This window comes from Dama dama, chromosome 15 (genome assembly GCF_033118175.1).
Source record: "Dama dama isolate Ldn47 chromosome 15, ASM3311817v1, whole genome shotgun sequence".
NCBI lineage: Eukaryota > Metazoa > Chordata > Mammalia > Artiodactyla > Cervidae > Dama > Dama dama.
The window spans coordinates 24,384,921-24,529,099 of NC_083695.1; positions in this window are offsets into that span (position 1 = coordinate 24,384,921).

Sequence of the window (144,179 nt, forward strand, 5' to 3'; positions counted from 1 at the left end):
TTCCAACAAACATTTCTTCCAATTAGACAAACTAAAAGAACTCAGTGAAAAGTGTCCAGAATTAGTCAACAGAAAATGCATAATCTTCCATCAGAATAATGCAAGACCACATGTGTATTTGATGACCAGGCAAAAACTGCTACAGCTTGGCTGGGAAGTTCTGATTCGTATGTTCTATCCACCGGACATTGCCCCTTTGAATAGCCATTTATTTCATCTTCTACACAAATCTCTTAATGGAAAAAACTTCAATTCCCTGGAAGACTGTAAAAGTCTCTTGGAATGGTTCTTTGCTCAAAAAGATAAAAAAGTTTTGGGAAGATAGAATTATGAAGTTGTCTGAAAAATATCAGAAGATAGTCAAACAAAACAATGAATACCATTGTTCATTAAAGTTCCTTGTGAAAATGAAAAAAAAAAAAAAATCTGTCTTTTATTTTTACTTAAAAAACCAAAAGAACTTTTTTGGTCAACTCAATATTTGGTGTAAGTGTCCATTCCATCTCCTTTATTGTGTATGTGGATATTCAGTTTTTCCAGCATCATTTGTTGAAATGACTCTCCCTTCATCTGTATGTATTTATAATGAGTTTAAAGTGGATATTACCAGAAATGGTAGTACTATAGTGTTATTGCTATAATTTGAAATAGTTTCTAGTATATAGTATATTTTGAATAAGAAAGATTTTGTGATTACAGATAATGAGGACATACTTACATTTGGGGATAATTTTTCTATATCTATAGCAAAATGCATTTGAGTTATTTTTATGTTATATTCTATTCTTAAGCTTACTTTATTTATTTCAAACTAGTATACCATTCAAACTATAGGTTACCTTAACTTCCAAATTCAAAAAAATCTCATAATAAAATCACATCTAAATGCATATTAGAATATGCTCTGGAAACAATAAAAACTGATTTAAAATAAATGATTTTTTTGCATGTGAAATTTTAGAGTTGCATTAGATATTTTATTCCTTCTTTATAGATTTAACTGAGCATTTTCTGTTGATTTAAGTCCCTATAAGTGAGAGCACAATTAGTATAGAACATCTAATAAACGCAAAGTCTCTTTTAAATGGAATACAGTGCATAACTTAAAAAAAAATGAATCTAAAATAGCAATGGCTAAAATTTCCAATTACTAAGATAATACACTTTAATTTAAATGTACTTGTAATGTGAATAATTTATAAAATCAAGGACTTTTTTGCAATGTGGTTTATTCATGCCATTAAAGTTTAAATAAGTGCTATCATTAACTATTGAATACTATTTAAAATTTTATTGAAGCATACATTTGGAAGCTTAAGGGCATGTTTCTCATATCTCAATACCTTTTAAATGGCACTATGATAACATGTCTTGTCATCACTGAATGTTCTTCAATAATTTTTCACTGAACTTTAAGTAAAATTAAGTTTAATGTTGAATTTGCCTGTAGTCTGCTGATTAGCTTGGTTTGATTCATGCTCCACCTGATAGTGATGATAAAATATAGATAAAACATGTAAAATGCATCATTTTGAAGGCTTTGGATAATGACCAATATACTACTAAACTACTATATAAAAAGTATACATTTTGATGCTGATAGTTATATAAAACAATGAAATAGAGCAAATATTCAGAAATTAACCATATGACCAATAATTTTGAAAAATATGTAAAGAAAAATGAATTGATTAATAATAGTTCTTCAATATATGGTACTGAAAGAATTGACCACCATATATAAAACATGAATTTCAATCTATATCTCACATAAATATAAAACTTAAAATGGATCTAGACTTTGAAATACAGTATACAATTAAACAATTAGGGAAAATATCTTGGGAGACAATCTTTATGAATTTTTGTTAAGTTACAAGTCTTATTACAATGCCAAAAGTCTAAACCATGAAAGAAAAGAAAAAACATTGACATTTATAAAATTTAAAACTTGCAGCATCAATACTACTACCAACAAATCTAGTAAGCATATTTAACAGCTTTTTGCACATTATAATATGTTTACTTTCTACTACAGAATACACATACTGATTATTAGGATTCTCTATGAGAAAAATGGAAGTGATCTCACTGAAATACACTTACGTACACAAATATGTACTTATCCACTATTTCTTCACCTTTAAGAATATCTAAAGATATATTCACCTACATGAGTATATCCTTGGATATGTTTTGGTGAAGCTTTAAGACAAAATGATTCTTAACCCAGGTAGATAAGAGAATTACATCATGTTGCAATTAACACTTTTCAATAAATTACTGTGACTTCATGAAATTGACCTTCCTGTAGTATTACTATTATTATCTCTCTTCAGTGATAGAAAATAAATTTACCTTCAACATGAAAATTCAGTTCATTTCAGTCACTCAGTCGTGTCTGACACTTTGTGACCCTATGGACTGCGGTACACCAGGCTTCCCTGTCCATCACCAACTCCTGGAGCTTGCTAATATGAAACTAATATGAAAATTAGTTCATCTAAATTACTGAAATTATAAATTTCTCCCTCTCTAGGCTGATACAAATTTACTTTTTCAACAGATAAATCTGTGAGTAATTCCCCCTTGCAGTAACTCCTCAATATGAAATGACACCCAAGCTTTTAGTCATATTATATACTCTTCTTTGCATTCCATTTTTTCAGCTATGTGGATTAATGTACATCCTTAAAACCCTGACAGTTTGAAATTATACTCAAAATATTTAACAATGCTACTTGAAATATACACTCTAATAAAAATGGACAAAGGCCAAAGTTCTGGAGCTGTGTTATAGAGGTTCCAGTTTTCCATGTATTAACCTTTTCATTTATAGATCTTGGGAAATTTTAGTGAAAGCTAGCACATCAGTGTCAGGTGTAGGGCATAACAAGAGAGATTAGGGTAACAGTTGTTTGGCAAATGTAATCTCAATATTCTGACACTGGATACAGCCTTGTGAACATGTTTCATCTGGAGAACATTCTTACTTGGCAAAGAAACACATTTATCAGCAATGTAAAATCTGCTCTCATCAGAAAGCAGGAAGTGGTCTGTCTCTTCTTTCTCATGGAACATAGTACTTGCTACCTCACATATGTATCATGTTACATATTGCCTCATATTGCAGATGTGGTTTTGTAACAGGACCTAAAGTTTCACATAGTGGATCTAATAACATTGGGAAGAATAAAAAGAATAAATCCCTCAAATTCAAGGAAGATGCTTTATACATTTTATTTTAACTTTTTATATCCTCAGACTGGAATCTAGAACAGCTTAATCAGTAAATATTTGTTTATTTAATTAAAACATCTCATTGCTATTTATTTATACATAGACAATACTTTGCGAGAAACTTGAGTTTTGCTCTTAAATTTTATGTATTGAGTTTCTTAATGATCAAAAATGCATTCATTATTTTTTCAACTCAAATTCTACACTAAGGCTGCTTATGGAATTACATCCTAGTGTCTAGTGTTTTAAAAAAATGTTTATATGACTGCTATTTTTTCTATCAGATTAATCAAGCAAACTGTTGGTTACCTCACCTTGACATGCTGCGTGAGTCAAAATTCAAAACACTGATAAATGTTCAGGAAACTAAAGGTCTTCCAATCACACAAAAGAAAGTGTTATACTCAAACTCATCTCCATTTTTCCCACAAAAGGCTTCCTCTATTTTAATCACTTAAAGTAGGGTAATCAATGAGTAAATATGTTAGGATAAAATAAAGCAATTCTTTGATTGATATTACCTATAGAATAGAATGCAATATGAGAAACTGCTGTTTGACAGAAATAGAAGCTACCATGTAGCTTATGTTCATATTCTCAAGAAAATTGCTTTTCTAAAAATCTAAAATCCCAGTGAAGTAAGGAAATGCATCTATTTTGGTTCCTGATTTCTCTTTTTATGTTTGTTCTCTCTACTCCTCCATTTATGCTTCTCTTAATCTAATTTAATTTTTACAGTTAACATATTATCACATTCAGGGACTTTCCTGGTCGCCCACTGGCTAAGAATCTTTCTGCCTATGCAAAACCCAAGGGTTTGATCCTTGATCTGGGTAGACTCCACATGCCATGGTGAAGCTAACCCCCTGCACCACAGCAACTGGAGATCACACATTTGAGAGTCTGCACACTCAGTTGATAAAGAATCTGCCTGCAATGAGGGAGACCCAGGTTCAATTCCTGGGTCGGGAAGATCCCCTGGAGAAGGGAACGGCTTCCCACTCCAGTAGTCTGGCCTAGAGAGTTCCATGGACTGTATAGTCCATGGGGTTGCAAAGAGTCAGACACGACTGAGCGACTTTCACTTCAAACTGATACTACTGAGTCCACTTGCCCTATAGACCATGCTTCACAACAAGAGAAAAGCCCATGCACAGCCATGAAGACTCAGAACAGACTAAATTAATTAATTAATTATGCTAGCACAGTAACATCTATATTCAGATCATTATAAGTGTTCATTGCACTTTGGGTAAAGTTTGACAAAATTTTACATAATGAAAAGCAAGCCATATTCTGTGCAAGTATGAATGTGTGTGTGTGTGTGTGTGTGTGTGTGTGTGTGTGAGAGAGATGAGAGTACATACTATAGTAAGATGCACATATCTTCATATAATTTGTTTAGTTTTGACGAGTACATACCTCTCCTTAATACTCCAAGCTCTGTATATTACTTTTTCATGACCAAAGAAAATTCTCTGTGCCCCTTTCATTTGATATCACCTTCATAGTCAAGCCTTGCTCTGATTTCTGTCTCTATAGATGAGGTTATCAGGTCTAGAATTATCATATAAATGTTATAATATAGTGTGCACTCTTGTGTATGATTTCCTTTGTTCAGCATAATGTTTTGGACATTCATCCATGTAGCAGAATGATTCAGACAGCATTCATTATTTTTAGTGTTGCAAGGCATTCCTCTGTATGAATACATCAAAAATTTTGTCCATTCTTTGGTGGTGAACATTTAAATTATGTTCAAGTTCTGGCTCTTATGAACAAAGTTACTATAATCTTTTCTGGACAAGTTTTTAAAACAGAAGCATTCATATAGTGCATGGAGTTCAGCTTAGTGCTCTGTGAAAACCTAGATGGGTGGGGTGGGATAGGAAGGAGGTTCAAGAGAGAGGGGTCACGTGTGTTCCTATGACTGATTCATGTTGATGTATGGAAGAAACTAATGCAATATTGTAAAGCAACTATCCTCCTATTAAAAATAAATAAATATACAATTCTCTTCTGAATATATCACCCTCCAAAATCCCAGTGGAAATTAGAAACTATTTTAATTGAACTAAATGAAAATGTAACATATCAAAATATGTGGGATATGGCCATAGTTATTCACTGAGGGAAATTTTGGCCTAAAATACATACTTTAGAAAAAAATGTATTGGAAAATAACATTTTAAAATATATAATGTAAGCTTCAGCAAATAAAACTGGAAAAAGAACAAATGAAACCCAAGCAAGTTGAAGAAAAGAAAATAATAGATATCAAAGTAGAAATCAGTAGACTAGAAAAGAAACAGGGGGCAGTCCTAAGATGTCAGAGGAAGAGGATGGGGAGATCACTTTCTCCTCCAAATATTTATCAAAAGATCATTTGAAAGCTGAGTAAATTCCACAAAACAATTTCTGAACACTGGTGGAGGACTCTGGGCACCCAGAAAGACAACCCATTGTCTTTGAAAGGAGGTAGGACAAAATATAAAAGATAAAAAGTGAGACAAAAGAGTTAGAGATGGAGACCCGTCCCTGGGAGGGAGTCGTGAAAGAGGAGAAGTTTCCTAACACGAGGAAACCCTCTCACCGGTGGGTCTGTGGGGAATTTTGGAATCTCGGAGGGCAACATCACTGGGAGAAAAACAACAACAACAACAACAACAACAACAACAACACAACCCACAGATTACACGCCTAACCACAACTCCCAGCAAAGAAATAGCCCAGATGCTTGCCCCCACCACCAGCAAGCGGGGGCTGAACAGGGAGGCACTGGACTGCATTGCTTAGGGTAAGGACCAAGCCTGAATGCCCTGAGAACAATCTGAGGGAGCTAACATGAGACAGCAACCCAAACTGTGGGATAGCCAGAGAGAGAGAAAATAAAAGAGAGAAAGAGTGAGAGAGAACTTTCCCATGAAAAGCTCTAACTTAAGGCATAGCCAGGCCTGCTCACAGAACAAAAGACTGAGCAAATACCAGAGAAGAGCTAGCCAGCTGTGGACCAGCCCATCCTCCACTGGAGGCGGAGAGGCAGGCGGGTGACAGCCAGAGTCAGAAGGCAAGGGGCAATCTCAGCCCCAGAGATGGCATCCTCTACCAAACTGCGAGCAGGCTCCCAGTTGCTAACCAAGTCTTCCTGGGATCCTGGATAGTTGACATCCACCAGGAGGGCTGCAGCCAGAAGATCAGCTCCCCAGAGGAAACGCACAGCACACCTGAGACGGCACTCCTGCTGCGCTCCCAGGAAACCGAGCAGCTGGGACAGAGGAGGTGATAATGCACATCACCCACTTGGGAAGAGTGTGCTCTCCAAGCGCCTGGTCACCTGAGCTGCTCGGACCTCGGAAGGGCACAAAATTCAGGCCCAAACAAGTCTGTGCCTTTGTGGAGTACCTGAGAACCTTAACGAGAGCGGCTTAGACCTGGGGAGTGCACACAACTCAGGGACCACCTTAGACAGTTCCCCGGCAGAGCAGCCTGGAGCCTGAGCAGTGTAGACTGAGAAAGCACACACACCATTAGTGGGGGCAAGCCCAGTGTGGCTGAGACACTGCTAGCACTCCCCACACACACCAGTGATATTTGTTTGCACTCTTCCTCCCTCCCCACAGCACAACTGAACAAGTGAGCCTAAATAAGTGATCACCTTCGCCCCCTTGTGTCAGGGCGGGAATTAGACACTGAAGAGCCTTGCAAGCAGAGGAAGCCAAAATAAACAAAGAGGGAACTGCTTTGGAAGTGACAGGTGCAACAGATTAAAATCCCGAAGTAAGCACATTGGAAGGGGACTATAGACATTGAGAAGAAGTATAAGCTGGAACAAGGAACTAACTGAAACTGAACTGACCCCACACTGCCCTCAACAGCTCCAGAGAAATTCCTAGATATATTTTACTATTATCAATTTTTAATTAAAAAATGTTATTACTCAGTTCTTTACTACTCCTTTAATTTTCAGTCTTATAACCTACTATTACCTTGAAAAAAAAAAAGACCCTATTTTTAAAGCAAATTTCATATATATTTTTCTATAATTTTTGTGATTTTGTTTTGTTTTTTTAATATTGTATTTTTGAGAGTCTAACCTATACCCTAGATTTTTAATCTTTGCTTTTTGGTATTTGTTATCAATTTTGTACCTTTAAGAATTTGATCTTCAGTACCTATGTTTACTTAGAAGTGTGATTGGTGGCTTGATTGCTCTCTCTCCCTTTTGACTCTCCTTTTCTTCCCCCAGGTCACTTCTATCTCCTCCTTCCCACTTCTCTTCTCTACCCAACTCTGGGAATCTCTTTGGGTATTCTGGGCTGTGGAAAACACTTAGGGAGCTAGATCTGTCTCTATCCTTTTGATTCCCCCTCTTCTCCTCCTGCTCATCACTATCTCCTTCCTCCCTCTTATCTTTTCTATGTAATTCTGTGAACCTCTCTGAGTGTTCCAGACTGTGGAGAGCACATAGGGAATTGATCACTGGCTAGATTGCTCTCTCCCCTTTTTATTCCCGCTCTTCTCCTCCTGGTAACCTCTATCTCCTTCCTCCATCTTCTCTCCTCCATGTAACTCTGCAAACCTCTCTGGGTGTTCCTCACTGTGGAGAATCTTTTCTCCATTAACCTAGATGTTTTATCATCAGTGTGGTATGCATGGAGAAGTCTTGAGGCTACTGTGAGAATAAGACTGAAAACAAGAGGCAGGAGGCTTGAATCCAAAACTTGGGAATACTAGAAAACTCCTGACTCCAGGGGACATTATTCAACAATAGCTCATCCAAAAGCCTCCATACCTACAATGAAACCAAGTTCCACCCAGGAGCCAGCAAGTTTCAGAGCAAGACATACCAAGCTAATTCTCCAACAATGCAGAAACATAACCCTAAGCATTAAAATACATGTGGCCAAAAGTCACACCAAACCCATAGGGACCTCAAAACTCACTACTGGGCACTTCATTGCACTCCAGAGAGAAGAGATCTAGCTCCACCCACCAGAACACTGATACAAGCTTCCCTAATCAGGAAACCTTGACAAGCCACTCATCCAACCCCATCTACAGGGAGAAACCTCCACAATAAAGAGGAACCACAAACTTCCAGCATACAGAAAGGTCACCCCAACACGGCAATCTAAATAAGATGAAAAGGCAGAGAAATATTCAGCATGGAAAGGAACATGATAAATGCCCACCAAACCAAACAAAAGAGGAGGAGATAGGGAGTCTACCTGAAAAAGAATTCAGAATAATGATAGTAAAAATGGTCCAAAACCTTGAAAACAAAATGGAATTACAGATAAATAGTCTGGAGACAAGGATTGAGAAGATACAAGAAATGTTTAACAAGGACCTAGAAGAAATAAAAAAGAGTCAATCAATAATGAATAATTCAATAAATGAGATAAAAAAACACTCTGGAGGGAACCAACAGTAGAATAACTGAGTCAGAAAATAGGGTAAGTGAGTTGGAAGATAAAATGGTGGAAATAAAAGAAACAGAGAGGAAAGAAAATGAAAAGAAATGAGGACAACCTCAGAGACTTCTGGGACAATGTCAAAGGCCCCAACATTCGAATCATAGGAGTCCCAGAAGAAGACAAAAAAAAAAAAAAAAAGTTATAAGAAAAAACTTGAGGAGATAATAATAGTTGAAAACTTCCCTAAAATGGCAAAGGAAATAGCCACCCAAATCCAAGAAACCCAGAGAGTCCCAAACAAGATAAACTCAAGGCGAAACACCCCAAGACACATACTAATCAAATCAATGAAGATCAAACACAAAGAAAAAATATTAAAAGAAGCAAGAGAAAAACAAAAAATAACACACAAGGTGATTCCCATAAGGATAACAGCTGATCTTTCAATAGAAAGTCTTCAGGCCAGAAGGGAATGGCAGGACATACTTAAAGTGATGAAAGAGAAAAACCTACAACCCAGATTACTGTACCCAGCAAAGATCTCATTCAGATATAAAGGAGAAATCAAAAGCTTTACAGACAAGCAAAAGCTGAGAGAATTCAGCACCACCAAACCAGCTTGTCAACAAATGCTAAAGGATATTCTCTAGACAGGAAGCAAAGAAAAGGTTTATAAACTGGAACCCAAAGCAACAAAGTAAATGGCAACTGGATCATACTTATCAATAATTACCTTAAATGTAAATGGGTTGAATGCCCCAACCAAAAGACAAAGCCTGGCTGAGTGGATATGAAAACAAGACCCCTACATAAGCTGTCTATAAGAGACCCACCTCAAAACAAGGGACACATACAGACAGAAAGTGAAGAGCTGGAAAAAGATATTTCAAGCAAATGGAGACCAAAAGAAAGCGGGAGTAGCAATACTCATATCAGATAAAATAGACTTTGAAATAAAGCTGTGAAAAGAGACAAAGAAGAATGCTACCAAATCATTAAAGGATCAATCCAAGAAGATACAACAATTACAAATATATATGCACCCAACCTAGGAGCACTGCAATATGTAAGGCAAATGCTAACAAGTATGAAAGGGGAAATCAACAGTAACACAATAAAAGTGGGAGACTTTAATACCCCACACACACCTATGGATAGATCAATTAAACAGAAAATTATCAAGGAAACACAAACTTTAAATGATACAATGGACCAGTTAGACCTAATTGGTATCTATAGGAAATTTCACCCCAAAACAATGAATTTCACCTTTTTCTCAAGTGCACACGGAAACTTCTCCAGGATAGATCACATCCTGGGCTATAAATCTAGCTTTGGTAAATTAAAAAAAAGTTGAAATCATTCCAAGCATCTTTTCTGGTAACAATGCAGTACGATTAGATTTCAACTACAGGAAATAAAAAAAAACTATTAAAAACACAAACATATGGAGGCTAAACAACATACTTCTGAATAACCAACAAATCAAAGAAGAACTCAAAAAAGAAATAAAAATATGCATAGAAAAGAATGAAAATGAAAATTCAACAATCCAAAACCTGTGGGATTCAATAAAAGCACTGCTAGGAGGCAGGTTCATAGCAATACAAGCTTACCTCAAGAAACAAGAGAAAAAATCAAATAAATAACCTAACTCTACACCTAAAGCAACTAGAAAAAGAAGAAATGAAGAACCCCAGGGTTAGTAGAATGAAATAAATCAGGAAAATTAGGGCAGAGGTAAATGAAAAAGAAACAAAGCAGACCATGGTAAAAATCAACAACGCTAAAAGCTGGTTCTTTGAGAAGATAAATAAAATAGACAAGCCATTAGCCAGACTCATTAAGAAAAAAAGGGAGAAGAATCAAATCAACAAAATTAGAAATGAAAATGGAGAAATCACAACAGATAACACAGAAATACAAAGGATCATAAGAGACTACGATCAGCAACTATATGCCAGTAAAATGGACAACTTGGAAGAAATGGACAAATTTTCAGAAAAGTATAACTTCCCAAAACTGAACCAGGAAGAAATAGAAAATCTTAACAGACCCATCACAGAAATGGAAATTGAAACTGTAATCAAAAATCTTCTAGGAAACAAAAGCCTAGGACCAGAGAGCTTCACAGCTGAATTCTAGCAAAAATTTAGAGAAGAGCTAACACCTGTCCTACTCAAACTCTTCCAGAAAATTGCAGAGGAAGGTAAACTTCCAAATTCATTCTATGAGGCCACCATCATCCTAATACAAAAACCAGACAAAGATGCCACAAAAAAAGAAAACTACAGGCCAATATCACTGATGAACATAGATGAAAAATCCTTAACAGAATCCTAGCAAACAGAATCCAACAACGTGTTAAAAATATCACACATCAGGACCAAGTGGGCTTTATCCCAGGGATGCAAGGATTCTTCAATATTAACAAATCAATCAATGTGATTCACCACATCATCAAATTGAAAGATAACAAGTATATGATTATCTCAGTAGAAGCAGAGAAAGCCTTTGACAAAATTCAACATCCGTTTATGATAAAAACCCTCCAGAAAGCAGGCATAGAAGGAACATAACTCAACATAATAAAAGCCATATATGATAAACCCACAGCAAACATTATCCTCAATGATGAAAAATTGAAAGCATTTCCCTTAAAGTCAGGAACAAGACAAAGATGCCCATTCTCACCACTACTATTTAACATAGTTTTGGAAGTTTTAGCCAAATCAGAGAAGAAAAAGAAATAGAAGTTATCCAGATTGGAAAAGAAGAAGTAAACTCGGACTGTTTGCAAATGACATGATCATCTACATAGAAAACCCTAAAGACTACCAGAAAATTACTAGAGCTAATCAATTAATATAGTAAAGTTTCAGGATATAAAATTAACCCACAGAAATTCCTTGCATTCCTATACACTAACAATGAGAAAACAGAAAGAGAAATAAGGAAACAATTCCATTCATCATTGCAATGAAAAGAATAAAATACTTAGGAATAAATCTACCTAAAGAAACAAAAGACCTATACATAGAAAACTATAAAGCACTGATGAAAGAAATCAAAGAGGACACAAATAGATGGAGAAATATACCATGTTCATGGATCAGAAGAACCAATATAGTGAAAATGAGTATACTACCCAAAGCAATCTATAGATTCAATGCAATCCTTATCAAGCTACCAATGGTATTTTTCAGAGAACTAGAACAAATAATTACACAATATGTATGGAAATACAAAAACCTCAAATAGCCAAAGCAATCTTGATAATGAAGAATGGAACTGGAGGAATCAACCTGCCTGACTTCAGGCTGTACTATAAAGCTACAGTTATCAAAAGACAGAAATATAGATCAATGGAACAAAATAGAGAGCCCAGAGATAAATCCACTCACCTATGGACACCTTATCTTCAAAAAAGGAGGCAAGAATATACAATGGAGAAGAGACAATCTCTTTAACAATGGTGCTGGGAAAACTGGTCAACCACTTGTAAAAGAATGAAACTAGAACACTTTCTAACACCATACACAAAAAATAAACTCAAAATGGATTAAAGATCTAAATGTAAGGCCAGAAACTATAAAAGTCCTAGAGGAAAACATAGGCAGAACACTCTCTGGCATAAATCATAGCAAGATCCTCTTTGACACACCTCCCAGAGTAATGGAAATAAAAGCAAAAATAAGCAAATGGGACCTAATGAAACTTAAAAGCTTTTGCACAACGAAGGAAACTATAAGCAAGGTGAAAAGACAGCCTTCAGAATGGGAGAAAATAATAGCAAATGAAGCAACTGACAAAGAATTATCTCCAAAATATACAAGCAGGTCATGTAGCTCAATTCCAGAAAAATAAGAGACCCAATCAAAAGATGGACCAAATAACTAAACAGACATTTCTCCAAAGAAGACATACAGATGGCTTACAAACACATGAAAAGGTACTCAACATCACTCATTATCAGAAAAATGTAAATCAAAACCAAAATGAAGTACCATCTCACGCCAGTCGGAATGGCTGCTATCAAAAAATCTACAAACAATGAATGCTGAAGAGGATGTGGAGAAAAGGGAACCTTCTTACACTGTTGGTAGGGATGCAAACTAGTACAGCCACTATGGAGAAGAGTCTGGAGAATCATTAAAAAAAAAAGAGAGAGAAAAACTGGAAATAGAACTGCCATACGACCGAGCAGTCCCACTTCTGGGCATACCCACTGAGGAAACCAGAATTGAAAGAGATACATGTACCCCAATGTTCATAGCAGCACTGTTTACAATAGCCAGGACATGGAAGCAACCTAGATGTCCATTGGCATACAAACGGATGTGAAAACTGTGGTACATATACACAACGGAATATTACTCAGCCATTAAAAATGCATTTGAATCAGTTCTAATATGGTGGGTGAAGTTGGAGCCTATTATATAGAATAAAGTAAGTCAGAAAGAAAAACACCAATAGAGTATACTAATGCATATATACAGAATTTAGAAAGATGGTAATAATGACCATATATGCAAAATAGCAGAAGAGACACAGATGTAAAGAACAGTCTTTTGGACCCTGTGGGAGAAGGTGAGAGTGGGATGATTTGAGAGAATAGCATTGAAACATATATACTATCATACGTGAAACAGATTGCCTGTCCAGGTTTGACGCATGAGACAGGGTGCTCAGGGCTGGTGCACTGAGGAATGGGATGGGGAGGGAGATGAGAGGAGGGATTTGAAATAGGGAATACATGTACACCCATGGTTGATTCATGTCAGTGAATGGCAAAAACCACTACAATATTGTAAAGTAATTCAATTCAGTCCTTCAGTTGTGTCCAACTGTTTGCGACCCCAAGAACTGTAGCACGCCAGGCCTCACTATCCATCACCAACTCCCAGATTTTACCCAAACTCATGTCCATTGAGTCGGTGATGCCATCCAACCATCTCATCCTCTGTCGTCCCCTTCTCCTGCCCTCAATCTTTCCCAGTATCAGGGTCTTTTCAAATGAGTCAGCTCTTTGCATCAGGTGGCCAAAGTATTGGAGTTGCAGCTTCAACATCAGTCCTTCCAATGAACACCTAGGACTGATCTCCTTTAGGATGGACTGGCTGGGTCTCCTTGCAGTCCAAGAGACTTTCAAGAGTCTTCTCCAATGCCACAGTTCAAAACCTTAAATTCTTCAGAGCTCAGCTTTCTTTATAGTCCAAATCTCACATCCATACATGACTACTGTAAAAACCATAGCCTTGACTAGATGAAACTTTGTTGGCAAAGTAATGTCTCTGCTTTTTAATATGCTGTCTAGGTTGGTCATAACTTTCCTTCCAAGGAGTGTCTTTTAATTTCATGACAGCAGTCACCACCTGCAGTGATTTTGGAGCCCCCAAAAAATAAAGTCAGCCACTGTTTCCACTGTTTCCCCATCTATTTGCCATGAAGTGATGGGACTGGATGCCATGATCTAAGTTTCCTGAATGTTGAACTTTAAGCCAACCTTTTCACTCTCTTCTTTCTGTTTCATCAAGAGGCTCTTTAGTTCTTCTTTGCTTTCTACCATAAGGGCGGTGTCATCTGCATATCTGAGGTTATTGATATTTCTCCCGGCAATCTTGATCCCAGCTTGCACTTCTTCCAGCCCAGCATTTCTCATGATGTACTCTGCATATAAATTAAATAAGCAGGGTGACAATATACAGCCTTGACGTACTCCTTTTCCTATTTGGAACCGGTCTGTTTTTCCATATCCATTTCTAACTGTTGCTTACTGACCTGCATACAGATTTCTCAAGAGGCAGATCAGGTAGTCTGGTATGCCCATTTCTTTCAGAATTTTCCACAGAATTTTCATGTTTGTGATCCACACAGTCAAAGATTTTGGCATAGTCAATAAAGCAGAAATAGGTGTTTTTCTGGAACTCTTTTGTTTTTTTGATGATCCAGTGGATGTTGGCAATTTGATCTCTGGTTCCTCTGCCTTTTCTAAATTCAGCTTGAACATCTGGAATTTCATGGTTCATGTATTGCCAAAGCCTGGCTTGGAGAATTTTGAGCATTACTTTACTAGCATGTGAGATGAGTGCAATTGTGTGGTACTTTGAGCAATCTTTGGGATTGCCTTTCTTTGGGATTGGAATGATAACTGACCTTTTCCAGTCCTGTGGCCACTGCTGAGTTTTCTAAATTTGCTGACATATTGAGTGCAGCAGGGTTATTTTACTTTAGCATCCAATTAAAATAAGGAAATTAATTTAAAAATAAAGTAAAATAACCCTTTAAAAAACAGAAAAGAAACCAAAAATTAGAGAAAAGTCAAAAAAATCAAAGGTTTTTTTTTTTTTTTTTTTTTAAAGAAACCAAGCACTTTGATAAATCTTTAGTGAGGCTGATGAGAGAGAGAGAGAGAGAGAGAATATGCAAATTTACAAAAATCAGGAGTAAAAGAGAGGAAGCATCACAAAAAACTCTACATCAATTACAGCAATTATGAAATAATATTATGAATGACCCTTTACTGACAAATTTTACAACTAAGATGAAATGAATAAAGTCCAGGCAAGACACAAATTTTTAGCAAGAATGACTGCAGATTAGTGTAAGAATCATAATAGGTATATAAAAACTAAATGCTTTGAATTTAAAGTTAAAATACTTTTTAACAGGAAAAAGCACCCCCACGTGTCACTGGTCATCTCAATCAAATATCAAAAGGACAAATGACACTGATTCTATACAAACTTCTCAGAAAATGTAGGACTAGGAATATTTCCCAACTTATACCATGAAGACAGTGTTACCCTGATAGTAAATCCAGTGAGCTAAAGACCAATAAATTAATGAAAATAGATGCATGATCCTTAACAAAATATTAGCAGATCCAAATAAAAAAAGAGAAGTACATGACCAAGTTGGAATATTTCATAAATGCCACAAAGTTTGATCAATGAAAAACCAATTTCATATTTATAGAGTAAGGTACAAAGCAACTTGAAATCTGAATATTCAGAAGAAACATTAGGAAAAAATTCAACACACACTCAAAATAAATTTATAATTTAGAGAAACTTCCTTAATATGATAAAGAACAGATATGGAAATCTTGCACCTAGAATTGGTAATAGACTGAATCATTTTCCTTAAGCATAACAAATATGTCTGTACTCACCAGTTCTTTTTGACATTTTACAGCACCAATGCAATAACTCCAGAAAAGAAGTTGAAAGAATCTATAAAGGAAAGGAAATCTCTATTTAAGCATAAACCTTATTCTCTTTTTATGTAGACAGTCCTGAGGTGCCTATATAATAGCTACTAGAACTAATAAATGAATTCAGCAGTATTTAAAGTTTCTTGATCTATATAAAAATCAGTAGTGACAAATATGACCAATTTGATAAATCCAAAAATAAAGAAAACAATTCAATTAAAATAGCACCAAAGGAATAAAATACCAGTAAATAAACTGAACATGAGAAATATAAGATTTGTGCACTAAAATTCTCTAACCTATTGTTGATAAAAATTAAAGAATCGCTAGCTTAAAAGGATAAATTTATTGTTAATCATGGAAAAAACTCTATAATTTAAGGTGATAAATATCCCCAAAATGATCTATAGAATTAATCAGATTCTTAACTAAATTCAAACAGGGTTTTATAAAATTAGAAATAAAAACCAAGTGGTAAAATTAACATAGATGTGAAAATGATGAAGATTAATGAAATTTAGAAAAAAAGCACAAAGTTCAATGACTTTCCCTGTCTGATTTCAGGTATACTTCAAAACTTAGTATAAACAGCTGTAATTCAGAGTATGAAGTCTTAGTGTTAAGGGCAGGAACATATAAATCAATGGGTCAGAATAAAAAATCCTGAAATAAATCCTTACATTTTTTGGTCAGTTACTTTTTGAAAAAAATGTTAAGAAAATTTAATGGTGAAACAAAAATCCCCCATAAAGATGATCCTGGTTAATTAGATAGTACATGTATAGACAGAATAAATTTATTCTGTTGTATTACAACATACACAAAACATTTCTGAAAACAGAAACCTAAATATATAAACTAAAACTTAAAATTTCCAGAAGAAAATGCAGATAAAACTTCATAATAATAGGTTAATTCAGGCTTTCCAAGAGATCTTTGAATACATTTGAATAGAGCTATCAGTGCTTTGAAAATTGTTAGAGGATGAAGAGTAAATATAGCTGAGTAATGAATGCAGATATTAAAATTTCTAAAAATTAAACTAAGCACAGAATACAATAATGAAGGTGCAGTTTCACTTCACTCACACATGGGATTAATTATTACTAGGTTCTAATACTCAGAAAGTTAAGCTGACAGAAGGAGACTTCTAGATAGGGTAGTTGTTTATATCATCCTAGTGGGCTTCCCTGGTGGGTCAGAGAGTAAAAAATCTGCCTGCAGTGCAGGAGAACAGGGTCTGATCGCTGGGTAGGGAAGATCCCTTGGAGAGGGGAATGGCTACTTACTCAAATATTCTTCCCTGGAGAATTCCATGGAAGGAGAAGCCCCGGGCTACAGTCCGTGGGGTTGCAAAGAGCAGGACACGACTGAGTAACTAACAATCTGAAACAATGAATTTAACTGGACTGTAAAACTCTGGCAAATGAATGTATTTGGTTTGTTTGTTTTGTTTACTGTTATTGAAGTATGGACAAAGGCTATATTTTACTCATATGTATGATATACATGGTACTATTAATCCAGGATTGTGTTATAAAAGTTTAGCCTATCTTTACCTTATCAAAGCATGTCCTACTTTTTTCCTTCTATGCTACTGTAAATCAGGATGTAATCAGTAGGCATAAATAAAATATACTAAGCAGAGTTCAATCTCATTTTGAGAGACTGTTTTTTTTCTACTCTATTAATATAGCTACATTTTCTGCTTCTGTCACTATAATAACAGACACACAGCATAGGAACTTCAAATCACTTCAGCTAAGAGGTAAAGTAGAGGATGGCTAATAAAATATCTTAATTAAATAGTTTAATTCTAAAATGCTGCCTCAAAACTTAATGTAATTCTGGAGGCTACCATCTTTGTCTACTTTTTTGATGGTGACTATCACTGTGTACCTTCTTGAGTCTGGTTAGAACCTACCTGGGCAGTACAGTCTGTTTTACTGAACAAATGTCTGGATCAAGAACATAGCACTAGCTCTGGACTTTTGAGTTGAACTCTAAAGTATTATTTTTTTCTCTCATCAACCCATGAGTATATGTTATAACTGCAGCTTTACAGGTGAGAAAACGGAGATTTAGACAACTAACTTGCAAGAATTAAATTTAACAAGTACTTTATTGTTGTTTAACAAGTTTTAAAAAAAATTAACAAATTAATAAAATTTAACAAGTAACTTATTACTTGTTAGCAAATTTAACAAATAACAAATCAAGTTGGGCTTACATCAAAATGTGAACTCTTATATAGCACTACCCCTTATGAATGGTTGTTAAATCCAGATGCATTTTAATGTATAAAATAAAGAAATATTCTTGAATTTCACCTTAGAAATCCATTTGGATGTTTCTCATTCTTGCCTCTATTCCTGCAGATTTTATGAGCTTTCCAAACTTATCAGGTTTCAATTCTCAAATCTCAGATATTGGAGTTACTTTTCAATTATTTTTCTTTCCAACCCAACTAGCCAAGAAAGACCTTGATATTTTAGATATTCAATCACTAATATTTCTGGATTTTTCTATTTTTTTATTAGATTACCCATTTACAATGTTTTCCAAGTTCCTCTAAAGGGGCTTGTTGACCTAAAAGTGACAGATTTATAAAGATAGTTTATTTTATATCACAATTTAATATCAATAAGAATACTGCTTAAGTGAAATTATCCAGAAAGAACATAGAGATCTGATATTTTGGTAATTATATCCTAAAATCTACCTTCAATATGAGAACAACAAGAACAAAATTTTACTCAAGCCCCACATCTTATATAAGAGCAATCCTAGTGGGAGGAAATACAAATCTCCTTGTAAATGTCAAAATACAAGATACAGAACTATAAGACATTTAGTGGTTTATATAGTTCCTCTTCTGGCCCATAAGGAAAAGTCAAAAATAAGTTGGATAAAATATTGATAATTATTTTAGTAACAACTTCAGATATTACTAATTAAAGCCCCACTTTCCATATATTAATTATATAACTTACTTTAACTCAGACATTTTTACTTGCAAGATATATAGATTGCTTCCACAGCCTTTGATACTAGAACCCAAAGTGGGAAGTTGAGCAAACATTTTAAGCTTAATAAAAAATTAATGTTTAATATTTTTAAAATGTAACTGATGATACTTCCCCTACTGTGAAATTATACTAGTTATTAAAAAATCCAGCTGGCAGCCAAAATTTAGTTTTGATATAAAAACACATGTTTGTTATATGATTAATGATCCTAAATAATGGAAACTTAGCAACAACCTTAGGAAGATGGGAGAAATTAGTGAGAGAAGGAATTTATGTGCCCACAATTACAAATGGATACCAACACTTGGTAGTTTTAACTTGCCAGAATAAACAATGAGAGAGAAAAATTTATAGTTGAGGTAAAGAATGGCATTTATCATTTTTTAAAAGACTCATAAAGCATCAAAAATTAGCTTTCTAATCAACATTTAATGGGGACATTCCATATTTTATTTACTCTATAAAGAGAATCACAAAGATAAAGAATAAATTAAAATGTTAATTGAATAATTTACTTATATAGTTCAGAACAATCTAAATATGTCAAAAGTCTCATGGGGGTCTAGATTGACTGCAACAAAGAAAAGGAAAAAAAATCATTGTAGACAATTAAAATTTATGATCTCATCTTTCTCCTCTTCCAAAAAGACATCATTAATCAAACACATTTAAATTTTTGTAGATAAAGTCAAATTCCCCACCAAGAAAACTTAACAAATTTTTAGTACCAAAAGTTTATGCAAGTGTGCAATTTCTTCCAAATGCTCATTAGCATTTGAAGTACCCAAAATAATTTGTGCCTATATAGTAAACAAATATGAGATTGTTAAGCTGTTTTAATTCATGCTACCTTTATTATTCTGAAGTACAGGAGCATATTAAACATTTATGGCCAATTGTATTTCTTCTTCTGGGAACTCAATGTTCATATCACTAGTAAATTTCATACAGCTCATATACATCTAAATTAAAAAAAATATTTTAGGAATATTTTCTTAGATGTAGCACAGTGCTAAATTACAAAAAGGTGAGTGAAAAAAAATTATCAACGTCAGATATGGGTTTTGTTAGATGTCAAATAAAATCAATGTTCTTTAGCTACTAAATATGCATTTCAGTTCAGTTCAGTTCAGTCGCTCAGTCGTGTCCGACTCTTTGCTACCGCATGAATTGCAGCACGTCAGGCCTCCCTCTCCATCAGCAACTCCCGGAGTTTACTCAAACTCATGCCCGTGGAGTCGGTGATGCCATCCAGCCATCTCATCCTCTATTGTCCCCTCCTCCTCCTGCCCCCAATCCCTCCCAGCATCAGGGTTTTTTCCAATGAGTCAACTCTTCGCATCAGGTGGTCAAAGTACTGGAGTTTCAGCTTCAACATCAGTCCTTCCAGTGAACACCCAGGACAGATTTCCTTTAGGATGAACTGGTTGGATCTCCTTGCAGTCCAAGAGACTCTCAAGAGTCTTCTCCAACACCACAGTTCAAAAGCATCAACTCTTCGGCGCTCAGCTTTCTTCACAGTCCAACTCTCACATCCATACATGATCACTGGAAAAACCATAGCCTTGACCAGGCAGACCTTTGTTGGCAAAGTAATGTCTCTGCTTTTTAATATGCTGTCTAGGTTGGTCATAACTTTCCTTCCAAGGAGTAAGCGTCTTTTAATTTCATGGCTGCAATCACCATCTGCAGTGATTTTGGAGCCCAGAAAAATAAAGTCTGACACTGTTTCCACTGTCTCCCCATCTATTTCCCATGAGGTGATGGGACCAGATGCCATAATCTTAGTTTTCTGAATGTTGAGCTTTAAGCCAACTTTTTCACTCTCCTCTTTCACTTTCATCAAGAGGCTTTTTAGTTCCTCTTCACTCTCTGCCATAAAGGTGGTATCATCTGCATATCTGAGGTTGGTGATATTTCTCCCGGCAATCTTGATTCCAGCTTGTGCTTCTTCCAGTCCAGCGTTTCTCATGATGTACTCTGCATAGAAGTTAAATAAGCAGGGTGACAATATGCAGCCTTGACGCACTCCTTTTCCTATTTGGAACCAGTTTGTTGTTCCATGTCCAGATCTAACTGTTGCTTTCTGACCTGCATACAGGTTTCTCAAGAGGCAGGTCAGGTGGTCTGGTATTCCCATCTCTTTCAGAATTTTCCACAGTTTATTGTGATCCACACAGTCGAAGTCTTTGGCATAGTTAATAAAGCAGAAATAGATGTTTTTCTGGAATTCTCTTGCTTTTTCAGTGATCCAACGGATATTGGCAATTTGATTTCTGGTTCCTCTGCCTTTTCTAAAACCAGCTTGAACATCTGGAAGTTCTCGGTTCACGTATTGCTGAAGCCTGGCTTGGAGAATTTTGAGCATTACTTTACTAGCATGTGAGATGAGTGCACTGGTGCAGTAGTTTGAGCATTCTTTGGGATTGCCTTTCTTAGGGATTGGAATGAAAACGGACCTTTTCCAGTCCTGTGGCCACTGCTGAGTTTTCCAAATTTGCTGGCATATTGAGTGCAGCACTTTCACAGCATCATCTTTCAGGATTTGAAATAGCTCAACTGGAATTCCATCACATACACTAGCTTTGTTCGTAGTGATGCTTTCTAAGGCCCACATGACTTCACATTCCAGGATGTCTGGCTCCAGGTCAGTGTCACACCATTGTGATTATCTGGGTCGTGAAGATCTTTTTTGTACAGTTCATCTGTGTATTCTCGCCATCTCTTCATAATATTTTCTGTTTCTGTTAGGTCCATAACATTTCTGTCCTTTATCAAACCCATCTTTCCCTGAAATGTTCCCTTGATAGTCTAATTTTCTTGAAGAGATCTCTAGTCTTTCCCATTCTGTTGTTTTCCTCTATTTCTTTGCACTGATTGCTGAGGAAGGCTTTCTTATCTCTCCTGGCTATTCTTTGGAACTCTGCATTCAAATGGGTATATCTTTCCTTTTCTCCTTTGCTTTTCGCTTCTCTTCTCACAGCTATTTGTAAGGCCTCCTTAGACAACCATTTTGCATTTTTTCGTTTCTCTTCCATGGGGATGGTCTTGATCCCTGTCTCCTGTACAATGTCACAAACCTCTGTCCATAGTTCATCAGGCTCTCTGTCTATCATATCAGTTCCTGAAATCTGTTTCTCACTTCCACGTATAGTCATAAGGGATTTGATTTAGGTCATACCTGAATGGTCTAGTGGTTTTCCATACTTTCTTCAGCTTAAGTCTGAATTTGGCAATAAGGAGTTCATGATCTGAGCCACAGTCAGCTGCTGGTCTTGCTTTTGCTGACTGTATAGAGCTTCTCCATCTTTGGCTGCAAAGAATATAATCAATCTGATTTCGGTGTTGACCATCTGGTGATGTCCATGTGTAGAGTCTTCTCTTGTGTTGTTGGAAGAGGGTGTTTGCTATGACCAGTGCATTCTCTTGGCAAAACTCTATTAGCCTTTGCCCTGCTTCATTCCATACTCCAAGGCCAAATTTGCCTGTTACTCCAGGTGTTTCTTGGCTTCCTACTTTTGCATCCCAGTCCCCTATAATGAAAAGGACACCTTTTTTGGGTGTTAGTTTTAAAAGGTCTTGTAGGTCTTCATAGAACCATTCAACTTCAGCTTCTTCAGCATTACTGGTTGGGGCATAGCCTTGGATTAACATGAAATTGAATGATTTGCCTTGGAAACGAACAGAGATCATTCTGTCATTTTTGAGATTGCATCCAAGTACTGCATTTCAGACTCTCTTGTTGACCATGATGGCTACTCCATTTCTTCTAAGGGATTCCTGCCCACAGTAGTAGATATAATGGTCATTTGAATTAAATTCATCCATTCCAGTCCATTTTAGTTCGCTGATTCTTAGAATGTCAACATTCACTCTTGCCATCTGTTTGACCACTTCCAGTTTGCCTTGATTCATGGACCTAACATTCCAGGTTCCTATGCAATATTGCTTTTTACAGCATCAGACCTTGCTTCTATCACCAGTCACATCCATAACTGGGTATTGTTTTTGCTATGGCTCCATCCCTTCATTCTTTCTGGAGTTATTTCTCCATTGATCTCCATTAGCATATTGGGCACCTACCGACCTGGGGAGTTCCTCTTTCAGTATCGTATCATTTTGCCTTCTCATACTGTTCATGGGGTTCTCAAGGCAAGAATACTGAAGTGGTTTGCCATTCCCTTTTCCAGTGGACCACATTTAGGGACTATTAAATTCTACTGGTTAAATAACATTGGGAGAGTCCTTGAAAACATAACTTACTGAAGTGAAATGACATAAAATAGAAACCCTAAATAGCCTCTGTGATATAAATAGAGATCCATTGTCCAGACTGATTTTTTTCAAAGATACAGTTTTTCTTTTGCAATAGCAGTAGCTACTAAAACTACTGTCACCCCAGAACTTCCAACTTTCAGCTCCTCCAATAATTGCTTCTGCCTCAGAAAGTCATTCCACTCCAGGGTGTGTCCTTGCCTGGAAGGCCTTGGTCCAATGATCAATTACTGGGGGCTTGGGGGGAATGGTTCTGCCATTTGACCTAATGTCGGACAATTCTAATAAACCATTCTAATTCTAGCTCGTTCAGTGTCTAACCGAAGGTTGAGGTCAGGTTTTACTTCTCTACCTTAACCTTTTTGTTTATTTGTTTTATTTTTTTTTGCTATTCCCTTTTGCTACTCCTACAGGGATTGCTACTAAGGATTGCTCTTGCAAATAAATACTCTGTGCTGCAAATCTATCCAAGAGTCTGCTTTCCAAAGAAGCCACGATGCCATGACCTTATGTGTACTGAGGAAATTTAATTTATTATTATTTGTAAAAGCCTCCTTCCTATGAAAATTTCAGGTGCAGATGATTCTACTTATAAATTCTGTCATGCCATTATAACAACAACAACAAAAAATTGCACTAATCTGATTTAAATCTTTCAAGAAAATAAAGATGTGGAAAATATTATGAGGCCAGTATAAATGCAACACCAAAAACTGACAAAATTCTAAGAAAAAAAAATAGACTCATATTCTTATTGAAAATAGACTTCCTTATCAAATATAAACAAATCAAATCTATCAATACATACTTGACAATACATTATTGTGGGGTTTCTACTAGTAACATGAAATTGTTTTATCACTTGAAAGTCAATTAATAAAATTAACTGCATTAGTGACTAGAGAAAAATATAATAATCACATTCCTAAAACACATTTCAGAAAATTCAATAACTATGAAAACTTATATCCCATTACTTTAAGGGTTATTAAAGAAATACAGCTTTAAAATTGTGTATGTAGTGACATAATTATAGAAAATTCAAATAAGAGAAAATAGAAAGTCAAAATGTAGACTCACAATTCTACAGTTTTTAATATTTTAATGATCCAAAGCAACCTTATAAACAAAGGAAAGGCTTTTCACAAGTTGATGATAGTAAAAATGGATATTTATATGGACAAAAAATGAAACATGCTGTGTATCTCATACCGTACATAAAAAACAATTGAGATATAGTATAAAAAGTAAGTACGTCTCAGGTGGTGCTGGTGGTGAAGAGCCTGTCTGCCAGTGTAGGAGACATAAGAGATGTAGTTTCAATGCCTGGGTTGGGAAGATCCTCTGGAGAATGGCATGGCAACCCACTCCATTTATTCTTGCCTGGAGAATCCCATGCACAGAGGAGCTTGGCAGGGTTCAGTCCATGGGATTGCAAGGAGTCGAACATGACTTAAGTGACTGAGCACACAGCACACATAAAAGTTAAAACTATAAAGTCTTAAAGAAATTTGTAAATGTCTTCATGATTTAAGTGTGGGCAACATCTTCTTAAATAAGTCATAGAAAGCAATAACCATAGAGGCTTAAAATGCTTGATTAAGTTTAATCAAATATTTTAAATTGTTTTCATTAAGAAGTAACATGAATAGAATTAGAAAAGAAGTTAAATATAAAAGAAAATATTAACAATACATATATTTACAAAAAGTATTATGGGGTGGTGATGGTTTAGTCACTAAGTCACGTCCAACTCTTGCAACCCCTTGAACTGTGGCCCACCAGGCTCCTCTGTCCATGGAATTCTCCAGGCAAGAATACTGGAGTGGGTTGCCATTTCCTTCTCCAGGGATCTTTCCGGCCTAGGGATTGAACCGATGTCTCCTGCTCGGCAGGTGGATCCTTCACTGCTGAGCCACTAGGGATGCCCCAATATTATTATACTGAGAAATAGAGAACTCACAATTCAATAATATAAGATAAACTGACCAATAAGAAGAGAAGTAAATAAACTGAACAAACAGGAAGTTATATAGACTGTCAATGAGCACATGGAAAAGTGTTTAATATGTCTCATCAGAGAAATGCAGAGTAAATTACAATGAAATGCTATTTCACATGTACTAAAACAACTTAAACTAAACATCACAGTGCTAAATGTGGAACAGGGCTGCTCAACAGTATGGTTCTATAACCACGAAAACGCCTCTGCATGTATTGCTTGATAGAGTAGCCAATTACTACTTGTGGCCATCCAGCCCTTGAAGTATGTCTAGTGTGACTGAAGAACTATTACTTAACTATAATCATTTCAAATTTAATAGCTATGTGTATATACTGAAGAAAATGGTTCTAATACTTTGTATATGAGAAGGGGCAACTGTGCAGTTACTTTGGTAAACATCTGATAGGATCTAATAAAAGCCTACTAGACATTTACTTAACATCAATATAAACATTAATTTTACAAGATGACCAAAAACGCTTGAACAAGAATACCTATATCAACTTATTACATGATAACCCAAACCGGAAAAAACCAAACCAAACCAAACCAAATTCCCATGAAGTAGTAAATGAATAAAAGACTTTGGTATATTCATACAATGGCATACTACTCATCAAGCACAAAGTATAAAGAAAAACATAGACAAATCTAAAAAAATATTACACTAAGTAAAAAAAAAACAAAACAAAACAACTTACAGGGCAATGTATAGGATACATATTTTATAAGATTCATTTTACATGAATTTCTAGAATAGACAAATTTAATACATTGAACAAACAAAACAGGTTGTCTTTGGGAGTTAGAGACAAGGTTTTATTGAAAAATGGTGTGAGGGAACATTATGAGGAGAGGGTAAGTTTCTAACTTCAGTAGATTTTGGAGCTAGATATACATTTTTTTCAGGACTCATTAAATTATACACTTAACAGTTAGATATTTCATTATAGATAAACTTTACCTTAAGCAAAGCAAACACAGAATTTTAAACAAAGATAGAATGATAGTTAATGATATGTGTGTAGAAGTACTTTGGTGGAAGCTTGTTGTCACTTGTAGTTTATTTTAAGAACAGATAAAAATAGATGGATTAATAGAGAAAGATATGACAAAGTAAGAATAATGATTGTTAATGATAAAATCTAGAAGTAAGTATATGAGTGCCCAGTATAAAATTATTTAAGTTATTATGAATATTTGAAAATTTTCATAATGAAATGCAAAAAAATTAAGCCCAAATATACATATATGCATAATGCAATTTTTTAATAATTGCATTTTGAAAATTCTACATTTCTTATCACTCAAGAGCAGAAAGATCTCCTAATCTGTAAAACCATTTTTGAATTAATTTTTTTTCTAAGGAGTTGGGCCATAAAGAAAGCTGAGCACTGAAGAATTGATGTTTTCAAAGTGTGGCATTGGAGAAGATTCTTGAGAGTCCCTTGAACTGCAAAGAGATCCAACCAGTCAATCCTATAGTAAATCAGTCCTGAATATTCATTGGAAGGACTGATGCAGAAGCTGAAGCTCCAATACTTTGGCCACCTGATGTGAAGAATCGAGTCATTGGAAAAGACCCTGATGCTGGGGAAGATTTAAGACAGGAAGAGAAGGGGAGGACAGAGAATGAGATGGTTGGACGGCATCACCAACATGATGGACATGAGTTTGAGCAAGCTCCGGGAGTCGGTGATAGATAGGGAAGCCTGGGGTGCTACAGTCCATGAGGTCACAAAGAGTCGGACATGACCGGGCAACTGAACTACTACTAAGGAATGTATGCCAAAATAATTACTTGAAGTTATCAAGACCTTAGACTGTGACAGCTTTTATTACTTGTTAGTTTGACTTGTAGTAGAAAATACAATATGAAGAGTATATTTTCTATGATGGGCTGATGCAGTAATTAAATGGGGATTGCATAAGATTTATTGGATACTTAGATTACCATTATGAATTATCAAAGTAGATGAAATTCTGGTGGATGTTTAACCACCTACAATTATTTCAAATCACAAATATAAAATTATGTATTTTTTAAATGAAGATAATTAATACAAATACTTCAGGAGAGGTAAATTTTAAGAGGACCAATACTAGATTTTCTTGTTTGAAACTTTTAGATTCAAAGTAGTTTTAGATTCTTTATGATAAAATAATTTATTGGAAAAACTAAGGGGTACTTAACAACTCACACTAGCTTGAGATACTGTATACAGGAAGTAATTTAAAGACATTGAGAGACATATAAATAAAAGCAAATAAACAAAATCTCAGAACTCATTAAGAAAAAAAAATGATAGATGGACCCTAACTCACTTTATTCAAAGATCTAAATTACCACTGCCAATGGATGTTTTAACAGCCTTGATAATGGAGTGACTTTTATAGAAAATATAACTATACTATGTCATATTAAGTGGATAGTGTATCCTTCTGCAATATAAATGAAAACACCATAAATCAGATATAGAATGTTTAATTTGTCAAGGATCTAAGAAGATCTAGAATAAAATATTGTTGTGTCATATTTTCAAAGTTCTCTATCCATTTATGTAGCTGAGCTTAAAAACTAAAAGCTTTTATCTTTTTTTCTTTTATGGTGAAATCACTGGGTCATGGTGCACAATGTAATGCAAGACATTTCCAAGCACGATAGGTTTAGACAGTAAATGTCAGAATCCTATTATACTTCTGCACAAAGCATGAATTATTAATGGTGCACCACTAATTATGATGATTGAACACATGTGAATATCAAGTGGGTTCTTTGTGGGGAAGCTATATTTTCTAGACAAGAATAAACATAAATTGGAAGTTCCAATAATATAAAGGCTTTAATGTATAAATATACTTTTAGTATAGCCATGATTTTAATTGCTAAGAATTTCTGCAAACCATACCATAAGTAAAGATAAAATATTAATTATTTGTGAATGCATTTTAGAGACATTATATAGTATAACTTTGTAAAAGGGATGACAAATGTGTCATTATTTTCCAATGATTATCTACTGCAAAAATTAAAGATAATCAATGAAAAATCATCAGAATATGGAAAATAACTTTTCTGGGTGGCCAGTTATAAAAAAATATTCTAAGGTGATGAAAGAGACAATGTTCTTATTTCCTGAAAATTACTTCAGACAACAAAGAGAATAAGAAATAAGAATGCAAATATCATCTATAATCCTAAATTATAAGTATTATCAAGTGCAATTTACATCATCTCGATGTGAGAAGAGTAAACATTGTGGACTACTGAACTCAAGAAGCCCTGGCAGAGAAAAGGTAGTGCAGCCTATATCCAGCTGTTTCTTGTTAGCATAATAGGGACAGCAGTTCCAGCTGGTAATGAGATTCCCCCGCACCTCACTTGGCATCGTGGAATAATATACTCAAGGAACGAAGATGAGAGTCAGGAAAAAATAAATCAGAGGAACAATACTCAAACCGCAACTCCCCCCAAAATTGCAACTAAGCTAAGCAAATAAAAAGTGTAATTATACGTATCACTCTGCACATATTTCAGTACTGAGAAGAGCACAAGGCAACATAAAAAGGTGAAAAAAGTGCTGGCAGTGTTCAGGGAAAGAAATTAGAGAGGATGATAAATTATAACAGAAGGGTTCATACGGGAAGCATCTTGGAACACTAAAAGCAATGACAAAGGTGGAAAAGTGGACTTTATAAAATGAGCAAAATGCCTTGGGAATGATTACACTGTTAACAAGCCTTATAGAGAAAATAATAGCTATTAAAAATGGTGTTTGAACATCAATATTTCTTAGAATTTAGGCTAAGATAATGAGAAAATAGGAAAAGAAAACTGTATAAACATATAATTGTTAAAAACCTTCCCCCAAAAAGTGAATTGAAATACTGAAGAGTTGTATGGATAAGTTGTCTTATAAGTTGTATGGAAGAGTTGTCTATGGATAAGTTGACAGAATTACTATCAACAATGAAAGTGAAAGTGAAGTTGTTTCCAATTCTTTGCGACCCATGGGCTGTAGCCTACCAGGTTCCACTGTCCATGAGATTTTCCAGGCAAGAATATTGGAGTGGGTTGCCATTTCCTTCTCCAGGAGATCGTCCCAATCCAGGGATTGAACCCTGGTCTCCTGCATTGTAGGCAGACATTTTACCGTCTGAGCCACTACCCTAATTAGAATCCTGGAGGACAAATAAAAATAATCTTTTTTTCATCTAAACAATCAGGCTGGTGACAGGTCAACATTTTTCTCTAAGACACATTAAAATCATGCCTGTAACATCTTCGGGGGAAAAACATGTATGATCCAGGAAATACTTAAACTGCAAATATGACACTGGAATGTAAAGATAATACTTTCAAAGTAACATTCTTCTAAAAATGGTTTCCAGACAAGGAAGAAATGAAGAAGCAAGCAAAAATAATATAGAAAAAGAACAAATGCTGGGAAAGATTGAAGACAGAAGGAGGCAAAACCCTGTTTAGTACATTCTGACCTTTTTCAGGTTTTCCCTGGTAGCCTAGGTGGTAAAGAATATGCCAGGAATGCAGGAGACTGTGCTCAGTCCCTGGGTTGGGAAGATCCTCTGGAGAAGGTAATGGCTACCCACTCCAGTATTCTTGCCTGGAGAATACCATGGACAGATGGTAGGACCTATTGACAAATTCATCCACACCTGTCCATCCTCTTTTCTGGGGAAAGATTAATTTAATTGCTCTGAAATACAAGAGAGCTATGTGTTTTCCAGTATTCATGGATGGATGTGAGAGTTGGACCATAAAGAAGGCTGAGCGCCAAATAATATATGTTTTCAAATTGTGGTGCTAGAGAAGACTCTTGAGAGTCCACTGGACTCCAGGGGGATAAAACCAATCAATCCTAAAGGAAAAGAACCCTGAATACTCATTGGAAGAACTGATGCTGAAGCTGAAGCTCTAATACTTTGGCCACCTTACGTGAAGAGCCAATTCATTGGAAAAGACCCTGATGCTAGGAAAGACTAAAGGCAGGAGAAGAAGTGGAAGAAAGAGGCTGAGGTGGTTAGAGGGCATCATTGATTCAATGGACATGAGTTTGAGCAAACTCAGAGATAGTGAAGGACAGGGAAACCTGATGTGCTGCAGTCCATGGGGTGGCAGAGTTGTGCATGACTTAGTGACTGAACAACAATGATAAGCAAAGGTCTCCAGGAGGCTGCCTGTAAATTTCTCTAGAGGAAGTAACTGTTTTAATCTCAATGGATTCAGGAATGTACATAGATTTTCTTCAGAAGAATTTCCTATTTCTATCTCTCCAGAACTTTTGTATGTCCGCAACTCTTCCTGCAAAGAGGTCCAGAATGCATTGTCTCTTCATGTGTACAAATGCCACAGATTCAAGGAGAATTGACTCCCAATAAGGAGTCAATTTTGGAGGCCAATTTTTTCTTCCCATTATTATGTCTTTTGAGAATGATGAGTTTTTTTAAATTAATGGGTAAAGTTTGAATGCAAATTTACTGCATCTTTTAGTCGTTTTAGTTGAAGAAAACTAGTGGCAGAAATAGCACCTGGAACTTCTGTTCCCTGTCATGGTGCCTATAATTGGAAAAAGGAGCATCCAACTATTTGGAGAAGCCTTGAGGGGATCCCCAGGCCTGATCTCCTGCCCATTTCTATTATATTTCCCAATTGCTGGTCAGTTCTAGAGTAAGTGCCTGAGGCAAATAACTCATTATTCTTGGTATTTAATTCTTCAGGTAATTGATGTTACATTTCACAATTTGTGCTGTGGTCTCTGTGGAATGATTAGAAATGATATGAGTCAAGAATTGGATTTTGGACCTTCTGTATCACTAGAAACAGGCTTATGCTTTGCTTCAAAAATTACTTTTAATCAACATTATTCAGATTTCCTACTTCTACAATTTCTAACATGAGTTAAAGAGAAGTATTATATTTTTTATCTATGTCATCTTATAAAAATAATTTTTAATTAAAAAAGAAAATTTATGAATCTGGAAGCAATTTTTATAGCAGCAGAAAGACATAGCATGCTTGTTGTTTGAAAGATATTTTGCAGGTAGTCTGCTATCTACATATACACTAACCTTACCCTGACTTGCTCTCCAAACCTCACATTACACAGAATTCGATCTTCTCCTTTGAGTGTCTCAGGAAAGGTGGCCCCCAGACCCAAGAGATGAATCATGGTACTAAACCTTAAACCTGGAGTCTGCACACTTTTTCTGCAAAGGGTCAGAAAGTAAATATTTTAAACTTTGTAGATCAGTCTATCTCTGTCATTATTGATCAAAACTGCCACATACAATTGGTAAATTATTGAGCATGTCTGGGTTCCAGTAAGACTTTATTTATGGACACTGTATGAGTTTTTTGGGGTTGCTTTTTGAGTGGTTTAAAATACACAGTTATTCTTTCACAGTTCTGGAGGCTAGAAGTCTGAGTGCAAAGTGCTATCTTTTTCAGAAGGCCCGTCATTGCCTCTCTCCTAGAGTCAGATGTTTACCTTGCAATCCTTTGCATTCCTGTACTTGGAGATGCAGCACACCAATCTCTGCCTGCATTTCCACATTATTCTCTTCCTTCCATGTGTGTCTGTATCTCTAAAGTTTGCTCTTCTTACAAGGAAACAAGTTACTGAATTTCAGACCCACCCTAATTCAGTATGATCTTATCTTAACCAATTACATATTTCAAGATACTATTTCCAAATAAGATTACTCTCCCAGTACAGGGGCTGGGACTTTAGCCTATCTGTTGGGAGATACAATTCAACCTACAACAAATCATCAAATTAGAATTTCCGTAATTTTTAAACACTATACTTATTTTTTCCAACCATTTAAATTATTAAAACTATTGTTGGAGGTTATGCAAAACAGGCAGAAGGTTACATATGGTCCTTGGACCACAGTTTGACAAACTGTGTTCTGGATCAAAGACAGTGATTTCCTTGTAAGTGTTTAATTTAAACAGGAGAATGTGAAACAATCTGGTCAATTAATTAAGAGTGGAAGAATTCTGAGAAAGAGGTGCTTTGGGGAAAATTTTCTCCATCTTTAAACGAAGCTAGAAGAAAGGTCTTTTTTTCTTCTGAAGTTTTTGAACAATAATGTATGAGGATAATATATGACTTTGAGGTCAATTGATAACCTCAAGGAAATTAAGTTGTTGAGAATGGCAAAGCAAAAAGATAGGAAAAAAAAAATCTGAATTTATTGTGAGGTTGCTGACTTTGCCAGATTAAAACTGCCTACCTTTGGATTTCATTTTATGAAAGATCGTATAACAAGTAATTCCTAGAAAAGGGCATGACAGCCCAATCCAGTATTTTTCTAGAGAACCCCACAGACAGAAGAGCCTGGTGGGCTACACTTCATAGGGCTACAATCCAACAAACAGTTGGACACACGTTGAAGCAACTTAACACAACACAACGTAACAATTCACTACAGAGCACATGTTATGTAGCAGACACTGACCTAGTCCCTGAAGTAAGATGAACAGAGAATGAAGCAGAAAGGTCATTTGCTCACTCAAATTGTATTTTTGAGTGGAAGTGAGATTTAAAAATAAAGGAAGGAAGGAAAGAAAGAGAGGGAGGGATGGAAGAAGGAAGGAGCTACAGAGGGAGGAAAGAAGTTAATGCCTACATCTCAAACTTGATTGTGCTTGGAAATCATCCTATATTAGTGACTGAGAATTTCACATGCTCCTAAGATGCTAATTCATATGGTTTGCAGACTACAGTTGGAGTTGTAAGCACTAGAGAAAACATGTGAGTAGTAAGGATCTGGGACCTGGGAGGATGTGTACTACTTCCTTATATGGTAAATATCTGTTGCCAATCCAGCAGAATATAAAACTTACAATTAATATATGTTTCTTAATATTTCTGTCCTATTAGTGTGATCATCAATAGATTACTTGCTGAATTTTGTATGAATCTTTTAGAGTTGTTTGTCTCTAAATGCATGGTGTTAGCAATCTTAGATATGGACTCTGATTCTAACCCTAATAAAACCTAAAGGCATTCATAGTATTTTGCCCTTTCTTTCATGACCCATAGAATACTTTTGAAAAACTGTATCCCTCTTAATATTTTCAGGTAAACAGTTAAAAAGTTAATGTATTATTTAAAACTGCATTCTTAAAACATGTATTATTTAAAATTGCATTTTTAGAAATTATGATGAGCATAAAACTGTAAATGTTAAATTCACTTTGAATAAAGCTATTATAATTGAGCAAAGAGATGTTTTAAAATTTTTCCCAAAATATATTTAAACATAGAAAGTAGAACAGTGTAAATGTGCTGCTTCAAGAGATGAAATTGATAGTAGGAAGCACTGGATATGAGCCCTAGATAAAAGGAGATTTTGTTGCCATTAATATTTATGATCATTTCTTTATTTTCAGTGCTTGATTTTTTTAACATCTATGCAATATATTATAATAAATCAGGACTGATGATAGATACAGCACTTTCTTCTAAAGTGGAATTGTTTTTTTCTTCTAAAAACAATTGGTGAAAAGAAAAATGGGAAAAAGAATATGTTAGTTCTCAAGTAATATGTTTTTTAAAAGGAAACATGTAGGATACTGTTTTAACATCAACATATAGAGGTTAAAAGTCATAATTATTATCATTATAACAGTAAAAAAGCTAAGGAAACTAAAAATCAATTGCAATTTTTAGAATACATCATAGAACAGAGAAAATAAGAGCACAGGAAAAGAATAAATGAAACTAAAATGAAATATTTTCTTATTCTTAGTTTACTTAGAAATAAATGTTTAAAGCGATTTTAGTAGCAATGTAGTAGTAATGTTTTGGTAATTGTAGCATACAGAGAAGTGAAATTAAAGACAGCAATGTTATGAGCCATACTAGGGAGCAATTGGGAAATACTCTCATGAGCTACATGATTCACATATGTAGATATATAGTGCTTTTTGAATTTAGATTATACAAAAATATATATTGTAACCTCTAGGAAAAGCACTAATTGTTTTTTAAAGAAGTAAAATGAACATGACAAGAAAAAGAGATAGAATCCTATAAATGCTCAATTATAATCAGAAAAACAGGAGAAAGAGATAAAAGAAAGAAAATTATAATGATCAACAAACTGAAAATCTATAAACATGGTCAGTATTAATTCAATTTTATCAACAAATGGTTTAAATGACCAAGTTACACCAATTGAAAGTCAGGTATCTGGGTGAGTTAAAATGCAAAACCCAGCTATATGCTATCTACAATTAACTGCTTTAAACATTAAGACTCAGATATTAAAAGAGGATGAAGATAGCTATACAATGATAATAATAAACAAAATCTAGGATGGCTATAATAATTTCAGATAAAACAGACTTCAGAATAAAATTATTATCCAGGATAATACATAAACATATCATAATAATAAAGGAGTCAATTCTTTAAGAAGACATGATAATGCTAAATATGTACACAGTTGACAAAGCATCAAAAACTGATAGAACTGAAAGATGATATGGACAAATTCACCATAATACTTAGAGACATCTACACCATCTTTAAATAACTGTTACCCAGAGGAGAAAAAAAATCAGAAAGAGTATAGTAGATGACACAGTTCTATTAATCCAATTCAATAATAAAAATAATAATCAAATTTATATTTATAGAATATTTGGCCCAACAGCAGCAGAATACACATTATTCTCAAGAATTTATGGAATAATCACCAAATAGATCACATTCTGTGCCATAAAATATACCTGAACAAATATAAAACAGCAGAGATCAAAGTATGTTCTTAAACCACAATGGAATTAAACTTAAGATCTGTAATAGAAAGATAACTTGAAATCCATCTTAGGAAACTAGAGGAAGAAGAGGGTGTTAAGCATAAAACAAGCAAAATTAAAATCATAAAAAGTAGAGCAGAAATTAGTAAGTAGGAAAAAATGGAAAAAATTAATTAAATAAAAATCTGTTTTTTAAAAAAATCAATAGAATGCCATTAACACACTATTATTGACTTCATAATGTTATTATGATAAAGTATTATAGGTTTTACATCTAAAAAAACCCAAAACCTCTAGCCAAGCTAACCAAAAAGAAAGGAGAGAAAAATGAGACACAAATTACAAGAATGCAAAATGAAAGAGGGATCATTAGGACTGTCCCCATGGACATTTAGAAGAATAAAAAATATTTTGTAGACAACTGTCTACAATTTTGATAACTTAGATGAAATCGACTAATTCTTTGAAAGTCACAAACTACTGAAACTCATATAAGGAGAAATGCAGGTAATAATAGCCTTGTATCTATAAGACAAATTGAATAGATAATAAATAATATTTAAAAAGACAATATACTGCCCAGATTATTTCAGTGATGAATTCTACCAGACATTTAATAATTCAAATTCTCCACCATCTCTTCCAGAAAATAGAAGCAGAGGTAATACTTCCTCTCTCATTCTATGAAGCCAATCTTATCCCAGTAACAAAACCACATTAAGACATATTAAAAAAAAAAAAAAAAAAAGAACAAAAACCTACAACCAAATATCTTTCAAAAAGATGAAAAATCTTTGACAAAGTATTAGCAAATCAAATTCAGCAAAGCATAGTAAGACTATAAATCATATTCTAGTTGGATTTATTCTAGGTATACAGGGAAGATTTGTATGGCCTGAATGATTGTGTTCCCCCCCGGCAAATTCATATGGTGGTATATTAATGCCCAGTATGATGGTTTTACTTTCCTGGTGGCTCAGACGGTAAAGCGTTTGCCTACAATGCGGGAGACCTGGATTCAATCCCTGGGTCTGGAAGATCTCCTGGAGAAGGAAATGGCACCCCACACCAGTACTCTTGCCTGGAAAATCCCATGGATGGAGGAGCCTGGCAGGCTACAGTCCACGGGGGTCGCAAAGAGTTGGACATGACTGAGCGACTTCACTTCACTTCATGATGGTTTTAGGAAGTAGAGTCTTTTAGAGTGATTACATATTGAGGCATAGCCCTCATGAATCAGATAAATGCCCTTATAATAAAAGAAACTCAAGACAAATACTGTGTTTTCACTTACTTGTAGAATCTGAAAAATAAAACAAGTGAACAAATAGAACAAAACAGAAAACAAATAGAGCAAAACAGGAAAAGACAAATAGAGAGACCAAACTAATGATTATCAGAGGGTAGAGGGGGCTGAGGGGAGAAGGCAATGGCACCCCACTCCAGTACTCTTGCCTGGAGAATCCCAGGGACAGGAACCTGGTGGGCTGCCTTCTATGGGGTCGCACAGAGTCGGGCACAACTGACGTGACTTAGCAGCAGCAGCAGCAGAGGGGGCTGAGTGAGGAGCAAAATAGGTAAAGGGAATTAAGAGGTACAAACTGCTAGGTGTAAAATAAATAAATTACAAGGATGCAATGTGCCCCACAAAAAGTGTTAGTCATTCAGTTCATTTCTGTTCAGTCGCTCAGTTGTGTCCGACTCTTTGTGACCCCATGAATCCCAGCACGCCAGGCCTCCCAGTCCATCACCAACTCCCGGAGTTTACTCAAACTCATGCCCATCGAGTCAGTGATGCCATCCAGCCACCTCATCCTCTGTCGTCCCCTCCTCCACCTGCCCTCAATCCCTCCCAGCATCGGGGTCTTTCCAATGAGTCAACTCTTCGCATGAGGTGGCCAAAGTACTGGAGTTTCAGCTTCAACATCAGTCCTTCCAGTGAACACCCAGGATTGATCTCCTTTAGGATGGACTGGTAGGATCTCCTTGCAGTCCAAGGGACTCTCAAGAGTCTTCTCCAACACCACAGTTCAAAAGCATCAAATTTTCAGCGCTCAGCTTTCCTCACAGTCTAATTCTCTCATCCATACATGACCACTGGAAAAACCATAGCCTTGACCAGATGGACCTTTGCTGGCAAAGTGATGTCTCTTTTTTAATATGCTGTCTAGATTGGTCATAACTTTCCTTCCAAGGAGTAAACATCTTTTAATTTCATGGCTGCAATAACCATCTGCAGTGATATTGGAGCCCCCAAAAATAAAGTCTGACACTGTTTCCACTGTCTCCCCATCTATTTGCCATGAAGTGATGGGACCAGATGCCATGATCTTAGTTTTCTGAATGTTGAGCTTTAAGCCAACTTTTTCACTCTCCTCTTTCACTTTCATCAAGAGGCTTTTTAGTTCATCTTCACTTTCTGTCATAAGAGTGGTGTCATCTGCATATCTGAGGTAGTGTCCAATTCTTTGCAACCCCATGGACTGTAGCCCCACACAGGGTCCTATGCCATGGAATTCTCCAGCAAGAATACTGGAGTGGGTAGCCATTCCCTTCTCCAGGGGATTTTCCTAACCCAGGCATCAAACCCAGGTCTCTTGCATTGCAGGCAGATTCTTTACTGTCTGAGAATATAGTAAATATTTTATAATAATTTTGTATGAAGTATATTCAATAAAAATAACAAATCTCTGTACTATATATCCCCTTGCTTTGTTAACTAACAGGGCCTAAAGGAAGTAGTTTCCCAGTAGCAAAAAAACACCTAGCACCAAGATCTTAGTTTCTAATAAGATCTTAGTTTATAATATAAGGGTCAGGTTTCCTTGAAGAAATCATTGAATTTAGGTGTGGAGCAAGAAGTGTACAAAATGAGTGTGGAGCATCTTATAGCAGTAATAAACGAGTATTGTACTATAACCCAGAACACAGAATAAATATAATACTTATACAAATAAATTACATACTTATGTAAAATACCTATTTTGTAAATAAATTATTAAATAGATTATTATCCATGAAAATCCATAATTATGTAAATGAATTATTAAATAGATAAATGAATGTGGGACAACAGACAAATCTCAAGTGCAAAATAATGCCAAATAAATTATATAGAAACTCTGCCTAAGGAAGAGAAGCATAACTCCCCACTCCTTCAATGTTAGCTGAGAGTAATAGCTTCCTTCTAAATATTACAGTATAGAAAATGGGGGGGGGGATGAGTAAATTTAAAGTGAAGCCTGATAAACACTACCTCAGCCAGTCTATCAAGTTCAACAGCAACAGTGATAAATCACATTGCTAGAATATACCTTTGATATGATTTGATGAGAATGGCAGGTTACCTCTGTGTTTTTCCTCCCCAAAACCCATAACTCCAGGTTAATCATGAGAGAAATGCTAAATCTCAATAGAAGAACAGCCTACAAAGTACTTGACCAGTATGGCTGAAAGCTGTCAAAGTCATCAAATTCAGGGAACCCTAAGAAACTGTCACAACAAAAAGGAGCCTAAGGACACATGACTATTAATATGTTGTATACCCTGGGTGGGATCCTAGAACTGGATCAAAAGTAAAATCATTTTGTAAAACAAAGACAGTTTTAAGATATACAGAAGGACTAAATATTTTTTTAGAAATTAATGTGCAAACATTTCTCCATTACTTGGAAAAATTGCTCAAACATTTATTATCCACTGAGAAGTAGCTAGTCCTGCTATGTGTATTGGCAAGATCGTAGAAAGTCAAACCAGAAAATATAGATTCTAATTACAGTGCTTTTCCTCTTCTTTGATAATGCCTTCTCTGAAAATCAATTTCCTTAACTGTGTCCAAAAAAGTGCAAAAATAAGGCGAAAAGGTGGGTATATAAATTTCCTTTCTCTGTTCTTTCTATATCATATGAGAGATACAGGTAACTCAAGAGCATATATTTGTATCTATGTGCATATTTTTTACTGAGATTCACTGTTAGCTCTGTTTTTTCCCAGCCTTATTGAGGTATAATTGGCATAAAACAGTGTATAAGTTAAAGACATATAGCATGTTTATTTGATACACTTTTATATTGCAATAAAATTACCACCACAGCCTTAGCTAACAGCTTTAGCGTCACTTTAAATTACCATATCATTTCTTTTTTGTGGTGAGAATATTTAAGATCTATTTTCTTAGCAATTTTTAAGCATGCAAACTCAATGTAGTGTTTTAGATCCCCAGATCTTAGTCATATTCTAACTGGAAGTTTGTACCATTTGATCAATCCTTCTTCAATTTTTCCCAGCTACAGCCCATGCTATGACCAATGGGCCAAAGAAGAAATCAAAAGGGAAATTTTAAAAGAATCTGAACACAAATGAAAATGCTAACTATAGATTAAAGACCCCATACTTAATAAAGTTGCATGCTAAATTTGAGTTTGTTAGAGAGGCAAAACTTTGCAGTTCAGTGAATATATCACCTTATGTCCAAGATGGACATTAACCACTTCTACACCAAATCTGTCAATGTAAGGCATACACACACACACACACACACACACACGCATATATATATATAAGAAGTTATCCACAGAATGTGAATTATTAAGTATTTGCACACAAAATCTAAACAGTTTTTTTCAATGTTGTCAACTCTTCCTAATTATACCTGTGTTATATCAGCACCTTAAAGTAAGAAACAAACAAAAAACAAAACCAACAAAAAGAAACCTAATTAAAAAATAATGAAATCTGAAACCAGAATTAATTCTCAGATAGCCAAATTACAGTGTGTTTTAGGTCTATCATTTTTTTACATATGATTTATAATTACAAGAAGTTGCTTCCTTTCTACCAACAAGATATATTAAAAGTACCTTTATCACAGTTTAAAAAATATGTTGGGTGACTCTTGCTTCTATCACTTGAACAATTTCTCTAAGTGTGACATCTGTTTTCAGAAATGGTTGTAATATTATAAGCAAAATCCATCACACAGGGAACAATATCTCAAACATGCTGTTAACATTTTATTCACCAACTGTACATTGTCTAGAATGCTACCTAAAGCATGCAACAATGTTGAACAATTTTGTGTTGAAATGTTCCTGATTTCCCTTTCGAGGTTTCTGAGCAGCTGACAGAAGAGGGATACAGTTTACACTTTAAAACCCCTTGGTAATTGGAAAGGTGAGCTTTGTTGCTCTTGTCATTGGAGCAAGCAGTTTTGGAGTCATTTGGGGCACCGCATCAATGTATTTGACAACAAATTGCTGGAAGGAAATTCCCAGCAGTGTTACTCCTGAACTTCTCTTCTGTTGCCCTAGGCTGTAGTCAAACTTTCTCAGCCCTCAACGGGTAGAAACTTCCCCAGTATTGACATTTGTGATATCATCATTTATTTATATGAGATAAGAACCAGTTTCTTACTTTAAGATTGCTCAGGTAAAAAGAGCAAGTCAAATGTTAGACTATTCCCTTAAATTATGGGGAATGACACTGGAAGTGTTAGATGCTCTGTACTTATAAAAAGCAAAAAAGTGGACATATGGTCCATATATGCATCTCTGTTCATCTCCTCTGCCTACCACTAAGTGGCTTTCAGCATGCCTCTGCTGTGTGAACACTGACTTGAGGAAGAGTTGGTCTAGAAATTCAGTATAGAAAAGGGAAATATCTTTTAAAAAGACCTTTATTCCTTCAAGTCCTCCAACTTTCCTTGAAGAAATGCTTAGAAAGTTAGACACTCAATTAAATTAACTGACCAGCATTTAGGTAAATGATTTTAAGTTAATATATTAGAGTTATTGACTGGAGGTAAATCTCTGGTGGTGTGCTGTCCTATTCTTACCCAGTTTAACATCAATAAAAATGGCATTGCTGCAGTGCTAATCAAATCTACATATTATATCAAATTGGAAGAGGTAATCAGTTAAATGACTGAAGCAGGAACTAACCTGTCTTTTAGCTAGAATGATGAGTTGAGTTAGAATTCAATAAGACTAAATGCCAAAGAGACTATACATATACAAATATTTATGTGTATACATATATATGTACTCCATATACATATGTTTACAGAGCTCTAAGACAGGAAATCTGGAAAACTCAGCAGTGGCCACAGGGCTGGAAAAGGTCAGTATATGTTCCAATCCCAAAGAAGGGCAATGCCAAACAATGTTCAAACTACAGTACAATTGTGCTCATTTAGAAAAGGCAAAAGAACCAGAGATTAAATTGCCAATATCTGTTGGATCATAGAAAAAGCAAGAGAATTCCAGAAAAAACATCTACTTCTGCTCCATTGATTACACTAAAACCTTTGACCATGTGGATCACCACAAACTGTGGAAAATCCTGAAAAAAACTTGGGAATATCAGATCACCTTACCTACTTCCTGGGAAACCTGTATGCAGGTCTAGAAATAACAGAACCAGATATGGAACAGCTGACTCGTTCAAAACTGGGAAAGGAGTACATTAAGGTGTATATTGTCACCCTGCTTATTTAACTTATATGCAGAGTGCATCATGTGAAATGCCAGGCTGGATGAATTGTCAAGATTGCCAGGGGAGATATCAATAATCTCAGACACGCAGATGACACCACCCTTATGACAGAAAGCAAAGAAGAACTAAAAAACCTCTTGATGAAAGTGAAAAAGGAGAGTGAAAAAGCTGGCTTAAAGCTCAACTTTCAAAAATGAAAATCATGGCATCTGGTCCCATCACTTCATGGCAAATAGAAGGGGAAACAATGGAAACAGTGAGAGACTTTATTTTCTTTGACTCCAAAATCACTGCAGATCATGACTGCAACCATGAAATTAAAAGACTCTTGCTCCCTGGAAGAAAAGCCATGTCCAACCTAGACAGTGTATTAAAAAGAAGAGACATCACTTTCCTGACAAGAGTCCATAATAGTCAAAGGTATGGTTTTTCCAGTAGTTATTTACAGATGTGAGAGACGGACCATAAGGAAGGCTGAGCACCAGAGAACTGATGCTTTTGAACTGTGGTTCTAGAGAAGACTCTTGAGAGTCCCATCGACAGAAAGGAGATCAAACTAGTCAATCCTAAAGGAAATCAACCCTGAATATTCATTGGAAGGACTGATGCTGAAATTCCAATACTTTGGCCACCTGATGCAAAGAACTGATCCACTGAAAGACTCTGAGGCTGGGAAAGATTGAGGCAGGATGAGAAGGGGACAACAGAGGATGAAATGGTTGGATGACATTGCCATGTCAGTGAACATGAGTTTGGGCAAACTCTGGGAGATAGTAAAGGACAGGAAAGCATTGTGTGTTTCAGTCCATGGGGTTACAAATAGTTGGACATGATCTTGTGACTGAATAATAATTATAAGGTAGAACTAAGAAGTAAATGTTAATAACAACTAATATATTGAATAGGAGTGAACTATTGATAAAATGTAAATAAACTTACATGACTTTGCACTTATTCATCAAAACAATCTTGTGGGATAGTTTATTTATACTAATAAATCTAATTTGAGGGTCACAGTCTCTTCCATGAAAAAGGTAACACATTTAAATTCAATGTAAGTATCACTCTATTAAGTTAAAAAGTTTTCCAGAATTAGTTTTGATCATATATCAACTTTTAAATTTTAGTTTTAATACTATAAGAAACACTTAGCATGCTACTTCAAATAATTTTTTGGCCCGGGATATTTTATATGAAGATTGAATTGTTATATAACCATTTTTACCCTAAATGTAAGCAAAAAAAAAAAAAAAAAAAAAAGGGCTAAATGAAGAATGTTAGATATTTAAATGTCATATAGTGAAGTGTGTGCATAGTATGTTATACAAAAGTGGTCTTAATTTCTTTGTAGTTCAGATGAAAATTTTTAAGCACTTTATCATGAATGCCAATTCTTCCTAGAAAGATATTATGAAATATATTACTAAGAAAGAATCTGTCAACAATCAGGAGACTGGGGTTCGACGCCGGGGTCAGGAAGAACCCCTAGAGTGGGAAATGGCAAACTGCTCCAGTATTCTTGCCTGAAAAATCCCATTGGCAGATGTGTCTGGTGGCGTTGGAAAGAGTCGGAAAAGACTCACACACACACACACACACACACACACACACAGAGTACACACACATTTAAGTTTCCTCCTTGTATTTTAATGGTTTGTTAGCTCATTCCTTTTAAATCTGTATGGTACTCCATTGTCTATATATACCACAATTTATCTCTTTTCCTCCTGAAGGACATACTGTTTGCTTCCAAGATTTGGCAGTTTTGCACAACACTCTTGTAAACATGTCTTTGGATAAATATTAAGGAGCATAATAGCTGAATCACTCTGATGATAATATGTTTAATTTTGTAAAAAAAAAATGCCCCAAACTTCCAAAGTGGCTGTGCCAGTTTGCATCCCCACCAGCAGTGTATGAGAGTTCCTGCTGTTCCACATTCCTGTCAACAGTTGGTGTTGTCACCTTTCTGGATTTTGGTCTCTGTGATAGTTGTGTAGTGGTATCTCATTGTTTTCACTTTCATTTCCCTGATGACCTATAACACGGAGTGCCTTTTCATATACCAATTTGCCATGTGTATATCTACTTTGGTGAGAGTCTGATGAAGGCTTTGGTCCATTTTTTAATCAAGTTGTTTGCATTCTTACTGTTGAGTTTTAAGAGTTCTTTGTATATTTTGGATACTGTCCTTGATCAGATGTGGTTTTTGAAAATATTTTCTCCCAGTTTGTGTCTTGTCTTCTCATGCCCTTGGCATTGTTTCTCACAGAGTGGAAACTTCTAATTTTACTGAAGTCCAGCTTATCAATTTTTTCATAAGCCAAGCAAGGCTTTGATGTTTTATCTAAAAATGTCATCACCATATTAAAGGCCATATATACAGATAATTCTATTCTTATGATCATTTCTTACCTCATAGGAACAATGTTAAAATAGCTTAAATTTTAAGAATATAAGGGATTATTTTCCTGAATTCTATCTTTGATTTATATAAGTTTTCTTTATTTTGAATTATAGCATTTAAAAATTCTAGCATCATTTCTCACATTTTCATCTTCTTATGAAGAAGAACTTGTAGGCATTGATCTCTTTGACTATTTGCTTGTAGCTTATGAAAGTTTGTGTTTCATTTTGTTGTATGCCACTCCCTAAATTGTCCTTATCCAGATAAAAGGGGACTAGAGAAACATGAAAATGTGTACATATTTTGGTGTCATAAATAGACACTTCCATTCAGATGCCAGAAAACCTGAGAGAATTGAAATGCGAAAGTATAGGAAGGCAGAGCGGGTTTTGGCTGCTATTTTCAACTGCTACAAATGAAATCCATATTAAAAGAAAGCAAGTACTACAAAATATGATCATCGAACATTTAAATTATCACTTTCCTCTTAGCTTTACAATGTAAGAAGTGTTGGTGGGAATCTGCCAAAGTAGTCTATATCTATTTGTTCATAATGTTGTTCTAACAGTGAGATTGAGTGAATTGACCCAAGACCATTGTAAAACTCTCCTCATCTGCATTGTCTTAGAGAAATGTCTTGATATTTTCAGCCTGTAGATATCATGCATCCCTAGCCGTTGGTAGTAAAATGGGTGTCTGGCCTTTTTATATTTAATTGGTTATGTCAGTAATAATTTTAGGGCTAGCAGTCGCTTTAAAGCTGGGCTTTTAAAGAAGTCCTCTCAATCAATTTATTTTTACAAAAATTGTGTTTTTACTAGAAATCAATCAAAAAGATAAGAGCTAAGTTCATATTCACCAAAGTGATAGGCATGATTGTTGGTACTTACATTTCTTCCTAATCATTCAATTTAGATCTGTAACTGAACTGAAAATACTATCCAAATTTATGATTCTATTATATGAATAGGGAAATTTATTAAAAAGCAATCAAGACAATGGAGTTCTAACTGCACTAACAAAATGACTGAAGTAACAATATAAGTACAGTCATATTCATAGATGCTTTTCTTCAAGATGAGAGTTTGTCTTCATGAAGAGTTCCATTTATTGCTTAAACTGCAAGTTCATGAGGGATTTCTTTATATATAGAAGGGTATCTGAATTTCATGCACCTTTCATGAAATTAAGCACTGCATAAAAAGAGTTAACATGATCTCCTTTACAGATGTATTGTCTTGCATTGCATTAAATTGTCCTTTAAAATAATTTCTAGGCACCTAATATTTATTTGTGAAAAAATGAAGATAGTTTATGACTTGGTGTAATATCATTCATGATATTACATGACAGCAAAATCAGTCATGTTATATAATAATTAATGAATAAATCTTTGATTTTTTTGATAGCAAATACCATTTTCCTAAGGGCTTCCTAGGTGGTGCTAGTGGTAAAGAACCTACTTTCTAGTGCCAGAGACACGAGAGACACAGGTTCAGTCCCTGTCAGGAGGAATCCCTAGAGATGGACATAGTAACCAACTCCATTATTCTTGCCTGAAGAACAACATGGACAGAGGAATCTGGCAGGCTATGGTCCATGGGATTTTGTAGAGTTGGACATGACTGAAGTGAATAAGCATGCACTATTTCCTAAAAGTAACTGTTTTAACATAAGCTAAATAAACTCTGTGGGGGTAAAAATGATTGTTTCCTTATTTCACTGATTATACTTAGGAGCCTAAAGTAGGAACTGGCACATGATAGTTACTATATGAACGTTTGAAGTCAGAGATGCTGAAAATATTTTCCCACTACAGTGCTGATTTTCAGGGATGGATGAACGTTATAAGGAAAAATTACCTAAAATTCATTTCACTAATTTTTAAGCTGTTTTCCTTCAGAAAGCACTTTAGTGAAAGAGGAGAGTCTTTCTCCCTTGATAAACTCAGGGATATGTAGTTTAAAGATACTTGAATTTTTTTTTCTGAATGATTGAATTCTGAAAGCCACTGCTAATACAAGATGAACAGAGAGTGCTTTATGTCTGCCAAATTACTCCCTGAAATAGTAGCAGAATCTGTAGCATCTAGGGAAAAAGTGAAAGACATTAAATAAATTGATTAGGAAGTTGAAACATAGTAAGGAAAATTGCAAAAATTATTTGCTATTTAATTTCCAATTTTTGGTAAATTTTTACCAAGATTAGTGAAACTCTTGGTATAAGAAGTTAATTCATCTCTAATAGAAAAAATAATTTCTGCCCCAATTAATATTAACAAATAATCTAAGATAGATGTCAAAAGGTTTGATATGGAAGAGCATTATTATCTTCCTTGACTTTAAGCATACAAATAAGTATTTGCCTTTATTCACTTCAGTTAATCCCATACAAAAATTTATCTAAATTAATGTAAGGTTTTTTAAAGATTATTTTATTTAACTTAGAAAAAGAAAACTTAAAAGGGGCTATTTGTCAAATAGTTAAAACTTTTTTCATATTTCACTGAACTGTACACATTCCATATAAAATACATGTCTAAATGTTCTTTTTTTTTTTTTATGTTGAAAATGTAATTTTAATAGATATTCTTCATCTTACATAGGAGCACAATAAAATACACCACAGTCTGAAGAAACTCCAGGAGGTACGAGAATAAGAGTGGGGAAAACTCAGATGGGCTACAATATCCATTACCTTAAACTGCAAGAGACAAAGGTTCCAACCCACGGGTTAACATTTACATACTTATGACTGACTACATTAATGTCTTAAAATAACAAGACTTAGGAATTAGATATGGAAAGGTGGGAAAGAACAGCTTTGTGGGGGGGAAGAACTCTGTGGAGGGGAAGAAATTAAATGTTCTTTTAATTGTTGGTTATCTTATCCAGTTCCAGTTTCATTTGCTTCAACATTTTTCATGTCATTTCTTAACTTAAATCTTTCTTGATCTTTATCTACTTTATGTCCAAATAAAAAATAACTATTTCACATGTGGAAATTAATTTCCTATAACCTTAAAATACATTAAGCTACTTTGAATTTTGGAATTTGAGTGGATGCATGTGTTTATGCTATTGGTAGATAGAATCTTCTTAGTTAAAAAACCAAAAACAAAAAAAATTGGGTTATAATATTTTCAATACTCCTGGTGAGTTTTGAACTGAAAATTTACTAATTATGGATACAAAACATGCACAAAATACCTGCTGTGGTGTAGGAGTTAATTATTTCAGAATCAATCAGCCTACTTTTCATATTGGTATACTCACACATTATTATGTTGAGAAAAAGTTGTTTTATTTTGAGACAACGATAAAATGAAATAAATAGAATCATTCAAAACTCCTTAATACAGGTTTCACATTAATGCCAAATCTACTGTTGTGCATATTTAAACAAAATTAGTGTATTAGGTTAAATTATCAGAAGAGAATCCGATTCTAATTTTCATGTAATAAGGAATGGCTAATCATTCTCCTACTGCACCATTTTAAAATGCTAGGGATATTGCAAATCATATTTTCAAAGACAATGAATAGGGCTATGTAGGAAAACAGAATTATATGAAGCAAAATTTCACAGAGTAAATAGCCTTTCTTATGCAAACACTCTATCAGAAGCAGTTTCTTTTCCTGGGGTTATTTGCTGGTTCTAGATATGGGCTATGTATTGAGTTTTGGCCCACAGACAGAGACAGAGAGATATGAGTTGGCACAGCAACTTGGAAATTTAAAAAGCTCTAAATGTGCAGCCTGTTTCCCCATGGTACATTTATTCTTTTGAAATCTTCTATAGCAAATGTACCAAGGTGTCTCCCTCAAGATAGTCACCAAATTTGGAAGCATACTGAGTGGGTGATCAATGAACAAAAGCCCAGCTCTCTGAAGGGTTGACAGGGTTAGGGAGAACTGGAGCTGCCAGATTCTCAGTGTGAAACCCACTTTCAGGAAACAAGAAAGAGAAGCAGGGGGAGCCACATCAGACCTATAATACAGCACCCTATGTTCCAAATGCTCACTGAATTTAGGTAATCAACCTCTTGTTCTGCTTATCCAGAGAAATAAAAGAGTTGTACTAGAAAATAAAATTACCCAGAGTCGTGATAGTTCCTATACACCCAAACTCTGATACATAGTTAAAACTTAATAATAGGCATGAAGAAGTGCTATTAAATTAATACTCATTAATATGTGTAAATAGGATAGTGCTTGAGTATGCACACTCAGTTGTGTCCTACTCTTTGTGACCCCTACTTTTTGTGAGCCCACTAGGCTCCTCAGTCCATGGAATTTTCCAGGCAAGAATACTGGAGTAGGGTGCCATTCCCTTGTCCAGGGGATCTTCCTACCCAAAGATCAAGCCCAAGTCTCCTGCAGTGGCAGGCAGATTATTTACCAGAAGAGGATAGAGGAAAAGACCAAGAATAGATAAAAAGAAAATTTCAAGTTTTTTAATCCTATAAAATTTTTGATATTTAAAACTCATTGGGTGAGTTTCACAGTAGACTGAACACATACAAAAACATAACTTCAGTGAACCCAAAGATAGGGCACTAAACAATATTCAGAGTCAAGTACAAAGAGGAAAAAAGACTGGAGAAAACATAAAAGAATATAAAAGGAAGAATTAATCCCACAACAAAACAGAATAAAATACAAAATTGATACAACTGTCTCAATATACATAAAACTAAATTTTAAGAATCTATTCACTTTTTAAACTGAGGAAATTAACAAATCATTTTTTGAGGTGGACACTATAATTTTATTCACATTAAATTATTTCACACTTTTTTATTAAATTTATTTTTTAATTGGAGGAAAATTGCTTTACAGTGTTGTGTCATTTCTGCTCTACAACAACATGAATCAGCCATAATTTTACATGTATTCTTTCCCCCTGAGCCTCCCTCCCCTCCCTCAATCCCATTCTCTCTAGGTCATCAGAGAGCAACAGGCTGGGCTCCCTGTGTTGTGCAGCAACTTCTCACCAGCTATTTAACACGTGACAGTGTATATATGTTAAATACTTAAAGTTCATGAGTTAAGAACATCAAATACCCTCCAGTTAACATGAAACTTAATGGTGAAATTTTAAATACTTTTCCTCTAAGATTATAAGTAAAACAGGAGTTTCACTCATTCAAGTTAACATTGTACCTATAGAAGAGAGAAAAACACTGTCATTTTTGGCCCTCTAGTTGGCCCTAAGAATTGAGCTGACATAAAATGGGATTATAGGGAAAAGCATACAAATTTTATTGAATTATTTACACTTCAAGGGAGCCTTCACAAGAGAATGAAAACCCAAAGAAGTGACTAGAACAGGACGCTTTTATAACTTTTCAACAAAGAAACAATAAATCCTTGAAGAATTGGCAAGGCAAAAGGATTTGTTCTAAGTGTAGCAAATGGTGAAGAAGTAACTGGGAAAATAAGGGTGAGATGGAAAATGTTTGTTCATACAATTGTCCCTCAGTATTCATGGGAAATTGGTTCCAGGACCCGTGTAGATACCAAAATCTGTGACAACTCAAGTTTCTTATAAAAATGGCATAATGTTTGCCTATAACCTACCTACATCCTCCAGTGTACTTTAAATCACTCCCAGATTAATTATTATACCTTTTATAATGCAAATGATATATAAACAGTTGTAAATAAAATACATGGCAATGTAAATAGTTGCTGATTCTTGACAAATTCAAGTTTTGCTTTTTGGAAATTTTTGGGAATATTTTACGTCTCAAGTGCTTGAATCTGTAGATAGATAACCCACAGATATGGAGGGCTAACTCTATAACCTTCTTAGCTCTAAATTCTGTCTTTTGTGATAAGAATGTCTTCTAACCTCCTGGTACAAGCAGGGTATCCTTCACACGAGAGACTTGTCTTCTGCGTTCAAGAGGAGAAAGAAGTATCAGACTCTGTTTCAACATAATTAATATGCCAAAGGTTTTTGGGGTGGTATATTCCAGACCCCTTCACACTGGAAATTCTAGCCAGTGCAATAAGGTAGATAAAATAAAATAAAGACCTAAAGAGTTAGGAAAAAGAATTCAAACTGACAATATTCACTGATAACACAATAGTACAACTAGACTATCTACAAGCTCCTAAAATTAACATATGACTATAACAAGGTTGTTGTTTACAAGACATACACACACACACACACACACACACATATACATATTTCTTTATATTATTAGAAAATAATTGGGAAATGCAATTTTAAAATACCCTGTACTATATATATATATATATATATATATATGCACACACACACATGTGTATGTGTATATATATATATATATATATATATATATATATATATATATATATATACTACAGTTGTTTTTAGTCGCTAAGTCATGTCTGACTCTTTGTGACCCCACCAGGCTCCTCTGTCCATGGGATTTCCCAGGCAAGAATACTGGAGTGGATCGCCATTTCCTTCTCCAATATATATACTATATACAGCACTAAATTGTCACTATTATCTAGAATTGAAACCAATGAAAGGTAGATAAGATCTCTGCAATAAAAACGATAAAGCATCACTGAGAGAAATTAAAGAAGACTGAAATAAATGAAAATGTATACCACACTTGGGGCTTTCCAGGTGGAGTAGTGGTAAAGAATGCTCCTGCCAATGCAGGAGACTGGGGTTCCATCCCTGGGTCAGGAAGATCTCCCGGAGAAGAAAGTGGCAAACCACTCTAATACTCTGGCCTGGGAAATCCCACAGACAGAGGACCCTGGTAGGGTAGAGTCCATGGGGGTCCCAAAGAGTCAGACACGACTTCAGTGACTAAACAACACCATATCCTGCTTATACTACACAAGACTCTGTATTATTAAGACATCAATTCTCTCAAAATTGTTCTATAGATATAATGTAATTTCAAACAAAATCCCAACAGGGACTTTTTGTTGAGATTAACATTTCCTAGGATTTGTATGAAAGTGAAAGGCAATCTTGAAGGAAAATAATGCTGGAGAACTTATATTATTTAATATCTAAACTTTCTAAAAAGGTAGTGTATATAAAATAGTAAGTATGGGTAAAAGGATAGACATTATAGATCAATAAAATATATTGACAGTAAGCCCACTAAACCCCCTCATATGATCAGCCATAATATTTATCAAACAGCCACACAACCAAGCAAACACTGTGATTTTTTTGGGAAAGGACTTCATGTTTCAATAAATTATACCTGAGCAATTAGATATGCATAACAAAACAGAATGCCTAGACACTTACTTGAAATTTACATAAAAAATAATTTGAGATGATGTATATACTCAGTCGTAGAATATAAAATTAAGGAAAAAACTTTTTAAGACAAAATACGGAAGAAAAATATCTTTATGCCCTTGGAGTAAGCAATGGTTTCTTAAACAAGGCACAATGTGTAGTAAACTATTTTTAAAAACAATAAATTTTCATTAAAATTAAGAACATGTTAAACATAAGACAACATTAATGACAAATGAGACAAGCCAATGCTTGGGAAGATGTATTGATCATACATATATAAGTAAAAGTACATATATATAACATTAAAATAATTATAAAATTAATAAGACAGAGAACACAATAATGGACAAAACCTTGAACAAGCACTCTTCAATAGAATGTACAAAATAAAAATGAGCATTATTAGTCATGAGAGAAATTCAAATTACTATCATAACATACTTCCACTACACACTGCTCAGAATATTTCAGATTAATCTTATAGCATAGCAATGTTCTGAACAATATGAATAATTGTGATGTTCCTGCATCATTTCAGTTCAGTTCAGTTCAGTCACTGAGTCATGTCCAACTCTTTGTGACCCCATGAATTGCAGCATGCCAGACCTCCCTATCCCTCACCAGCTCCCAGAGTTTACCCACACTCATGTCCATTGAGTCGATGATGCCATCCAACCATCTCATCATTTGTTGTCCCTTTCTTCTCCTGCCCTTAATTTTCCCCAGAATCAGGGTCTTTTCCAATGAGTCAGCTCTTCACATCAGGTGGCCAAAGTATTGGAGTTTCAACATCAGTCCTTCCAATGAACACCCAGGACTGATCTCCTTTAGGATGGACTGGTTGGATTTCTTTGCAGTCCAAGGAGATCAAACCAGTCAATCCTAAAGGAAATCAGTCCTGAAAACTCATTGGAAGGACTGATGCTGTAGCTGAAGCTCCAAAACTTTGGCCATCTGATATGAAGTGTTGACTCATTGGAAAAGACCCCGATGCTGGGAAAGATAGAAGTCAAGAGGAGAAGGGGATGGCAGAGGACAAGATGGTTGGATGGCATCACCAACTCAAAGGACATAAGTTTGAGCAAGCTCCTGGAGATAGTGAAAAACAGGGAAGCCTTCTGTACTGCAGTCCATGGGGTTGCAAAGAGTGGGACATGACTGAGCGACTGAACAACACAAGGATGGGTTGCCATTGATGAAATTACTGTTTTTATATAGAAAAGAAAAAAGAGAGAAACTGAAGTTCCTTTTCTCTCTGCCATGAGATGACACAGTGAAAAAACAGTTGTCTGTAAGACAGAAAGAAGGTCCTCTCCAGAACTCAACCACTTGATCTTAGATTTCCAGCCTTCAGAACGGTAGGAATAAGTTTCTTTTGTTTAAGCCACCCAGTCTATGGTATTTTGTTATGGCAGCCCAAGCTGGCTAAGATACAACTCATTCATTTATTCAATCTTACGCCAAAGCCTATTATAAGCAGTATCTTTTCAATGCTTTGTCTTCAACTAGCAAAACCCTGAGAGAAAAACAGGCTTAAGTATGTAAACTCCCATACTTAGCTGATATCTAAGATCTCATCATTCACCCTGTGGCTGTGGATTCCACACTTCATATTCAATCTTAAATTTTGTGTGTAAGACAGTCAGTTAGGCAAAAAGAGCAGTATTATTAGGATTATATATATTGCATCCACACATGAGGTCAACTATGTCTAAAATAAATATTAAATCTTTTTGTTCTAAATGAGTCCAGAAATTAAATCATTGATTTGGGGTGTTTACATTCCATAACTCTTTCATACCTCTTTTCATTGCTTTTTTTTTTTGGCATAGAAAGAGATCTTAAATCATGTCCTTATTGGTTATGTTCTGTGCTGCTATCGCAGAACATAATTTAATTAAATTTACATTATTCTATTAGCAAAATATATCTTACATTTTCACCAGTACTCAGATCAATATTTTCAATGTTCCCATCTCCTTTTAATTATCTAACCTTGAGTATGTGTGAGGAATAGTCAAACAATATTTGGCTTCTTAGCATAGCTTTCTTCATGGTTGACATAATATCGAAACTGCACCGAAGCAAATATGTACATTTGGTGATTATCTTAAGACAAAATATCAAAACTACTAAAATTGAGTGTAATTGATAGTTTTCAGTTTAATATCTCTGTAATTATAAAATAGAATATTTTTCTGCATATTGTCTTTATTCTTGGCTTTATATGTTGATATTCTTGTGAGAAAATAATAATGTTTATTTTGAAAACTTACTATATTGTAGCAATAGATAATTAATATTAAAAATAATGTAGACACAATATCATGGGAAACAATGATGATTGCATGGAAAGACCAAATTTTTTTTGGTTTGTTTTTGGCTATTTTGTGCAGCTTGAAGTTCCCTGCAATGAAAGCACGGAGTCCTAACCATTGGACTGCCAGGGAATTCCTAACAGTATTCTTAGAAGCATAAATTTCATACTTGAATCTCAGTCTTATCACGTTACTTTGTTCAATCTACTAAATCTTTTCCTTTTTCTAAATTGGGGTAGAAAACACATAATACACTACATTGTTAATAATAAGCACATGTTGCATCACATATTGAAAATTTTCACCTGCAAAAATATATCCATTGAAAAATAACTGCCCATCTTCCCTGATACCTATCAATTACCTTTCAACTTATTGCTTCTATGGTCTTTATTACTTTAGATGCCTCAAGTAAGTGTAGTCCTACAGTATTTGTGTGAGATTTCTAAGCAAAGTGTTGAAGATACAGCTTAGCTTTTCTTGTCTGCTTCCATTAAGATGTGAGAAGAGAGAAGATGGAAGATAGACTGTTAAGCAAAAAAGGAAGAAAACATAAAGCTTTGGAAAACTCAGCCTCTTCATACTGAAAAAAAAAAAAAATGAGGACAAAAAGGTTGTGGACAAGTGACCTTCTGATAAAGAGATTAGTATGGATCAGCCATCTAAACAGAAGCCAGTAGCTATATTGTTCAAGGCAATGGAAGACTGATCTCAAAGATGATTCAGGGACCACAAAAGCTCCCACTCCCAGCTCAGGTTAGGAGTGTGTGAACATGGGAGACACAGTTTCTTCCCCTAGGTTTTGAAGGACAAGGATGCTTGGCAAGCCACAGACATGTTACCACAGCCTGAGAGGGCCCCAGGCCCTGGCAGGGAACTGCAACAGCGGCAGGGCCCCATTAGAAAACTGTCCCAGGACTGTCCCACAGAGCCAAGTGGGCAGGGACTATTAAGCCAAACAATATTATTCTCAAGTCTTAAGGTCTAAAGGAATTTTCCCCATTAGGCTTTGGACTTACTTGGGACCTGTCACTTCTTTCTTATTTTCTATTTCTCCTTTTTTGGGAATGGAAATGTTTATCCTGTGCCTGTCTCACTGTTGTATTTCAGAAGCACATAATGTGTTTGGTTTCACAGGTTCACAGCTAGAGAAGAACTTGCCTCAGTATGACTCATCCTTGGAGTCTCACACATATCTGATTTAGATGATATTTACAAGAGACTTTAGACTTAAAGTTAATGTTGGAATGAGTTAAGACTTTTGGGGCTATTGGTGAAGGAGAAAATAGACAGAACAAGCTCCGTCTTGAAAGCAGGACTCCATCTTGGGCTGGACTATGGACTTTGAGCTATATGCCCAATATCTATGGAAATGATATACCAACTGGAAAACCAGGCCCCTGGAAGGAAGAACCCCAGTGCTCATACCTAGATTCTGTCGCCTAAAAGAATGCCCTAATTATCTGTGTAACTGAATAGACTCATGCATTCTATTATACTTATTGGGGTATGACCACAGGCCTATTGATAATTGGCCACTGTTAACTACCTAGGCTTAAGGCATATGAATTGCAGGTTAACTTTGATTGTATCCTTCTTTTCCTTTGTTCAGACTAGTTTCAAGGAATTTGGGGAGGTGGGTTTGGGCATGTACACTTAGGGTATATAAGGTTTTCACAAAAACCTGTTGGAGTCCTTGGCTAAGAGGAGACTCTGCCTTGGGTCCTCTGGTGTAATAAACTGCACTCCACTATCTGCATTGTCCTTCTGAGTGAGTTTGTTTCCTGGAACATGTGGATACAATGTTGGAATGCAATAAATGTATTTTTCATGCAAAAATGACTGAATTGGGGGGACTCTGGAGTAGAATACAATAGACAATATTTTCTCCCAAAATTTATGTACTGAAACCCAACCTGCCATGCCTCCCATGTGATGGTTTTTGAAGATGGACTTTGAGAGGTTATTAGATCATGATGGTGGAGTCCTCATGACTGGGATCAGTACTTATAAAAGAGACTTCAGAGACGTCCCTTCTCCCATGTTGAAACACAGTGAGAAGATGAATGTCAACTGTCTCAACCACCGAGGTAAACCATCTGGGATTTCTGACACTCAGAAACAGATAATAAATCTTTCTTGTTTTAAACTTTTAATTTGGGGTTTAAATGTTTATATAGCAATAAATAACTAATAAATGAGTATTTGGAAACAAATTGTTAGGTAGTTAGAATAGGGAAAAGGAGTCCAGAATGGCGGTGGCTAAAAGACCTGAAAGGAAAAAGCCCGCGAAAATAGAACAAAGGAAGGTCCGAGGACCAGAATGAAAACCTCAGGTAAAAACAAACAGCACTCCTGGCTGGCCCAATTTACATAGGACAGGCCCAGGAAGAGAAAAACATAAAAAGAGGAGCCAAAGCTAGCTTGCTCTCTCTCCCCCGTGCGCTGGGGCTCTCTTCTCTTCACATCTTTGGATCGACATGCCCTCATGCCTTGAAGATAGATTTTCCTGCTATCTTCTAAATAAAATAGAGATGTAACGCTGAGCTATAACACTGATTTGTCTAAGAGCTATAATACGGTCCGTTCAAGACCTGAGAGCTATGACACGGTCTGTCCAAGACCCAAGAGCTGTGACACGCCAAGAGGGCTTTAATGTCCGTCATTCCAAATCTTTGTTGTGACGAGACAAAAACCGAGGAGCATACACTCGCCTGACAAAATGAAGCAAAATTTATTTAGACATGGAAGGGATAATAAATCATTGGTATAATTCCTAAACATTGGGATATTGTAAAACTCGTATGGATACAGCCTATGTTAGGTTTTGGAAAATTCTGTCAGTTTAGTTCTAAATAAGTCGTAAAATCCATGCAGTGCAAGGTCATTTGTTCAAAGCTAATATCCTATAAGCTTGACTTTTAGATGACAAGTTGATCTTTTGCAATCCCCAGGGAAAATGGCTAAACCCAGTGCTTAAGGCAATTGATTCTCAGTGAGTCACAATTCTTAAATTCCAAGCCCCAATCATACCAGGAAAGAACTGTAGCTTCACCAGATAAGTGCTGATGTGGTCAATGCTGATACAGCTTGTCACATTTTAAAATGGAATTACACATCTTCAGCCTCTCTCTGACTGTAGAAGTCTGTCCTTTCTTATAACTTAGCTGGCAGGATGGAAGAAGAACTCAGTTCAATTCAGTTCAGTCGCTCAGTTGTGTCTGACTCTTTGCAACCCCGTGGATCACAGAACTCCAGGCCTCCCTGTCCGTCACCAACTCCCAGAGTTTACCCAAATTCATGTCCATTGGGTCAGTGATGCCATCCAATTATCTCATCCTCTGTCGTCCCCTTCTTCTCCTGCCTTCAATCTTTCCCAGCTCAGGCTGTGTCATATTATGCATTCTGGAATCTGATAAATGCAAGGGTGAAAGGGAGACTTGGTACTTCCCTAATTATGCAGTGTAAAAGCTCAGTTACCAAATGGTTGGTATCTATCTTGCCCTGATAGGTCTTTGTGTAATTGTCTACAAGGCAGTGGGCACATTTCCACTAACCATGAAAGAGTAACAGAGGCCACTCTGGAAAAAAAACAAAACAAAACAAAACCCCCCAAAAACTAGATATATAACATTGTTTACATATTCTTGGCAACAGCTAATGTAGGACTACAGTTATAAGAATAAAAACAAACAAAGTCAGTCCAATGCTTACCCAGTTTTTAAGAGTCACAAAGAGTAGGACACAGTTTAGCCACTGAACAGCAACAAAAATTTCCATACCATATCACGGGAATAAAGAATCAAAGTAATTTGGGAAGGTAAAGTTGGCTTGAATATAGAGGGCAGAACAAGAGAGACTGAAGTTATACAGAGGAGAAACAAAACAAAATAAAAACAGAAGCTGGAATAGAAACAGGAAATATCATAAATCTTTGCATGAATACGAATGTATACAAGGATATGGTGAAAATTCACGCTTCAGAGCAAAGATGATCTTCAAGGAAAGAAAGAAAATCACTCTGTAGCTTCAATCTAAAACATTCCAGTTGCGCACAAACGACCAGAAATCTTTCAAATTCCCACCAGTATTGTAAGACCATGATGAATACAAAGGTCACTTTTAAAAGCATTCTCAGAAGCAACATTCCTTTCTAATAGACTTAAACCAGCCCTGGGCTAAAACCTCCTTTAGACCTATCCCCTCTTATCTTAGGGCTTCCCTGATGGCTCAGACAATAAACAATCTGCCTGCAATGTCAGAGACCTGAGTTCAATCCCTGGCTTGGGAAAATCTGGAGAAGGGCATGGCAACCCACTCCAGTATTCTTGCCTGGAGAATCCCATGAACAGAAGAGTCTGGCAGTTACAGTCCATTGGGGTACAAAGAGTCAGACATGACTGAGCAACTTTCACACTTCAATTTCTCTTATTTCAAGAAGTACTATAAAATTAAGCCTTAGAAATGACAGATTAAGACAAAGAAAAAGATAAGGAAAAAAAAAAAAAAAAGCTGATCAAGTAATGACTGTCTTCAAAGACAAAACTCAAGACTTGAATGGAGAAGAGAAAGACTAGTTAAAAAGGGGGAACAAAAAAGGGAAAATTGTAATTGCCAGTGTCAGACAAAAATTCAGTAGATTTGTGAAGAGTTAGGAGCATAGTATCCAGAATCATGAGAAAAATCATCCATTAAAAACATAAACAGAAATGAAAGAGATGATAAATTAGTAGAGAAAATTACTATAGAAGCTAATATTAATATGCTCAATGCTCAAGTATTTAAAGTAAAAGTATTAGGGGAGTGTGTAATTTCCTTGGTTCAAAAATTTGAAACTATGGACGGACCAGCAATGTAGCCCTTGGACAAACCAGTGTTACAGCTCTTGGATGGACCAGTGTAATGCTCCGTGTTACAGCTCAGTTTTACTTAGAAAGTAAAGGAAAATATACCCTTGAGGCGTGAGGGAATGTCGACCCAAAAGATACGAAGAGAAGAGAGGCCCCAGCCCAATTTTGGCTCCTCTTTTTATGTTTTTTCTCCTCCCCCTGGGTCTGCTCTATGTAAATTGGGCTAGCCCAGGAGTGCTGAGTTTCTCACTCTAGTCCTCATACCTTCCTTTGTTCTATTTTCTTGAGCTTTTCCCTTCCTTGTCTTTTAACCACCATCATTTTGGACTCCCTTTTCCTATTCTAACTAACTATCTAATACATGAATATAATCAATATACTAATGGAAGATATAAAAAGTAACAAACTATTCCTGGTTTGGGGATGTCATTTTATAATATGAGAAGGCCCTGCTCCAAGGTAAAGACAGACTCCCCAGTGCTTCAATTTACTTTCGGCTGCCAGATATCTTTTCTTAGGTTGGGTGGAGGGGGAGAATGGAGTTCACTTCCTCAAGATAAATTTCTAATTTACTCAGATGGAAGCAGTCTTTATAGATGGCTACTAAGAAGATAGTTTTATTTTTCTGAACATTTCCATGAATCTAGGGGACTTGAGAATGTGGAAAACTCACATAATTAGAAGAATATATTTTATAAAGATGCTTTGTTGGTAAATCAGATCAGATTTTCTAACAGGAGACAGTCTTTACATGGTAATATCTTGAGTTAAGTGAGCCTTTCCCTCCTGATTTTATGTTGAATGGTGAAATATAGGGTGTGTGGAAGTAACCTAATTCATGTCAGTTGTGTAATAAGTAACCTACAGATGTACTGAATTGCCTTTGGTGCTGTCTTGTACTCATTAACCTGTAACACAATAAAATCCCTTTGCACAATGTCTAACAAGCACAGTGAGCCATAATTTGTTAATAAACACATTTTGGATGATTAAAAAAAAGTATCAAACTACAATTTTAAAGATTAAAAAATATAATATTTGAGGTGGATATTTCCCTGAATTAGATTAGAAGTGCATTGGAGACTGAGATCACAGAACTTGAAAACTGACAAGGGAATTAAGTGGAAAAAATTCTCTAGAATAATATTCACAAGACAAAGAAGTAACCTTGACTTTTATTTTATACTCTACATAAAACTAAGTTCATAGGATTAAAAGTCTAGATATTTAAGTAAAAATTAAACTATTTAAAAGATATTATAGGTCAATCTTTATGATACTAGGATAAGCAAAGATGCCTTAGGACATCAAAATCCCAAATCAGAAAATAAAAATGGATAAATTGAAATGGATCAAAATTTAAAATTTGGTGAAAAAAATCATCCTTAAAAAAATAAAAAAGTAATTGAAAACTATGAGAAAATATATTATCTGTCAGAGGATGTATAATAAGATTCTTACAAATCAATAAGAAAACAGAATTTTTAAACAAATATTTATAAAAAGGAGTTCAATGAATTGCCAAAAAATACATGAAAAGAAAACCATAATTAGGGAAACTGAAATTAAACCCACAATGAGATATGGTAAATCATTGGAATGGGTATGCTATAGACTGACAGAAAAAAGAATGTGAGGACATGGAGTCCCCACAACTCACTTTAATGTCACTTTGGCAACTAGCTTCTTTGTTCCTTTTTCTCTTCGTTCCTTTCTTTTAATTTCAATTTTAGACAATACTGATTGAATCTCTGTTATGCACAATGAGGAAATTTATGCTTTTTATGCTTTCTTTTAACTCCCATCCTCTTTATGTATTCATATATGGTAGAAAACATTTATTGATTTGTACATTTGCTTTTTTGAACAACGATCTTTCTTGCTTCTTAAACGGAAGAATTTTTTGTTCACCTTCAATGAAAGGGCAAAATGTAATTTCTAAATCAAAGTATAACAAATCCTAATACTCATAACACATAGCTGGTTTTATAGATGAGCACTTAATTATTAGTTGGCTTCATGGTTTCCAGAGATTCTTTCAATGCTTCTACTGATTCTTCTTATTACATACAGAAATGGTCATGTTTACCACTTATGTAGATTAAAACAGTTTTAGAATGAGTAAGTAAATGAATCATTCTAAGGAAATAATTAAAATTTTCAGTTTGTTTATTCAAATTGTATGAATTTATCTGGATTACAAAATATTTGCTCTATAAAGAGATTTACCAGATTTCTTTCAAAAACAAATTGTTCTAAGACACTTAAAATTTATTTTGACTCATACAACATGACAAGTTTACATCTACAGTTTAATAATCACAAGTACGCTTTACATAACCCACTAGAGTATGCAAACTCTTTTTTCACATCTTGTGTCCCTCTCACAATGACAGCATGAGGTCAATATTATTACAATCCTTATTTTATGTGTTAGGAAACAGACACTCAGAAAGACTAAATAAATTAGCCAAAGTTAGGCACTAAACTCATCATTAAGGCTGAACATAAGTCTTGTGTCTTTACCAAATTTTTATGCTAAAGTCCTCGTTTTTAGATGACCTAAGTTGTTCTCCACTGACCTGTGAATTGGTAGCTTACAGACTTCAGACTATCTTTTAAGTTTGAATATTAATTTAAATATATGAACTAAAAAGATGGTTTCTTATTAAACACATAGTGGAAATTGTGATAAATTTCTATAGGCACAAATTTATCACGATAGGCCTTCTGTTGATATTAAAATAGTGGTATATATATTACAGGTTGGGCAGGGGAGGGTAGACTGGGAGTATGAGAGATGCATACTTATAACTCACATAAATAAATAAGCCAGCTGCTCTTCAGCAATAATATTCATGGTCTTTTAAATGTTATATATTTGGGTTTTCTACATTACTTTACTTTAGATTTGCACATAAGTCCTGTGAAGTAAGTAAAGCATATGTGCACTTTTAAGGAAAAGAAAGCTAATAGGGTAGGGAAAAAAATTGATTTGCCTGTGATCAAAATAAGTACAAAGTCATTTGTTAGAAATAAAAGGCAAAATTCTCTGTTTTGACAAACTGACTCTAAAATTTATTTGGGTCCCCAAAGTCCAAGAATTGTCAGTAACTGGCTATGCCACTTATCAGATGATACAGACATAGCTGAATAGACAGATGGAACAGAGAGTTGACCATTAACACGAGTATAGAAATTTGATTTATGCTTATAATAGGTAAATAATATTTATTTTATTTAAGCATTGCAAAATATTTTAAAAGGATGGACCATTTAGTAATTGGTACTGAAATGACTAGCTCTGTATATAGAAAAGAAAGCTTACATCAAATTATAAAAAGTCAACTTTACATGAACTTTAAATTTCAATTTGAAGAACAAAAGCACTAAAAAAAGCTCTATCATTTGAGGAATGTACGTTGGCAAGAATAAATATTGTGTACAATAAAAATAGATGAACTATATTTAAAGATATAAACAAAGTCAGAAAAAAACTGGTATTGAACAATAGAAGCAATCACAGAAAGCTTTGTACATAAGATACTTATGTAAATCTTTAAAATATATGATCCAGAGATATCCGTGGTTTAGAGATATATGACAAAAGATATAAGGAAACTTTGAATAATACGTAATCCTGGTGTGATTATCTTTGGGGTACAGAGACAGGCTTATGTTCCGGGACAGAAACTCACTGAGTTTCTAAGGTGCTAATAAAATATGTTTCTTAAGGTATATAATGAACAATTGGGTATTCAGTTCTTACTTGTTAAATAGGTATACATGATTAGACTGACATTTTACAATGTGTGTGTTAGTTGCTAAATTGTGAGCGGATTTTTGCAACCCCTCGGACTACATACTGCTAGGCTCCTCTCTCCATGGAGTTTTCTAGGCAAGAATACTGGAGTGGGATGCCATTTCCTTCTCCAGGAGATCTTCCCAACCAGGGATGGAACCCTGATCTCCTGCATTGCAGGCAGATTCTTTATCATCTGAGCCACCAGAGAAGTCCACATTTTACAATAAAAACTACACTTTAGGTCTCTGTTTCAATTCTGAATATGGAGGAAAAAATTGATTTGAATTTTAAATGAAAGTTGTTTAGGTATAGCAGAAAGATGCACAGGGTTTGGAACTGGATGTATCTAGGTTTGAATTCTACTTGATAATTTTCAACATTTCTAACAGCAAAACATCAAGAAAAATACTCCCTTGACTTTAGTTCTCCAAAGTGTTTTGTGGATTGAGAACTTCAGAACTCTTGGCACATAAAGGCACCATGGTCCAAACCTCTGCGCTAAGAAATGACAAACTCTAGCATGGCTTCCAGCAGCCCTTTCCCTAGGATGACTCCAGCCCGTCCTTAAAATGCCTGCAGGAGACCACTCAAGACTGCCAGGAGCATGTGCTGTTTGTTCCAGGCAGAACCTGCTGATAGGCAAATAGGCTCATGAATCTGCTCTTATGGCAATTACTGCGGAAAGCTTGAAACTATAAATCCTTCACCTCCTTTTTGAGAGACATAAAACTACCACCTCGAACTATTTCCTCAGGGACATATCTCTTTGAAATGCAAATGTTCAGGAGGGAAACCCTTCCCCTCCCAGTCCCTATTGGGAGGACCAGGGGCTGACTTCCAGGGAAGGTTTGTTTCAATTTGCCTCCTGTTATAAAGAAAGAAGTTTATTTCTCCTCTGGATAAACTCCAATTAACAAATCCAGGTGCACTAGTCATATGAATCAACCCGCCCACCAAGATTCCTTACTGCCTTTCCCTTAATGTACCCCAGTCCTTAAACAGCCTCCAGCCATTTATTTCAGCAAAATTCAATTCAATTCATGCTAGAGTCTCTTCCCTATGTTGATAGTATTACTGTATAAAAACTATCCTTACTGCTTTAGTGTCAGGCTTCATCTTTGACAGAATGAAATGATGCATATGTCAAACATTTGGATCAATGCCTGACCAAAAGAAGATGCTTTACAGTAAAAATTTCCTTCATTTCTTTCCTCCTACAGTCCCACTGCCAAATCTCCTTGGTTAGTGACTTTTTCTAAAATGAGTAGAAAATAAATGAAGTTCTATAGATAAAGTAAAGCACATTTAAATACTGTATCCAAAGGTTTGGAAGGCAATTGCAGAACTGTGAAAGTTATAAGCTGAACTTTATAATCAAGAAAATAGTTAAATGTATAACATTAGTTAGCACAAATCGTGATTGTTGAACTTTGAACCATGGACTACTCTGAATATTTAAGACTATATGTGAATCCCCTGCTTATATGCACTTAAACTTCACATATTTTCATAGCTAAAGAAGCCCTTTGGCCCTTGATCTTCATGTAAGAACCTCTATAGTTTACATTGTTATTTGTTGAAAAGCATGTTAAAACCTTAATATTTAAAAAGAAAAGAAAAATAACCCTGTCCTGTGAGATAAGTTGACATTGCAAGAAACATTTATTTTCAAATATTTCATGTATGATTAATGAGAGAGAGGGCAAATGGAGTTTACTAGTATGTTTTTATGTTTACTAGTATGCTGTATATTTTTTCACTTCTCTGCTATAACAGTAATAACTAAGAGAAATAAAAATTCATGAAAGTAAATTTACTGTATCTGTAGGTGTATTAAATTATGTAATGTGAAAGTATTGAAATCTAACTAGTTATTAGCAAAAGAAAAGCATTTTAATTTTACACTTTGATGACCTCTTTTATATGTTGGTACTTATTCAAATATGTAATATATAAAGGGTTTTGTGTATTTGATAATGTCGTTAGTAATCAATATGCAAATTATGGCATTAAGTGCAGTCTGTGGTGGAGGGTTTTATCAGAGATGAGAAAAATTACAAAGTGTCAGAAGCCAAGAAAAATAAATGTGGCTAATTTACATTGCCAGCATTCTCCAAGCAGTTTCCACCTGTAACAGTCAGTTTAAGTGTCAGAAAAAATGATTGGCTAACTATATTTTGAAACTTTTTTATTGTCTTTTGAAACAATCAGTTCAGTTCAGTTCAGTCACTCAGTCCTGTCTGACTTTTTGCGATCCAGTGAATTGCAGGACGCCAGGCATCCCTGTCCATCACCAACTCCCGGAGTTTACTCAAACTCATGTCCATCGAGTCGGTGATGCCATCCAATCATCTCATCCTCTGTTGTCCCCTTCTCCTCCTGCCCCCAATCCCTCCAAGCATCAGGGTCTTTTCCAGTGAGTCAACTCTTCGCATGAGGTGGCCAAAGTATTGGAGTTTCAGCATCAACATCAGTCCTTCTAGTGAACACCCAGGACTGATCTCCTTTAGGATGGACTGGCTGGATCTCCTTGCAGTCCAAGGGACTCTCAAGAGTCTTCTCTAACACCACAGTTCAAAAGCATCAATTCTTTGGCGCTCAGCTTTCTTCACAGTCCAACTCTCACATCCATACATGACCACTGGAAAAACCATAGCCTTAACCAGACATACCTTTGTTGGCAAAGTAAAGTCTCTGCTTTTTAATATGCTATCTAAGTTGGTCATAACTTTCCTTCCAAGGAGTAAGCGTCTTTTAATTTAATGGCTGCAGTGATTTTGGAGCCCAGAAAAATAAAGTCAGCCACTGTTTCCGCATCTCTTCGCCATGAAGTGATGGGACCGGATGTCATGATCTTAATTTTCTGAATGTTGAGCTTTACGCCAACTTTTTCTCTCTCCTCTTTCACTTTCATCAAGAGGCTTTTTCATTCCTCTGCCCTCTCTGTCATAAGGGTGGTGTCATCTGCATATCTGAGGTTATTGATATTTCTCCCAGCAATCTTGATTCCAGCTTGTGCTTCTTGCAGCACAGCGTTTCTCATGATGTATTCTACATATAAGTCAAATAAGTGTACACTTTAGCTAATATTCTAGTAGACTATACTTAATAACCCACTTTTATTATTTTTGAGAAAAATAACTTTTTTATCTTTTAAATGTGAAGGTAATATAGAAATACAAAAATAATTCATCTACAAATCAATTATTAAGTGTAATAGATATGCATATTTGTATACATATACACAATGTATTTAAATTTACACATGTGCCCAGTTATGTCTGACTCTTTATGACCCCAAGTACTATTGCCTGCCAGGAACCTCTCTCCATGAAATTTTCCAGGCAAAAATACTGGAGTGGGTTGCCATTTTGATGCTGGGAAAGATTGAAGGTAGGAGGAAAAGGGGACAACAAAAGACACGATGGTTAAATGGCATCACCAACTCAATGGACATGAGTTTGAGCAAACTCTGGGAGATGGTGAAGGACAGGAAATGAAGGACAGGACTGCATGCTGCAGTCCGTGAGGGTGCAAAGAGTCAGACACTACTGAGCAACTGAACAACAACTCTAGGAATATGTAAATATATGCACATCTAAATATAGATCAGCATATACTTTTATATGCATATTATGAGTGTGTGTGTGTGTGTGTGTGTGTGTGTGTGTGTGTGAATGTAAAATCATTCAGTTACTCAATTCTTTTGTGCCTAGCATGTACCACATCTTCCTTTAGGTACTAGGGATACAAATATTAATAATAAAAAAATATAGTCCCTGTATTCAACAAGTTCACAGACTCTTCTGGAAGATAGAAGTAGAAACAAATACTCATGATGCATATTTCAGTAAAAGTACTTGTCCACTTTGGTAGTGATGAACTTCATTGTTAAATGTAGAAGAAATCAAAAGTGCCTAGGCATGACTTAGCATTAAACTTTCAGGAAACTTGAACTGTGCAACTATGTCTGGAACATTAGGTGATGTCAGATGAGACTGGAGATATTGTTGAAAGTAAAAGTTATATATCAGTCAAAGTCATTTATCCTCTATTCTATAGACAATGGTGGAGATGGCAATGGCAACCCACTCTGGTACTCTTGCCTGGAGAATCCCATGGATCGAGGAGCCTGGTAGGCTGCAGTCCATGGGGTCACTGGGAGTCAGACACGACTGAGCGACTTCCCTTTCACTTTTCACTTTCATGCATTGGAGAAGGAAATGACAACCCACTCCAGTGTTCTTGCCTGAAGAATCCCAGGGATGGGAAACCTGGTGGGCTGCCATCTCTGGGGTCGCACAGAGTCGGACACAACTGAAGAAACCTAGCGGCAGCAGCATAGACTATGGGGCTTCCCTGCTGGCTCAGCTGGTTAAGAATCCGCCTGCAGTGTGGGAGACCTGGGTTCAGTCCCTGGGTTGGGAAGATCCCCTGGAGAAGGGAAAGGCTACCCACTCCAGTCTTCTGGCCTGGAGAATTCCATGGACTGTATAGTCCATGGGGTTGCAAAGCCTTCGACACGATTGAGTGACTTTCACTTCACTTCATTTCACTTCACTTCTATAGACTATGAAAAATAAATAACAGGCTTATTTCAAAAGAGTGGTAGGATTGTTTTTATACTATAGGGTGGATTGATTCCATTGTATTGGGGGAAAACTGAAGAAATCTGAAGTGGCAATAATAAAACAATTTTGAGATTACTCCAAAAATCTTAATTAGAAATTAGAAGAAAATTCTTTAAGCTGGTAGCCATATATAGGACATGAAATTCAGAAATGATAGAACTGAGAAACATATTACTTAACATATATATTCAACTTAGTTGGAGTGGAAAGAAATAAGCTGAGGAAAACCCATACAGTTTAATTGAAAAATGAGGATGTGGATAATATGCTGAACAAAAATCAATAAATATCCATGGAAGCTCAAGTTCAGGAGAGATAAGAATGAGGGGCTTGAAACTGTTCCATGTTTAATTAGAGGTAATAAGATGGAAATTTTCAAGAGACATCAGGGACTGTGGAGTCTTGATTAGGGGTATATAAATAGAACTTGCATTAAGAATTATTATCAAACAGGTCTTTCACCTAAAATGTTTTTGTTGAATTATTTATTTTTTCCAATAGGACCAATATTTGAATGCCTTCCATCTGCCCTTGTTTCATCTTCTGGGTGCATAAGTATAACCAAGAAGTATGTTTTCCTATAGATGATTAATAAAGTAGGAACAATGGAGAAGTCACAAATATGTACAACTAAAAGTCTGTAGTGAAAATTTTGAAAAAAATTGTAATTTTAAGTAGAAAGAAAGAAATGTGTCTCTCTGTCTGGGTAGAAATAGATGCTAGTCAAAGAAGGCACATGAGGGAGGCAGCAAGTCAACTGAGTAAATGATTTAATTAGAATTCATGAGCAAAAAGTGTTTGGAGAGGATTGTCCAGAATAGAGAAAAGAAAAACAGATATAAAGAAGAGAAAGATATGAGGATGCAAAGAGTCTAGTTTGTTATGTTTTAATGTGCAACGGAATTATTAAGATTTTAAAGAATTATAGTAATATCATTAGTGTGCTTGTGTTTTTATAATACATGGGTCAATAACCATATACACAGACCAACAATTAAAAATCTAATCTCAAATATTTCTCAAGGTTTACCATTCACTTCATTTTCTATCAGCTTCAGTAACTTGATTCCTATATTACAAGTGATTATTTTGTACACATAATCTGTGTTCCTTTTCCATCAGCAAAAGGGTGGAATTTCATATATCACTGATCTTGAGTCTAGAGATACAGGGAAAAGGGCACCATAGGGGATCACATTACAGTGACTGTAGGAAATATATGATAGTGATGAAATAATTAATAATTGCTGCCTTATTCCATAGGCAGCAATATAGTTAATTAACCCATAAATAGAGTTTGAGACCCCTTAATTATTTCATGTGAAGCAACCATTAAGAATAGGATGTCAAAACAAATGTATGTAACTATTGGTATTTTGATTGTGTAATCTTTTCAAAAATATATTTATTTTATAAATAATATTTCATGTTGTTCAGTGAATCCTTTCCAAATATTAGATTTTTTCCCTAATTTTTTGTTCTTTTTTTTGTATCCGTAGTAGTATTTAATGCACTGTCCTGGTGGCTCAGATGGTAAAGCTTCTGCCTGCAATGCAGAGACCTGGGTTCAATCCCTGGGTTGGGAAGATCCCCTGGAGAAGGAAATGGTAGCCCACTCTAGTACTTTTGCCTGGAAAATTCCATGGACTGAGGAGCCTGGTAGGCTACAGTCCATGGTGTAGCAAAGAGTCAGACACAACTGCGAGACTTCACTTTCACTTTTTCACTAGCAATAGAAGGCTCAATTACTACTTGTGAAGTAAGTGAATAAATGTATGAATGCTTAAATCAATGAATATATCAATTAATAAATTAGCACTTGAGTTTATTTTATTTTAACTTATTATCTTTAAAATAGTATTTAATTTGATTTTCCTCTAGGCTCAAATAATGAAATTTTGTACAAAATCAGAGATGATTATTTTCATTATATAATATGGCCTCATGATGTCATGTGCTTAGTTGCTCAGTTGTGTCCAACTCTTTGAGACCCCATGGGGACTGTAGCCAAACAGGCTCTTCAGTCCATGGGGATTCTCCAGGCAAGAAAACTGGAGTGGGTTGCCATGCTCTCCCCAAGGCATAGTGTCATTCTTCAACATATTTTTCAGTGAGTACCTACTATATATCAAGATGGTAAAAAAGAAGACCATCCCCATAGAAATTTCAATCTAGTTCCATGCTGATTATGTGTAAAGTACTTGTTTTATTTAAATATACATAAATATTCTTTACTATTATTTACTATTAAATTTTAGAATCAATACTGCTAAGTGAGGTACATTCATAGACATATATATCTGAAGTCAGTTTTCAGTTAGGAGTCACTTCTAAACATCTTTACTGGTATCTTTACTACCAGTTAGAAGTTAAATCAAGCCCTCTGAAATATACATTGAGCCAAAAACACAATGTTGACATGTTTTGATCACAAATTCTCACAATGATTTGAAGCTGCTCTTAAAGACAAACCTACATTCTGAATAATGTCAATTATAAGAGAAAAACTTTTATCAGAATTAGTTTTGAAAAGAGATACTTTCATCAGTACAACTGTTGGGAAAATTCTTCCTTAATTTTATTCACTATAAGCCTGCTCACAGATTCTCAGTTGGAAGAGAAACATAGAATTTCATAAATAAAAGGACTTTAGAGATAACTAGCCTTCACCCAGCTCTACTGCATTTCACATGGGAAGGAAATTGTTCATTGCACTGAGTAAACTTAGGGTCTGGTTGAGATATAACAATAGTTTTATGACACATACTCAACAGTTTTGTGTGAATCACTGTATCTATCAGGATACGGTAGGGTGTGATGCATAAACAATCCCAAATTCTCAGTGGCATATAACAAAGAAACTGGCTTTTAAAAGTTTCTCTTTAAAATGATACATATAATTGCCCCTCCCATTTAGTGGCCAAAGCAGGTGACATGGTTATCCTGAGATTGATAGAGTGGGAGTTCATTTTCATCTTCAAATGAGAGGTAGGAAATGTTTAGAAAAATAATAAAACCTATCACAAAGACTTAGTGGATGGCTTCTTAAGGAAAAAAAATAACAGATCCAATTATAAAACTACTCTCATTCAGGTACCTTCTGTGTCACTAATTCTACCGTTAATTTAAAAATGGAAGTGATAGCTGTGCCAAGGGAGGGTATTGTTCTGGCTGATGTCTCTTGGAAACTTTTTAAGTTCCACACTAAGTATGTAAATCATGTTATAACTATCTTGCAAGAAAGGAGAAAAGTCCAATACCATCATTTTTACTATAATTTATCCACTAGGTCTAAGGATTTTTACTGAATCCTATGATAGTAATTTTTCAAGAAAGATAATGCAAGATTATGAATCTAGTGATTTTAAGAAAATTTTCAGTTATAATAATAATAGTTATCCTTCAAGAATTACAAATACAGAGTTAGTTTTAGATATCATTCCAAGAGAAATGATTAATACCTTACAGAAAATTATAGTAATCCTTACTCAATTAGTTCTCTTACTATTGTGTTTATATCTTATTATTCTATAAAGATCTAGGGTGAGAAAGATCTAATGTATTATATAATATTTATCATAACAAGTTTCATATTAAATGCTGTTTAAGGGGAAAAAGTGGAAACAGTGACACTGATTTTATTTTCCTGGGCTCCAAAATCACTGCAGATGGTGACTGCTGCCATGAAATTCAAAGACACTTGTTCCTTGGAAGGAAAGCTATGAGAAACCTAGACAGTGTGTTAAAAAGCAGAGATGTCACTTTGCTGACAAAGGTCCATATAGTCAAAGCTGTGGTTTTTCCAGTAGTCATGTAAGGATGTGAGAGTTGGACCATAAAGAAAGTTGAGTGCTGAAGAATTGATGCTTTTGAATTGTGGAGCTGAAGAGTCTTGAGATTCTCTTAGACAGCAAGGGGATCAAACCAGTCAATCCTAAGGTAAACCAACTCTAAATACTCATTGGAAGGACTGCTGCTGACACTGAAGCTAAGATACTTTTCACCACCTGATGCAAAGAACCAACTCACTAGAAGAGACTGTAATGCTCTGATGCTGAGAAAGATAGAAGGCAAAAGGAGAAGAAGGTAGCAGAGGATGAGATGGATAGATAGCATCACCAACTCAATGGGAATGAATCTTAGCAAAGTTCAGAAGATAGTGGAAGACAGGGGAGCCTGACATGGTGCAATCCATGGGGTCTCAAAGAGTTGAACACGACTTAGCGACTGAACAACAACAATTATCTATTTCAATTAATTTAAAATGATTTCCTAACAACTTTTAATTGCCCAGCACTCTTGTTGATGGGATGCTCAAAAGGTATATGATCTTTTTCAGTTTTATTAGTCACACAGAATTTCAACAATTCAGATTGCTGTCTCTGCCTCCCAAACCAGAAACATTAAAAAGATGTGGGTACCTACATCAGGACCCAGACTGAAAAGGATGCCTATGTTAGAAAGTTCAGTAGATGAATTTAATGATTTCAGCAATTGACAAATTAGCTAGAATGGGAAGCAGCAAAACCTCATGCACTAGGAGACAAGAAAAGAACAGTGTTCTATCTCAAGTCTGGAGACTGGAATTAAGATGAAAGCTGCTGGATGGGGTCTGAGGACATGGTAGGAATGCCTGCCCAATGGGGGCTGTAGCCACGGAGACTTTCCAGAAGCATAAGGAGAAGACAATAGGGGCCTTTCCCATCTTATTGCACTACCTACTCATGTCATATGGTGTATTGCACAAATCTTGTCCAATGCAGTGGACAAAAAAGTGTGTGGATAAGAAGGACTGTGGACAAAGATGTTAAAAAATGTGGTATGAATGAGGACTGTGCCCTGAGACATGGGCAGAGCACAGGAAAAGAACAAATGGATACAACAGTAAAGAGGTAAATATTTGTGATGTACTAAAATGTGACTAGATTTTGATTGACTAAGGATGTCCTTTTTTTTGGTGTCTTTTGTATGTTTTAATACTTAGAAGGAAGAAGAATAATATTAGCCAGAAAGAATGAGAAAAAAAACTCAACACACACATTAGTCTCAAGAACTTTGAAGGCTTAAGACTATAGCCCAGTAAATTGCAATATTGTGTTTTCAATTCCAGCCCTGAAAAGACAGCTAACAGATATATGTTCAGTTCAGTCACTCAGTCGTGTCCAACTCTTTGCGACCCCATGAATCACAGCACGCCAGGCCTCCCTGTCCATCACAAACTCCTGGAGTTTACTCAAAGTCATGCCCATCAAGTCGATGATGCCACCCAGCCATCTCATCCTCTGTCATCCCCTTCTCCTCCTGCCTGAGGGTCGTTCCCTTCAAGCATCAGGGTCTTTTCCAATGAGTCAATCCTTTGCATGAGGTGAACAAGGTACAGGAGTTTCAGCTTCAGCATCAGTCCTTCCAATGAACACCCAGGACTGATCTCCTTCAGGATGGACTGGTTGGATCTCCTTGCAGTCCAAGGGACTCTCAAGAGTCTTCTCCAACACCACAGTTCAAAACCATTAATTTTTTGGCACTCAGCTTTCTTCACAGCCCAACTCTCACATCCATACATGACCACTGGAAAAACCATAGCCTTGACTAGATGGACCTTTGTTGGCAAAGTAATGTCTCTGCTTTTTAATATGCTATCTAGGTTGGTCATAACTTTCCTTCCAAGGAGTAAGCGTCTTTTAATTTCATGGCTGCAGTCACCATCTGCAGTGATTTTGGAGCCCCCCAAAATAAAGTCTGAAACTGTTTCCACTGTCTCCCCATCTATTTCCCATGAGGTGATGGGACCAGATGCCATGATCTTAGTTTTCTGAATGTTGAGCTTTAAGCCAACTTTTTCACTCTCCTCTTTCACTTTCATCACGAGGCTTTTCAGTTCCTCTTCACTTTCTGCCATAAGGGTGGTGTCATCTGCATATCTGCGGTTATTGATATTTCTCCCGGCAATCTTAATTCCAGCCTCTGCTTCTTCTAGCCCAGTGTTTCTCATGATGTACTCTGCATATAAGTTAAATAAACAGGGTGACATCTGTTGGATTTAAAAATAATTTGGGAAAGATACTCATCCCCAAACTAATCACTTACTGCCTTGGCAAACTACCCTAAATTTCACACTTAGAAAGGTTTCTTTTGTCACAAACCATAAGATCTCCAGATACAACAACAAACATAGGACCATGGTAATACAACTGTCATGGATAATGTGCAGTTCAGTTCAGTTCAGTCTCTCAGTCATGTCTGACTCTTTGCAACCCCATGGGCTGGAGCATGCCAGGCTTCCCTGCCCATCACCAACCTCTGGGAATTGGTGATAGACAGGGAAGCTTGGCATGCTCCAGTCCATGGAGTGACAGAGTCGGACATGATGAAGTGACTGAACTGAGCTGAGCTGATTTGCAAAACAGAAATAGAAAACAAATGTATGGATACCAAGGAGGGAAAGGATGAATTGGGAGATTGGATTGATGTATAGACACTATTGATGTTCTGTATAAAATAGATAACTGGTGAGAACTTACTAGCACAGGAAACTCTACTCGAGACTCTGTGGTGTCCTATAAGGGAAGGAATTACAAAAAAAAGGGAATATAGGTATATATATATATATATATATTAAGAGATGATTTATTTACTTTGTTCTACAGCAGAAACTAACACAACTTTGTAAAGAACTATACTTCAAAAAATTAAATATATATACTTTTGAGATAATTAAAAATAAATATTAATTTAAAGTTAGTAAAATATCAAAGATGGTGCACTTTTATCCTACAAATGAGTGGCCAGCAAAACTGAGATTAAAAACAAAATAAAGATGTGTAAAACATACGGTATACATTTATACCATAAAATTAGTTTGTGTCTTTGTTTCAACAAAGCCGGAAGTTAAATCATATGTTCATTATTTTCAAGTAATTTGTCTTCTATTTATATTAGTTCAGTTCAGTTGCTCAATCATATCCGACTCTTTGCAACCCCATCAACCGCAGCATGCCAGGCCTCCCTGTCCATCATAAACTCCCGGAATTCACCCCCAAACCCATGTCCATTGAGTCGGTGATGCCATCCAACCATCTCATCCTCTGTCATCCCCTTCTCCTCCTGCCCTCAATCTTTCCCAGCATCAGGGTCTTTTCAAATGAGTCAGCTCTCCGCATTAGGTGGCCAAAGTATTGGAGTTTCAACTTCAACGTCAGTCCTTCCAATGAACACCCAGGACTGATTTCCTTTAGGATGGACTAGTTGGATCTCCTTGCAGTCCAAGGGACTCTCAAGAGTCTTCTCCAACACCACAGTTCAAAAGCATCAATTCTTCAGCACTCAGCTTTCTTTATAGTCCAACTCTCACATCCATGCATGACTACTGGAAAAACCATAGCCTTGACTAGATGGACCTTTGTTGACAAAGTAATGTCTCTGCTTTTTAATATGCTGTCTAGGTTGGTCATAAGTTTCCTTCCAAGGAGTAAGCGTCTTTCAATTTCATGGCTGCAGTCACTATCTGCAGTTATTTCGGAGCCCAGGAAAATAAAGTCAGCCACTTTTTCCCCATCTATTTGCCATGAAGTGATGGGACTGGATGCCATGATCTTAGTTTTCTGAATGTTGAGCTTTAAGCCAACTTTTTCACTCTCCTCTTTCAATTTCATCAAGAGGATCTTTAGTTCTTCACTTTCTGCCATAAGGGTGGTGTCATTTGCATATCCGAGGTTATTGATATTTCTCCCAGCAATCTTGATTCTAGCTTGTGCTTCCTCCAGTCCAGTGTTTCTCATGATGTACTCTGCATATAAGTTAAATAAGCAGGGTGACAATATACAGCTTTGATGTACTCCTTTTCCTATTTGGAACCAGTCTGTTGTTCCATGTCCAGTTCTAACTGTTGCTTCCTGACCTGCACACAGATCCTCAAGAGGCAGGTCAGGTGGTTTGGTATTCCCATCTCTTTCAGAATTTTCATGTTTGTGATCCACACAGTCAAAGGCCTTGACATAGTCAATAAAGCAGAAATAGATGTTTTTCTGGAACTCTCCTGCTTTTTCAATGATCAAGCGAATGCTGGCAATTTGATCTCTGGTTCCTCTGCCTTTTCTAAAACCAGTTGGAACATCTGGAAGTTCACAGTTCATGTATTGCTGAAGCCTGGCTTGGAGAATTTTAAGCATTACTTTCCTAGTGTGTGAGATGAGTGCAATTGTGCAGTAGTTTGAACATGCTTTGGCACTGCCTTTCTTTGGGATTGGAATGAAAATGGACCTTTTCCAGCCCTGTGGCCACTGCTGAGTTTTCCAAATTTGCTGGCATATTGAGTGCAGCCCTTTCACAGTATAATCTTTCAGGATTTGAAATAGTACAACTGGAATTCCATCACCTCCACCTACTTTCTTTGTAGTGATGCTTCCTAAGGCCCACTTGACTTCACATTCCAGGATGTCTGGCTCTAGGTGAGTGATCACACCATCATGACTATCCTGGTCATGAAGATCTTTTTGTACAGTTCTTTTGTGTATTCTTGCCACCTCTTCTTAATATCTTCTGTTAGGTCTATACGATTTCTGTCCTTTATTGAGCCCATCTTTGCATGAAATGTTCCCTTGGTATCTCTGATCTTCTTGAAGAGAACTCTAGTCTTTCCCATTCTGTTGTTTTCCTCTATTTCTTTACAGTGATCACTGAGGAAGGCTTTCTTACCTCTCCTTGCTATTCTTTGGAACTCTGCGTTCAAATGGCTATATTTTTCCTTTTCTCTTTTGCTTTTCACTTCCCTTCTTTTCACAGCTATTTGTAAGGGCTCCGAAGAGAGCCATTTTGCTTTTTTGTGTTTCTTTCTCTTGGGGATGGTCTTAATTCTTATCTCCTGTACAATGTCACGAGCCTCCGTCCATAGTTTATCAGGTACTCTGTCTATCAGATCTAGTCCTTTAACTCTGTATTAATTATTTAAACATTAAAAGTAAAAAAATCATCATCTTCATTGTATAAATGTTAACTGCTTATAGTGCTTTCATTCCTTTCCTATAAAAATCCACCCCAGAGTTATTTTCTGTCACTTGTATAAATTTTGCCTGAGCATGTTACTGAGGTAATCTCTCCCCACTTGGAGATTCTCTAATTACACAATTAATCAGATAATTGCTTATGGATTGTGTTGTAATACTGACTGTATTTTCTCTTAACTTATTTTCTTAAGTTTTCTTTTCAGGTGTCTATATTTTTTCATAATAACATTGCCTCTCTATTGTGTTAACTATTTTTATTCTTAGCTTGAGCCCAAGGATTTTGCATCTTGGGAATTCAGTGTATATCACGTTAGCTTTTTACACACAAAGAGGATAGTCAGTTAACTTTGCTTAGAACTTCCTTTTTTAAATAATTGTATTTATTTAGACTGTGTTGGGTCTTCCTTGCTGTGCAGGCTTTTCTCTAGTTGTGATGCACGGTCCTACTCTCTTGTTGAGATCCATGGGCTTCTCATTGCACTGGCTTCTCTTGCTGTGGAACATGGACTCTAGGGCACTTGTGATTCAGTAGCTGCTATTCACGGGCTCAGTGGTTGCAGTCCCTGGGCTTTAGAGTCCCTGGGCTGAAAGTAGTGACACACAGGCTCAGCTGCTCTGTAACATTTGGTTTCTTCCTGCACTAGGGATTGAACCCATGTCTTCTGCATTGGTAGGCAGGTTCTTTACCACTGAGCCATCCAGGAAGCCCTGCTTAGAACTTCCAACATTGATCAATTGATTCAAACTGAACTTAGAATCCCTAAGTCTACTGATTCCTTTCAGGCTTCCATACACACTCAATAAGTAATGCCATCACTGTTGGCTTGTTTCAAGTACTCAGTGTGAAACCATTAACAGCCAGAAGATGCCCCACCTGACTTGTAGACCTAATCTAAACAATAGATATATAAACTGTCTGAACAGGCATTCCATCTCAGGTCATCCTAGGCACAATTGCACATTTTTTCAGTATTGGCAACTGCTATGGAGGACTAGATGAATACTAGTGAGTTACAGATTATCAACTGTATGTCAGACGCCCTGTATATGTTGGTGCCCAGGCCATTCATTTAGACTGCCTGGGTTCAAATTCAAGTTCTCTGTGAATTTAGGTAAGTCACTTTAAATTCTTTAATATTCAATGTTCTCATCTATAAAATGGGTAGAAATGTGATGTAACAGTTTTCATACATTGGTTGTGAATATAAAATAAGCTCATTCATGTGAAGTACTTTAATGTGTCCATCTAGTCAAAGCTATGGTTTTTCCAGTAGTCATGTATGGATGTGAGAGTGGACTATAAAGAAAGTGGAGCACCAAAGAGTTGATGCTTTTGAACTGTGGTCTTGGAGAAGACTCTTGAGAGTCCCTTGGACTGCAAGGAGATCCGACCAGTCCATCCCAAAGGAAATCAGTCCTGAATATTCATTGGAAAGACTGATGGTGAAGCTGAAACTCCAATGCTTTGGCCACCTGATGCGAAGAACTGACTCATTGGAAAATACCCTGATACTGGAAAAGATTGAAGGTGGGAGGTGAAGGGGATGACAGAGGATGAGATGGTTGGATGGCATCACCAACTCAATGGACATGAGTTTGAGTAAACTCCGGAAGTTGGTGATGGACAGGGAAGACTGGCATGCTGCAGTCCATGGGGTTGCAAAGTATCAGACATGACTGAGTGACTGAACTGAACTGAACTTTAATGAGTGGAAGAGAGTAAGTCCATAATTGTATTTTGTGTGCAAGTTTATAATTGCATGTGTATACCTATAATATGCTTATTATAATGAATAGGCAGCCATTAGGAAACTCAGTTGGGTAGTAGTCGTGCACGCAGGCTCTAGCACATTGTTTATATATTATAAAAACATACCTCCTTACCGACATTATAATCCCTCTTTCTACACTAGAAAACATTGACTTAACTTCTCAATTTGAAAATGTTATCAGATTGAAAACTTATAGTTCTAGACAGTGATACAACTTGTGTTTTTAAGGGTATTAACAGAGACCTGGCTTCTTATACTAAAAGGATAGAATGGTAATATGGTCCACCTCTACATTCCACAAAGTGAGAAAATTACAGATTTGAAAGGGAAAAAAGTTGCCTGAAATCATAGATGTTGGTATTCCTCCTCTCTGTAGTTCCTCCATCATGTCAGAGACTATGATGTGGGTCTCTTTGCTCAAACAGTTTTGACTCTGCTTGGTTGCATTGCCAGGAACACAAGAAAAGTAAACATGCAAAGATGTATTTATAATAAAAACATCTGGGCATTTCTTTTCATTTAGTGTAGTGAAAAATAGAAAGTGCTTTTTAAGAGAATGATAACCAAATTCTTACACAGAATTAATAAAAGACTTGGAAACTTAGTCACTTATTTTGTGAGATTCATGAGGAGAGAGGCTCTCTCTTATTCATCATCTTTCTTCCAAGATGACGAAAAATTATGATCTTGGGTTCACCAAATAAAAAGGTATCACCAAATCAAATTAAAGATTCTCAACATATCTGTATTTATTACAATGATGAGAGTGGAACAGTCACCATCAGACACTGAAGTTATTCAGGAATTTCTCTTTAAATACCCATTCCATCTGATTTTCTGAAGGGGAATGTGTAGCATTTCCTAAAAACAGGTTTCAAGATTTTGTTTTGTAGGAAGACTGCATGGCAGCCCAGGTAAATGCTTGAGTAAATTTCAGTGAGTTGAGTGAGTAAATTTTCCATGGTCCTTGAAGAATCAGTTTTATTAAATTATAGGAAACTTCATAATTAAGGAGTTTAAGGGTTTTCTTCCTATGGAAACACTGCATTTATTGCACTCTTTTTTGTCAAATGTATTCTGAAGCATATTTCTGTAGCACAAGTTAGTTTATACATAATTGATGAATAGAAGGATGATAGTACAATTCAGAAGTCAGATTAGTTCACCTTTGTTATTGTCAAGATATATATATATATATATATATATATATGTGTGTGTATATATATATATATATATATATCAATGCTAAGCTTGCTAACACAGCTGAGTGTTAACTGGAGAAATATAACCTAGTTCACAATGGCAATTCACCCCACATTTTTCACCTTTGCAATATTTGGTTGTGTGCTCAGTTTTGAAAGTATTTATTGGCTTGTTCTGTGTTCTATGCTCTTGGTGATTTTCCTCTTGCTGTCATAACAACAGCCTCAAACCCACCATACACTCCTTCTGTCAAGATAATTTGGCTTTTATTTTTTAAAGTAAAGTTTATTTTCTTTACTATGGTTTATTCTATAGATTATAAACTTAATATTACTTTTTAAATATTTTAGAAGCAATACTTAGTAACCAGATCCTTACAAATTCATACAATCTGTCTTTTCTTAGTGCTTTGATTACAAACTCCAAATGATAGACTTACTCAACTTTTATTCTCTCATTAACTCTATTATTTTTAGTACATGATTTTGAAAAATGCAAGGTTTTGTAGGAATTTATTTATTCTGATATCATGCAAATTGGGCCACAATCAGAGGAAACTAAAGTAATTAAGATGTAACAAGAGTCTTAAAAGAGTTCATCTTTATGAAACAGTTTGACAATACAACTGTAGATCTATAGACAATAAATTGTTCAAACACAGTGGGCAGGGGCAGCAGGGAGGCTAATCCAGTCTAGAGGTGGGATTTGCCAAAAAGTCAGGATGGGTAGGTGAGAAATGGAATGATGAATATCTCAAACATGCTCACAGCTACCAAAAAATAAAATTAATAAATAAACCAGCATACCCTAGCATAAGTAGGGTTTTTATAATTCTTGGGATATCTAACCCAGAGCCAGAAACATAGTTTTGGAATCATTATATATTTTTGGTCTGAGTTGTTCTGTAGTTTATGCAGACTATATTGTCAAAATTGAATGAATGACATTGAAGAGTTGTCAGCAGCAAGAAGAGCAATATATTAATAGTGAAAAAATTTAGTACAAGAGAAAATATATCCTATTGCTAAAAAAAATTTTTACAAAAAGTGGATTTTATAATAAAGCATGCAGGTTTTTATTTTGACGATGTCTACTTTACAGAAAAGAAGGGGGGGGGGGAAATGCTAGGAATCCAAAACTAATCCAAGAGTTCACAGCCTAAAGAGTGTATATTAGCAAAAAATTTAGAGCCAGGAGAGTGTAGAGTGCTCTTCAGACATATAGTTTTTCAAACATTACACAGAGAACTAACAGAATGGCATTTTCAATTTTTTCCTGTGAATAAAAAACATAGTGGATTAATTTGCAGTGAACATATTCAGAATTTCATTACAAAGAAAGGCCAAAACATGAAGTCAACTTCTAAAAACAGAGGTGTAAATACACAGTGAGAAGACCTGTGACAAGGCCTGTGTTGGAAGACTGGAGTCAATAACAGCGGCTATGGATGGACTTACAGGGGTTGTAGAAGAAAATGTGATTTGATTCTTTTTGTTATAAAAGGCGGATGCATTTCACTTAGGATTTTAACATCCTTATCATTCTATAATTAGGGATTAGTTAAGAAATATCAGTAAACAGGTAACCACTGTGTGGTTCCTGCAAATGCAGTATAAACTCAGAGAAGTATGAAAAATATACAACTTTGTAGATGCCTGGTGATTTGGGGGTTTTAAAGCTATTTAATTAAAATAAACAGTTTGTTTTCAATGTACTGCTCTATGAAATTCAAGAACCAGGATTATAAGCAATTCTTTACAAAATATCAAATTAGATAGGTGGCTAAAAAGCAATGCATGGCTTTGTAAATAACCAGTGGCTTTGTCTAAATCTTATTTGGAGGAAAAATCAATTTTCAAATGTTTTTCACACTCTCTTAAAAGGTTAAAATGGAGAAGATACAATCAAAGAAGGAAAAAATAAAATATTATTTGGATTATATGACTCCATCATTTTAACCTGATTATTTAAAACAATAATCTAGGCTATATTTTAACAACTTGACTGGTTTTTCAATTTCATTATTGGAAAATATTTTGATATTTTCTCAAAGATGATATGCAACTGTTCACATTGTTAGTCTTGATTCAACCAACTTACAACAGTTAAATGCCTACTGTATGCAAAAACATGAAAGAAATCATGATTCCAGCCTCTCAAAGCTGCTGCTGCTGCTGCTGCTAAGTCACTTCAGTCGTGTCCGACTCTGGGCGACCCCATAGACGGCAGCCCACCAGGCTCTGCCGTTGCTGGGATTCTCCAGGCAAGAACACTGGAGTGTGTTGCCATTTCCTTCTCCAATGCATGAAAGTGAAAAGTGAAAGTGAAGTCGCTCAGTCGTGTCCAACTCTTTGCGACCCCATGGACTGCAGCCTACCAGGCTCCTATGGGATTTTCCAGGCAAGAGTATTGGAGTGGGTTGCCATTGCCTTCTCCGCTCTCAAAGCTAAGATACTCATTATCACAGATAAACGTGCAAGAAGACAGAATGTGAAAATAATAAATGAGCGATGAATTGTGGGAACACAGAAGAAAAAGTCATTAATGTTCAAGGAAACAAAGATTTGTGGAAGGAAAGCATAAACTGGGCCTCAAAGTTTGCGGGAGGAATTTCCACAGGGACATAAAAGAAGATGGAGAAGAATAATATTATGGAGATGCACAGGTTTGAAAGGGAGAAAGTTAACTATTGGCTTTTATGGTCCTCTGAGGACACGACTGAAGTGACTTAGCAGCAGCAGCAGCAGCAGAGTACCCTTTGAGGCCTGGCCTATACTTGGGAAAAATGAGACTTAAGAATAGACTTGATCTGACATAGATAACACAGAGAGGGGAGTAACATTATGATAAACTTAGGTTACATTTTTTGCAACAGAAAATTATCAAAAATTGCTGATTAGTGGGTAAATGGACTGGATTTTTTCTTTAGGAAAATTCCATTTGTTTAATATGTAGAGTCTTGATGACTTACAGAATAAAGTTCCCTTAACTGAGCAGCATTTTAAGAAAAGGCAAGCAGTTGTGTCTAATGACCAACCTCTCATTACTGGCTATCCATTACTGGCTATCCAATTTACTTCAGTGAAAAAATAATCACTAAAAAAGTTGTTAGTTAATGTTCAATCTGGTTTCGATCCCTGGGTTGGGAAGATCCCCTGGAGGAAGGCATGGCAACCCCCTCCTGTATTCTTGCCTGGAGAATCCCCATGAATAGAAGAGCCTGGCAGGCTACATTTCATGGGGGTCACAAAGAGTCAGACATGACTAAGCACTCAAAGCCTGCAAATACAATAGAAGGCATCAGTTCATATTAATGGACTTAGATGTGGTATGGATATGTGATATGGTATGTGATATGGATAAATCCACAAATTTAATTTTGAATGGCAAAAGACAAGATTTTAGGCAGCAAAAACTATTTATGTTCATTGAAATACAAATAAGAAATAAAATTATTTTGTTCAACATTTTAAGAAAAGCATAAAATCTCTATTGTGAAGAATGCACAGTAACTTCTGATGATCACATATTACTTTTTGCCTGAGGAAGAATAGGAATCATGAAGAAGGGTGGCTCAGTCTATCTGATTTCATTTCTTATAAATAAACAAACATGAAGCAAAGAAGATGAAATATTATCATGTGTTAAATCTGGTCATGAATACTTGGGGGTCTATTATATGATTTGAAGCATTTTTCCATGCTTTGCAAATATTCCATGATTAAATTTTTAATACTAATGTTAATGAGTAAATGAATATAAACATTATCACTAAATAGTACTAAGCTCTAACTTCACCTTTATTGCAGTTTTTAATTGATAAATATATGTAATGAACTTGAAAAGCAACATGCCCAGGTAACATCTAGGAAATATGCAAATCTTTTTTAAAAGAAAAAATATGTGATCCATAATTTCTATTTCAGGTCTGTAACATTTACTAAAGGGCTTCCCTGGTGGCTCAGTGGTAAAGATTCCTGCAGTGCAGGAGATGTGGAGATGGAGGTTTGATTCCTACGTTCGGAAGATCCCCTGGAGGAGGAAATGGCAAGCCACTCCAGTTCTTGCCTGGGAAATCCTGTGGACAGAGGAGCCAGGTGGGCTATAGTCCCTGGGATTGCAAAAGAATTGGACATAATTTGGCAACTAAACAACATTTACTAGAGACCAAATTAGAATACATGAATTTCAGAAGATATGAAAAGAAAAATCGAGCCCAAACTTTCAATTATCATTGTTATGCATCACCACCCTCCTGCTACATAATGCTAACTCACAAATCTCACCACATTTCACCCAGTATATTCAGATATGAATTGGCAATACAAATTCAATGGGTGCCATTATAACTTTATTTCTCTAATAGAAATTAATTTGCTGTATGAATCTCTATCACTCTGTGGTATAGAAAATATGTTTGTTTCAAGGTATTTTAATCTTTTCAACAATAAAAATCAGTAAAATTCTAGCTAGATTAACTAAATGAATGTTTAAAATTCCCTCTGAATGTTTTCACCTTCTCAAGGATTTTCCTATGTCTTTAGTCTCATTCTGGTTCTAATTTCACTGACCTCACCTGGACCCTTGGCCTGGCAGTAGCATGGGTGGTGGTGTTAGCTTGTATTTTTTCCCAAAGCTCAGTTTTTATTTTCAGTTTTCTTCAGCCAGCAGTCTCTAACTGCCTTAAGTTTGTGGCTTGAATTAAGTGCACTCTAGTTGTCCCACTCACTAACCCCACCCTCCAAAAGCGGTTCCCATTGCCTTGCTTCTAGTGAGACTGATAGGTGGATTTCCGTGTGGCAGGTTAGGCACTCCAGGCCCACACTATCTTCTCCATCCTATGCTTGCTACCAAAGAAACAGACTTTTTCATTCCAAATTCATCTCCATAGGAAACTATGACCAATCTTATCATCTCCCATGTAGAAAAGGTCCTATACCAGGGACTTTAAAGTTCTTCCCTAAAATTGCTCAAATGCTGGGCTTTTCTGAGGATTTGGGTGTTTAGAACAATTCTGAAGGGAAAACCGAGCAAAATATAGAAGACCTCTATTTTGTCCAGCAACTTCATGTGTATTTTCAATTATCCATATAAAAATTTCAAAAGTAATTAAATTAAAAAGTCTATTTGCTTCTACAAAAATGTTTAAAATTTTTCCATATATTTATCTAACAAAGACCAATTATGGCCTGTTGACTTCTTTTTAAGAATGCACTCAGGATCTCTGAAGTTAATCTGTTTTTTTTGTTTTTTTTTTTCAAAATTCAATTTACTGATGATAAGTTAAAAATATATATACATACATATACTCTTCTATTAAAACTTTTCCAACTGCACTCTCTGAAACTGAAGTTTTCTTGTCAGCAAAGTCTCCTATATCATTAAACTCTTCTGTGAGTTTTCTCTTAATGTTTCAACCCTAACTGAAATTTAGTGCTCCCCTCTATTTTTTTTTTTTTTTTTTTCTTGAAGATCTCTCAAGTGATAGTTACCATATCAAGGAATAGCACTGACCTGGGTATTGGTTAGTACTTCCTTTCCCTTTATCATACTTCAGGGTCTTTTCTCTTTATTCTTTGTTATTTTAAAAATATCAAAGAAAACAACAGCAAAGCAGTTTCTAAGCTCAGGCATGAAATACAGTTGACTAGAGTTCACAGAACTGCTTCCTTGATTCCTAGAGTGTCTAACCTTTGACTTCTCCCCATTCTTTCCAATCCAGTTTTATTTATCTTATTTCTTATTCACTCAGTACACCCAGACATGATTCAATTCTCTCAACTCTTTGATCCCCTTAGATACAGAGTCCACTGTGAAGATTATGATAATCACTTCCTTTCATGTACTCATGGCTTGCTCTTTTCTCTCTTCTTAGTACTCAACAGACAAAGCCTCAGTTAAATCCAATGCCTTCTGCATCACACTTGTGCTCCTTCAGTTGAAGATAATTAAAGAAAAACTCATAACTCATTCAACTGGCTTCAATTAAATGAATCTTTCCTAAATGTAGGTGGACCCTTAGTACTCTTTAGATCCTATTACTTTCTCATAGGACAATAACTTTCTCATTCAATAGATTAGTCTCACCTCACCCAAGAGGACTTGGGTTCCTATTTCTTATAGAAAATAGGCCTAAGCTAGAGAATGTCTACACAATGCCACCAATATCATTACTGATCTAACTGTCTCCATTTATAGCGTGCCTTCCTTCCCATTGCTGTAGATGAAATGTTCTTACTTTTGTCACAAGTCAAATTCTCCCCTTCTGGAGTGAAAGCTGTATCTTCTCATTTACTTTTGCGCATTATTCTAGCATTCTTCTTGTCCCACATTTTCACTTTTTCCTTCTTCATTGATCATCCCATAAGAATAGAGACACAGTAAAATAAAACATGCATCAAGTCATGGAGGCAAGATATTGTATAATATGGTTTGTAAATTTTGTGTAAGTCCACCAAATGAAGAATAATTTGTATGACAAAGACTATCAAGAAAAAATAAGTCATATTATGAAGGAATTGTATAAAATTTTGTTGGTTAGTCAATTAACTTTATTTCATTATTTCTCCTTTTTCCTCATTATCTCCTCCTCAAAATGATATAGAGGTCAGCAAATATTTGACTATTATTTATGACCTATGCTTGTAGTTTAACTTTTATTTAAATAAGCAACAGAGAATTTGCATTTACAGATATATTTTTATTCTGTTAGAAACTAGTTATTTCAACATTAATGTCTATCAATTGATTAAAAATATAGCTCCAAAAGTATTTTATCTGAGGCTTCGTTAGTGTATTTAAAGTACACCTTAAACCTCATTCTGCTTAATACCAGAATGAGGTTTAAACAATATTGTAGTTCAGGCACTCAGTCGTGTCCGACTCTTTGCAATCCTGTGGTCTACAGCACGCCAGGGTTCCCTGTCCATCACCAACTCCCGCAGTTTACTCAAACTCATGTGCATTGAGTTGGTGACACCATCCAACCATCTCATCCTCTGTCGTCCCCTTCTCCTCCCGCCTTCAATCTTTCCCAGCATCAGGGTCTTTTCCAATGAGTCAACTTTTTGCATCAGGTGGCCAAAGTTTCAGCTTCAACATCAGTCCTTCCAATGAACATTCAGGACTGATTTCCTTTGGGATGGACTGGTTGGATCTCCTTGCAGTCCAAGGGACTCTCCTTGCAGTCCAAGGGACTCTCAAGAGTCTTCTCTAACACCACAGTTCAAAAGCCTCAATTCTTCGGTGCTCAGCTTTCTTTATGGTCAAACTCTAACATCCATACATGACTACTGGAAAAACCATAGCCTTGACTAGATGGACCTTTGTTGGCAAAGTAATGTCTCTGCTTTTTAATATGCTATCTAGGTTGGTCATAACTTGCCTTCCAAGGAGTAAGCGTCTTTTAGTTTCATGGCTGCAGTCACCATCTGCAGTGATTTTGGAGCCCCCCAAAATAAAGTCTGTCACTGTTTCCACTGTTTCCCTATCTATTTGCCATAAAGTGATGGGACCAGATGCCATGATCTTAGTTTTCTGAATGTTGAGCTTTAAGCCAACATTTTCTCTCTCCTCTTTCACTTTCATCAAGAGGATTTTTAGTTCTTCCTCACTTTCTACCATAAGGGTGGTGTCATCTGCATATCTGAGGTTATTGATATTTCTCCCAGCAATCTTGAATCCAGCTTGTGCTTTATCCAGACTATACTATACTTCATCCAAACTATACTTTAAATATGCTTTAAATAGGTGATTGATTATTGCAATAGAAAATTGCTAGAAAATTAATTCTGAACTGGAAATAAATTGGAAGGCTAAATTTAATGATTCTTTCAATAAAACACATACTTTTATTCTTGAGTTTCACATTAAGGGAGCATTTGTGGAAATCTGAATTAGGACTGTATATTTGATAATAGTAGTTAGTGAATGTTAAATTTCCTGAGTGTCATAATATTATGTTATGCAAAGTAAGGCCATGCCAGCTTTATTAAAATAGTTTGTGTGTGTATTTAAGAAAAACTTTATTAGTAATCTTCTGTCTTTCAGTAACAATATTTTATTCATCCATACTTCACCACACATTTTTCCTGTATAAATTTAACAATCAGAAATAGATTTTAGGTAGGTTATTACCTCAGTTATCACCAAATATATCTGTGAATTTAGACTTTTCTTTCATCAAGCTCCTTTTCTGAAATGTTTAGCTGACTTTCTCAGAACACATTTTCCAAGCCTTTATGCTTTTCTTCTTAAATCCATGTGCATATGTTTGTGTGTGTGTGAAGTTTTGTTGTGGAGTATGTTTCTATGCTGTGTTTATTTTTGATTATTGAATTTATTTGTACTAAAATATGAGAAAAATTGAGAAAAGATTTGATTGCATATATATGAATAGAATCCTGATATTGAGTATATTTGTATTTGACTTTTGGAACATAAATATTTGCCATCGTTCAGTCACTCAGTCATGTCCAGGTCTTTGCAGCCCCATGGACTGCAGCATGACAGACTGCACCTTCACCACCTCCCGGAGGATGCTCAAACTCAAGTCCACTGAGTCGGTGATGCCATCCAACCACCTCATCCTATGTCATCCTCTTCTCCTCCTGCCTTTAATCTTTCCCAGCATCAGGGTCTTTTCTAATGAGTCTGCTCTTCGCATCAGATGGCCAAAGTATTGGAGCTTCAGCTTCACAGTCAGTTTTTACAATGAATATTCAGGATTGATTTCCTTTAGAATTGACTGATTTGATCTCCTTGCAGTCCAAGGGACTCTCAAGAGTCTTTCCCAACACCACAGTTCAAAAGCATCAATTCTTTGGTGCTCAGCCTTCTTTATGGTCCAACTCTCACATCTACGTGTGACTACTGGAAAAACTATAGCTTTGAATATGTGGACCTTTGTCAGCAAATTAATGTCTCTACTTTTTAATATGTTGTCTAGGTTTGTCACAACTTTTTTTCCAAGGAGAAAGTGTCCTTTAATTTGATGGCTGTAGTCATAATCTGCAGTGATTTCTGGAGCCCAAGAAGTAAAGTCTCTCACTGTTTCCATTGTTTTCCTATTTATTTGCCATCAAGTGATGGGACCAGATGCCATGATCTTCATCTTTTCAGTGTTGAGTTTTAAGCCAGCTTCACTCTCCTCTTTCACTTTCATCAAGAGGCTCTTTAGCTCTTCTTGGCTTTCTGCCATAAAGGTGGTGTCATCTGCATATCTGAGATTATTGATATTTCTCCCAACAGACTTGATTTCAGCTTGTGTTTCTTCTACCCTGGCATTTTGCATGATGTATTCTTCATACAAGTTAAATAAGCAGGGTTACAATATACAGCTTTGACATATTCCCTTCCCAATTTGGAACCAGTCTGCTGTTCCATGTCCAGTTCTAACTGTTGCTTCCTGACCTGCATACAGGTTTCTCAGGAGGCAGGTAAGGTGGTCTGGTGTTCTCATCTCTTTAAGAATTTTCCAGTTTGTTGTGATCCATGCAGTCAATGGCTTTAGCATAGTCGATGAAGCAGAAGTAAATGTCTTTTTTGGAATTCTCTTGCTTTTTCTGTCATCCAGTGGATGTTGGCAATTTGCTCTCTGGTTCCTCTGCCTTTTCTAAATCCAGATTGAACATCTGAAAGTTCTTGGTCCGCATACTGTTGAGGCCTAGATTGAAGAATTTTGAGCATTACTTTGCTAACATGTGAAATGAGTGCAATTGTCTGTTAGTTTGAACATTCTTTGGCATTGCCTCTCTTTGGGATTGGAATGAGAACTGACCCTTTCCAGTCCTGTGGCCACTGATGAGTTTCCCAGATTTGCTGGCCTATTGAGTGCAGAACTTTGACAGCATCATCTTTGAAAATTTGAAATAGCTAGGCTAGATTCCATCACCTCCATTAGCTTTGTTCATAGTGATGTCTCCTAAGACCCACTTGACTTTGCACTCCAGGATGTCTGGCTGTATGTGAATGATCACTCTTGTGGCTATCTGGGTTGTTAAGATTGTTTTTGGATAGTTCTTCTGTGTATTCTTGCCACCTCTTCTTAATATCTTCTGCTTCTGTTAGGTCCATACCATTTCTGTCCTCTGTGGTGCCCATCTTTGCATGAAATGTTCCTTTGGAATCTCTAATTTTCTTGAAGAGATCTCTAGTCTTTCCCATTCTATTGTTTACCTCTGCTGTTACTTTGCATTGATCACTTAGGAAGGCTTTCTTCTCTCTATTTGCTATTCTTTGGATCTCTGCATTCATAGATTTATCTTTCCTTTTCTTTCTTTTTGTCTCATCTATTTCTAAGGCCTCCTCAGAGAACTATTTGCCTTTTTTCATTTCTTTTTCTTGGGGATGGTTTTGATCACCACAGATTTTTATCATCACAGATGTTAAGAATCTCTGTCCATATTTCTTCAGGCACCCTTGTCTATCAGATATAATCCCCTGAATCTATTTGTCACATCCACTGTGTGTAAGGGATTTGATTTAGGTCATATATGGATGGCCTAGTTGTTTTCCCTACTTTCTTTAATTTAAGTCTGAATTTTGCAACAAGGAGTTCATGATCTGAGCATGAGCCACAGTCAGCTTCTGGTCTTATTTTTGCTGACTGTATAGAGCGCCTCCATCTTTGGCTGCAAGTAATAGAATTAATCTGATTTCAGTATTGACCTCTGGAGAAATATTATGCTATAAAATTATCTTTGTTATTGTAGGAAATTATTTTTGTCAAATATAGCATTTTCCTGCTTTAGAATGAGTTTTTATTTCAGACAGCACTTAAGATATATATGTGTGTATACAATGCAATATGTATATATGTTGCATAAATAGAATTGTTCAGTCTACCTCAGAACTGTGTAGCCATCATCAAAATCTACTTTAGAATATTTTCATCATCCTAAAAAGAAGTCCTATACCCATCAAGAGTAACTCCCCATTCCCATTCTCCCCTCCAACTCTCTCCTAGTCCTAGTGACCATTAATCTACTTTGTAGCACATTTCAGTACTTCTTTTCCTTTTTAATACTGAATAACATTACATTGTGTTTACCCATGTATCATTGATGGACATTTGGAATTACTGTCTTTGAACATTTGTTCAAATATTTTGTCTTTGAACATTTCTTTATAAGACTTTATATGAACATATGTTTTTATTTCTTTGGGAAATGGAATTTCTAGTCACATAGTATCTCTTTAACATTTTAAGGGAAAGTTAAATTCTTCTCATTGTTATAAAATAGTTTCATGGGTGTGATTACAACAGCAGCAACAAATATTTATTTAATGGGTTAATCAATTGTCTTAAAGGGTGTCTTAAGTGCATAGAGACTAAGACTTATTCTGATTTATACTTGTTTATTAAACATAACTGCAACAATAACCTTAAAATATTTCTTGGTTCAAAGCAACTTTTCCTTCACAATGTTCATTATTTTGTGCTTTGGGGGTTAATATTTACTTCCAATTATTGACTTCTGGAAAGCACCTCAGAATCTTACATTGCTTGTAACCAAAAAACTAATAGATTAGAAAAAACTTTTAATTAGAATTTTAAAAATATCAAGTAGTCAATTTGACATTTTTTTCACATATGAGACAACTTTTGAGTAGATTATAGCATAGATAAATTAAGGGGATTTATATAATTAAGGACATTAGAAAGAGCTTTGCTCTCAAATTAGGTGACTCTGTGCACAGAAAAACATCCTGGCCTCCCTTTGCCTTGAAGTGAACATGTGTATCTTAATAACCATAAGGGGATTAATTTTCTATATTACACTCGTAAGCATTATCTTTTTTAATTCTGTTTTATGTGGTATATTCAAATGAAATGTGATCAAATAGAAGCCTTGATATTTAGAATCTTAACTATCTCTTTCTCCTTCCCAAGTAACAAAGTGGTTCTAAAAGCAAGTCTCTGTATCAATTTGCAAATGAACAAGGACTTTGGAGTTATATCCACATTGGTCCCAGGCTGCTGTTATATTAATTATTAGATAGATTAACTACACACTGAGCTGGCACTTTTCATTAAACAGCTGTTGAAACATGAGGGAGGAACAATGCCTTGTGCTTTAGCCTCAGATACATGCACCCTGAGGCCATTTAACATGCCTTAATAAGCTACAGTTTGCCATGAAGACAAACTTCACTTAATTGGTGAGTGTTCTGAGACACCATAGGTCAGGATTTGTCAATGTTTACCTAGCTTACAAAAATATACCAAAATTTGTATCCCAAAATATACAAAAAAATACCAAAAAAAACTCCCCCAAAAAACCAAAAAAACAAACCCAAAATGTCAAATGATCATTCCTGCTTAGCTTTCTAAATTCATATTAAAATATTTTAATTAGAATTAGGCAGTGTAAGTAAAGAAAATAAATATACTATGATATCAAAACCAATAAAGATAACTTGTAGAGGCCAAGTGAGATCACAAAGGTGTGTGATCCAATAGGATTAATGTCCTTTTAAGAAGTTACACCAAGAGATTTCTCTTTCTCCACATGCATGTACAGAGAAAAGATCACATGAAGACATAGCAAGAAGGAGGCTGTCTGAATGTCACCAAGGGGGAAAGGAGGAAGAAGAGATAGCTTGGGATTGCCATATACATACTACTACATATAAAATAGAGAACTTACAAGAACCTACTGTATAGCACAGGGAACTCTATTCAATGCTCTGTAATGACCTATATGGGAAAAGACTCTAAGAAAGAGTCACTGATTCACTTTGCTGTGGAGCAGAAATGGACACAACTTTGTAAATCAACCATATTCTAATAAAAATTAATTAATTAAAAAAAAAAAAGAGGCCATCTGCAAGCCAGAAAGAGTGCTCTCACCAGAAACTAAACCAGCTGAAACCTTGATCTTGTACTTCTCCAGAACTGTGAGAAAATAAACTTAGGCTGTATAAAACATCTAGTCTATGGTTTTTGCTATTTCAGTCCAAGTAGACTAATATACAATGAAAGATGCAGAATCTACATAGAATCAGAATCAGAAAATCAGGAAATGTGTAATCTGAAAGATTGTATAGTTTATTTAAAGCACATTTCTTGTTTCATACAGCCCTGACTTCCTTGAGCTTCAATGATGTATATTTAAAATTATGCCAAATAGACACAGCTAAACAATCATTGGAGACTCAATCTACAATAGCTAACCCTGAGCTTACTTTCTTCTCCCTCATACAATCTCTTTGCTCACTCATTTCCTATCAAAATGTATGGCATCACTATTGTTCCACTCATGTTGAGTCATCCTTTTTCATTTCTTCATTCATTCAACTAACCAATTTTACCAGCTAAATATGTCTAAAATTTGCCTCCTCCCATAATGAGCACTTTACTGAATCACTCCCTAAACAATGTAGATCACATTAAAAAAATATATATTAGTATTAAGTACTGGATACTTAAAAAGAAAATGTGTAATGGACAGCTTGAGCTTACATTTTACTTACTTTTCCAACAAAATTTGGATTGATTCATAAGCAAAGAAATGCTTGCTGGGTGAAAAAGAAAAGGAAGAACAACAAAGACATGCTTCTAAACAGATATTGGGATGCTAATAAATTCCTACCACTTACAGCCTTCTGTAAATTCTTGAATAGGATAAATTCACCTGCATATATGTATGTAGTGATAATATTTACCACTGCTAGCTTATAACAATTTTAATAATTGCTATAATGCAGGTAATTGGTTTTTACCATCAGGTGTACTCTTGCAGGTCTGTTCTCTCTCTTTTTTATTATAGTACTTGGGAAAAGTTAGGAGGGCATTTTTATGCCTATGGGTTTATTTTATTATATTTTTCTTTCATGCAAATCTGGCTTATAACTGTGACATTTCAACAAGAACTTATTATTATCATCTCATTAGTACTAAGTCTCTAAATAATTAAACAAACAAGAATTAAATTCCCTAGAAGATCACCAGTTCTATTTATATTCTGAACTCTATGAGATTCACAAATCATTCTGGTTAGTTCTAAACTAATATATTCCACATACAAAATAGGTGTGTTAGAGTATTTTAATATTATATTTGTCAACCTATTTGTGGGATGATTACTTGAAAGACGTGGGCATCAAAATTTGCACAAGGATAAAGATAAGCTGAATAGGCCAATATCTATAAAAAATAGAGTCAATAATTTGTTGTTCAGTCTCTAAGTTGTGTCCAACTCTTTGCCACCCCATGGATTGCAACACACCAGGCTTCCTTGTCCTTCCCTATCCCCTGGAGTTTGCACAAATTCATGTTCATTGAGTTGGTTATGCTATCTAACCATCTCATGCTCTGCCACCTCCTTATCATTTTGCCATCAATCATTTCCAGCATCAGGGTCTTTTCCATTGAGTCAGTTCTCATCAGGTGGCCATAGTATTGGAGCTTCAGCTTCAGCATCAGTCCTTCCAATGAATATTCAGGGTTCATCTCTGTGGAATCCAAGGGACTCTGAAGAGTCTTCTCCAGCATCACAATTTGAAAACACAAATTATTCAATGTTCAGCCTTCTTTATGATCCAACTCTCACATTTTTACATGACTACTGGAAAAACATAGCTTTAACTATATACAGACCTTTGCCAGCAAAGTGATGTCTGTGCTTTTTAATATACTGCCTAGATTTGTCATAGCTTTCCTGCCAAGAAGAAAGTGTCTTTTAATTTCATGGCTGCAGTCACCATCTGTAGTGATTTTGGAGCCCAAGAAAATAAAGTCTGTAACTGTTTCCACTTCCCCGCCCCCCCCCCCCCCCCCATCTATTTGCCATAAAGTGATGGGATTGGATACCATGATCTTAGTTTTTTGAAAGCTGAGTCTTAAGCCAGCTATTTCACTCTCTTCCTTCATCCTCATCAAGAGGCTCTTTAGTTCCTCTTCACTTTCTTCCATTAGGGTGGTATCACCTGCATATCTGAGGTTGTTGATATTTCTCCTGCTAATCTTGATTCCAGCTTGGGATTAATTTAGCCAAGTATTTCACATGATGTACTCTGCATGAAAGTTAAATAAGCAGGGTGTCAATATACAACCTTGATATACTCCTTTCCCAATTTTGAAACATTCAGCTGTAACATGTCCAGCTCTAATTGTTGCTTCTTGACTCACATACAGTTTTCTCAGGAGACAGTTAAGGTGGTCTGGTATTCCCATCTTTAAGAATATTTCATTTCTGTTAGATCCTTATTGTTTTTGTCCTTTATCATGCCCATCCTTGCATGAAATGTTCCCTTGATAGCTCCAATTTTCTTGAAGAGATTTCTAGTCTTTCCCATTCTATTGTTTTCTTTTTCTTTTTTTGCATTGTTCACTTAAGGAGGCTTTCTTTTCTCTCCCTGCTTTTCTCTGGAACTCTGCATTCAATTGGGTATATCTTTCCCTTTCTCCCTTGCCTTTCACTTTTCTTCTTTTCTCAGCTATTTGTGAAGCCTCCTCAGACAATCATTTTGCCTTCTTGCACTTTTGTTTGAGATAGTTTTGGTCACTGTCTCCTGTACAATGTTATGAACCTCCATCCCTAGTTCTTTAGACACACTGTCTACCCGATCTAATTCCCTGAATGTATTGGTCACTTCCACTGTATAATCATAAGGGATTCAATTTAGGTTATACCTGAATGACCTGGTGGTTTTTGCTACTTTCTTCAGTTTAAGCCTGAATTTTTCAACAAGGAGCTCATGATCTGAGCCACAGTCAGCTGCAGGTCTCGTTTTTGCTGCCTGTATAGAGCTCAATCTTTAGCTGCAAAGAATATAATCAATCTGATTTCTCTATTGACCATCTGGTGATGTCCATGTGTAGAGCTGTTTCTTTAAGTACCAACCTCCAAATTAGAAAAAAATCAGATCCAGGGAAAATAATATGAATTTTCCAAAGTTTACTCTAGAGAATAAAAACAGAGGGAACATAACCCATTTAATAAAGCCAGCATTACCCTATTATCAAAACTAGATAAAATCACTATGTAAAAGAAAAATAAATATCTCTCATAGAAATCAATGTAAATATTGTAAAAAATTAGCAAAGCACAGAATGTACAAAAATAAATATACAGTATAGCCATTTGTGTTAAGTCAATTCAGTTGTGTCTAACTCTTTGTGACTTCATGGACTGTAAACTGCCAGACTCCTCTGTCCATGGGATTCTCCAGGCAAGAACACTGGAGTGGGTTGCTATGCTCTCCTCCAGGGGATCTTCAACCCAGGGATTAAACCTCTCATCTACTGCATTGACAGACAGGCTCTTTACCCCTAGTACCACCTGGAAAGTCCTCTGAAACCACAGTTCAGTTCAGTTCAGTTCAGTTCAATCACTCAGTTGTGTCCGACTCTTTGCAACCCCATGAATCGCAGCACGCCAGGCCTTCCTGTCCATCACCAACTCCCGGAGCTTACTCAAACTCATGCCCATCAAGTCGGTGACGCCATCCAGCTACCTCATCCTCTGTCATCCCCTTCTCCTCCTGCCCCCAATCCCTTCCAGCATCAGGGTCTTTCCCAATGAGTCAACTCTTCGCATCAGGTGGCCAAAGTATTGGAGTTTCAGCTTCAGCATCAGTTCTTCCAATGAACACCCAGGACTGATCTGCTTTAGGATGGACTGATTGGATCTCCTTGCAGCCCAAGGGACTCTCAAGAGTCTTCTCCAACACCACAGTTCAAAAGCATCAATTTTTCGGCACTCAGTTTTCTTCACAGTCCAACTCTCACATCCGTACATGACCACTGGAAAAACCATAGCCTTGACCAGACGGACCTTTGCTGGCAAAGTAATGTCTCTGCTTTTTAATATGCTATCTAGGTTGGTCATAATTTCCCTTCCAAGGAGTAAGCATATTAATTTCATGGCTGCACTCACCATCCACAGTGATTTTGGAGCCCCCAAAAATAAAGTCTGACACTGTTTCCACTGTCTCCCCATCTATTTCCCATGAGGTGATGGGGCCAGATGCCATGATCTTAGTTTTCTGAATGTTAAGCTTTAAGCCAACTTTTTCACTCTCCTCTTTCACTTTCATCAAGAGGCTTTTTAGTTCCTCTTCACTCTCTGCCATAAGGGTGGTGTCATCTGCATATCTGAGGTTATTGATATTTCTCCCGGCAATCTTGATTCCAGCTTGTGCTTCTTCCAGCCCAGCATTTCTCATGATGTACTCTGCATAGAAGTTAAATAAGCAGGGTGACAATATACAGCCTTGACATATTCCTTTTCCTATTTGGAACCAGTCTGTTGTTTCATGTCCAGTTCTAACTGTTGCTTCCTGACCTGCATACAGGTTTCTCAAGAGGCAGGTCAGGTGATCTGGTATTCCCATCTCTTTCAGAATTTTCCACAGTTTATTGTGATCCACACAGCCAAAGGCTTTGGCATAGTCAATAAAGCAGAAAGAGATGTTTTTCTGGAACTCTCTTGCTTTTTTGATGATCCAGCGGATATTGCCAATTTGATCTCTGGTTCCTCTGCCTTTTCTAAAACCAGCTTCAACATCTGGAAGTTCTCGAGCAATCTACCAAAGAAGGCTTCTGTTCAGAACACTCTCGGCTGCAGAAGCAGATACATACCCAGGCACACCACCTCTGCACACTGTTCCAAGGCCACACATGTGCAGGCATTCAACCCCTGCTCTGTGTGGGACCACCCTGACTGACTCTCATGGAAGACCTGGAGAACATTGCAGGAGGGGTGTCTTCTGTGGATAGAACATGCATCCTGACCAATCAGGCCCAAGTTCAAGGCTTCCTGGCATAAAGCCATAGACTAGGTTTCCCAGAGCCACCTCCCCAAAGCTGGTGGTCCCTCTGAGTGTCCACCTGGCAAATCCATCTACCACCTCCGTCAGTAGACACAGAAGCCAGCTCTCTAGGTAGTCTTGATGCTTGATGCAAACAGCCACTTGGGGTGATGGGAAGGGAAGCTCCAGCAGCCAGGCAGTGGGAGGTAGCATGGACCTGAAAAGGGTGGGCTTGGGATCTCAGAATTGAGTTTGGGGGCCATGTGGCTGCCATCCAGATTCAGAAAGCCATTACCACATGGCACTAGCCCTGTGGGCACATAATTCACTCTCCTGTTCAACACACTCCCCTTCTTCTGGTCTAGGGAGGTGCTGAGCGGTTCTGAGCAGACCCCTACCCCACAGGGAGACCTGAGACCAGGCAGGCAGCCAGGGCAGGTTGATCCCAGCACAGAGCATAGCCCAATTCTGTGGTCACAGGCACTCTGATTCAAAGACATGGTCCCCACCGCCTCGGGCAGGTGGTCCTGAGAAGGTATGTACACAGTGGAGCCCAGATGCCTCCAGACAGAACACCTGCCTCTCCTCTATGGTGCCTTTCAATTGATAATGAGCAGGAGATTTGAGCAATGAGAAGCTCAGGAGACCCAAGCAAGGCTCAGTCGCTGAAAAATTAAACAAAACTCTGATATCTATTCTAGGTAAAATAGCCATTTGATATCTAGTTTAAGTACTGGTACAGTTGAAAATCAAAGAATGTAACCCTCCACATTACTAGTCAAAAAAGAAAAATCATACCATACAATTAAGTAAACATAGTGGATGGTGGGTGCCTATTTCTCACTGTTAGTGTGGGAGGTCAAGATAAGCAAGGGGGTGGGGTGGGTTAGCATAATCCATTTGCTAATGGACTAGAGGCGGCAGTATTAATATAACCTAAAGTTTAGCTTAATGGGTTTGATCCCTGCATCAGGAAGAGCCCCTGGAGAAGGAAATGGCAGCCCACTCCAGTATTTTTGCCTGGGAAATCCCATGGACAGAGGAGTCTGGCAGGTTATAGTACATAGAGTTGTAAAGAGTCAGATACAGCTGAGCACACACGAAGTTCTGTTCAATTTTAGATGTTTTAAAAAGTCAATGGTACTCTCTAAATTAGCACCACCCTCTCCTTCCTGAGCTGTGTCCACAAGTCCATTCACTATGTCTGAATCTATTCCTGCCCTGCAAATATGTTCATCAGTACCATTTCTCTAGATTCCAAATATATGTGTTAATATTGAAATATATATTAGATTAGTGCAAAAGTAATTATAGTTCTGCATTGTTGAAACTTGCCATGTGATGCTTGAATATTTTCTTAAATAAATGTGGTTATGTTATATATCATTTTAATTCTACTTCTCTGTACATGAATTTTATTAATTTCTGAGTTTAATATTGAAACTCCAACTAAAAACCTTCATTTATCTACTTAAGCAATTGTAATATGTAGTATAAATATATGTAATTTTATTCTGTGTTTGCCAAGTCTCCTGTAAATGAGTTATAATATTTTCATAATTTAAAAAAAATTAAGATAAAAAAATGAGTTGTAAAGCAGCAAAGACAACTCACAACATCAACAAAGAATTTGGTTCAGGAATTGCTGATGAATGTACAGTGCAATGGTGGTTCAAGAAGTTTTGCAAAGTAAACTTTAGAGCCTTGAAGATGAGGAGCATGGTGGATGACACTGGAAGTTGACAACAACCAATTGAGGGCATCAGCAAAGCTGACAACCACAAGAGACATTGCCAAAGAACGCAAGGTCAACCATTCTGTGGCCATTCGACATTAAGCACATTGGAAAGGTGAAAAACCTCGATAAGTGGGTGCTTCATGAACTGAACCAAAAATTAAAAAAAAAAAAAAATCGTTTTGAAGTGTCAACTTCTCTTATTCCATGCTACAAAAATGAACCATTTCTCAATCCATTGTGACATGCGATGAAAAGTGGATTTTAATAAGACAACCAGTGATGACCAGCTCAGTGATTAGACTGAGAAGTTCCAAAGCACTTCCCAAAGGCAAACTTGCACCAAAAAATCGCTCATGTTTACTGTTGGGTGGTCTGCTGCCCATCTGATCCACTAAGCTTTCTGAATTCCACGGAAACCATTACATCTGAGAAGTATGCTCAACAAATCAATGAAATGCACCAAAAACTCCAATGCTTGCAGCCAGTATTGGTCAACAGACCAATTCTTCTGCATGACAATGAGTGAAGATATATAACACAACCAGCTCTTTCAAAGTTCAACAAATTGGGCTAGGAAGTTTTGCCTCATCCACCATATTCATTTGACCTCTCACCAACTGACTACCACTTCTTCAAGCATCTCACAAATTTTTGCAGAGAAAATGCTTCCCCAACCAGCATGAGGCAAAAAATACTTTCCAAGAGTTCTTTGAAACCAGAAGCATGGATTTGTATGCTATAGAAATAAACAAACTTATTTATCATTGACAAAAATGTGTTGACTGTAATGGTTCCAATTTTCATTAATAAAGATTTATTTGAGACTACCTTCCCTGGTGGCTCAGATGGTAAAGAATCTGCCTGCAATGTGGGAGACCTAGGTTCAATCTCTGGGTGTGGAAGATTCCCTGGAGAAGGGACTGGCTAGCCATTCCAGTATTTTTGCCTGGAGAATCCCATAGACAGAGGAGTCTGGTGGACTACAGTTCATAAGGTTGCAAAGAGTTGGATATGACTGAGCAACTAAGCACAAACACACTTATAATGACTTAAAGTTCATGATCCAAAACTGCAATTACTTTTGTATCAACCTCACCATATGTAAAACAGATAGCTGGTGGGAAGTTATTGTTTAACACAGGGGGCTCAGCCTGGTGTTCTGTGACAATCTAGAGGGGTGAAATGGTGGGGTGGGAGGGTGGCCCAAGAGGGAGGAGATATATGTGTACTTATGATTCACGTGTCAATGTATGGCAAGACCAATACAATGTAAATATTGTAAAGTAAAAAATATATAAATAAATAAATAAAACTAAAAAAAAAAATAAGAAACCAATGCAACATTGCATAGTGATTATCTTCCAATTAAAAATTAAATTAAAAAGTCAATGGCACTACCTTACTAATCACTTGGATAAAATATGCTCTTGGGTATCAATATTCAGACAAAGAGTGCATATTTATGCAATCATCATAAAAAAAAGATTATTTATCTAACTCTAACAAAATTAGGTAATTATGAAGAGATAGAGTTATAGCTTTCAGTGAACTCATGAACTCATATTACTTCTATTGGCAGTAAATACATATATATATATATATATGTATATATGTATATATTGCTGACATCAACACATAAAAGGGATATTCATCATAAAAGTTGCTATTCATTGAGCATCTACCAAGAATCAAGTATATAAACTGATACACATACTGTACACATCTTGCCCAAGACTATCACAAGTGTTTCTTAAAACCTAAACTTACATATAGGAATGATTATTTTCAAAATACAAAATATAATTCTGATTCTAGAGTTTACCAAAAAGATCAGCTCTTTTCTAGAGCTTCTATCACCTTCTTGAACTTTGAGAGTTTCAGGTGCATTCCTGAGAATATGATTAAATTAAATTTAATAATATAATCCTCTCCCTGAACTCATTATCATAATTTCTGTTGTCTGTTATTAACACTTTGAAAGGCAGTTGGGAGAAAAGACTATTGATTGTGCAAATCTTAGTTTATTAGATTTATAGGGAAAATACCTCTTTGACAGACTTCTAGCTAATGTCTCAAACAAAATGATTTATAGCGTTTTAGGGTATTGGGAGATAATTTTAAGGTAGATCATTTTAAGGTAGTAAACTGGTTAAGACTGGAGAGTTTATGACCATAACAGCTTTGAGCTGGTAGGCAGAAAAGTCAAAAGTCTTTAAGCAAGCTTTTATAAATAAGCTTTAATCTTGATAAGTAATGTTCTTAGATTGTATACAGTTTTAACATTTCAAGGCACCTATTCCCTAGAGCAAGCAGCAGCGTTATTGCTTGGACAAAGTGTAGTTTAATATAGACAGGGAAGTGCACTGTGACAGGAATTACAATGGTTCTATTTCTCACTATACTTATAATCAGGCTCATTCTTTTTCAACTTCAAGAAAAGTGAAACAAAACAAATAATACGTCTGAATAGGTTGAACATATACATGGGATAAATTTGTAAACTGTACATGAATTTTTCACCTAATATTTTATTATGGAAATGTTCAAATATATAGTAGAGGAAATACAAACCAGAAACACAGAGTAGGAATTTCTTTTAAGATACAGGGGATCATAGAAGAAAGGGTATGGGCGAAATACAAAAAACAAACACTCAGAACTGAGATAAGGAAATCAGCAAGAGGTTCTCCATATGTCCTTAAAACATGCAGTTCCAGAACTGATCTTGCACTAGATACCAAGAGTACATATATTCATACTGACAATAGTTCAGGAAGAAGGTTGAGAACATTAATAAAATATTTTAACAATGCAATTGTGCTAAAATATTTTAGTATCTATTATCTTGAAAAAATGTGAAGACTTTTGAAACATATTTCTCTATAATCTTCCCAGAAAAGCTTCCAAATATGTATTGTATTCTATATTTTATATAGGAGAAAACTGATGCTTAAAATATTTAACAACTTCCTCAACGTAACAGATCTAGTAACAGAGATTGAACTGAGTATCAAATCTAAATCTTTGGTCAGTGTTAATGTCACTATTACTGTTGCTTCTTTTCTTTCCTTATTAAGTTACACTTCTTTTCTTTTCTAACTAAGAAAGGAGAGTTTGGACAAAACATAAATTCCAGTTTAAAAATCCATAATACATGCATTTTTTTGGAAAATTTATGTTTTAAAGCCATCTTCTCTCCTCACACAACTTAAAGACTGCTTATGTTTTTGTGCAATTTGTAACTTCTTTCTTTGTCTTCCTGCTCCTGTTTTTCTTTTTAAAATAAATGTTGTTCTCATTATTTCTTAGAGTGTAGAGTTTACTATTTCTTTATCTAAAAGTGAGTGGTTTCCTAGGTTACAGCTAAAGTCTGTTTAAGTGCCAAAATACTGTAATTAAAACTTCAGTTATCTATACTGCAGCCTCATCGGTTCAGTTAGATAATGTTCTCTATACCAAATGGCAAATATCTATTTGCCGACCCAAATAGTCATAACTAATAACATGACCTTGAATATATTTTCTGATACAAATGGGATGGCTTGCATGTTCAGTAATATTCTAAATTAATTTTGTCTTCTAAAACCTTAAGATAGTCAGAATGCTATATACAAGTCTATTGAAGCAGCCTCCCTTTATGGGAATGTGGATTTCTACTTCCTTTAAACTTATCAAAGGAAGAAAAACATTAAAATTACTGCATAAAGTCTCCAGAAAACCACCTAAAAATTCCACTCAATTCAATAAGTATGATCATTTCTTATGCCTTCTTGACAAAAGCATGTTATATCCTGGTAATTTTTGTTATAGAATTCATTATTCTGGAGTTACTAATCATTTGTTTCCCGACAAATGACTAATGAAAGCAGGAACAAATTTGGGAAAGATGATTTTCTACTTAAAAACTGGGGCATTAACAGATCAACATTATAAAATATGAATCTTTTTGTTTTTATGTTTTAGAATAACTACAATGCTTCTGAGAGTATTCATCTATATTCAAATTTATTTTGGATTGATAAGTCTATTTAGTTCTCTCATGAGATTGTTTTGTTCAGGAATTATGTGTGAAACTTTGAAAATGCTTAAATGATGCTAATAGTATTTCTGTGTTTTATTTGCTCCATACTAAAATAAAATTAATGAAAAAAGGCTGACATTTTTTTACTATAGAGTTACTTTTGTAGCATAATTTTAAGATAGTGAAGATAAGTATGAAGCAAAATAGTATCCTTTCCACAATGATTGAGAAGCTCATATTTTATGTTTTAACTTATTAATTCAACAAATTTTTATTAGGAACCACTAAGCATTAGGAAAGAAGTTATGGTCTAACAATAGAACTATATCTAAGATGTATAAGATCTATGTATCATGACACTCACATTATAGGGAAGGAAGAGAAGTAAAAGCAAATAGACAAAAATACTAAAAGCTATACATGATTTTCTTCAAAAAAAAAAAAAGCAGGATTCTGACATTGAGGCTAGCAGGAAGAGCTTTAGATTAGATGATTGATACTGGTTTTGCCAAGGTGATACTTAGATTAGGATGTGATAGGTAATAAGGTGCCATCATTCACACCCGGGGAAAGGAAAATATCTTAATATTTACTTTGGAAATAATGGAAAATTTATAGAACAGATGCATTATAGAAGTATAGGTGAAAACTATGAAACAATGAATTTGGAGGGAGGGCAAGAACCAATGACTAAGGTGTGGCCGGTAACAACACAGTTTAAAGTTGCTGAAGTGTAATGTGAATCCACATCCATGCTTTACATGGTCTTTGCATCCACATACATGCAAACACAGAATTCATGTAATCCCAAAACAGGATCTTTGCCTGACTCATTATTATCATTTATTAATTAGTTAATTGGTTTTTCTATTGAGATCATGGAAATATTGAGAGAAGGAAGGGAGATAGAGGACAAATGTTACTGAGAAGCGTGATGGCTGAAAAAGAAAATTTCCCTCCTTGGAAATTCTATCCCTGTCTGAGAGTGCTAATAATATTTTGATAATATAAAAACATCCTGAGCACATCTCCCATGGCTACAAGCAGAAGAGAAAAATCTAGATTTAAAAGTAAATATAAGTTCTACTCATGGAGCACCACAGGACAACAAGCTATTGGATGACGAAATGGCTAAGACTCTTGTGCCAGTGCTCTGTCTCTGGTCAACTTTCTATAGGATAAATTTTCTTTGAGAATTCTCCTAAATCACTGATGCTAAATGGTGTAGCTGGTTCTTAACCACTTTATGCTTCTCCCCTAAGGAGGTAGACTAAGATGTGGGAAATAACGGCGTTAGGAAACACAGAGGAAACTCCCTAGCTGGATAGTTTTCTCCAGCTTTTGTCTCTTTTAGTATCACAACTTTTTAATTTTTTGAGACTTTTCAAGTACACTATTTTGGGAAGCTGTTTTGAAAAATTGTTTCAGATTTTTTAGTGTCCCATTTTGGGCTTTCCTGGTGGCTCAGGCCATAAAGAATATACCTGCAATGCATGAAACCCAGGTTTGATCTCTGAGTTGGAAAGATCCTCTGAGAAGGGAATGGCTACCCACTTCAGTATTCTTGCCTGGAGAATTCCATGGGCAGAAAAGCCTGGTGGGCTACAGTCCATGGGGTCACAAAGGATCAGATAAGGTGAGCGACTAACAGTTTCATTTTCAACTGTTATTTAACTTACCCTATTATCCTTTCACTCTCAAAAGAGACTACCAAGAGATACTGAAGTTTTTATGTATGTGTGTGTGTGTGGAAAAAAAAAGAAAGAAGAAAAAGGAATGTGCACATATATGTGAACATAGGCATAAATCAGAAGTTACATATTAATTGATAGGTTGATATAGATAGCTAGAAATAAATTTGCACATTGGAATGTATATATATATACATATATATATATATAATATGTTTATAGAAAATAGGTTTTTTGTTTCCTCCTCTCAGATTAAACTTTTATTTCACTATTTAGGTGTATATACAATGAGTGCCTTATCTTAAACCTATCTCTACAGGACATAAATGTATCTTTCAAAGATCTAAAAAGTAAGAACCCTAGTAATTTCTGGAAGGAGATGAATGACAACTAAAATGGAAAAAAAATTTTATATATATATATGTATATATTATATCTATATATCTATATTTATATGTATATATCTATAATATATGTATATCTATAGTTTCTATGTAATATGTATACACATATATATTTTGTATACATATATCCCCTAAAGATTAGTACTTTAAGCAGACATGTTAGTTTATTTAACAAGAGACAAAAAAGGTCATTAATCACTAAAGGTCAGTGAGTAGAAGCTCTGCTTTTTAAAAATGAGCTAATGAGCTTGTTAAGTGGATGGCTAGATTAAAGATATACGAAAAAAATAATTATGTCTTCTTCCAGTAAGTAGTTATAGAATTTATTTTTTTAAAACTTTACTCTATTCAAACTAAAAATGTATAATACTAGCAAAAAAAAAAAAAAAAAACTAGTAAGACCTACAAGAAAATACACAAGTTTAGCAGATAAAAATTTGCCAGCATAAAAGAAAATACCTGTTGTGTTACTGAAGAAGGTAATTTAATATTGTGACGATGTCAATTTCCTTCAAATTAATTTAACAATTTTTTAAAATCCTGATCAACATAATATCAATATTTTAAGTAAAACTTGAAAAGTATATGCTAAATATAATATGAAATAAGAAACTGAAAATAATCCAAGAATTTCCTGAAAAGAGAAAACAAAACGTGTTTTGTACCATCAAATATTATTACCAATTATTGTTGTTGTGTTTAGTCACTCAGTCGTATCCAACTGTTTGCAACCCCATGAACTGCAACACACCAGGCTCTTCTCTCCACGGAAATTCTCCAGGCAAGAATATCAGAGTGGGTTGCCATGCCCTCCTTGAGGGTATCTTCCCAACCCAGGGTTCAAACCCAGGTCTCCTGCATTGCAGGCAGATTCTTTACTGACTGAGCTACCCAGGAAACCCATACCAATTACAGGTTCACTAAATTTATAAGACCATAGTATTGCACATAAACTAGTCAGTGAACCTTCCTGTCTTCTTTGTTAAATGTTTTCTAGGGAGTTTGTTATGACCAATCTTTTAGTTTATAAATATATTCTTTAGCTGAGTCTAATATACCACTTAATGTATTGATTCTTAAAAAAAAATAACAAACATGTTTCTCATTACCAGAAGTCTTATGAGTTTATTAAATGCTTCTCTTTATTACTGATGAGGGAGGGCTTAATTTCCAAAATATACAAACAGCTCATACAATTCAATGATGAACAAACAACCCAAACCAAAAGTCAGTACAAGACCTAATTATACATTTCTCCAAAGAAGACACAGAGATGATCTATAGTCAAAAGAAAAAATGCTGAACATTGTTAATTTAATAGAGGAATATAAACCAGAACTACAGTGAGGTATCAGCTCACACAAATCAGAATGGCCATCATTATAAAGTTGACAAATAACAAATGTTGAAGAGGGTGTGGAGAAAAGGGAACTCTTCTATACTGTTATGGAGAAGGAAACAGCAACCCACTCTACCATTCTTGCCTAGAGAATCCTGTGGACAGAGGAGCCTGATGGGCTGCCATCTATGGGGTTGCACAGAGTCAGACATGACTGAAGCGACTTAGCAGCAGCAGCAGCCTATACTGTTGATGGGAATGTAAGTTGGTGCAGCCACTTAAAAAAGAGTATGGAAGCTTCTCAGAAAACTAAAAATAGAATTACCATATGATCCAGAAATCCCATTCCTGGGCATATATCTAGACACAAGGAAAACTCAAAAAATTACACATACCCCTATGTTTCTAGTCACACTATTCACAATAGCCAAGACAAGGAAACAACCCAAATGTCCATCTACGAATGAATGGATAAAGAAGATGTGGCACATGTACACAAGGGAATACTACTCAGGCATAAAAAAGAGAAGTAACACCATTTCCAGCCACAAGGGTGGACCTAGAGATTATCAAACTAAGTGAAGTAAGTCAGAAGGAGAATGAAAATACCATATGTGGTATCACTTATATGTGGAATATAAAATATGACACAAATGAACCTATCTATGAAACAGAAGCATGGACATATAGAACAAATTTGTAGGTGCCAAGGAGGAGGGAGTTGGGGGAGGGACAGAATGGGAGGTTGGGGTTAGCAGATGTAAGTTTTTTATATATAGGATGGAGAAACAACAAGGTCCTATTGTATAGTACAGAGAACTATATTCAATACCCTATGATAAACCATAATGGAAAATAATATTTAAAAAGAATGAAATATATATATGTATATATATATATATATAAAATATATGAATAACTGAATCACTATGATGTATAGCAATAGCTAACAGCATTGTATATCAACTACATTTCAATAAAAAAATGTTTCTCTTCATTAATGAGAATAACAATGTTTGAGGTTTTTCTTTTTGTTTTTGTTTTTGACTGTGCTGTGTGGTTTGTAGGATCTTAGTTCCCTGAACAGGGATTGAAACGACCCTGGAAGCTTATGTGCTGAGTCCTGACAACTTGCCCACCAATACTGACATATACACACTGATATATTTAAAATAGATAACTAACAAGGACCTACTATGAGTAGCAAAGGGAAATATGCTCAATATTCTCAAATAACCTAAGTGGGAAAATAATTTGATGAAGAGTACATGTATGCCTATAACTGGGCTTCCCAGGCAACTCAGTAGTAAAGAATCCACCTGCCAATGTAGGAGATGTAAGAGACATGGATTTGATTCCTGTGTCAGGAAGGTCTCCTGGAGGAGGGCATGGCAACCCATTCCAGTATTCTTGCCTGGAAAATTCCATGGACAGAGGAGCCTCATGGCCTACAGTCTGTGGGGTTGCAAAGAAGGGACATGCTTGAGTGATTGAGCACTCATGCATATGTATAACCTAGGGACTGAATCCATGTCTCCTGCATAGTAGGCAGATTCTTTACCACTGTACCACCAAGGAAGCCCAAATCAACTCTACGTCAATATAAAATAAAAATTAAAAAAAAAAGAATAAAACTAAACCCCAATTTCAGTTCAGGTCAGTTCAGTTCAGTCACTCAGTTGTGTCTGACTCTTTGCGACCCCATGAACTGCAGCATACCAGGTTTCCCTGTCCATCACCAACTCCAGGAGCCTACTCAAACTCATATCCATCATGTCAGTGATGCCATCCAACCATCTCATCCTCTGTCGTCCCCTTCTACTCCCCACTCCCCTTCAATCTTTCCCTGCATCAGGGAATTTCCTAGTGAGTTGGTTTTCTGCATCAGGTGGCCAAAGTATTGAACTTTCAGCTTCAACATCAGTCCTCTAAATGAATATTCAGGACTGATTTCCTTTAGGATTGACTGGTTGTATCTCCTTGCAGTCCAAGGGACTCTCAAGAGTCTTCTCCAACACAACAGTTCAAAAGCATCAATTTTTCGGCGCTCAGCTTTCTTTATAGTCCAACTCTCACATCCATACATGACTACTGGAAAAACCATAGCTTTGACTAGATGGACCTTTTGCGACAAAGTAATGCCTCTGCTTTTTAACATGTGCTCTAGGTTGCTCCTTTTCTTCCAAGGAGCAAGCGTCTTTTAATTTCTTACACCACTAACAAAAATTAATTCAAGACAGATTATAAACAATGAGGCCCTACTGTATAGCACAGCAAACTATATTAAATATCCTGTGACAAACTATAATGAAAAAGAATATGAAAAAGTATATGTGTGTGTGTGTGTGTGTGTAACTGTGTAACTTTGCTCTACAGGAGAAATTAACATATTTTAAATCAATTATAATTCCATAAAATTAAACAAAAAACAGAGGAGACAATAAAACAATATTGCTGTTTGCTCATTTATGAGATAACAAAAATTCTTTAAGCATTTTAACATGTGTGTTTTGTGATAATCCATCTCTGCGTTGTCACACATTTGTAGTATTTTGGACTCTAAAACATTTTTACTAATGCCTAGTACAAGATCGCTTATTATCAATTTTGCCTGATGATTTTTGATGTGGACTGGTTATTTTGTCTTAATCTGCAGAGTTCTAAATTGAAGAAACTCAGAAATAGAAAATGTCCTAATGTTTCTGCTGAGAAAGCAGAAATAAGTTACCAAACTGAAAGTCTTAGACCAAGATCTGTGCTTATCTTTGAGTCTCAGGTACAGCCAAGGCAAGATACTCCAATTGCTGTTTTGTAACTGTTATCTGCAATTTAAGGCCGCATTGTCTCTCTCTGTATCTATATTATTTGTGCAGATATAGGACAATATTTCAACAAGATGCTCTATCATATCTACTTGTTCTAAACAGGTTCCTTCATCTTTTAGAATTTTTCCTAGTGCTGGAGGCAGATATATAATATAATCCCATCTTTCACCAAGAAATAAGATACAGCTATATATTCATTCTTTGTGAATTTTTTGTCTCTAGATTGCAATTTTCATTCTTTTAATTTTTATTGATTTTTTTTCTTTTTTTTTGTCTTTTTTTATTAGTTGGAGGCCAATCACTTCACATTTCAGTGGGTTTTGTCATACATTGATATGAATCAGCCATGGATTTACATGTATTCCCATTCCCGATCCCCCCTCCCACCTCCCTCTCCACCCGATTCCTCTGGGTCTTCCCAGTGCACCAGGCCGGAGCACTTGTCTCGTGCATCCCACCTGGGCTGGTGATCTGTTTCACCATAGATAGTATACATGCTGTTCTTTTGAAATATCCCACCCTCACATTCTCCCACAAAGTTCAAAAATCTGTTCTGTATTTCTGTGTCTCTTTTTCTGTTCTGCATATAGGGTTATCGTAACCACCTTTCTAAATTCCATATACATGTGTCAGTATGCTGTAATGTTCTTTATCTTTCTGGCTTACTTCACTCTGTATCAGGGGCTCCAGCTTCATCCATCTCATTAGGACTGGTTCAAATGAATTCTTTTTAATGGCTGAGTAATATTCCATGGTGTATATGTACCACAGCTTCCTTATCCATTCATCTGCTGATGGGCATCTAGGTTGCTTCCATGTCCTGGCTATTATAAACAGTGCTGCGATGAACATTGGGGTGCACGTGTCCCTTTCAGATCTGGTTTCCTCAGTGTGTATGCCCAGAAGTGGGATTGCTGGGTCATATGGCAGTTCTATTTCCAGGTTTTTAAGAAATCTCCACACTGTTTTCCATAGCGGCTGTACTAGTTTGCATTCCCACCAACAGTGTAAGAGGGTTCCCAAGCTGGAACGAGGAGCTAATTTTTATTGATTTTTATAAACACTTCTCAATTTTCATTGTTGCCATGGAATGGTTCATGTGCAATCTTCCCGTTTTGGAACATACGGACCTTTTTCTTTATGATCTTACATAAAATTGTCTTTATAAATATCATTTATTAGTATTAAACATATATTTATGATTATCAAAAATAAGTAAGACATTTTCTCAATTTTGCATATTTACATTTCACTATATTCATCATAACACAAAGATAATTGTTGCAATAGATTTTTCAAATTATATCTTAAGTGTATTATATCCCTTGTTGTTAAAAAATGTCAACTTAATTCCATGATTCTTGCTTTCAGGTTTTGACTGTTCAATTGCTATATCTTTATTTTAGATAAATACCTTATAATTCTAGTTAGAAACATTTTAATGTTTGATTTGTAATATTTTTTCTTTTAAAAATAAGAATTAACAAAGCAGTTATTTTAAGATCTATTTATTTTAGGCATGACTCACTGAATATCAGCTTAATGTTTTTTTTTTTTACAGTAAGTATTAAAAAACCCATAAAAAATAAAACGTTTAAGTAGTTTATATTAATAAGTAAAATTGAGGATCCAATACAGACAATACACAATGAAAAGCCACACTGAGAGGTGTTTAAATACAGAAGGCTTTAGATATAATGCTGGATTTAAGATAACAGATTTTAGGAAAATAAATAATGATTTAAACAATCATATTAAAATATTTTGCTTATGTTGAAATTTTGTAGGGTTACTGAAAATTGAAAACAAACCTTGCAGGCATATAATAAGGATAATGTTATATACATCAAATATTTTGAAATATATAAAGCATTATGCATATAAGTAATTAATATTTTTCTGTTTCTTCTACAATTTGAGTTATGAATTTAATACATATTCTTAAGCTAGTTTACCGATGTGTACAGGCTTTTTCTTTCAGTGTGATTATAAATTAAAATACATTGCAGAAAAGAAGATTTCATAAATATTTTTATAAGAACCATCTTTGATAAGGACAAATTGACCATCTTTAGTGGCTTTTTATATCTAATTTAATTACTAATTTTTTATATTTTACTTGAGCTGCCAATAGCTTCACCTTGGTTTTAAATTGGTTTATAAATATGTTAGTAATCCACATTAAATTATGCAAGTATATCATGTGGATTTTCTGATTTGTATGATAATGATATTACCAACTAATTGCATCAGTAGGAGCCATTAACAAGCTTCTTAGTTCTGACTCAAAATGTTGTCTTAAAGTAGATTTAATACTCCTTTCCCCCAAATATGTCAGAATCAAAAAAAGTAAAAGATGAAAGGGTTTTTGAAAATAACATTGGTAAATATTTACTACTTTTCTTGATCCTTAACATTCTTTAGGAGAGCTAAGGAACTTGCACAGAGCAAGTCACTAACAGGATTGTATTTCCCTCCATCAGTGTGTTTTCTGAAAGCTGTTTATTTGACCTTACAGCTTGGCATCTCAAAAGAGTCATTAAAGCTTTTCGGGTAATCATAAACGTTATTGACAGGCAATAACTACTTTTGAAAATATCCATCCAAAATTGCTATAATAATCTTATTTGCATCACAATAGAGCTGCTTAAGCCCTCACAACATTTGGAGGAGAGGAAATTTGTGTTGGATCCATTGTTGCTCCATAAATGATATTTTATTTGATATTAATTTCTATCGAGGTGAAATATTGTAAGAGATTTGCACAGAAAACTTGATTAACACACATAAACTGAAATTCTATTTTTAAAATCCATCATCTATACACCTGACAAGGCTTGAGTACAAGCTATAGGAAAAATGCTTCCTATATATTCTCTTTAGTATCTGAAATATCCTTCATTTTCCCCACCTTTCCAAGTGTTCTGTTTTTTTCTCTCACTTTTTTGCCACAACCTTAATTTCTCTTCAAGTAAATTTATGTTACACTTTACACTCAATTAAACTCTTATTTCTCTTTCTGGTATTAGCCATCTATTATTAAGCATTTTTATATTTCCTTCTATTAGAGGCTACATTTCTAGGCATTTCTTTAAACAAATGGCACAATAAGAAATAAATTCTCTGAATTCTATAAATATATGGATGATTGAAACATTAATATTTTAATGCAATCAAGAATATAGAATAAAAGGAGAAAATTAAAATATTCAAATTGCTAGTAAAAATAGTCAAATTTATACACAATTTTTGAGGTCACCAGAATATAGTATAGATGAAAGCACTACAATTCTGAGAACCAAAGCTTCTAATACCATAGAGTCTATGATAATAGATGGAAAACACAAATTCTTCTTGTGGGTCACTAGAAGTGATGGTGAATGGGGCAATTTCTTCTTGGATACATAGTTTTCTGGACAAGTATATTCCAGCTACTGGGTGCATAGCCAACACAGCAGCATTAGTTACATCCATATGCCTGTTTTTTTTTTTTTGTTTGTTTGTTTTGTTTTTAGTATAGTGCACCAATCTCTCAGAATGTGTGCACTGAGCTGGGACCTTAACTGAGAAATCAATAGGTTATTCTACTTTTGTACTATAATTGTTGTCTTATATTTGATGGAGTAGATCATTAAACACTAAAGCAAACCAACCAAACAAAAACAGTGAATCCTGTGGTCATGAGCTCATTGCTATAACTCCATTGCCAAAAGACTTATCTCCCTTGGTTGAATACAATATTATATTATAGCATCTCAACAGATCAGGTGTTCTGTAAGTTATCTTAGGTGGAAGTGCTGCTTGAGGCACTGAGGCAAAGAAGACAATATTGTACATGAATATACATGGATTCTGTTAAAGATGCATTACTGCCTGGAAAGGATGGAAGAGGGCCAAGTAGTTAATTGATTAACCAGAAAAATGTTACCCCTTTAGGGATTTGCATCAGTCTGTGGTCCTGGTGGACTGGGTCCATGATGGCCATATTTAAATTAGCCTCAATAAGAACTGCTGCTGCTGCTGCTAAGTCACTTCAGTTGTGTCCGACTCTGTGCGACCCCTAGATGTCAGCCCACCAGGCTCCCCCGTGCCTGGGATTCTCCAGGCAAGAACACTGGAGTGGGTTGCCATTTCCTTCTCCAACGCATGAAAGTGAAAAGTGAAAGTGAAGTCGCTCAGTCGTGTCCGACTCTTAGCGACCCCATGGACCACAGCCTACCAGGCTCCTCCGTCCATGGGATTTTCCAGGCAAGAGTACTGGAGTGGGGTGCCATTGCCATCTCTGCAATAGGAACTAGCCATGCTTTATTTATTTATTTATTTTGGCTATGCCCCATGGCTTGCAGGATGTCAATTCCCCACCTAGAAATTGAACCCAGGCCATGGCAGTGAAGGTTTGGAATCCTAACCACTAGGCCACCAGGGAATTCCCAAGTTAGCCATATTATAGTTTATCATTCCTGCCACCTATTAATGAACTCCCATACTGGGGGTAGTTGAGAAAGAGAAGTGGGCTGTGAAGGCAACCTGTCTATCTGGTTATTGGATGTCTCTTCTTAAATAGGTGTTTTCTGATGGACAAAATGGCACACAAAGATTCAAATGTTTTCACTCACTCTCATAAATAAATGCACATATCTTTTCCTAGGACTCCCTTCCTCCAGAAATTCCATGTGTATTCCCTGCAGGCACCTAAAAGACGTCAGAGTCAATCCAACCTTTAAAATATTTCTCTCTCCATACAAAGTAGAACAATTATACTGCTCACAACAATGGGAAGATTTTCTTTTACCATTGTCCTTCAGGGCTATTGATGGATAGGTCTTTAATGCTATAGCAGTCTAGTCCTAGCTAACCTAACATACTGTGTTGGTTTACCTACAGCCACAGTTAGAGTTATCTATTCCTCTGTTCTCAAAGGAAATTTTGCTAAGCCTCTAGGGCTATGTTGGAGAAGGCACCAGATTTACAGAAATGGGTGACTTTTTCATATAATTTTGTCTTTTAGACATGCCATACTCAAGCTTAATCTGTAATGTGTAATTTTTAATCTAAGATGGATTTCTGCTGTGTTTCTGTAGCATTTTGATCCAGTGGGTTTTATTAACACTCTTCTTATAATGAGATCAGATCACATAGGCAATCAATGTCTATATTAGGTTCTCATTTTCTTCCTATTTTTCCAACACAATATATGGAGCTATTTTTTGTTTTTAGTTTTTTTTTTTTAAGGGAAAGTAGATCTTGCTTCATAGACTTTGCTCCAAAAATCTAAGATTCTTCTAATAAGATAAACTTGGAGTTGCCCAGAAAGCATTTTTATGTGCCCAATAGATCACCAGAACCATGGTGGGTCATCTGGCCTAACTCTGGAAAGTTTGTCCTGGTAGCTGGAGTTGTGGTAAATCCATGTCTTATTCTAGGCCCCACTTGAGGATAAGAAACTTTCCAAGACACCTGATAAATGAGTCAGAATAATATTCCTAAAATCACTCTGTGTACCACTAAAATGCAGCACTAAATTTTGTAGATTTTCTTAAGATGTGATATGCATTAATACCATTTGTACTTTTGCTTTAGAGATGATAACAAAATGACTGGAACCACTGAAACACAAATATTTTGGGTTGGCAGGATTCTAAATTTCCATTTTTTTTAACCTTGCACATATAATTATCTGATTAACACATGTACAATACTTGAAAGTTTTTGCTCAGCAAGCTCACTTTGCATAGTATAACTAACCTAGAGGGCAAGCATGATATTCTCCCAGTTGTCAAGATGATCAAGATTCTTGTCTATGTCTTTGCCAAGTAATGTTGCAATCATCAGGAAACATTTTTAGAAATTTATTATTTGGAGGTCCCTCTCCAAATATACTGAATCAGAATCTGCATATAACACCTCCAGAGGATTTACATGTGCATTAAAATTTATATGCACTGGACCATATTATGACAGAGCTCAGGAGAGTTAACATAACCTGGAAGCAAGACAGTGAAAGTACTCTCCTGAAATTTGGCAGGTAAAAGTTAATACCATAAGACTTGCACTAGTGATAGGGATTAAGAAGAGGCTTTGTACAATCAATAGCCACTTACCAAGTGCCAGAGACTGTGTTGCTCTACTCAGGCAAAGATAAAAACCTGACAGAACAATCTATGACTGTTAAAATGATGTTAGTCAATTGTGATCTCACCATTATCCATCTGTTTTTTCAAAACCAGAAAAGCGAATTGAGTGGTGACAGGATGAAGGTCACAACTTCTACATGTCATGGTTTCCTAATGACTGTGTTTTCTGCCCATTATAATAATAACGTCCATCTTTCTTCTGATGAATATGCTAACACCTGGCCTCTGTTATTCAAGAATCACATAATCAATACCGATGCTGCTGTTCAATAGCTCAGTCATCCCCAGCTCTTTGTGACCTCATGGACTGCAGCACACCAGGCTTCCCTGTCCTTCACTATCTCTCAGAGTTTGCTCCAACTCATGTCCCTTGAATCAATGATGCCATTCAACCATCTCATCCTCTGTTACCCCCTTCTCCTCCTGCCTTCAATCTTTCCAGAATCCGGTCTTTTCCAAAGGTTTGGCTCTTCCCATCAGGTGGCCAATGCATTGGAATTTCAGTTTCACTACTTAGTCTTTCCAATGAATATTCAGGATTGATTTCCTTTAGGATTGGCTGCCTTGATCTCCTTGCAGTCCAAGGTAGTCTCAAGAGTCTTCTCCAACATCACAGTTCAAAAGCATCAATTCTTTAGCACTCAGCCTTCTTTATGGCCCAACTCTTACATCTGTACATGACTACTGAAAAAATCATAGCTTTGACTATTGGATCTTTGTTGGCACAGTGATCTCTGTTTTTCAATGTGCTCTCCAGGTTTGTCATAGCTCTTCTTTCAAGGAGTAAATGTATTGTTACATTTATGGCTGCAGTCACCATCCACAGTGATTTTGGAGCCCAAGAAAATAAAGTCTATCACTATTTCCATTTTTTCCTCATCTATTTGCTATGAAGTGATGAAGTAAATGGCATGATATTAATTTTTTGAATGTTGAGTTTTAAGCTATCTTTCTTACTCTCCTCTTTCACCTTCATCAAAAAGCTCTTTCGTTCCTCTTCACTCTCTTCCATTAGTGTGGTATCATCTGTGTATCCGAAATTGTTGATATTTTTCCTGGCAATCTTGATTTCAGCTTGTGATTCATCCTGCCTGACATTTGGCATGACGTACTCTGCATGTAAGTTAAATAAGCAAGGTGACAATATACAGTCTTGATGTACTCATTTCCCAATTTTGAATCAGTTCATTGTTCCATGTTTGGTTCTAACTGTTGCTTTTTGACCTACATACAGGTTTCTCTGGAGACAGGTAAGGTGGTCTGGTATTCCCATCTCTTTAAGAATTTTCCTGTTTGTTGTGATCCATGCAGGCAATGGCTTTAGCATAGTCAATGAAACAGAAATAGATACTTTTCTGTAATTCTCTTGTTTTTTCTAGGATCCAACAGATGTTGGCAATTTAATCTATGGTTCCTCTGCCTTTTCTAAATCAAGCTTGTATATCTGGAAGTTCTAAGTTCACATAATATTGTAGCCTAGCTTGAAGGATTTTGAGCATCATCTTGCTAGCATGTAAAAAGAGCACACCTGTGCAGTAGTTTGAACATTCTTTGGCATTGCCATTCTTTGGAATTTGAAGGAAAAGTGAACTTTTTCAGTCCTGTGGCCCCTACTAGTAGCATCCAAATCATTGAATGGTCCTGACCTGTACAAGTCATTCACCACTGATTTTGCTTCATTCTTGTGTGTGTTTATCATCCCTGTTAAAGAAGTTCCCTTCTCTTACCATTGAAATAATCAGATCCTGGATATAGTCAATTGCATAGTAAATTCAGTCTAAAATAGACATCTCTGTGAGTTTCCTGACATCTTTCCTATATATCAATTCAATGAAGTTCCAACATATCATCTAATTTTTTGCATGTGACATGCATGTCCAAGTTTCAAGGAGACATTCAACAAACTAGTAAGACCAGCTCCAAATGGTGCTGATATAAAAGGACCACTTTGTGGTATTTTATTATAAGTGAGCATTCCTATATCAATGAGCTCTCCATGTTTTGTTTTTAGAAAATGGAGCAGAAAGCATAAAGTATTGAATATCAGCAAAATACTATGGTGGAAGATTTAAGGTATTTTAAAGTGCTTGTGCTTTCAAAAACTGCATTTACAGTTAAGAAGAGATTTTAAACATAGACAATATTTAGTTTTAAGAGAGATTATTTTGACAGAGTTGAAGAAAGAATTGAAAGAAGCATTACTAGAGATATACCATGAGCTTTTTATAAGTAATCTAGAATTGTTGGTAGAAATTTGAAACAGGGTAGAATAAAATGAAGATGTTAAAAAAAAAAAAAAACACGAAGAGGTGGGATTCATAGGCTGTGATGATTAATTTCAGTGGTGGAAGTGCAGAAGACTCAAGATTGTTACCTAGAATTTGCCTTTGAAATGTACATATGTACGTATGTATGCATGTGTGTATGTGTGTGTGTGTGTGTGTGTGTGTGTGTGTGTGTGTGTGTGTAGGCTTCCCAGGTGGTGCTACTGGTAAAGAACCTGCTTGCCAATGCATGAGACAAAAGAGATGCAACCCACTCCAGTATTCTTGCCTGGAGAATCCCATGGACAGAAAAGCCTGAAGGGCTACAGTGCATAGGATCACGAAGAGTGAAGAGTCTGACACAACTGAAGTGACTTAGTAAAAATGGATGGACATATATATATATATATATACATATACTTTTTATTTCATTATATATGCCTGTCCATTTATCATTTTGTATTCTTGTATTCTTTATAAAATGACTTATAGAAGTTTAGAAATATAACACAAAATCATAATCAAACTATAAATGAGGTATTTTATATTTGCATCTATTAGTTCCTGGTCTAACATTTTCTGTTTTCTTTTACAATTCACGATAGCTGTAGATAATTTGATCATTGCAATATCATTCCTCTCTCTTTTTTATAAATTTTACCCAGAAATAATATTGGTTTAACATAATAAGAGAGGAAACTTAAGCCTAAAACTATTATAAGTAAAAAAAAAAAAATTGTGATGTATTCACAAAATGGAATGCTAAATAAATGGAAAACAGCTGCTTCTAACATTAATGAATCTTAAAAACATAATGATTATAAAAAATAATTATTAATAAAATTTTCTAACTACATATGTTAACATTTTTATGTAATTGTATATAATTTTAAAGCAAGAAAATAATTAAAAATCCTTATATTGTGTTTAGATGTGTGCATACTAAAAGCATACACATACACATACAAACACAAATAAATAATAAACAAAATTTCATATTGATAGTTAAATATTGTGGTGGAAAAAGAAAGACTTTTATAGAGAGACACATGTAGGATTTAATCATTTTTATTTCTTAACTTGGGTAGTGGGTATACTGGAGAATATTATAGATTTTTTTATATGTTGTATATATTTTATATACTTTATCTTTTATGCAACAAATGTTTAATAATAAAACATAGAAAAAAGCTAAACTTCCAGATGATAGTTGGAGAAAAAGCTCTTTAAGTGGTGTATATGTCTGTGTAATATGCTCATCTCTATATGTTTATATATATGATCTTTATATATAAATTAGCATAATTATGCAATTATGATCTACAAACATTTGTGTGTTAATATGTTTCTTAAGCTCATTCTGAGATTCCTGTGGGTCTGGCAAATATGACCTCTCTACTTTATTCCAGCATCTTTCTCTTTACTAAATGCAGCAACATGTAATGAAGATTAATAGTATTTCAGACTCAAAAATGAAAGAGCAGAAAACCACACATAAAACAAAGCACTCTCCTTTCACTTTCCATGAAGAACCCACTCTTTTCGCTCTAGAAAATGAAATATTATTCATGTAAAAATGGTCTCTGCAAAACATTCATTACAGAGCTGTGAATAAACTTGTATTTAATGCCCATAAATCAGATTTATTTATTAAGCTGAGCTTGGCATACTTTAGACCCAGAGGGTTGTCCACAGAATATGCTTTCATTTAGCTTGGCTGTGCTCAGAACTGGAGGCAATATCTTCCAAGAAATATTTTATAGGAGTAGATTGGCCATCACTAATTGAAAGCCTTCCAGCTGAGTACCCTCCTCCACGGTGCCAGAGTCTTCAGCAGGATTTTATCAGTTCTTAACTTATTAAAACTCTATTAAGGATCTGATTTCTGTTCTGGGTGTCTATAGCTATTTTTTTTTTCACAAATGTAGTTAAAAGCTTATGACAGAAGGGAATGACAGTTGAGAAATACCACTACTTCTTCATTAATAAAAGAGCTATCATGAATAGTTTGATGATATTATTAATATATTCTGCCACATTTAAATTTTTCACTATGTTATTTAAATTTCTAATTCTGTATGAAATCATCAAGCCAAATCTTAAAGGAAATATCCTAATCATTGTTAATAAGGGAGATATATTGCTGAAAATATGTTTATAATGTTTTGAAACTCTTCTCACTTATTAAAAGAACAAGTTATTTAATTTGTTAAATACAGTATATATAAACATTATACATATACCATACTACATATCTACTATTCTAGTGTGTGTATATATATACACACATATATATATACATATACTGCATGTATATAATCTACTATTATACACATACAGTTAACTATATATATATGTATATGTGATATTTATATTATGTTCATTATTATATATGTATATATATAATAATTTTCATAGTTTTTATGAAACACATTTTGTGGAAATAGTATTTCAATTCTCTAAACCTCAATTTTTTCACTTTTTTCATAATTAAATCTAAACCTGAAGCTGGCACTAAAAGTTTCTGGGGAAATATTAAGGAAATTATAAAGAAATTAAGAGGCTGTATTAGAGAAAGAGGTGAAGCAATATATTACATATATATCCCTGAGAAATCTCCTAGGAAAGAACATATTCATATGTAAACAGAAATGTGTCTAAATGAAACCCAATGTCTACCAAATATTTGCCAAGCTTTTATCTTGGGAATATAAGGTTACTATAGATATAATCTAAATATCAACCCTGAATCTGAGAATATGAAGAGATAATTCAATGTTAGTTGATATGTGGAAAGGGGAAAAATGAAAGGATAATTCCAGTATAGTGAAAAAAATTGTAAAGATCAATCCCAGATTGGTGTATATGGCATACCTTGCCTGACTGCTTATTCTGTTCAAATGTTTGAATATAATGGGTTCAGGACATTTCAGGGGCATGAAAATATTTATTGTTTGGTAGATTAATGTGAACCATCTGCTTTCTCCAACAGAGAAGGCAATGGCACCCCACTCCAGTACTCTTGCCTGGAAAATCCCATGGACAGAGGAGCCTGGTAGGCTGTGGTCCATGGGGTCGCTAAGAGTCGGACATGACTGAGCAACTTCACTTTCACTTTTCACTTTCATGCATTGGAGAAGGACATGGCAACCCACTCCAGTGCTCTTGCCTGGAGAATCCCAGGCACGGGGGAGCCTGGGGGGCTGCTGTCTGTGGGGTCGCACAGAGTCGGACACGGCTGAAGCGACTTAGCAGCAGCAGCAGCAGCAGCTTTCTACAAGCATTTGTGCAGGCCATAGTTGAAAACACTTTAAGTTGCCCAATGAAATCACCATTTCATTTGCCTACTTTCACAGAAAGACATAAAAACAGAGAAATAAAGAAGTCAACAAGATTTATATACACAATTGAGGAAATGAGAAAATATGTAGTATATCTAATACCTTGCTTAGTTAAATATAAGCTTATTAATCACTTTAGCCCAGTATCCTTGTCACTTCTTTAGTAGATTGTCATCTATGTAATATATCATACTTCCTATCACTTGCAATCCAAATTATATTATCTGTATTTTTCAATATAAGATAATATATGATATGAAATTATTTATCACTTAATACTTGCCACCTAAATGCTGAGTGTGTTATATACAATTGTATTAAAAAGCAAAACAGAGAAATAAATATTTTTAAACATAAAATTTGTGCACATCGTTGGCAGTATTTTTAGAAAATCCAGTAAATGACTGTTGCTTAATAAGAGATCATATTTTCCTGGTATAAAATATTTTCAGACTACTATTTTATTCTATTATCTCTTCTAAATAGTTTTATATGTTTCTGATCAAGTAACAGAAAATCTAACTAAATCTAAAATCTAGCTAAATCTAACTAAAATTGTTTTACACAGAATAGAGTCATCATCTCCTTTAACTGAAAAGCCCAAGGATAGGCAGCTTCAAACTTGATAAAAGATGCAAATGATATCTTAGAACATATTTTTTCTCTCTTGGGTCTATTGTCTGCTATGGTATCTTCATTCTCAGATATCCCTCTACAAACAATTTTCAGAAGACTGTGAAAATTGCAGATGTGTACTCTGCTAGGATTAAGTTGAGCAGAAAAAAAGACAACACACTTTCCTGAGAGCTCAAATATCTTATCACTAGTTGCATTGGCTCTGACCAGTATTAAGTGGGTCATGTCTGCATCCCATGCTTAGAACAGTCACAGGATAGGCATGCTTTTCCCGAAGCACTTAGAGTAAGAGAAGGAGATTTTCTGGAAAGTCAAAAGCAGTATATTATAAATAACAAGATTTGGTGTGGCTGATGGTAAAAAAACAACAAGCAAGAAATGTCCATTACAACTCCCATGCCCCACATTTATTCCTTTGTTCAAGGAGAACTACGTTAGAATGCAGAGACTATTGGGCTTCAGTATTAGGAAATACAGAGGGATCTTCAGAATAATTTTGGTATTAGACTGAGAACTATTATATTCACATGGTTGCTTTTCATGAAAACAATTTATTTTCTATCAGTGTATATGTAATGGGAAGGATGGCTTATTAAAGCAGCTTATATGTTGCAGGAACATGGGTAAGGCTAGAACTGCTATTGGAGAGAAATTTGTGTGGTGTCAAGAGAGAGAGAGAAAAAAAAAAAAAAGGAACTACTGAGCTGGCAGAGAGCTATGCCATTCAGGAGCTAAACCTGCTACCATCACCAAATCTTTGGTAAAGTTGCAAACTCTTAAATTTTGAGCAGACATCATTATCATATTTTGAAAGTTACTACAGGCTTTGGACCTGGATCAAAATAAACTGATAACCAGGAGCGTGGTTAATCACCTGAAGCCTGTTTTCTGAATAAAGTCTGAGCACTTCAGCCAGTTGAATCCAAAAACTGCAGCAATGGGTTTTGATTAAAAGAAGTATAGATTTATGGGTTTGACCCATGTTTTTCTCTGTTAGGTGAAGTGAGCACTGGGGACCACTATACAGTCAATGAGGACTTCCCTGATGTCTCAGATGGTAAAGCATCTGCTCACAATGTGGAGGACCCGGGTTTGATCCCTGGGTCAGGAAGATACTCTGGGGAAAGAAATGGCAACCCACTCCAGTACTCTTGCCTGGAAAATCTCATGGACGGAGGAGCCTGGTAGGCTACAGTCCATGGGATCGCAAAGACTCAGACACGACTGAGTGACTAAACTTTCACTTTATAGAAAAATGTTCTCTTTATAGAAAAATGTTCATCTACATACATTATGTATTCAACCACAAAAAAAAATCACAAAATAAACAGATACATAAATGAAACATTCTGCCCTCAGTGAGTTCAGTTCAGTCTCTCAGTCATGTCAGACTCTTTGCCACCCATGGACTGCAACACGCCAGGCTTCCCTGTCTATCACCAACTCCCAGAGACTGCTCAAACTCATGTCCATTGAGTCGGTGATGACATCCTACTATCTCATCTTTGGTTATCCTCTTCTCCTTCCTTCAATCTTTCCCAGCATTGGGGTCTTTTCCAATGAGTCAGTTCTTTGCATCAGGTGGCCAAAGTATTGGAGTTTCAGCTTCAGCATCAGTCCTTCCAATGAATATTCAGGACTGATTTCCTTTAGGATTGTCTGGTTTGATCTCCTTGCAATCCAAGGGACTCTCAAGAGTCTGGTCCAACACCGCAGTTCAAAAGCATCAATTACGCAGTTCAAATACGTTCAACATTATGTGTCAAAACTTTGCCAAGATGGCAAGAATTTTAGCTTTAAAAAGAAACTTGAAGATGAATCAAGACTTTCTGTGTGACCTTGCACACATCATTTAACCTACTTCATCTCGTATTTCTAATGAAAAAATTGGTCCTTTTTAACTTTGACACAGCAGTTTTGGCCCCAATCATAACTGTTCCTCTCAAACCACTTATGAGTTATTCTCCTAAGATAGCTTTCTACTTGAAAAGCATATGTAGGGAATTAAGTAAGTAAATATAACATACCTGTTTCATTTCCTACAATTTAATAGGCCCTCAGTAATTATAAACCATTTTTATTTATAAAAATAAAAATTATAGAAAAATGTTCATCTACATACATTATGTATTCAACCACAAAAAAAAAAATCACAAAATAACAGATACATAAATGAAACATTCTGCCCTCAAGTGAGTTTATTAGAGTAATAACTAGGTAATCAGAAATGAAAAAAAAGATAGAAAAGAAATAGTACATATTTTAGTATCCATAATTTCATTAATAATACCACTTTTGTATAATTTTTTACATTTATCAATTATATTTAATTTTAATGTAAGGTATTGTTTGTTGCTAAATGGAAACTTTATGTATGTATAGTCAAATCTGTCACTGTCTTAACATACATCAATTTTTGAAATGATATTTTGCCTCAGTGTTATTAAAATGCCAATATTTTCAGTGTGTTTTATTGCTTTGGGTTTTATTTTTATTCTGAAAGCTTTTGATATAAAGAAAAGTTTGACTTGTTATTTGTTTAATCATGAATTTTATAATGATTTGAAACTTTTTTCTCAGTTTAAAATACTTTTTCAGAGGAAAATATAATTCAGTTCATGAAGATCAATTTACATGTAGCTGAATGAAATTCATGAGATATTCTCTATTAAATAATGTGATATAACAATATTATTTTAGTTGCTTTCCTTTCCCAGGAAAAGAGGAAGCCTCGTAATCACAAAGTTATGTATCAAATGGCAAATGAAAAGCTGCTGCTGCTGCTGTTAAGTCGCTTCAGTGGTATGTGAGTCTGTGCGACCCCATAGACGGCAGCCCACCAGGCTCCCCGTCCCTGGGATTCTCCAGGCAAGAACACTGGAGTGGGTTGCCATTTCCTTCTTCAGGCAAATGAAAAGAATCATCAAATTCATAATCCACACAATGGGTAGAACAAATTCACTTTCGGCACTGTGAGATATACAGCAATGGCAAGGAATTTTTTTTCCCCCCCATAATATTGAGTGTATTAGCAAGTTTATATTAGACAACTATGGAAAGGATCAAGAGATTTTTTTTTTTTCCTCTTCTGAGTAGCCCCCAAATCCTTAATCCTCTTGAACACTGAGGATTGCTTCTAAGGGAATGTTTCGTAATAAGATATATATTTTTGGAGAAAAGACAGCCTCTTCAATAAGTGGTGCTGGGAAAACTGGACAGCTGCATATAAAAGAATGAAGTTAGAACACAGCCTAACACTATATACAGAAGTAAACAAAATGGATTCAAGACTTACATTCAAGGCCAGAAACTATAAAGGTCCTAGAGGAAAACATGGCTAGTACACTACTTGACATAAATCACAGCAAGATCCTCTGTGACTCACCCCTAGAATAATGGAAATAAAAACAAAAATAAGTAAGTGGGATCTAATTAAACTTAAAAGTTTTTACACAGCAAAGGAAATCATAAACAAGGTGAAAGACAATCCTCAGAATGGGAGAAAACAATAGCAAATGAAACAATTGACAAAGGATTAGTCTCCAAAATATAAAAGCAGCTCATGAAGTTTAATACCAGAAAAACAATCTAATCAAACAATGAGCAGAAAATCTAAACAGACGTTTCTCCAAGAGATATCAATAGCTAATAAATACATGAAATCAACATGGCTTATTATTAGAAGAATGCATATCAAAACTACAATAAGGCATCCCCTCACAATGGTTAGAATGGCCATCATCAATAAATCTACAAATAATAAATGCTGGAGAGGGTGTGGAGAAAAGGGAGCCATCTTTTACTGTTGTTGGGAATGTAAATTGATATAGCAACTATGGAGAGCTATATGGAGATTCCTTAAAACTTGGAATAAAACTATCATATGATCCAACAATCCCACTACTGGGCACATATGTCAAGGAAACCATAATCAAAAAGACACAGGTATCCCAATGTTCATTGCAGTGCTATTTACAACAGTTAGGCCATGGAAGCAACCTATATATTCATCAACAGATGAGTGGATACAGAAGTTGTGATACATGTACAAGGGATTATTACTCAGCAATAAAAAGAAATACATTTGAGTCAGTTATAATGAAGTGAATGAACCTAGAGTCTATTATACAGAGTGAAGTAAGTCAGAAAGAGAAAAATAAATATTGCATATTAACTCATATATATGGAATTTTGAAAGATGGTACAGATGAACCTATTTGCAGGGAAGCAATGGAGACAGATATAGAAAACAGACTTGTGGACAAAAAGAGGGAAGGAGAGGGAGGGATGAATTGAGAGAGTCACACTGAAACATATATATTATCATATATAAAATAGATAGCCAGTGGGAATTTGCTGTATCATGCAGGAAGCACAAACCCAGTGCTCTGTGACAACCTAAAGGGGTAAGTTGGGGTGGGAGGTGTGAGGAAGGTTCAACAGGGAGGGGGCCTATGTATACCTATGGCTGAGTCATACTGATTTATGGCAGAAATAAATGCAATATTATAAAGCCATCATCCTTTAATTAAAAATAGATAAATTTATTTAAAAAGAAATACATTTTAAAAAACTGATCCCTGCCCATTTGAAACAAAAACAGATTAGCCTAAGCTATGGACCAGAGTATAAGTGCTTATGAAATAGTAGAGTTCTCAAATGTTGAAATAATTACATTTAGCTATTTAGAAACACTTTGATAAATGTTGTTCATTCATATTCTTTCAACTAATATTATTTTAGAGCATAATATGAATGAGGTAAAATTCTAGGTGCTAAATAAGAAGTTAGTAAATCACTGTTCCTTCTTCAAGGAAAGACAAATTTTGAGGAAATGATATAGGAAGGGAAATAGGGAACACAAAAAAATTTAATGCAGTGTATTAAGTGCATTAGGCAATAAGAACAGGTATTAAGCTCAATCTTCAGATTTAACATCAAGATATTAATTTTTCTGTACATTTTACACTTAAGTTCATTGCTACTATGTTTGGGAGAATCTTTAAGCAATCTTTTTAGGACCCTGTAAACCCACAAAATAAAATTAAGCTTATGGTTCCAGAATCTTATATTTTCCATGGCATTAATGTAAGGCATGATGAGCCATCCATCCTCCGATACAGCTTAGGCAGCTCTGAAAGTTTTCTGTATCGCCCATGCTTGAGGCACAGTCATTTTTAACTGGGCACAGACTGTCCTGAGGGGCTCCTTCCATAACCCACAGCCCTTTTCTTTCTAGATTTTTCCAACTTCCTGACTGTTTCAGTGGGAAGTTTCATAGCCACACCAAGTATAAGACATCTTATTTTGTGAGCTAATGAAAACTTTTCTTCATTATTTCCAGGCAAACATATTTTCTTTCCTTAATTCTCTTTTCCTTGCTTCTGACTAAGATTCATTTTTTTCTTGGCCTATATTTCCTTTCTTCCCTGAGGCATGGTTTTGGAGACAAAATATATCACTCTTAACAAATTTTTTCAACTTGTTCACCATGTCATCCATAATTTTATGTCATTTCATCTTTATTGGCAGTTAATGTACTTGCTCAAAGAAAAAGATGGTAGAAATATGATAGAGTTATTTCCTGACATGATCTAAATATAAATTTTAAAACTATAAATCTAAAAAAAAAAGAAAAATATTTGTGATATTGACTTAGGCAAGGACTTCTGAGATATGACAATAGCATCTCACCCTTAAAGGGAAAAAGACTCACATTGTACTATATAAATATTTAAATCTTCTGTTCTATAAAAGATATTCCTAGGAGAATGCAATCAAAAGCCATAGGCAGGGATGTAATATTATAACATAGCATTTATGAAAATGAACTTATATCTAGAAAATATGAAGAAAAATATCTAGGAAAAAACCCTCAGAATTCAACAGTAATAAAAAATAATAGATTGGGTAAAAGATCTAAATGAGTATACTTATCAAATAAGTTATATGGATGATGAAACTTAAGAAAAGAATATCAACATAACAGTAAGAAAAAATAATAAACTGGGTAAGAGATCTAAACAAGCACACTATCAAATAAGTTATATGAAAAGATGTTCAACATAATTAATTGTTTTCTGCTCAGTCATGTCCAGATTCTGCTAACCCATAGTCCTCTGCCAGCCTCCTTTGTCCATGGAATTTTCCAGGCAAGAATACTGGCACAGGTTGCCATTTCCTAATCCAGGGGATCTTCCTTAGCCAGGAATTGAACTCACATCTCTTGTGTCTCCTGCATTTGCAGGCAGATTCTTTACCACTAGCACCACCTGGGAAACCCAATTACTCATTAGAAAAATTAAAATCAAAGAGATATCACAGCACATCTATTAAACGCCTAACCACAAAAGTTGTAAATGCTTTTTGCAAACGATAAAAGCTAAAAAAAAAAAAAGACAATGTATTGTATGATGTTATTTATATATTTATAAGACATTCTGGCAAAGGTAAAACTATAGGGATAAAAAAGAAATTAATTGTTTTCAAAGATTGAACACAGGAAGAAAGTTGACCACATACAATAAAAGAGCCATAGTTCAGTTCATTTCAGTCGCTCAGCCAAGTCCAACTCTTTGTGACTCCAAGAACTGCAGCATGCCAAGCTTCCCTGTCCATCAACAACTGCTGGAGTTTACTCAAACTTATGTCATTGAGTCAGTGATGCCATCCAACCATCTCATCCTCTGTTGTCCCCTTCTCCTCATGCCTTCAATCTTTCCCAGCATCAGGGTCTTTTCCAATGAGGCAGTTCTTCACATCAGATGGCCAAAGTAACTGGAGCTTCAGCTTCAGCATCAGTCCTTCCAATGAATATTCAGGACTGATTTCCTTTAGGATGGACTGGTTGGATCTCCTTGCAGTCCAAGGGACTCTCAAGAGTCTTCTCCAACACCACAGTTCACAAGAAATCAGTTCTTTGGTGCTCAGCTTTCTTTATGGTCCAACTCTCATATCCATACAAGACTACTGGAAAAACCATAGCTTTGACTAGACGGACCTTTGTTGGCAAAGTAATGTTTCTGCTTTTTAATATGCTGTCTAGGTTGGTCACGACTTTTCTTCCAAGGAGTAAATGTCTTTTAATTTCACAGCTGCAATCACCATCTGCAGTGATTTTGGAGCCCCCCCAAAATAAAGTTTCTCACTGTTTCCATTGTTTAGTTTAGTTTTCTCAATGCTGAGTTTTAAGCCAACATTTCACTCTTCTCTTTCACTTTCATCAAGAGGCTCTTTAGTTCTTTTTCGCTTTCTGTCATAAGGGTGGTATCATTGCAAATCTGAGATTATTGATATTTCTCCCAGCAATCTTGAATCCAGCTTGTGCTTCATTCAGTCCAGCATTTCTCATGATATACTCTGCATATAATTTAAATAAGCAGGGTGACAATATACAGCCTTGACCTACTCCTTTCTCTATTTAGAACCAGCCAGTTGCTCCATGTCCAATTTTAACTGTTGCTTCTTGACCTGCATACAGATTTCTCAGGAGGCAGGTCAGGTGGTCTGGTATTCCTATCTCTTTAAGAATTTTCCATAGTTGTGATCCACACAGTCAAAGGCTTTGACATAGTTATAGTCATATATCATTTTGTCATTTTTGAGATTGCATCTAAGTCCTGCATTTTGGGTTCTTTTGTTGACTATGATTGCTACTCCATTTCTAAGGGATTCTTGCTCACAATAGTAGATATGATAGCCATCTGAGTTGGCCACAACTGGCTCTTTACTTCAACTTTCTATATCCTGACAGTTTGGTGGATTTATGACTCTATGCACATATCAAAACTTATATAGTTGTCATTCAATATAGAATATAACAGTATAAAAATTTTAAATGATGATATTGGAGGAAACCAAAATGAAATACAAACTGTAACACTATCTTATAATTATTGCAATTATAACAACACTGAAATGAGGACATAATCATCTAATCCAATTTGAATTTGAAAATATTTTGAGTACATAATATAATATAAATAACAAAGGTGTGTAAACAAAGCTTTATCTTTTGAGATGGTCTAATATAAACTCATCCTAGACATTGGCTAGACATTGGGACTCATTTTCTCAAGTAAAATAAACCAGATTTTTTTATAAGTAGTTACTTCTAGATTTCAGACAAAAAATAGTTCACTATAATCCTGGAGAATATTATGACACAAAAATAAGGGAGTGTACAGTCAAGGATGGAGGCATGCCAAAGTTCAGAAGAAACTTCAATGGGCAAAGTTGGAGCAATTGATCAAAAACAAAAAATCCTGAGAGCATTGATATATGACCCATACAATAATATAGAAATGAGACTACTTCGATATAATAATGGATCAAATGAGTGAGGGACAGCTCTTCCCTACCAAAGAACTTAAATTATTACACACAGAATGAATGTTGCTCTTGTTTTTCAGTTGCAAAGTCACATCTGAATCTTTGCAACCACATGGATTGCAGCACAACAGGCTTCCATGTCCTTCACTATTACCCAGAATTTGCTCAAACTCATGACCATTGAGTAGGTGATGCCATTGAACTGTCTTGTCCTCTGTTGCCCCCTTCTCCTCCTGCCTTCAATCTTTCCCAGCATCAGGGTCTTTTCCAATGTGTCGGCTCTTTGCATCAGGTGGCCAAAGTATTGGAGCTTCAGCTTCAGCATCAGTACTTCCAATGAATATTCAGGACTGGTTTCCTTTATGATTGACTAGTTGGATCTCCTTGCTATCCAAGGGACTCTCAAGAGTCTTCTCCAGCACCACAATTCAAAAGCATCATTTCTTCTGCACTCAGCCTTCTTTTTGGCTCAAACTCGCATCCATACATGACCACTTGAAAAAACATAGCTTTGACTATATGGACCTTTGTAATCAAAGTGATGTCTCTGCTCTTTGAAACACTGTCTAAGTTTGCAATGGGCTTCCTAGGTGGCTCAGTGGGTGAAGAATCCACTGCAATGCAGGGGACATGGGAGATGGGGGTTCAATTCCTGGGTCAGGGAGATCCCCTGGAGGAGGGCATGGCAATCCACTCCTGGAATCTTGCCTGGGGATTCCCATGGACAGAGGAGCCTGGCAGGCTAACGTTCATAGGGTCACAAAGAGTTGCACATGACTGAAGCAACTTAGCATGCATGCACAGGTTTGTCATAGCTTTCCTTCCAAGGAGCAAGTGTCTTTTAATTTCATGGCTGTGGTCACCATTGGCAGTGATTTTGGAACCTAAGAAAATAAAGTCTGTCTTTGTTTTCATTTCATGTTTTCCCCATCTACTTGACATGAAATGATGGGACCAGATGCCACAATTTTAGTTTTTTGAATGTTGAGTTTTAAGCCGGCTTTTTCACTCTCCTCTTTCACCCACATCAAGAGGCTCTTTAATTCCTCTTTACTTTCTACTATTAGAGTGGTATCATCTGCATATCTGAGATTGTTGATATTTCTCCTGGAAAATGATTCCAGCTTGGGGCTCATCCAGCTGGCATTTTGCATGATATACATTGCAAATAAGTTAAATAAGAGTAGTGACAATGTACAGCCTTGGCATACTCCTTTCCCAATTTTTAACCATTTTGTTTTTCCATGTCCAGTTCTAACTGTTGCTTCTTGACCTTGATTGCATGTTTTTCTGGAATTTCCTTGCTTTTTATATGACCCAATGGATGTTGGCAATTAGATCTCTGGTTCTTCTGCCTCTTCTAAATCCAGTTTGTACATCCAGAAGTTCTCGGTTCAAGTACTTTTGAAGCCTAGCTTGAAGGATTTTGAATGTTATCTTGTTAGTATGTGAAATGAGTGCAATTGTATGGCAGTTTGAACATTCTTTGGCACTGTCTTTTTTGAGATTGTAATAAAAAGTAAACTTTTCCAGTCTTGTGTGCCCTGCTGAGCATCCAGAGGAAGACTCAGTTTTCCCCACAGCCAATCCTTCCCATCAGGACTCTTGCACAAGTCTCTTATCCTCATCCATCAGAGGGCAGACAGAACAAGCAAGAACTGCAATTCTACAACCTTAAGAATGAAAACCACAATCACAGAAACCTAACCAAAATGATCTCACAGGTCACAGCCTTGTGTAACTCAACGAAGCCATGAGACATGTCATACAGGGCCACCCAAGCTGGACAGATCATGGTGGAGAGTACTGACACAGCACATTTCTCTGGAAAAGGGAATGGAAAACCACTCCAGTATTCTTGCCTCAAGAACCCTATAAACAGAATGAAAAGGCAAAAAGATATAACACCGGAAGATGAGCCCCCCAGGTTAGTAGAATAAATGAGGGGATTAAACAGCCCTAAGAACACTGGAGTAATGACTATTTCAGGTAAAATCTAACAATAAATGCAAATTTCACTGGTCATATTCTGAGAAAAATAATATTTGCTGGTCAAAAACTATTTCCCCCCATACATATATTAACTACAGAGGAGAAAATAGTAAGTTTATACTGAAGAAACCGGGCTGAGCCCATCTAAATCAGTAATTGAGGTTAACATTATCTGTAATAAGACAACTTGATATCATAAAACCTCAATATAAGACACTGAGAGGGCACATCACTTGTGTGGTATGTTTGCCCAAAAAGCAAAACCACTATCTACGTGAGAAAGTATCAAGCAGAACTAAGTAGAGTGACATTCTGTAAAAGAACTGACAAGTACACTTGAAAAACGTCAAAGTCATGAAAGACAGATACTGAGGAACTGCCACAGGCGGGAGAAGACAAAACAGACCTGACTCCTAAGTTCAAGGTGGAATCCTGAATCAGATGCTGGAAAATAAAAAGGACATTAATGGAAAGACTTGTAAAACCCAAGCAAAGTCTATAGTTTAGTTAATATGTTAATTTCTTAGTTTTGATAACTGCACTGTGATAGTACAAGATGTTAGCAAAGGGAGGAGAGTAAAGGGCATATGTGAAACCTCTGTATTACTTTGTGTAAACCTAAAATTGCTTCAAAATAAAAAATCAGGATGCACAGTTATCATTACTATGACACCAATATTTTCATTTAGAAGGCAGTTAGATGAATAAATGCTATATATATATATATATATGTATATATGCATATATATACACATTATCATCATATTTCACTTATATATATATTTTTGTATATAAAAATAATAAACTTGCATATGTGAAATAATAATGTCTGTACCTGGAAAGATGGCAGAGAAGAATGAATTTACAGGTATTTAGAAGGAATAATTATGAGGCTTGTTGATCTAAGTGATCTTGAGTGAAGGACTGATAATATTGCAATTTATTACCAGATCTGGTTTCAGCATATAGATATATGTTGATGGTATTAGTAATTACAGGTGAAACTATGCTAACTATATCTTATGAAAAGAAAATGAGGTCAATAATAGAGAAGTTTTATTCAAAATACCTGTGGGATATTTGAATAAACTAGAAAAATATGGAAGTTCAAGTTTGAACAATATTGTTACCACAGTAAAAGTAACATAGGAATAAGGTTGAGATAGATTTTACTATCCCCACACAACTAGTTTTGTGACTGTTATTAAATAATTTTCTACAGAATAAGGTAATAAACTAAGATTCAAATTAATAAGAAGATATTAAGATATTAGTAAGATGAGATATTCAGCTATGATCAATAGAGTCACTGAGGAATCTGTCCAAAATATACCAATTGGATTTGAAGAGCAAAGGATATGATTATTACAGCCATGTTAGAGTCAAAGAACCAATTATACATAGGTAAAAATAAAAGTCCAATGAAATGATTAAAAAATGAGAACAAAATTTCTTTAAACTTTATTATTTTTTTATAACAAACTACACTATTTAGCAAATAAGAGTTAAAGCATCACGTACCCCATTTTTGTGAACCTGAGGCAGTTTTCTCCATCCTCATGAGACACCAATAGTTTCTTGTATGAATGGCTCATTCCAGGCATATTGGGCACTATTCTGACTGCAGGACTAGCCAGCCCTCTGTGGGGTCAGGCAACAGGGAGACCCATGAAATGGTGATTTGAATTTTGCAGTTCAATATACATGCAGTGCTGCTTGTAAGAGGTGAGGCTCTCAGACTTACTCTATTCTGTGTTCACCCAGGGTGGTAGTGGCTCAATAGCCTCATATTCTAAAAACTCATTTAATCAGAGACAAAGTTACTTATAAAAGCCATTTATACTAACTAACTCTTGAGTGAATATTTCTTTTTTCTCCAGTTTTATGGAAGTATAATTTACCAATATTAATTGTATATATTTAAAGTGTGCAACTTATGATTTCATATACATACACTTTGTGAAAGAGTTACCATATCAAGTTAATTAACATCCAGTTAACTCCCCCCACACACTTTTTTTTTTTTTGGTGATGAGAAACTCAAAATCTACTCTCTTAGCAAGTTTCAAATATGTAAGATGGTATTACTAAGTTGTCACCACATTTACATTAGATCACCAGAAATTCTTCATTGCGTTCTTGAAGAATTTTGTCCATCATCCCCTTAGGATTCCCCACCTCCCAGCCCCTGGTAATCACCTTTCTACTTTCTGTTTCTTTGGGTTTCTTTAGATTCCACATATAAGTGATTTAATATAGTACTTGTCTTTTTCTATCTGGCAAATTTCACTTATCATATATCCTCCAATTAGACCCATGTTGTTGTTAATAGAAGGATTTAGAGCTTTCTTATGGTGGAATAATATTCCATTGTACTCTAAGGCATTGTCACAAACTATCAAAGAAAGATATATAGTATTGGAGTAACCTAAGTCATTGTTAAAATATGGGAAATATTTGGATTGAAGATAAAATCTTAGCGAATCCTTCAAGACATGTTCATTTTATGGAAACTTTTTCAATGTGGCCAGTTGTATTGCTAACAAACCTCATGAAAGCCCAAACTTATGATGTATATTTCTCTTTTGTTTAAAAGTAAAGTACTATGACACTATGTGTTGCTAAAATCCAGACATACCATTCATACATTTAATCCTGTCTATGAATTTCAATCATGTCACTGAAAAAAAAAATTAAATATACTCAAAAATAAAGTATTCATTGTTAACTCTCACTAGTTCTTCATCAAAGAATTAAGATCATTGACTTTAGAATTAGACAAATGTGTCTCATTTTCACAATGTATTCTTATTTCGTTATAACTATGTACCCACATGGGAAACATTTTTCTACTCTGATCAAGATATGCATATAATAAATATTTTACTTCCCCCTAAATTTTGTGGCTGCTGCGTGGGTACAGAAGGGCTGAGAGGAGCTACTCCACGTTCAAGGTCAGGAGGGGCGGCCCTGAGAAGATACCCCTCGTCCAAGGTAAGGAGCAGTAGCTACACTTTGCTGGAGCAGCCGTGAAGAGATACCACACGTCCAAGGTAAGAGAAACCCAAGTAAGACAGTAGGTGTTGGGAGAGGGCATCAGAGGGCAGACACACTAAAACCATAATCACAGAAAGCTAGCCAATCTGATCACAGGACCACAGTCGTGTCTAACTCAATGAAACTAAGCCATGCCATGTGGGGCCACCCAAGATGGTCAGGTCATGGTGGAGAGGTCTGACAGAATATGGTCCACTGGAGAAGGGAATGGAAAACCACTTTGGTATTCTTGCCTTGAGAATCCATGAACAGTATGAGAAGGCAAAATGATAGGATACTGAAAGAGGAACTCCCCAGGATGGTAGGTGCCCAATATGCTGCTGGAGATCAGTGGAGAAATAACTCCAGAAAGAATGAAGGGATGGAGCCATAGCAAAAACAATATCTAGTTGTGGATGGAACTGGGAATAGAAGCAAGGTCCGATGCTGTAAAGAGCAATATTGCATAGGAACCTGGAGTGTTAGGTCCATGAATCAAGGCAAATTGAAAGTGGTAAAATAGGAGATGGCAAGAGTGAATGTAGACATTCTAGGAATCAGCAAACTAAAATGGACTGGAATGGGTGAATTTAACTCAGATGACCATTATATCTACTATTGTGGGCAGGAATCCTTTAGAAGAAATGGAGTTGCCATCATAGTCAACAAAAGAGTCTGAAATGCAGTACTTGGATGCAATCTCAAAAACGACAGAATGATCGCTGCTACTTTCCAAGGCAAACCATTCAATATCATGGTAATCCAAGCCTATGCCCCAAACAATAATGCTGAAGAAGCTGAAGTTGAACAATTCTATGAAGACCTACAAGACCTTTTAGAACTAACAGCCAAAAAAGGTGTCCTTTTCATTATAGGGGACTGGAATGCAAACTAGGAAGTCAAGAAACACCTGGAGTAACAGGCAAATTTGGCCTTGGAGTATGAAATGAAGCAGGGCAAAGGCTAATCAAGTTTTGCCAAGAGAACACAATGGTCATAGCAAACACCCTCTTCCAACAACACAAGAGAAGACTCTACACATGGACATCACCAGATGGTCAACACCGAAATCAGATCAATTATACCCTTTGCAGCCAAAGATGGAGAAGCTCTATACAGTCAGCAAAAACAAGACTGGCAGCTGACTGTGGCTCAGATCATGAACTCCTTATTGCCAAATTCAGACTTAAACTGAAGAGAGTAGGGATAACCACTAGACCATTCAGGTACGACCTAAAACAAATCCCTTATGACTATACAGTGGAAGTGAGAAATAGATTTAAGGTTAGATCTGATAGACATAGAGCCTGATGAACTATGGACAGAGGTTCATGACATTGAAGAGGAGACAGGGATCAAGAGCATCCCCATGGAAAAGAAATGCAAAAAGGTAAAATGGTTGTCTGAGGAGGCCTTACAAATAGCTCTGAAAAGAAGAGAAGTGAAAAGCAAAGGAGAAAAGGAAAGATATTCCCATCTGAATGCAGATTTCCAAAGAATAGCCAGGAGAGATAAGAAAGCCTTCCTCAGCGATCAATGCAAAGAAATAGAGGAAAATAACAGAATGTGAATGACTAAAGATCTTGTCAAGAAAATTAGAGATATCAAGGGAACATTTCAGGCAAAGATGGGTTCAATAAAGGACAGAAATGGTATCGACCTAACAGAAGCAGAATATATTTAGAAGAGGTGGCAAGAATACACAGAAGAACTGTACAAAAAAGATCTTCACAACCCAGATAATCACAATGGTGTGATCATTCACCTAGAGGCAGACATCCTGGAATGCAAAGTTAAGTGGGCCTTAGAAAGCATCACTACAAACAAAGCTAGTGGATGTGATGGAATTCCAGTTAAGATATTTCAAATCCTGAAAGATGATGCTGTGAAAGTGTTGCACTCAATATGCCAGTACATTTGGAAAACTCAGCAGTGGCCACAGGACTGGAAAAGGTCTGTTTCCATTCCAATCTCTAAGAAAGGCAATCCCAAAGAATGCTCAAACTACTGCACAATCGCACTCATCTCACACGCTAGTAACGTAATGTTCAAAATTCTCCAAGCCAGGCTTCAGCAATACATGAATCGAGAACTTCCAGATGTTCAAGCTGGTTTTAGAAAAGCCAGAGGAACCAGAGATCAAATTGCCAATATCCGCTGGATCATCGAAAAAACAAAAGAGTTCCAGAAAAACATCTTTTTCTGCTTTATTGACTATGCCAAAGCCTTTGGCTGTGTGGATCACAATAAACTGTGGAAAATTCTGAAAGAGATGGTAATACCAGACCACCTGACCTGCCTGTTGAGAAACCTGTATGCAAGTCAGGAAGCAACAGTTAGAACTGGACATGGAACAACAGACTGGTTCCAAATAGGAAAAGGAGTGCGTCAAGGCTGTATATTGTCACCTTGCTTATTTAACTTCTATGCAGAGTACATCATGAGAAACGCTGGACTGGAAGAAACACAAGCTGGAATGAAGATTGCCAGGAGAAATATCAATAACCTCAGATATGCAGATGACACCACCCTTATGGCAGAGAGTGAAGAGGAACTAAAAAGCCTCTTGATGAAAGTGAAAGAGGAGAGTGAAAAAGTTGGCTTAAAGCTCAACATTCAGAAAACTAAGATCATGGCATCTGGTCCCATCACCTCAGGGGAAATAGATGGGGAGACAGTGGAAACAGTGTCAGACTTTATTTTTTGGGGCTCCAAAATCACTGCAGATGGTGACTGCAGCCATGAAATTAAAAGACGCTTACTCCTTGGAAGGAAACTTATGACCAACCTAGACAGCATATTAAAAAGCAGAGACATTACTTTGCCAACAAAGGTCCGTCTGGTCAAGGCTATGGTTTTACCAGTGGTCATGTATGGATGTGAAAGTTGGACTGTGAAGAAAGCTGAGTGCCAAAAAATTGATGCTTTTGAACTGTGGTGTTGGAGAAGGCTCTTGAGAATCCCTTGGACTGTAAGGAGATCCAACCAGTCCATCCTAAAGGAGATCAGTCCTGGGTGTTCATTGGAAGGACTGATGCTGAAGCTGAAACTCAAATACTTCGGTCACCTCATGCAGAGTTGACTCATTGGAAAAGACCCTGATGCTGCGAGGGATTGGGTGCAGGAGGAGAAGGAGGCGACAGAGGATGAGATGGCTGGATGGCATCACCAACTCGATGGGCATGAGTTTGAGCACACTCCGGGAGTTGGTGATGGACAGGAAGTCTTGGCGTGGTGCAGTTCATGAGGTTGCAATGAGTCGGACACGATTGAGCGACTCATCTGAACGAACTGAAATTTTCTATTAAAAAATGACATTCAAATTATTTGATGTAATATACTACATCAACAGACAAAAGTCATACAAACATCACAATAGACACAGAAAAAGAATTTTACAAAATTGTAATACCTTTTCATGGTAAAACTAGGAGTAGAAGCAACTCCCCCAATCTGAGAAAAAGCACTATGAAAAACTCACTGTTAAAATTATATTTAAAGGTGAAAGATTGAATACTTTCCCCCTAAAATCAGGACTAAGACAGGATGCCCCCTTTTACCACTCTATTCAACATTGTTCTGGAGGTGTTACTTAGGGTGATTAGGCAAAACAATTTGCCTAATTTGAAAAAAAAGAAGCAAAATTGTGTTTGCAGATAGCATGATTGTGTACATAGACAATCCCAAGGAATTCACAAAAACAGTTAGAGATAAAAAATGAATTCATTAAGGTTGCAGAATACATATTCCATATACAAAGGAAAGGTATCCTGTAATCACTGATTAGAAGACAATATTGTGAAAATGAAAATACTCCACAGAAATTAATATAAAGGTTCAAGGCAATTCACATCAAAATCCCAGCTGAATTCTTTATAGACATTGAAAAGATAATACTCAAATTCATAAGGAAACTCAAGGGATTCAGAATAGCCAAGACAATCTTGAAAAAGGAGAACAGCGAACACTTTACAACTTCAAAACTTACCATGAAGCTACAGTAATAAAGACAGTGTAGAGTTGGCATAAGATTAAACTTATAGAACAATGGGATAAAATTGTGTGTTCATCAATTGAACCCTCGTATTTTTGGTGAATTGGTTTTTAACAAGGTTTCCGTGACAGTTAAATGGAAAATGGGTAGTTTCTTAACAGTGTTTCTGGCATAGTTGGAGAGTCACATGAAAATGGAGGTTAGACTCCTATTGCATACCACATGCCAAAAATTAATTCAAAATGTATCAAAGACTAAATATAAGAGATTAACTGTAATAGATTTAGAAAAAAAGATGGGAGAGAGTGTAAATCTCCATGATAATGGATTTGGTTATGGTTTCGTATATATTACACCAAAAGTACAGGAAATAAGGAAAAAAAGAGGGAAGATGAACATTAATAAAATTTAAAAACCTTTATTCTTCTAATAAAATCATAAAAGAATCAAAAAATGATACTCATGATGGGTGTATATTTTTGCAAATCACTTATCTTGTAAAAGTTTATATCTACTATATAAAGAACCATTACAACCCAATAACAAAGAGGAATGAAGATGAGAAACTCGCTCAGAAACTGTAGATACTATGACATTACTTAGAAAATGATGGGAATACTCTTGGAAATTCGACTGGCAATACTGGCAATAGATTGGGTCAAATCACAAGTAACTTAACAGCATAACTAGTGAGGACTCTTTGAATATTTGCATTTAGAAGAAACATCATGGCATCATGGTAGAGGATGATTTGAAAAGAAAGAAGCAAGAAGGTCACTTAAACCATGATTACCATAGTACTAATAAAAAAAGATTGTAAACATTGAAAGAGCAGCAAAAAAAAAAAACTTTGTCTTTAAATGTGTAGCTAATTGTTTAATGATGTGATTGTGATTGTGTTTGTGTGTGTCCATGATCATTTGTTGATGACATACATCTAAGATCATAGAAAAGTATTTATTAATATCAAAATGCTAATTATTTATATTGCATTTATGACATATAATCTATGAGTGAAGTTTGAGAAGTCATACTAAGAACCTTCATGAATTAATAGGAAGCAAGTGGGCAATAATTTATGAGTTTAGATGCTGAAGCAAACACAGTGATGACTAACATAGATGAGAATCTAAACGATGTTTAACTTAAATTTCTTATCTTTATTGAAAAGTAAATTTTTCCCTCACCACTAGAAGCACTTGAGGTTGCAAAGCAAAGTTTTGTGAACTGCAGAAAATCTTGTGACAATAAATCCAAATGAGCACATAGATTAAGAATTTGAAGTATAACTATTGGTTGTTTGATTTATAATCTGTTATATGAATCTCCTATATCTCCTTTAATGACACATTACTATGAATAGAACATCTAGTATGTAAAATCATGAGTGGAAAATATTGCTTCTAAAATATCTGCAATGTGCCCATTAAATTATATCTTTGTAAATACCTCTAAGATTCTATTATAGGGTGACTTAGAACACAAATGTATTGTTTTCTTTGTAAAAGGAAAGCAGTGATACCTAAAGTTAACTATCACTGATAGTATATGTAGAAGCTTACATAATCATTAAGAAAAAAAAAAGAACTTTTGAAAGATTTTTTTTAAGGTAATTCTATGATTAATTAAATTAGAATTTGAGATTTATATGAAAGGAAAATAAAATCTATACACCTTTGAAATCATACTTAATTATTAAAATAAGTTTTCTGACATTTTCTTCAAATCTTTTATTTAATTTTTAGCTTATTTATATTTGCATTAGGCACCTTTGTGTTTCCTGCTGCACTAACACACAGGTGTTTAATAAACTGTTACTGATTTAACTACCCTACATAATGGAGCTGTGAAAAAAATATTTTAGTTCTAAATATAGTGGAAAGAATACAATAAGACATGAGGGAATACATAATTAACTGTTCATTTTAAAGTTGAAAAGATAACATATAATTATTATAGAAGATTGGAAAAGCCCCAGAGTGGAAGGAAAAATAAATAGTATCCTTAGCCAGAAATAATCTTTAGAAAAAAAAAATTAACTATTTCCTTAGAAGATTTCTGTAGCGGTAGTTTATACTGTTTGCTTTACAAGGGTAGTTGTTTTGAATTTTAAAATTGATTTTCTATTTTTGCATACATTCCTAAATATTTACATTTTATTTGAAATTTTCTAAACTTCCAGTGATTTAATTTTTCTTCTTCAAATGGAATAGTAATTTACTTAATCAGGTCTCTATTCTTGGGTATTTAGAATGTATTTCATCTTAATATATTAGAAAATTATAAATAATGCTATGATATTTACCTTTGCCTTATATCACTTTAGCAATGTACTTTTAAGATTGTTGTCTTTATACCACAAGAACTCTTTTAACTCTATAAAGTTGTTGATGTTCTACAATTTTCCCACTTATAACTTTTTATCTTACTTGTTTTTTTAAAAAAATAAGAACATATTATGAAAAAGATATCTTTAATATTGAGAAATTCAGAATCTCAAAATTATTATCAATTATCAGTCTAAATTAGAACCTAGAACTTTATGTATTAGTTCAATACTATAGTCTTACATGTTAAAATAATTATAATAAAACCTACATCTCTGCTTTTGTATGTACCAATGTGACTGAATATTTTTTTAAACTATTTAGTAGGAATTCATCTTATGGTCTTTTAAATGTAATTTAATTCCCTGTCCTTTCTCTAACACAGTTAAATAGATTTAAATTAGCTAATGAAATTACATGAATGCCTACTGGCACTAGATTAAGGAGATGTGGATATTCAGTTTTCCTAGAACCACCACCCTTTTGCCACAGAGTTTATTTATTAAGTATAACCTGCATATAGCAGTATGCACAGTTGATAAAAATATGTGCGTGTGTGGGCTCAGTCATGTCCAACCCTTTGTGACCCCATGGATTGTAGCCCACTAGGCGCCTCTGTTCACGGGATTTTCCAGGCAAGAATACTGCTGTGGATTGCCATTTCCTACTCCATGGGAGCTTCCTGTCCCAGGGATCAAACCCATACCCCTTGTGTCTCCTGCATGGGCAGGTGCATTCTTCACCACTGTGCCACATAGCTTGATGAATTTCCACAAAGTGAGCATGTATGGTGAGCATGTGAAGGTGATATATTTACTTTCAGATGATATTGGCAGAGTTTTCTAGAATGAGTTGACCAATTAACGGAAGTGTTCCAATTAAGCCCCATCTGTAGCCAGGCTAAAATTTGGTATTATTTTAGCCATTCTGTTGAGCATGTAACAGTGTCACATTGTGTGACTTTAATTTTCATTTCCTATCACTTCATGGCAGATAGATAGGGAAACAATGGAAACAGTGAGAGACTTTATTTTGGGGGGCTCCAAAATCACTGCAGATGGTGATTGCAGCCATGAAATTAAAAGAGGCTTGCTCCTTGGAAGAAAACCTATGACCAACATAGACAGCATGTTAAAAAGCAGAGACATTACTTTGCCAACAATGGTCCGTCTAGTTAAAGCTTTGGTTTTTCCAGTGGTCATGTATGGATGTGAGAGTTGAACTATAAAGAAAGCTGAGGGTTGAAGAATTGATGCTTTTGAACTGTGGTGTTGGAGAAGACTCTTGAGAGTCCCTTGGACTGCAAGGAGATCCAACCAATCCATCCTATAGGAGATCAGTCCTGGGTGTTCATTGGAAGAACTGATGTTGAAGCTAAAACTCCAATACTTTGGCCACCTGATTTGAAGAGCTGACTCATTTGTAAAGACCCTGATGCTGGGAATGATTGTAGGCAGGAGGAGAAGGGGATGACAGAGGATGAAATGATTGAATGGCATCACTGACTCAATAGACATGAGTTTGATTAAACTCTGGCAGTTGGTGATGGACAGGGAAACCTGGTGTGTTTCAGTCCACAGGGTTGCAAAGAGTTGGACGTGTCTGAGCAACTGAACAGAACTGAATGACTAAAGAAGTTGAGCATTTTCAATATGTTTATTGGCCACTTGGTTATTTTTCTTCACAAAAGTGCCTATTCAAGTCTTTTATCTGTTTCATTATTGGGTTCTCCTCCTTTTCTCCACTGTATGTAACACATGTAAGAATATACAATGGACATGAATCATTTGCAGATATATTTATTGTAAAATATTTTCCTACACTGTGGTTTGCCTTTTTGCTCTCTGAAATATATCTTTTAAAAGAACAGCAGTGGACTTTGGTATGTTAAAGATTTTCTTCACTGTTTTGTAGTCAGTTACCTCTATAATATAGTGGCAGAGAACAAGGAAGCTACTGAGGTTTAAATGTGTCCTCAGTCACCCTTGGGCTCACACACAAGGACAGTTGTTCAGGCTGGAGGCAGTTGCTCCTGGGGCACCTGCCCCAGCTCAGAGCAGAGGTTGTTCAGCATTACTTGGAACTTCTCCTCTCTGCAGATTCCAGTGATGTTCCAGGAGTGGGAAGGGGAAGAGGAAGATGTAAGTGAAACATGAGGGTATAAGCCACTGGGTGTGTTTAAAGCATGCATGTGCGTGTGCTAAGTCACTTCAGTGGTGTCCCACTCTTTGTAACCTATGAACTGTAGCCTGCCAGGCTCCTCTGTCCATGGGATTCTCCAGGCAAGAATACTGGAGTAGGTTGCCATGCTCTTCTCCAGGGGATCTTCCTGACCGAGGGATCGAACAAGGCTCTCCAACATTGCAGGATTACCCTCTGAGCCACCAGAGAAGCCTGTTTAAAGCATACACTTAGTTTATTGTGGGGGATTGTGTAAGGGGCAAAAATATGGATGAACACCATGTAGTCTCTCCTGAGGCAATGGGAACAACTAGGCTGAGGGGATAGGGTTGGGCTCACATGTCTAGTGATGAAACCAGCAGAAGGATGATGAGATGAAGTGACCATGCAGAAGTCCCTTTTTTCCTGTGTCTCATCTTGGTGCAGATGAAACCAAAAATAAACTTTCCTTCTTAAAATATCTTGAGTTCTATTCTCTGTAATGTTAATTGTCCATCTTAAATGTTGCAGTATCCTAGACTCAGAATACTTTGCTTGCCTAATCTTCCTCATAAAACTTCAAATTTAAAAGGTTGTGCCAGTAATAAATGATTATTAGCCTAGCCATTTTATTTTTTAAAATGAGCTGTTATATATTGACAGGAATACTTTGTACAGCACCCCCTTTCTTCGTCTACTGTCTCCCCTACTCTCTGCCCCCCATTACTTTCAGCAGTATGATGTATTTTACAGGCCCTGTTCTGTGCACTAACAAATACAAGTGGACTAATAATAATAATAAAAAAAGAACAGAAATGTAAAGTTTAATGTGGTATACTTTAGTCATCATTTTTTCTTAAATGTTTAGAAGTGTCCTTTCTGAGACACTTTTGACTACTTGAATTTTTAAGGAAATTTTCTTTTCTTTTTTCTTTTTTTTTTTTTTTAAGATGCACTATCTTCCCAGAGATCTTCCTGATCCAAGGATCAAATCCAAGTCTCTTAAGCCTCCTGCAGTGAAAGATGATAAAGAATCTGCCTGCAATGCAGAGACCCAGGTTTGATCCCTTGTCAGGAAGATCCCTGGAGAAGGAAATGGCAAACCACACCAGTATTCTTGCCTGGAGAATCCCATGAACAGAGAAGCCCGGTGGGCTACAGTCTATAGGATCACAGAGTTGGACACCATTGAAGTGACTTAGCATACACACACACATGTTACCCACACATGTAGATCCTTTATGTTCCTAGAATTGATTTCACTATGTTGTGTGAAATACTGCAGTCTTTTTTTTTTTCAGTACGAGTATTCAATTTAACTTGCAATGTTTATTGAAAACACAATTTCTGTGCCAGTGCCCAGTAATATTATCTTTACTAGACTGAATTATAATATCTTTTCTTTCATATATTAATTTTCTTCATATTTTTGCTTCTATTTTCAGATTATTATATAACA